This window comes from Pan paniscus, chromosome 8 (genome assembly GCF_029289425.2).
Source record: "Pan paniscus chromosome 8, NHGRI_mPanPan1-v2.0_pri, whole genome shotgun sequence".
Lineage (NCBI taxonomy): Eukaryota > Metazoa > Chordata > Mammalia > Primates > Hominidae > Pan > Pan paniscus.
In genome coordinates, this window is record NC_073257.2 from 145,273,495 (window position 1) to 145,384,929 (window position 111,435).

A 111,435-nucleotide genomic window follows, 5' to 3' on the forward strand; every position below is an offset into this window, starting at 1 on the left:
TTATAAGAAAGACACATCACTGGCCGATGAAAATAAATGCAAAAGTTCTTACACAAAATATTAGTCCACCAAATCCAGCATACTGAGTAAAGACCCTATATCACAATCAGATGGAAGGAGTGCAAAATTAGTTCAACATCAACCATTTATCCGTGTAATCTAACACATCCTCAGAATATGAGAGAAAGTCACATAATCATCTTAGTGGATGCAGAAAACACACTTGATAAAATCCAGCGCCTATTTGTGATTTAATAGAACACTTGGCAAATTAGCAAAAGAAGGAGACTTAATTAGTCTGCTAAAGGGAGTTACAAAAACCTGAAGCAAAATTACACTTAATGGTGAAATGGAAAGCTGGCCTTCTCTCCCACTGGGAACTCAGCAGAGTGGACGATCGCCACACCTGCTATTCCCTGTTGTTCAGGAGGCCCTGGCAGGGACAGTGAGGAGGGGGAAGAAAGAAACATGAGAAGGATTAGTAATGAAGAAGTCAGCCTGACATTATTCTCAGATGATACGGTTGCTTACACAGAAAATCCAAAGCAACGCGAAGATCAGAATTAATAAGCAGGTTTAGCAAAGTTGCCAGATACAAGGTCATTATACAAAAACCAACTTTATAGGCCAGCACTAAACAGAAAATAAGTGCTTTGCAAAGGTAGAATCTACAGTAGCACCACAAAATATCAGATATTCATGCTAAACATAATAAAAGATGCATAAGGCCTTTTCACAGAAAACTACAAAATATCATTGGGAGAACAGGACGGTAATCGGAACATGTGGAAGGAGATGCATGTTCACGGGTGAGGAAGCTGTGCAGGGTGAGCGCAACCCCAGCCATACAGCGGGGCACATGACACGCTGCTTCCAGGTGGGTCTGAAAATGCAGAGGACCGCGGGCAGCCAGGACTTTCTTGAAGAAGAAGGAGGTGGGGGAAGAGGCAAGGGTGGGCTCTGTGTGGAGACTTCTGTGGCTGTTGCAGAACTGACAGACCGATGGGAAAGGATAGAGTCTAGAAACAGACTCACACCCGGGCACACTCGACCCAGCAGAAGCCAGGCTGGCAAAACGGAGGGTGAAGAGCACCTTCCCAACGCCCGCCCCCGTGCCCGGCCATCGCCAGTGCGGGGAAAACAGGAACTTCATACTTGCATAACCTAAGACCCGGCAACTCCACTCTAAAGATAGGCCCAACAGAAACACAGGCACCTGAAGAAAAGATGCCCCCGTAGCTTCGTTCCTAAGGCTGCAAATGTAGAAGCCACCTGAGTGCCCACCAGCGCAGAAAGAGAACCTCAACTGTGGAGCATTGACGTCGTTGGAAAGAGAACCTCAACTGTGGAGTATTGACGTCATTGGAAAGAGAAACTCCACTGTGGGGTATTGACGTCGTTGGAAAGAGAACCTCTACTGTGGGGTACTGACGTCGTCGGAGGGAGAACCTCCACTGTGGGGTACTGACGTCGTTGGAAAGAGAACCTCAACTGTGGGGTATTGACGTCATTGGAAAGAGAACCTCCACTGTGGGGTACTGACGTTGTTGGAAAGAGAACCTCAACTGTGGGGTATTGACGTCATTGGAAAGAGAACCTCCACTGTGGGGTACTGACGTCGTTGGAAAGAGAACCTCAACTGTGGGGTATTGACGTCGTTGGAAAGAGAAACTCCACTGTGGGGTACTGACGTCGTTGGAAAGAGAACCTCTACTGTGGGGTACTGACGTCGTTGGAAAGAGAAACTCCACTGTGGGGTACTGACGTCGTTGGAAAGAGAAACTCCACTGTGGGGTATTGACGTCATTGGAAAGAGAACCTCTACTGTGGAAAGAGAAACTCCACTGTGGGATATTGACGTCATTGGAAAGAGAACCTCCACTGTGGGGTACTGACGTCGTTGGAAAGAGAACCTCAACTGTGGGGTATTGACGTCATTGGAAAGAGAACCTCAACTGTGGGGTATTGACGTCATTGGAAAGAGAACCTCCACTGTGGGGTACTGACGTCGTTGGAAAGAGAACCTCAACTGTGGGGTATTGACGTCATTGGAAAGAGAACCTCCACTGTGGGGTACTGACGTCGTTGGAAAGAGAACCTCAACTGTGGGGTATTGACGTCATTGGAAAGAGAACCTCCACTGTGGGGTACTGACGTCGTTGGAAAGAGAACCTCTACTGTGGGGTACTGACGTCGTTGGAAAGAGAAACTCCACTGTGGGGTACTGACGTCGTTGGAAAGAGAAACTCCACTGTGGGGTACTGACGTCGTTGGAAAGAGAACCTCTACTGTGGGGTACTGACGTCGTTGGAAAGAGAAACTCCACTGTGGGGTACTGACGTCATTGGAAAGAGAAACTCCACTGTGGGGTATTGACGTCGTTGGAAGGAGAACCTCCACTGTGGGGTACTGACGTCGTTGGAAGGAGAACCTCCACTGTGGGGCATTGACGTCGTTGGAAAGAGAACCTCCACTGTGGGGCACTGACGTCGTTGGAAAGAGAAACTCCACTGTGGGGTATTGACGTCGTTGGAAGGAGAACCTCCACTGTGGGGTACTGACGTCGTTGGAAGGAGAACCTCCACTGTGGGGTACTGACGTCGTTGGAAAGAGAACCTCCACTGTGGGGTACTGACGTCGTTGGAAGGAGAACCTCCACTGTGGGGTACTGACGTCGTTGGAAGGAGAACCTCCACTGTGGGGTACTGACGTCGTTGGAAAGAGAACCTCCACTGTGGGGTACTGACGTCGTTGGAAGGAGAACCTCCACTGTGGGGTACTGACGTCGTTGGAAGGAGAACCTCCACTGTGGGGTACTGACGTCGTTGGAAGGAGAACCTCCACTGTGGGGTACTGACGTCGTTGGAAGGAGAACCTCCACTGTGGGGTACTGACGTCGTTGGAAGGAGAACCTCCACGTCGTTGGAAAGAGAACCTCCACTGTGGGGTACTGACGTCGTTGGAAGGAGAACCTCCACTGTGGGGTACTGACGTCGTTGGAAGGAGAACCTCCACTGTGGGGTACTGACGTCGTCGGAGGGAGAACCTCCACTGTGGGGTATTGACGTCGTTGGAAAGAGAACCTCCACTGTGGGGTATTGATGTAATTTAATACAATTCAGTAACAATAATCAATAAATTACTACTACCCATAACAACATGGTTGAATCTCAGAGACACTGAGGAAAAATGCATGCACACACACACAAATACACACACACACGTACACACACAAATACACACACATACACAAATACACACACAGACACAAATACACACACATATACAAATACACACACACGAACACACACAAATACACACACATACACAAATACACACAAATACACACACATACACAAATACACAAATATACATACACAGACACACACAAATACACACACATACACACACAAATACACATACACATACACACATAGACACAGAAATACACACATACACAAATACACATACACACATACACACACACAAATACACATACACATACACGCAGACACACAAATACACATGCACATACACAGATAGACACATAAATACACACACACACACACAAATACAAATACACAAAAACATACAAATACAGACACACAGACACACAAATACACACACATACACAGACAAATACACATACACACACAAATACACATACACAGACACACAAATACACACACACACAAAATACACACACATCCACACAAATACACATACACATACAGACACAGAAATACCCACACATACGCACACATATACACACAAATACACACACGCACAGAGGGACAGGGGTTCCGTCTGCTCCCAGCCGCATTGGTTCCCCCGTGGGGTGAGCCTGGCAGGACAGGGCCAGCCCAGCGCCCAGAGACAAAGTGAGGAGACCGTGTTTCCGCCAGAGCCACAGGGCAGCTCCCCGCGGAAGCCAGTCGTGGTCCACGGTTCCCGCGTGCCGGCTCCCAATCTCTAACACGAGCACCGCCATTTACTTCCACATTTCCTTTTTTTCTTTACTAAATATCTGATTTATTAAAATTTACATGTGTATTTGTTGCAAAGTGTGATGAGGAGCCAACAGAAACTCGGGCATAAAAATAATTCATCGTCAGGTACAATCTGGGCAAAAACCAGATGGCCATGATGCGTCTGAGGAAAAATGTCAGCACGAAGATCTCGGACTGTCAGAGAAGAATGTGTTTGCGAATTCTTTAAACGACTGACAGTAGGTATCAAAACCATTTTGGCATTTAGCTTCCTAGATACATTTACAGGAGGGACTAACAATTTTACTTCAAAATGTGAGTATTTACATCACACCAGAAATGACATTATTTGCCATCATTTACATGTCTGGATTTTTTAAGAAACCTAGATGTTGACGTCAACATGTGTGAGTGATTTGGCAGCTTTTCAAAATTGTTTTAGGGAAAACGAGAGCCAAGGCCCTGAAGACCCCTGCTCCACCCGCCTCAGCACGCAGCCCAGTCCAGCTGAGCGCCGACTGCGGGAGACCGAGTGAGAAGGACAAGGCCGATCCTGACAGCGTCCGGGTGTGACAAGGGCCCGGTAACCCCCTCAGAGCAAGGTCTCAGGAGAAGCATCTGGGAGTCCTACCCTGGGCCCCTCATGGAGGAGGGAGGGTGGGCAGGGCCTGGGCAGGGAGGGAGGAACCAGGTTCCTCGCTCCAGCCAGGAGCCACAGTTCAGGCTGTTGCCTCCAGCAGAGGGGAACGTCTGGTGGGAAAGGGCAGTGGGGTGGGGCAGAGGATGGGTAGAGGCCATGGAAGAGTTGGAAGAGGACGAAAGTGCCACCAAGTCATGGCCCTGGACCACAGACCTGATCGTGCAGCCGGGAAGCCCCTCAGAATTCCGACACCACCACAAGCATCCTCGGGAGGAAGCTGTGCCAGCACATGCTGGGCACACAGGGCTGGCACCGAGAGGCAGGAGGGCTTGATGAGGAGGCCGTTCCTTGTGGCTCACGGAGGGCTCTTGGCCGTTTCCGCGTGGCACCCAGAAGCTGCTCACCAGCTCTAGAAGACGTGGGGCGATGAATCCAGACCCTGGAGGAACTGCGCCCTCATCCAGCATAACTGAGGTGCCAGGACACAGGACCGACATTGCACCCTCCACTTGGGTCAAAGCTTTATCACTGCAGGCGAGTGTGCGGGCGCCCAGGACAACTCGCAGAACGTCTGGAAGTTCCCACCACTCCCCAGAACAACAGAGACCAAAGCCCACAAATCTTTAAAGGAAAGCAGCAGGTGCGTAAAAGAAAGTGCCTGCGGCCCCTGCCCGAGGCCCCTCCCCACGCGCCCACGTGCCCACGTGCCCAGCCCTGAGCAGCAGCAGCGCTGAGTGACCCAGGTGTGGGAAATGCCTGCTGAGAGGTTTTAGGCCGTAACAGCCGAAGCTGACACGGCCAACTCCAGGAGCCTGTGAGTTCTGCATTTTACCAATCGCATGCACGTCTTTCCAGGAGTGCTTGCCCTATGGCTGCCCCCCAAATTATGGGGTTACCTTTGCCCCCTATTCAGTGTCTATATCCTCACCCCAAGCCCATGAGGTGACCTGGGCACTTGGTGACAAAGTCCTGTGCTTGTGGGGTCCCTGGTGCCTTCCCTTTGGGGTCACGTCAGCCCGGCGTTCCCCCGGAGGCACAAGTCTGGGTGGCAGCTGAGAGGCGTCAGGGGCACATCCAGACCTCCTCTCCAGCTCCAGCCCACTCCACCTTGGCTTGCTGCCCAAGCTTCCAAACACCCAAGGATGGGGGAGAGGCTGCACCTGACTGCTGACTCGGTGGACCAGGGTGGGCCCCAGGGTGGGCATTTTCAATAAGGTGGGGCTGCCTGGCTGGACGCAGGGAGTCTGCCCAGCACCTGCCCCACTCCCAGCCTCGGGCTTCAGTGCCCACCTGGCTCCCGGGGAGCTGAGCCCCTGAACTCCCTGCCAGGCCAGAGTGACAGCCCGGGTGACCGACCAGGGGACAGAGTGCTGGGAATTCACGTCCCTGAGCACACTGCACCCACCCACCCTGCGGTCAAAAGCCCTGCTGCTCCTTCAAGCCAGGAGCATGGATTAAGTACCTACTGTGTGCCTGGCCAGCCACACGGAGGGGGAGCTGACAGCCTGGCCCTGAAGCCACCCCTCTCCTGTGGGAGTTCTGGGGGCGGCCGGGGAAGGTGAGATTCTCCTCCACCCTCCCTGCCTCTTGGCCGAGCTTGGGGCTATCCTGGCTCTTCTGACCGCGGCACTACCGTGGGCCGGGGTCACCCTGGCGCTGAGGAAAGCCCCGGGGGGCCTTTGGGGCAGGAAGAGGTCAAGAGCCCCAGGACCCCCCAGGGTCCCCCAGGACCGGGGAGGGTCGGGTGCCCAGTGGGTCTCTCCGACGCCTCCAGGTGGGGATGAGGCTGCGTTATTGCCCCACCCCCAACATCCCCGGGCCTCCGAAAGACCCTCGCTCAGGAGAGACCCCGGCCCAGCGACCGCCCCGCCCCCCACCCCGGGCCCCGCCCCCACCCCGGGCCCCGCCCCCACCGCGGGCCCCGCCCGGCCCTGCCCAACGCCGCTGCGGAGGCCACCCCGGGACTGCGGCAGCCCCGCCCGGCAGCAGCGGGGGTGGGACGGGGGCGGCGGGAGCCGGCGAGGGGGTCGGCCCGTCCGAGCTTTCCTGGGCGCCGGCTCCGCCCCTCGACCCTTGGGGCCCAGGTGGGGCGCAGACCCCGTGGCTCCCCGCGGAGGCCACACGCCTGGCTCCGCCCCCGGTGCCTCCCGCAGGAAGGAGCGACGTCCCCAGGCGCCGGGTTCGGACAGCGCCGCGCAGCCCCCGCGCACCCCGCGCCCCCCGGGCCCGCCCCGTATCCCTGACCGCGTCCCCTGGAGACACTGCGGCAGCGGCGGGCGGGCGGGGGCGGGCGAGGGCCGGGCGCGTCTCCATGGAGCCAGGGCGCGCGTAGCCGAGCCCAGCCCAGCCCAGCCGGAGGCCCCGGGGGCGGTGCGCGGCGCGGCCGCAGGATGCAGGCCATGGACCCGGCCGCGGCGGATCTCTACGAGGAGGACGGCACAGACCTGGACTTCTACGACTTCGAGCCGCTGCCCACCCTCCCCGAGGACGAGGTGAGCCCCCGGCCCCACTGGGGGGCCCCTTCCGCCGCCGAGGGGTCCGCGGAGAGCGCCCGGGGGGAGGACCCGGGAGGGGCTGTGAGCTCCCGCCTCCCCAGGTGCCCTCCTTGGCCGAGGGGTTCCCACCGCCGTTCTCAGCCCCCGCGTTAGGATTTTCACCCGGAGGGGACAGCACCCCCGAATGCGCACGGGACGGCGGCGGGTGGGCAGCCCCTGCAGAAGTTGGTGCGCGGTGGCTCCTGGTGGAAACCCTGGCGGGACAGTGTGGGGGCAGCAAGGAGGACGGAGGGGGGTCTGCTTACTCCCTGCCGGGCCCCAGGAGGCCAGCGGGGCGCAGAGCAGCAGAGTCCAATCAGGCGCCGCTCAGGAGCTGGGGGATGAGGTCCCCGGAGCTGAGGTTCAGGAGCAGGGGGTTGGGGGAGCGCTGGATGACTGTCCCCCGAGACTGAGAGCTGCTTCCTGCTCTCTGGTTCTCCGGGCCTTCACCCAAGACCCCCCCTACCCCGCAAGGTGCAGAGGGGCTCTGCCTGCCCTATGCATACCCTGGCGCTTCTGCTCATGGACCGCCCACCCTACAGCACCGGCTGCCCAGACCCCACCTTGGCTGGGTCTGACCCTGTAGCTCAGCTCTGGCTTGGCTGGGATGGAGTGGACAAGCCAGGCCCGGAAGCATGAGAGGTGGCCCCCAGGGGATACAGCAGCTCCCAAAGAGACCCTCATCCTCCAGGGATCCGAGATCTGCCAAACCTCCAACAGGCAAGAGCCCAGACGCTGGGCGCCTGTGTCTCCGGGTGACAGCGTCGTCACCTGCAGCCATTAGTGGGATGTTGTGGCGCCCTCTCTTTAAAGCCGGCCAAGCAAGCCTGGAGCAGGGAATCCCGGCTGCAGCAGCCGCGGGCCTGACCCCCTCGCAGTCCCCACCTGCTGCCCCAGGGGAGTGGGCTCTGAAGGGACCGGGAGTTTCTGCTGTGGAAGCACCGTCCTTCTGGGAAGGTTCAGCCCCAGGAGGCCCTCGGCCCAGCCACCTAGAAACGGCTGAGGCTGTGCGGGGGTTGGCGCTACCCCCGCCCCCACCATGGCCTGGATTCGGTGCAGTTGAAGGCTGCAGAGAGGAGCAGCCAGGGGAGTCAATAAAGCTTCCAAGATCACCGCGGCTCTGACCGAGAGGGAGGGGCAGCCCGCAGCCTTCAGAAACGCCCCAGGACACATCCCAGGGTATCTGTTAGGAGGCCACCTCCTCATCACTCTGGGAGGCCGCCCTGAGGACGCAGCTCTTCCCACAGCTCCTTGGTGCATCAGAGGCCTGAGCCTTGAGGGCCTCCCCGCGCCGCCGCACACGGAGGCAGCAGCCGGTGCCACGCACACAACACGCCGCGCCGGGCGCCAGCCCACTTGGAGCCACAGGCTGTCTTTCTGCACACTCCCCACCCCCGCTCCCCACCCCCACGCACACACCAGTGTCCTCCGGCCGGCCGGACAGCTCCCGGCCGGCACAGTGCTGGGGTGGGGGGCTCCATCCTGTGACGGCCACCAAGGCCTCCAGGTGAACTGTCATCCCACCGAGTTTGCAGCGTGCAGTGGGAACGTTCAGGTGGGCCCTTCGCAGACACTCCTGGAAAGCATCGGGTGATCCCTGGCCCAACCCTGTGCCCAGTACTGAGCCCAACACACCCCATGTCTCAGAATTCCCCTGGCGTTCAGACTCTGCTTCCCGCACGTGTTTGGCTTGGAAGGTTCTGAAATCTCCATCGGGGCAAGTGGCTGCACCTGACTTGCATCGGAAAACCGTCCTGGGTGAGGTGAGGGCACGGTGAGGCTGCATCATCATCCCAGAATGCCGGAAGGCCAAGGGTGCAGGGCAGCTGCCGGGAAAGCACGGTGGCGCCAGGCCCAGGACATATGCAGGCTTCGTAAGATGTAGGAACTCACTCATTCTACAGCTAATTATAATGGCTGGCTCCATGATGGGGTCAAGAAATAGACCCCTATGGACACCCACCGGAGCCCCTGGAATGTCCCTCCCTTGACATGGTCCCAAAGAAAATCCAAATGGCGCTGAACATGTGAAAAGATGTTTGCTCATTGCAATCAGGAAAATGCAAAATACACCCCCACGAATGCCTTCCCAAGACCGCCAGGCTGGCAAGAACTGAAGAGCGGACAGCGGCGTGTGCTGGCAAGGACGGCGCAGCAGCTCTCCCTCGCGCCAGTGGGAGGACAAATGGAGCAGCCTCTTTGGAAAACAGCCCAGCATTCGCTGGTGAAGTAGAAGGCACCAGTGCCCTGTGTCCCAGCAACTTCACTATGGTGTGGGCCCCAGAGACACGTGGCCGTGCGTGTGTGAGAACACTCTCAGCTGGAACCTACCAGAGCATCAGCAAGTGGGCCAGCAGGTCCTGGAGGAAGTGACCAGGTTGGATCCCAGTACAGGCAAAGAACCACCAGTACACCATAGACAGGGAGATGTTCTGTGGGGGTGAGGCAAGGAGGGCTTCCCGGAGGAGGTGTCCTGCCCAGGATTCCCATGAGATTTCAGGCACTGTGGATGGGGGTATGGGATCTGAGGCAGAACAGTGCAATCCAGGCAGAACAGCGGCTGCAGAAGAGGCACACAGGCCAGGCGGCCGGAGTCGATGGATGGGCAATGCTGGCTGCCCCATGGGAATTCAGATGAGACGAAGAGGGTGCACCGGTTTGGGTGCCAGAGCAGGATGTGTCCCGGGTCCCTGAGAGGCAGGCAGCACTATCATCCCTCCCAGAGTTCAGCAAGTGCCTCCCAGAACCTCCTGTGTGCCGGTGTCAGGCTGGGCTCAGAATCTGAGGCTGGACAGGATGCAGTTGCTCCCTGGAGGGGCACACAGCTGGGGGCTCCCAGTAAAGAAGAGGATGTCCCCGCTGCAGGGTCCATATGACATCTGTGCCAGGATGAGCTCAGAGCAGAAGGCACCTCGGGAGCAGAGGTGGTTTTGTGGTGGGGGCCTGGCAGTGTGGAGAGAGCTGTCAGGAGGCCTGGGGATTGGCAGCCAGTGCTCCCAGCAGTGATTGGAGTTTTGTATTAGTCCTGTTAGAATCCCACGGCTGAAAAAAATCAGTTGGTCATAAGACAGCGTATTTCAAATGCGCCACACGATCTAGGCGTCCCTGTGTAACCCTGGCTCGAAGTCTGCCTGGCAGTGTGGCGGGGGGTATGGGAGCTTTCTGAATGCACAGGGCCCCTAATGGGGACCTGCCATGAGATAAGGGTCCTCGGTGGGAAGCGTGCCCTGCCCTCTGAGACCCAGGGACTGGCTGATGTGCTGCTGCCCTGGAGAGCAGCCCAGTCCCGGGGGTTCATGGCCACCTGCCTTCCCGAATCCCTTCTCCCACCTGGGATGGGGGTGGAGTTTGTGGCCACACAATTGCAAAGTGGGGACCAGTCTTTCCTGTCCTGCAAGGAACAGGTCTTAGGTGGTCCCCGCTCTCAGACCTACCCCATGGCTCACCCAGGCACGCCCTGCTACGGATGGTAAGGGGCAGGGTGGGTGGTCGGTGGGCTGGACTAGGTCATGAAGAACCCTCTGGGCCTGCCCGAGAGGCTGGGTCTGTGCCGGCAGATGGAGTCACTGAAAGCTGGCCAGCCACAACAAGGTCAGACTGTATTGGCAGGGGCAGGAGAGGCTGAAGTGTGGAAAGTCACGAGGTCCTAACCTGCCGTGGGGCCCTCGTGGGTGCTGGGCAGACAGGTGCGCAGGAGGCGGTGCTGGGCAGACAGGCGTCGGCCAGCTGAGGCCGGCGTTGCTATTCACAGCACGTCACCTCCTTCCCAAGTGTCTGCCACAGCCCATTAAACTCCTGTCGAGGCCACCTCGGCAGCCCCGCAGCCCGGCTGGGCGTGTTTTACTTGAGCACGAAGCTTCCTGGCCCAGCTGTGGACTTGAACCTACCTGGTAGCAAGGCTGAGAGCCCCGGGGTCTCCAAGGGCCCCTTCTGGAGGTGACTACAGGACGCCCACAGCTCAGGACTACAGGACGCCCAGATAGCTCCCGACCTTGAGGGTGGTCGTGGGGGTGTCTGCTGGGATGCGGCGGGGGGAGCCCAAGGACGTGGGATCCCCAGGCTGCTGAGTGCTGCCTGTGTCTCTCCCAGTTGTCTCGTCCTGTCCTGGCCTCTTAGGCCTGTCTGACCCCCCCTTGCTCACCCAGCCAATGTGGATTCGGGCAAGGGGGGCTAATTCCTCTCACCTGTGCCAGAGCAGGGTGGAGGCTGCAGGTCCCAGAGGGCAGGTGACCCGGGGCCCAGAGTTCAGGCCTGGGAGCCCTCAGCACATGACAAGACCCCCTGGGTGGCCAGGCTCAGGACCCTGTGTGAGCGGAAGCCCACCCTCTGGAAAGCCCCAGAGAGGCTGAGACCATCCTGTCCCTGAGGGGAGGCTTCAGCCACAGACCCCATGGAATTCACCGCTAAAGTCATCCAGAGAATCTCCGACGGAATTCAGACACGCCCACCTCTCATGGGTGCTGGGGCTCCAGGTGTCCGGCTTCCCTGAGGGGAGGAGGGGGCTGCCCATCACCAGGCGTCTCCCCTCCGGGTCTGAGCAGGAGGGCGTGCTGTGTGCGAGTGGTGGCCCTGCTGGCACGGCTGACCTGGGCTCCCTTCCCAGGTCCACGTGTCTCGATACCATTGTGTGAGCTGGCGGCAGGCGCCTGACCTGTGAGTGACAGCCAGAGGCACCCCAGGGCCCCGCAGGGGAACGGGGACCGGCTCAGACGCGCCTCGTGCTGACTCCCTTCCTCCCAAGCAGCACAACCTACGGGGTCCTCAGACTTACTTACCGCTTAGTGCACGTCTGTGCCCGTGTTTGCAGGCACGTGTGCATGGGCATGTTGTGCTGTGTGCATGTGTGTGCCAGTGCACGGGAGTGTGTACATATGTGTGCGCCTGTGTGTGCAGGTGCATGGGTGTGTGCATGTGTTTGTGTGTACGCAGTGCCCAGGTACCTCTTTAACCAGCCTCGCAGTCGTCGCTGGGAGCTTCGGGCTCTCTGGAGTCCTGAGGAGTCCTGGGCGGTGCTAAGAGGGCGGCAGGCTTGAGCCCAAATCAAACACCTTTGATCGATCACGGGCCACAGGAATGGGGCAGGGAGATTCCCGCCATAGAAAGAGCTGGAAGGGCCTGGGAAATGATGTCATCAAGCCCCTCCCTGGACCGCAAGAAGGAGATGGACGGGATGCGCCAGGACCCCAGGAACAGCCTCAGACCCAGCCCCATGGCCAGGCCCCACCGGGCGCCCATGCCCTGATCCCGTCGTTTGTTGGCCTCCTGCTTTGGTTTGAGCCTTTCATCCCTTTCCTGTGCCTGGGGGGCCTCTTGCAGTGCCAGCCGCTGGGGCAGGGTAGGGGGACCGGAGGCAGGAGGTGCCTCTCAGGACATCAGCCCAGTGGCTCCAGTACAGCCAGAGCCGCCCTGTGCACTGGGGGAGGGGGGGCCAGCGATGAGGGAGAAGGGGCCTCTGCCTCCTCCTCACCTGCCCCACCCACAGTGTCCAGGCTGCAGCCCCCGGCCACCCCCTCCTACCTGCACATGGGGTGCCCCGGCCGGGGAGCAGCACACCCAAGAGGGCCTTCAGCTCCATACTCGGGTGCGTGCAAGTGTGGATTGTGCAGCCTTGTGTGTTCCTGTGAGGGTGTGTGCACCAAGTGTGGGAATGGGTGTGTGCGGGTGTGTGTGCATATGGTCAGTGTTAGGCATGTGTGCGGTGGCATGTAGTATGTGTGTGAGTGTGAGGTGTGTGTGTGTATGAGGATGTCTGTTCTCATTGCATGAGTGTGTGTGTGTGAAGCGGATGGAACTGTGTGTGCACACGCCTTGCACCAGCATCTGTTACTCTGTAAGCGTGCCCTGTGTTGGCGTGTGTCCGTCTGAGTGTTACTCTGTAAGCGTGCCGTGTTGGCGTGTGTCCATGTGGGATGCATATATGGGGATGCGTGTGTCTGTGTGAGGGTGAGCACGTGTGCTAGGTGGGTATGTTTGTGCATGTGCATGGGGGGGGTGTGGGTGTTGGTGGCAACCATCGTGATCACAGCTGAGCCCTCGCGGAGTCCAGGAGCCCACTCGGATTTGGAGGTGAGCCCACATGGGGGCGGCTGAGCCACGTGGAGGGAACCGCCGTGACTATGTCCTCCGTGTGAATTGCCTGGAACAAATGTTGGCAGCGCGTGTGGTTGTAAGTCGTGTGAGTGTCAGGATCACGCCCCGTTAGCTCTGCAGGAGTCCACAGTTGGGGATGTCCACTCCGTCGCCTCGCTCATCTGTTGGCAGCCTCCACAGGCCAGTCCAGCTGTGAGCCTGCGGGGTCAGGGGTGCCCCACGGAGCAGGTGACCCAGCAGCTCTGGCCGAGCCTCCGGGAGGAAGGCCCCGTGCCCAGGCTCCAGGAGCTGACACCTGCTCTGGGCAGCACGCCGACGGTGCCACCAAATGTTCCGTGGCTCTGACGTCCAGGGAACAGCAGGACGACTCTGGAAACAAAATGAGACGTGGTCTAAAGCCCTTTCCCTGACCCACGCGTTGAAACGCTGCCACGAGTCGTCCGTTTCCCCAGGGAATCGTCTCGGTGGGCGTGCCGGGGCCTGGCTGGGGGTCCTGCTAGGCTCACGGCCAGGGCCTGTCTTGGCAGGAGAACGTGTCTCTGGCTGACATCCTCTCCCTGCGGGACCGTGGCCTCAGCGAGCAGGAAGCCTGGGCCGTGTGCCTGGAGTGCAGCCTGTCCATGCGGAGCGTGGCCCACGCCGCCATCTTCCAGAGCCTGTGCATCACGCCCGACACCCTGGCCTTCAACACCAGCGGGAACGTGTGTTTCATGGAGCAGCTCAGCGGTGAGGCGGCGGTGGCGGTGGCGGTGGGCACACGGGGTGGAGGTGCCTTTCAGGGTGGATGTGAGCACTGGCTTTGCCGGAGCGGATGCTGGGAGCATGCCCGTACCCGGGTTTCCTGTGGAAACCTTCTCTTCCTTGGGAGGGACTCAGGCTGGAGAGTGGCCGAGGGTCCGTGGGGGTGCCTGCTGTGCCAGGGCAGTCACGCCTACCCTCAGACACCAGAGGGACACTCGGCCCGCCCTGAGCCCCCTCCGCTCAGGACTTCCCCTAAGGGCAGGCTGTGCGCCTCTTCTGTCTCCCCTGAGCCAGTCCCGCCTGCCCTGCTGTGAGTGGACGCAGGCCCGGGAGGGTGGGACGCCCCTGCCTCAGTGGGTCAGCTGCTCCCACTGCGTGGCCCCTGCCCGGGAGCTGATTTTCCCTGGTGAATGTCTTCAGCTTCCTTCTTGGGAAAGCGGTAGAACCCTTCCCTCTTCCACTTTGGAACCCACTTCCCATCATAACCGTTAAGGAGCTGATTTCCCTTTTTCATGGCCTAAAATGGTCCGGGGACACCAGGTCTGCGGGGAGGGAACCTGGGGCCGCTCCCTCTCCAGGCCCTTCCCGGCTGGCGGGTTCAGGTTTGCAGGTGTGACCAGAAGCCTTCTCTCCTTCTCTCTCTCCTCCCCAAGACGACCCTGAGGGTGCCTTCGTTCCCCCCGAGTTCGACGTGACCGGGAACACCTTTGAGGTAAGTGCAGGTGGGGGTAACGCGCCACACCCCCCTTTTACCTCTATGGTGGCCTCTGCCATTAACTCAGAAATGCACCTGCCTTGGGGCGACCTCTGCAAGTGGCCTCTGGCCGGGAGCGGAGCCGCTGCTGCCCGGTTCACTGGGCTATAGGGACGGCCTCTGGGGCACACCCGGCTTCGTCCCCTGCAGCGTTCTCTGTGGGCAGCTCGGACTGTGGGTTCTGTGGGCAGCTCAGACTGTGGGTTCTCTGTGGGCAGCTCGGACTGTGGGCAGAGGCTTTGGCTACGTTTGTCATCATTACCATTTTATAGCAGGTTTTCTGGAATGCGAATTTACTACACTTAACATGTTAAAAGTGACCAAAATGACCAGTGATGATCGGCAGGGAATCACAGCTCCTCTGAGGGAGTTAGCAGCTGGGCCACTCACAGCCTCTCCAGACACAAGGCCTCCAGGCACAGCTCCTGGGTATGGGTGTGGGCATGGGCCACCCTGGGGGCCTCACCGGCAGAGTCATAGAGGCTGCTGCTCCCAGAGCAGACTCCAGTGCAGCCACTTGGGGACCCTTTGCGTGGGAGGAGTCGGGCAACGGCAGCCCAGCGCCTCGAGGTCAGCACCTGTGTGGCCGGCTGGAGACGGGCGGAATCACCCCGGGGCCTTCAGGCTCGATCAGTCCATCAGGCTGGGCTCTGTCCCCGGGCAGGGAGTGGCCCATTGGTGGTTCCTACTGTCACGAAGCCCATGGGCAGAGAAAGTAAAGCAATCCTTAACAAACAAGTAACTAGGAACTCAAAGATCTTCCCAATAAAAGCCCATCAGCTGTGTCATGACCTTAAAATTTGACCTTGAAAGAAGAGTTTGGGGGCTGGGCGTGGCGGCTCACTCCTGTGATCCCAGCGCTCTGGGAGGCCGAGGCGGGCGGATCACTCGAGCCCAGGAGTTTGAGACCAGCCTGGCCAACATGGCGAACCCCGTCTCTACTAAAAATACAAAAATTAGCCGGATGCAGTGGTGCACGCCTGTGGTCCCAGCTACTCGGGAGTCTGAGGCAGGAGGATCTCTTGAACCCAAGAGGTCGAGGCTGCAGTGAGCGGAGATGGCACCACTGCGCTCCAGCCTGGCTGACAGAGCAAGACCTTGCCTCAAAAACAAGGAAAGAAGAGTTTTGGGATGGCTTCCTGCGCCCTGCTTACTTTCACTCTGAAACAAGTGAGGCTGGAGCCCTTCACCCTGGGAGGTGGGCAGGGTGCCCCAGGAGGCCTCTGCTGCGAGGGTCCTACATTTTAGTGCACCCCAGCGTCCAGAACCCAACTCCCTGCAGCAGTGGCCTGGTGGCCGTGACGCGGCACGTGGCCTGGTGGCCGGGACGTGGCGTGTGGCCTGGTGGCTGGGATGTGGCTGTGGCCTGTGACTGTGAACGCAGCGCATGGCCTGGTGGCTGTGACGTGGCACGTGGCCTGGTGGCTGTGACATGGCGCGTGGCCTGGTGGCTGTGATCCCTGGTGCACATGAGGGAGTTTTAGTTTTGTGCTTGCGTTCCTAGTCACGTCATAATCCAGCTCAGACCTGGACATGACCTCAGCCCAGCCCGTGCCCGGCCCCCCTACTCCGTGGTTCCCCCGTGGGACTCGCATTCCTTCATTTTTATCCCGCGTTGCACGTTCCTCCAAGTCCTATTGTTTCCTCGGCGCCATTTTTAACTTTCTGAAAAGACTTGAGGCCATCTGTGATCTTCCAGGACTTCCTTTTATGTATTTCTTGTTAAACTTCATCTGCAGAGCACTGTGTGGCCATAATGTGGCACCTGCTGTGTGTTATCCCGTCGGGTGAAACGCTACATTTAAATCCCCGCTTGTCGGGGGACTGAGGGGTGCGCAGGTGTTTCCTGGTGTGTACACCAAGAACCGACCTTGGCGAGGTTTCTCTAGGTGCATGCCCAGGAGGAAGTGTGGCTTGTGGGGCAGGTGGACATACGTCTGTTCCTGGAACTCCCCAAGTGCAGGCCCGAGAACACGGTGTGAGGATCGCTGGCTCCTGCAGGACGTGGACGTGGCAGGGGCCTGGGATCTGGGGTCTGGCCTGGGGTCTGGGGTCTGGCCTGGGGTCTGGCTCCTGCAGGACACAGGCGTGGCAGGGGCCTGGGGTCTCACACACAGGACAGCACCGCGCTGCATCTCCTTCCTGCGTCATAGGGGATGTGGGTGAGGAGTGCCTCTCCAGTGAAGGTTTATAACCCTAAAAAGTATTGTCTGCCCCTAAGAGCGTTTGCTTACGTGCGTTCTGTCTCTTCATGTTTATGATGATATAAATTAAAACCAAGACATTTTAAGTTATCTATTAATTCATTTAAAAATCACAATACCCATTGCATGTTAACATACATAACATTTTTATGAAGAATATTTTTCCTTCCAAAATTAGTGAGAAGAGTGGCATTGGGTTGCATATTTGTAAATCTTTCACGTCTGGGTTGTGGAAAACGCCTGGATTTTCATGGCAGCTTCTGCATTCAGTCGGCTGTGATATCACATCACGTGGCCCCAGCCCCAACCCCAAGCCCAACCCCAGCCCTAACCCTAACTCCACTGTACGCTCATGAGGGAATGAGATGACCAAGGCAAATGCCGTCTCGGCATCATTACAGGAAGAGTTTAACCTCTTGAGCCACACTCAGAGAAAAGCTGGCTGACGGTGTCCTCTGCTGAAAAGTAGTTGCTCGATTTTAATATAATCAAATGTTTTAATGCTTCTTCTACTGTTAGGGTCTAACCTTCACAAGAAACCTTTCCTGTTTCAAGGTTGAGCCGATAGTCACTGATATTTTCTACGAAGAGTTTTAAGTTTTGTTTCACATTTGATCCACCTGAAGTTACTTTAACGTTGTAAAGTTTTGCTGTAGGTGTCTTAGATATAGTTTATTAGATTTTCCTCAGGAATGTGATGTTTTTTGATTCTATTCTAAAATTCATTGTCCTCTTTTTGTTTTGTTTTGGTTTTGAGGCAGGGTCTCACTCTGTCACCCAGGCTAGAGTGCATTGGAGCAATCACGGCTCACTGCAGCCTCCACCTCCTGGGCTCAAGTGATCCTCCCACCTCAGCCTCCCAAGTAGGTGGGGCTGCAAGTGTGCACCACCATGTCCAGCTAATTTTTTAAAATTTTTATAGAGATGGGGTCTCACTCTGTTGCCCAGGCTGGTCTTGAACTCCTGCCTTCAAGTGATCCTCTCTCCTTGGCCTCCCAAAGTGCTGGGGATAAAGGCATGAGCCACTGGCCCCGGCCAATTGTATTGTCCTCTTTTTAATTACATTTTTCTGTTTGTTTGTTGCTAGTCTACAGAAATGCAATGCACTTTTTTTTCTTTCGAGACAGGGTGCAGCACAGTGGCATAGCTCACTGCAGCCCCAAATTTCTGAGTTCAAGCAATCCTCCCACGTCAGCTTCCTAAGTAGCTGAGACTGTAGGCACACGCCACCACGCCCAGCTAATGTTTTTATTTTTATTTTTGTAGAGGCAGGGTCTTGTTAGGTTGCCCAGGCTGGTCTTGAACTCCTGGGCTCAAGTGATTTTCTTACCTTGGCCTCCCAAAGTGCTGGGATTACAGGCATGAGCCACTGTGTCTGGCCACAATTCACTTTAGTATCTTTATTTTATATCCAACCATCTTGCTAAAGTTTTTTTAATATTTCTAATAACTTACAGATTCTTTTAGTTTTCCTATTTAACTGATCAATCACTGACAAAGAAACAAGTGTTGGTTCCTCCCATCCGATGGTCCTGCTACAGGTTTTCCTTCCTTCTCTTACTCGATGCAGCAAGGGACAGCAATGAGTCTTGGAACAGAAGCAGTGTGAGGCTGGGCACTGTCCCATCTCAGGGAGAAACTGACCACTCCCCACATCCCCCATTCTAAAAAGAGCGCTTTTCACCTTCCTCATCCAGAATGGCGCCCGCCTCCACCGCGAGTCCCCCTTGATGCAGAGTTTGATCGTGAATGTGTGTGTCAATTTTACAAGATGTTTCTTCTGCATCCTTTGATGTGATCCTTTAATTTTTTCTTAAGATTTTCATATTCACATCTTTATTTTCTTATATTAAATCATCCTTTCTTACATAGAAAAACCTAAATTGGGCAAGTGTCTTGCCTTTTGTATACACTGTTTAATTGGATTTACTAATGCTTGTTTCAGATTGTTGCACATATTGGAGTGGACTGGCGATTTCCCATTTTGTTGATGTTTTCACCGGCCTCAGGATTGTTCTAATCCTGTATAAGCAGCACCCCCTCCTTTCTTTGTCCTGTTTATCTAAGAATGGGATGATCTGTTCCTTGAAAGTCTGGTAAAACTCACTTACAGGGCCACCTGTTTTCTTTAGGAAAGATTTTTAACTACTGCTCAGTTTTTAATAGCTACAGGACTGGCTGGGCACAGTGGCTCACCCCTATAATCCCAGCACAGGGAGATTTGGGGAGGCCGAGTCAGGAGGATCATTTGAAGACCAGAGTTAGAGACCAGCCTAGGCAACAAAGTGAGACCCTGTCTCTACACAACATTTTAAAAATTAGCCGGGCATGGTGGCATGTACCTGTAGCCCCAGCCACTCAGGAGGCTGAGGCGGGAGGACTGCGTGAGCCCAGGAGTTCCAGGCTGCAGTGAGCCATGATTACACCACTGCACTCCAGCCTGAGCAGCAGAGTGAGACCCCACTTCTTAAAAAAATAGTTATAGGACTGATCTCTGGTGTTTCTTACTGAGTCAGCTGTGGGTCTGCTTTTTATGTTTGTGAAATCTCTGGCCTTCAGCTGCAGGTGCTCTCCTCTTCAGCCGCTGCATTAGCTGCAGGTCACCCCGATTCTCTGATTGGCCAGTTAATTTGTGCTTTCTCTTCTCAGTCTCGCTAGGGGTTTAGTTCATTCATTTTTCCAAAGAGCCTCCTCTGTGTCCCGTCTGCTCTCCTGGCCTGTCTGTGTTTTCTTTTCCATTGATTCTTGTTTCTCATTCTCTCTTTTCCTCCTTGTTCTGAGTTTAGGATCCATCCCTTTTCTGACTTGAGCTGGACACTTAGGTCATTGGCTTTCAGCTTTTCTTCCTTTCCAATATCAGTAAGAGTACTTAAGGCTATGAATGTTCCTCAGCATGTAGGTTTTGTTGCATCCTGTGAGTTTGCTGCATAATGTTTGCATGATCATTTCCTTCTAATTTTTTTTATTTCCACTGGGATTTCTTCTTTAGCCCCTGAGTTATTTTAACAATGTGAACAGATTGGTTTTTTCTTACTTTTTATTGAGATATACATGCAGAAAAATGCATATATCACAAACATACAACTTGAAGGATTTTCACACCGAACATCTGGGTAAGCAGCACCCAGATGGATGGCAGCAGCTCCTGCCTGTTCCCCGGGTCACTGTCTGGACAGCGCAGAGCAGAGGTTGTGGTTTTCCTGTTTTTGTGCCTCCTGTGGGCGGGCTAGTCCTCCACCCAGTGTCACGGGTGTGAGATTTATTCCATGTGGCCATGGAAAGCATTTATTCCCAACAGTCATCTCTAAACTTCCAAACACACTAGGGCTTTTATGTGTCATTTTCATTCTCTTCTTAACTTCTCCAGCCTCCACCCCATGAGGCTCCCCTCTCCACCCCGCTGCCCTGAGCACCCATGGGCTCCAGTGGCCTGGCCTGGAAGACTCCGACCCCTCCCCCATCGCTGGTCTGTTTGCTTGGCGTTTGCTTGGCATTCATCCACGACATGCAGGCTTAGCAAGTGTCTGGGCTCACAGACAGCAGGGTGAGTGGGGTCCTGCCTCTTGCTGGTTCTGGTCTACACAAGTGACAGACTTGATGTGAGACCCACAGGCTGGGGATCCAATAATGCTGGGACATGAGAATGGGGCCCCAAGGCTCTTGTTTGCATCAGAGGCCTCCAGAGGCCACTGTGAGAAGGTGGAGTTTAAACTGGGACCTGAGGTTGAGTAGGGTTCACTGAATGAAGATGGGGAACTTGCAACACAGAAGGAAGGGCAGATGGGGAACTTGCAACACAGAAGGAAGGGCGGTGAAGATGGGGAACTTGCAACACGGAAGGAAGGGCGGTGAAGATGGGGAACTCGCAACACGGAAGGAAGGGCGGTGAAGATGGGGAACTCGCAACACGGAAGGAAGGGCGGTGAAGATGGGGAACTCGCAACACGGAAGGAAGGGCGGTGAAGATGGGGAACTCGCAACACGGAAGGAAGGGCGGTGAAGATGGGGAACTTGCAACACGGAAGGAAGGGCGGTGAAGATGGGGAACTTGCAACACGGAAGGAAGGGCAGTGAGTGGGAAGGTTGCTGATACCACCGGGTGTGTAGCAGGCAGTGTCAACCAATAACTAACCAGAAGGTTATTTGCTGAGTTATTTTCTAAATAAATGGATTGATGGTTGGAGCATAGATGATTGATGATGGATGAATGGAGGGATGGATGAGTGGATGGCCAGGTGGATGGATAGGTGGATAGGTGGGTGGATGGGCAGGTGGATGGGTGAATGGACAGGTGATGGTGGATATGTGGATGGATGGGTGGATGGATGATGGGTGGATGAACAAGTAGATGGTGGGTATGTGGATGGATGAATGGGTGGATGGTGGGTATGTGGATGGATGAATGGGTGGATGGGTGGATGGTGGATATGTGGATGGATGGGTGGATGAACAGATGGATGGTTAGGTGGATGCATGGGTGGATGGATAGATGGATGGTTAATATGTGAATGGATAGGTGGATGTGTGGATGGGTGGGTGGATGGGATTATGAACAGGTAGGTGGTGGATATGTGGATGGATGAGTGGGTGGATGGGTGGATGGTGGATATGTGAATGGATGGGTGGGTGGAAAGATGGGTGGAAAGGTAGATATGTGGATGGATGGGTAAATGGATGGGTGGGTGGATGGGTGGATGGATGGATGGTGGATATGTGGATGGATGGGTAGGTGGATAGGTGGATGGACGGATGGTTAATATGTGGATGGATGGTGGGTGTATGGGTGGATGAAAAGGTAGATGGTGGATATGTGGATGGATGAGTGGGTGGATGGGTGGTTGGTGGATACGTGGATGGATGGGTGGATGAACAAATGGATGGATGGGTGGGTGGATAGATGGGTGGACAGGTGGATGGTGGATATGTGGATGGATGGGTGGATGAACAGATGGATGGTTAGGTGGATGCATGGGTGGATGGATAGATGGATGGTTAGGTGGATGCATGGGTGGATGGATAGATGGATGGATAATATGTGAATGGATAGGTGGATGGGTGGGTGGGTGGGATTATGAACAGGTAGGTGGTGGATATGTGGATGGATGAGTGGGTGGATGGGTGGATGGTGGATATGTGAATGGATGGGTGGGTGGAAAGATGGGTGGAAAGGTAGATATGTGGATGGATGGGTAAATGGATGGGTGGGTGGATGGGTGGATGGATGGATGGTGGATATGTGGATGGATGGGTAGGTGGATAGGTGGATGGACGGATGGTTAATATGTGGATGGATGGTGGGTGTATGGGTGGATGAAAAGGTAGATGGTGGATATGTGGATGGATGAGTGGGTGGATGGGTGGTTGGTGGATACGTGGATGGATGGGTGGATGAACAAATGGATGGATGGGTGGGTGGATAGATGGGTGGACAGGTGGATGGTGGATATGTGGATGGATGGGTGGATGAACAGATGGATGGTTAGGTGGATGCATGGGTGGATGGATAGATGGATGGTTAGGTGGATGCATGGGTGGATGGATAGATGGATGGATAATATGTGAATGGATAGGTGGATGGGTGGGTGGGTGGGATTATGAACAGGTAGGTGGTGGATATGTGGATGGATGGGTGGCTGGATGGGTGGATGGTGGATATGTGAATGGATGGGTGGGTGGAAAGATGGGTGGAAAGGTAGATATGTGGATGGATGGGTAAATGGATGGGTGGGTGGATGGGTGGATGGATAGATGGATGGTGGATATGTGGATGGATGGGTCGGTGGACAGGTGGATGGACAGATGGAGGGTTAATATGTGGATGGATAGGTGGATGGGTGGATGGATGGTGGGTGTATGGGTGGATGAAAAGGTAGATGGTGGATATGTGGATGGATGAGTGGGTGGATGGGTGGATGGTGGATACATGGATGGATGGGTGGATGAACAAATGGATGGATGGGTGGGTGGATAGATGGGTGGACAGGTGGATGGGGGATATGTGGATGGATGGGTGGGTGGGTGAACAGGTAGATGGACATGTGGTTGGATAGATAAGTGGATGGATGGGTGGGTGGGTGGTTGTATGTGTGGAGGATGGATGGGTGGATGAATGGGTGAGTGGGTGGATGGGTAGATGAATGGATGAGTGGATGGATGGGTGGGTGGATGGTAGATGAACAGGTGGATGGGTGGATAAGTAGATAGATGGGTAGATGAACAGGCACATGGATGGGTGGGTGGATGGTTGGGTGGAGGATAGATGAGTAGATGCATGGGTGATTAAATGGATGGGTAGATGGATGGATGGATGGATGGGTGGATGAACAGGCAGATGGATTGATGAGTGTATGAATTGATGATGGGTGGAGGATGGGTAGGTGGGTGGATGGGTGGATGAACAGTCGGATAGGGATGGATGTGTGGATGGATGGGTGAATGGACGGATGAGTGTATGGATTAGTAGAGGATGGACGGGTGGAGGATGGGTTGATGGATGGGTAGGTAGATGGGTGAATATGTAGATGGATGGCTGGGTGGATGGGTGAGTGGACGTGTGGATGGGCAGTTAAGTGGATGGATGGATGGGTGGGTGGATGGATGGGTGGGTGGGTGGATGGATGGGTGGGTGAGTGGATGGGTGGATGGGTGAGTGGATGGGTGGGTGGATGGATGGATGGGTGGGTGAATGCATGGATGGATGGGTGGGTGAATGGATGGGTGGGTGGATGGATGGATGGGTGGGTGAATGCATGGATGGATGGGTGGGTGAGTGGATGGGTGGATGGATGGATGGATGGGTGGGTGAGTGGATGGGTGGGTGAGTGGATGGGTGGATGGATGGATGGATGGGTGGGTGAGTGGATGGGTGGATGGGTGAGTGGATGGGTGAGTGGATGGGTGGGTGAATGCATGGATGGATGGGTGGGTGAATGGATGGATGGATGGATGGATAGATAGATGGGTGAGTGGATGGGTGGATGGATGGGTGGGTGGATGGGTGGGTGGATGGATGGATGGGTGGGTGAATGGATGGGTGGATGGATGGATGGATGAACGGATAGATAGATGGGTGGGTGAGTGGATGGGTGGATGGATGGATGGGTGGATGGGTAGATACATGGATTGATAGGTGTATGAACAGGCAGATGTATGGGTGGATTTGTGGATGGATCATGGGTGGGTGGATGTGTGGAGGATGGATTGATAGATGGGTGGATATGTAGTTAGATGGGTGGATGGATAGGCGGATGGATGGATGGTGGATGGGGGATGGGCAGACGGATGGATAAGTGGATGGATGGGTGGACGGATGGGTTCCAGGTGCCTGGATGGAAACAAAGGGGAATGGAGGGAAGGAATGAATACCCTGGCTTTCCGTGTGGTATGGAGATAAGTTCTATTCTCAAGGCTGTGGGAATCACTGTTGAGAGCATGATCCCAGGGGGGTTGTTGCTGGTCTCCTGCCCTCTGTGTGTGCAGTGCCTGGTAGGCATATATGCAGTGGGCCCTGGCCATCTGGATGCTCGGCCAGGTTTTCAAACCTCTGGTCCATACTTTTGCCTCCACATCTTTGCCCAGGTTGCTCCTTTGACCTGGAGTGTCCTCTCTTGTCTTCTCACAGCTTCACTCACATCTCCATGGAATCCTCCCTGACCCATAGCCCACAGAGGCTGGCCCCACTCCAGTTCCTTGAAACTTGCTGTAGTTTTGCTAATGTGCTCTGGGTCCTCAGGTATTAGATCCCCTGGAGACCGGGGCTGTGCTTGGTGCTGCTCAGCACCCCTGCGTCTAGGCTGAGGGAGGTGCCGTCTGGGGTTATTCTGCTCAAGCCATTGGCCACAGCCGAGAATGCTGCTGCCCACTCTGCAGGAACACTGTCCACAGTCAAGCTGAGCACAGCTCGGAAATGTGCAGACGTGCCCGAGCTGGCCTGGTCAGGCCATGGCAGGGCCAGAATTCAGATGCAGCCTCTGCCATCTGAGTCTACGTTCCCTGCTGCCCTGCATGGCAGCTGACCCAGCCCACAGCAGATCACCCAACTGTGCACCAACCTCTGCTCACCCTCTTCTGCTGGGGACCCATGCAGCTGCTGCCTGGCAGAGAATGTATCCATGTCCATGTCCAATTGTGTGTCTGTGTCTCTGTGCACATGTATACAGTATAGTGTGTCATGTGCTCATGTATGTAGTATAGTGTGTGTGTGCATGGTGTGTGCATATGCATGCAATATGATATAGTGTGTTTTGTGTGCACATGTATGTGGTATGGCATATGTCTGTGTGCATCTCTGTAGTGTGTGCATGTATGTAGTGTGGTGTGTCATGCCCGTGTGTACATGCATCATGCTATGTCTGTGGGTTGTGCACACATGTATGCAATATGGTGTGTGGTGTGTTTCAAGCACACGTGTGTATGATGGTGTGCATGTATGTAATGTGGTATGCATCTTGTATGCCATGTGTGCATACATGTAGTATGGTGTGTCATGGTCACATGTGTGTAATGTGTGTGCATGCACATAGTGTGTGTGTCATGAGCACGTGTGTTGCATGTGTACATGCATGTGGTGTGTGTATCGGGCACATGTGCATGTGTGTGCATGCACGTAGTGTCATGAGCATGTGTGTTGCATGTGTACATGCATGTGGTGTGTATATCATGGGCACATGTGTGTAATATGGTGTGTGTCCATGCATGTGGTATGGTGTGTTGTGGCCACATGAGTGTTGCATGGTGTGCATACATGTGTGTGGTATGGTGTGTGTAGCATGCCTGTGTATGAACTATGGTGTGTGCATGTTTGTGGTGTAATGTGTGTGTGCATGCATGTAGTGTGTTATGTGTCATGGGCACGTGTGTAGCATGTGTGTGTAGTGTGCATGTATGTGCAGTGGAGTGTGTGTGCATGTGTGTGCAGTGTGGTGTGTGTGCAAGCATGTAGTGTGTTATGTGTCATGGGCACATGTGTAGCATGGTGTATGTGTGTAGCGTGCATTTGTGTGCAGTGTGGTGTGCATGTATGTGGTGTGTGCATGCATGTCGTATGTGTCATGGGCACACGTGCGTAGCATGGTGTGTGTAGCGTGCATGTGTGTGCAGTGTGGTGTGCATATGTGCAGTGTGTAGCGTGCATGTGTGTGGTGTGTGTGCATGCATGTAGTCTGTGTCACGGGCACACGAGTGTATCCTGTGTGTAGCATGCATGTGTGTGCAGTGTGGTGTGTGCATGTATGTGGTGTGTGTGTGCATGCATGTAGTGTGTTGCATGTCACAGGCACACGTGTGTAGCATGGTGCGTGTCTGCAGCACTGGATTGATCCTCAGTCTTTGGGTGAGGACAAGGCTTTCAGTGGATAGTGCTTTTTATTTTTTAATGTTCACGACAAAACATTTTAAACATACAGAAAAGAGAGTAAGAACAGCATATGCGAAGCTACATTAGCGAAACTACAGCAAGTTTCAAGGAATAGACTTTCCACCCAGCCTCGGATTTACCCGAAAAGATCAGGCCCCTCTTAACAAGTAACCACAGAGCCTCGGCCACGCTCGGAAACGTTCAAGCCACTCCCAGCCTGGGTGGGTATGGACTGAGGGTTCCGGTCCCCCCTCTGCTGCCCGAATCTTGCTCTTCCAGCCATTTCCCCATGGGATCTGAGTGAGATCCGCACACCTGGCTGCCTCTGTGCCTCCTGAGTCTCTCATGACCCCACACCCCCGACTCTCTTTCTTCCTTGTGGTTTTTGTTGAAAACCTGGTGGTTTGTCCCTAACGCCAGGTCCAGGACAGTCAGGGGTGCCGTAGGACTCAGGTTCCTACCAGGGCCCGCCGGGGACCTGTGGTGTCTGCTCCCTGACAGCCGTCAGCAGCCACCATGAATCCTGGGAGACGCCACAGTAGTCCTCACCTTGGTTCGTGAGCAGGGCTCCCGCTGTCAGGAGAGCCGCCCTCATCGACGCTGGGCAGCCGCAGCAGACAGTCCCTGTGGACAGAGAGGTGGGAGGCTCGACTCCTTCTCTTCATCCACCTGTTTTCAAAGCAGTGAGTGCATCCTGCGTCCTCCAACGCGGACCAGTGAGCTTGGTTTTATGATCTTATGAATTTAAGATTTGCACGTCTTTGATAGGATTTGGTCCGTTCTGCTGATTCCACCTGAAGCTCAGAAGGCACCCCGGTCCTTGGGACGCAGCTCTGCTGGGCTCTGACCCACTTCCTGGTGTGGCAGGACGCTCCAGCCCCTTCTGTGGGGTTCCTGCCCCAAATCTGATCAGCCATTTGTCTGCAGAGCCCTGGCCAGTGAGGCCCTGTCTGGGCCCAGGCGGCCCTGGGAGCCCCCAGGTGCATGTTCACAGTGTCCTCCTGAGGCCTGGGCTGCGGTGGACTGGGAGCCCCAGGTGCGTGTTCACAGTGTCCTCCTGAGGCCCGGGCTGTGGTGGACTGGGAGCCCCCAGGTGCGTGTTCACGGTGTCCTCCTGAGGCCCGGGCTGTGGTGGACCCACCACGCTGAGTGCTGCAGCCGCAATTCTTCTTTGAACCAGTCACCTCAAGTCCACTGGAATTGCTTCCCAGGGCCACGAAGAGCCTCCCAGGGCTGACCTGGACCCTGATCCAAGAATGTCCAGCAGAGCAGAGGAGGGGCTTCCTGAAGCGAGACTCGGGAGAGTGTAACCCGCTTCCTACCCCCTAGAGAGGTGGCCTTTTCAGTTTGGAGAAAAACTTTAACCAGTGTTGAACTGAAACCCATTTGGCTTGACCGCGTTTGCTCAGGAATCGCATCTCGTGGGGAAGTTTTCACGTCCACTTCACGTGGGTGGCCAGGCCCTGTCCCCACTCGAGGCGAGAGCCACTGGGATGCCCATCGCAAGCGCAGGTGCCGTGGGAGCTGCAGGCTTTGGACCACAGAGAGGCCCGGAGCAGGAAGCTGCAACGTCCACCTCCTCGACCCGGCTCCCCGTCGCCCTGTGGCCTAAGGTGTGATCATTTCATGCCTGATCGGCCTCCCTCCAGCCTGTTCCCTCCGCTGACAGCCAAGCCCAGCCAGGCAGGGCCACTCGGTGCTCCCAGGACAGCGTCCCAGGTTTTCTGGCCCACAGGCCTGGAGAGTGGGCCCCACCCTCCCTTCCTCTGCCGGACGCCTGCCCGTGGTCCAGCCTCATCCTGCTGCCCTGGGGCCTCCGAGGTCCTTGTTTCCTGAGAGGAGCCTTCCCTGGCAACATGACCCCCAGGGAACTCACTCAAACGCTGCTCTTAGCCGGTGGCTCAAATACTGCAGCTTCTGATTCCAGCACAGTTTCTCACAGAAATCTGTTTCTCCATGTATCGCTGTCTCCTGACCCCCGCGGGCAGCACACAGTTGTGTTTCCCTCCTTCAGGGCGCACCATCCTTCAGGTCAGAAGCTTCCAGAAGGCAGAAATGCTGAGCTCCCTGCATCCGTGCAAGGCAGACCCCGTATGGCTCTGCACCTCGAGGGCCGACTGCGTCCTCTGGGCTCCAAGGGGCCCCTCGCCGGCGGTCATGCAGAGACCTGGAGATGTGAGGCTCCGTGGCTGCAAGGATAGCGTCTCAGGGGCAGGAGGAGCCCTTCCTTACGGTGCCAGCCGGAGGGTGCCCTCCAAGTTCACACCCCAGAGAGTGAGGCTTCAAACAGATTAGGTCTGGATATTTTAAAATTATAAAAATATTAGCAGAAACAAAGGAAAGCTGCTGTCGCCTCGGGGTGAAGAACATCCCCCTGCAAAGCTGCTGAAGATAAACAGGTCAGATTCCACACATGGGCGCTCAGAGCTCTTGGATGTGAGAAGACACACGCACAACGTTAGAAGCTGGCAACACACACAGCAAGCGTGTGTGCGGCGCCCAGGCTGAGGCCAGCCCTGATGCGCAGGGGCGCTCGGCAGTCCTACCTCAGCGGAGAAAGCATAGTCCTTGCATGGGGACTTAGAGGAAAAAATTAAAACTGCGAGTAGATACGAACAGATGCTTGGTCTCATTCATAATTACAAAAATGCAAATTAACTCGACGAGTGAGTTTACTCTAACAGATTGGCAAAGCCGCGGAGACTGGCTGCGGCTGGTGAGTAAACCGGACGGTCATTTATCAGGAGGGTTTGTCGCAGCTGTCAAAATTGTAAGTGGAGGTAACCTGGGACCCAGCATCCCCCTTCTTGGAATTGAGGCTTTGCACACCTGACATGGCTGCACAGACGCCACACGGGGCACCCACAGATGCCACACGGGGCACCCAGGGAAGTGTCGGTCATGACAGCAGAACATGGGAAGCACCCACAGCAGCATCAGAGCGGAGGGGACGGACCCTGTGTGCCCAAACATGCATGTCACAGGTACCCCAGGGAGGCGGACCCTGGCCCAGGCACGAGAGGCTGGCAGGTCCCCCCTGGATGGCACAGGAGACCCGAGGAGTTGGCAGCAGAGCAGCTATTGGGGCTCCTGGCCCAAGGTGCAAAGTCAGAGACAGTGGCTGGGGCCGGTGCCAGGCGAGCCGTGAGGGGACAGGGAGGTGCCAGGTCCCCTACCAGAGGTGCGTGCACAGCAGGGAGTCTGTGGGGATGGCCAGCGGCCAGGGGCCTGGCTGGTGTGCCAGGTGGGCTGCCCCAGGGCACCAGGCAGGGTGCAGGAGGGAGAGGGTAGAGGAGAAGCAGAAACCAGCCTGTGAGGGAGGCAGGGCCAGGCATGGGACAGAGAAGGTCAGCTGGGGTTCCTGACCAGGAAGGAGATTCACGCCATGAAAAAGCCAGGATGCAGGCAGAGTGCAGCTGGGGAGAGAGAAGAGATGCGTGTCCAGCTGTCTGTGCTGGGAGTGCACGTATGTGTCTGCATGTGTGCCTGTGTCCAGACCAGGAAGCCCCAGGACCATCCACACACACACACACACACACACACACACACACCAGACTGTGGAAGTGGAGCCACCTGCCAGGCACAGTTTATGCCCCAGAGAAGAAAGTGTGGGGTGCTGGGTGCGCCTGGTTTCTTCTCTGTGACACTTTCTGTCTTGTTCAAATAAGACATCTCAGGAGAAAAAGGAGTTTGAGGCAGAATTGGATGAGCTTGGTGATAGTGGTTGGAGCCAGGCTCAGGTGGAGTCAGGGGCCCTGGGATCTGGCTGGGTCCCTGCAGCCTGACCCTGAGACAGACCCTGACAGAGAGGGGGAGTCGGCCAGGATGACCAGCTAGCCTGGGGCCGCGGGATGCAGGGCTTTCTGTGAAGACTGGATGCTCCGCTGGTCACCCTGGACCTCACGACGGACTGGGGAGTTGGGTCTCAGGGTTCTGTGACGATATCTTGAGACCACCCAGGGAGAGGCCTGGAGCCAGGGCAGCCCAGGACACGGGTGTGCGTCCACTCAGCCAGCCCAGGACACGGGTGTGCGTCCACTCAGCCAGCCCAGGATGCAGGTGCGTGTCCACTCAGCCAGCCTGGACTAGAGTGGACACTTGGGAGCACAGGTGCGGGGGCAGAGCAGGCCCTGGGTCAGGTCCCGGCTCCACACGTGAGCTGTGTGACCTGTGACGTGGCCCCAGGCAGGTTCCTGAGCCGCTCTGCGTTCTGCTTCCTCTTGTGGGAAAGGTGAAGCCCCACAGGCAGCTGTCCTGGGAAGAAGTGTCCAGGCCTGCAGTGCGGCCGTGTCCAGGGTGGACCTCGTGCAGAGCCCACCTTCTCAGGCAAGGGAGGAAAACCCAGACTTTCAAACAAAAAGAAAAACCCATCTTTCCTTCTACTGAAATCCAGTTTTTGAAGTTTTGAAGTTTTCGACCTAAACACTGAAAGGCCAGAGGAGTCTGTGCCCCTCCAGAAAGCGCAGAGGGGCAGGGCCATGGCCGTGGCCAGCACAGATCTAGGCCCAACTGCGCGGGCGGCGAGGGTGCAGGCAGTGTGGGCGCAGGCGGTGTGGGCGTGGGCGGCATGGGCATAGGCGGCAAGGGCATGGGTGGCATGGGTGCGAGCAGTGTGGGCACGGGCGGTGTGGGCACGGATGGTGTGGGCACAGGCGGCGTGGGCACAGGCGGTGGGCACAGATGGTGTGGGCACAGGCAGCGAGGGCATGGGTGGCATGGGTGCGAGCGGCATGGGCGGCGTGGGTACAAGTGATGAGGGCGTGGGCGGCGTGGGCACGGGCAGCGTGGATGTGGGTGGCGGCAGGGGCGGCAAGAGTGTGGGCGGTATGGGTGTGAGCAGCGTGGGCGCGGGCGGCGAGGGTGGCGGCGAGGGTGCGAGCAGCGTGGGCGCGGGCGGCAAGGGTGTGGGCGGTGTGGGCACGGGTGCTGCTTCCCCTCAGGGGAATCTCACGATCCCTGAAACTCGAGCTCCTGGCCCGGAGAAGTGCTGGCCGCGGTCGGGGTGGCGCACACGCACAGACTCTGGAGCTGACGGCCTGTCGTGCCCACAGGCGCACATCTACTCTCTGGGGGCCACGCTGAAGGCCGCCCTCGAGTACGTGGCAGAGCCCACACTGGAACCCAGGCTGAGCCAAGACCTCGAGGCGCTGCTGAGCCGGATGCAGGCGGAGGACCCCGGGGACCGGCCGGACCTCGAGGTAAGCGAGGCTACCCTGGGCCACCCCAGGCTGTGACCCTGACCCCAGAGGCCTGGACACCGTGTGCTCACCACACCCACACCCAGCAGCCTCACCTGGGTTCCGCGACCACAGTCTCATGGCACGGCATTTTGCTTAAAGGAGGACTTGGTTTTTTATTGTCCATTTTTGTTATGAAAAGGTTTTGCTTGTGACAAGCCTCCTGATTCTCTGCAACCCAGACGTGCTGCCTTTTCATACTAGAAAATGGGCAAGGCAGGCGCAGGCAGGCTCTGGGGACTGTCCCCAGGTCACCTTCAAAGGATCCGGCCGTGTCGGGTGGGCGGCTGCGGGAGATGTCCCCTCCTCCGAGCCTTCCTGTCTGAGGTGTTCACGTCCCCAGAGCATCATCGCGCTGTGTGAAGAGAAGCTGCAGCTCACATCCTCCTGTCGCATGTGCCGGAGCCTCTCTGCTGTGGGGAGGAGGGTTCTCTCCATCGAGTCCTTCGGAGCGCTGCAGGGTGAGTTCTTGAACCCACACGCGTGCATCCTCCTGCATGCACATATACCTGTGTGCCATGTATGCACACGTGCACATGCTAACACACCCATGCACACACACTGCACACACACCCATACTGCACACACACCCATGCACACACATGCCACACACACCCATGCACACACACTGCACACACACCTATGCACATGCACACCCATGCTGCACACACCCATGCACACACACCCATGCACACACTGCACACACACCCATGCACACACACCCATACTGCACATACACCCATGCACACATGCCACACACACCCATGCACACACTGCACACACACCTATGCACACGCACACCCATGCTGCACACACCCATGCACACACACTGCACACACACCCATGCACACACACCCATACTGCACACACACCCATGCACACACGCCACACACACCCATGCACACACACTGCACACACACCTATGCACATGCACACCCATATTGCACACACCCATGCACACACACCCGTGCACACACACTGCACACACATCCATACTGCACACACACCCATGCACACACACTGCACACACACCCATGCACACACACCCATACTGCACACACACACATGCACACACCACACACCCATGCACACACTGCACACACACCTATGCACACGCACACACATGCTGCACACACACCCATGCACACACACTGCACACATGCTACACACACCCATGCACACACGCTGCACACACACCCATGCTGCACACACCCATGCACGCTGCAACACACCCATGCACACACGCACACACCCACTCACACATTCACAGAGATCAAACTCACGTATTCACACACTGACAGTCACACACGAGTGTTCAAATAGATCACATGTGCCTCGTACACACATATTCACTCTTGCTCACAGTCACACACATGCAAATTCAGGCATGCCTGTTCACATTGCACACGCCCACACCAGAATGCACACATTACACGCCCGTGCTCATGCCTACCACGTCCACTGCCTCACACGTGGTCAGACACGCAAACATGCTGGTCCTATGCACACACCCATTTCCACACTCTCATGCGCATCATGTTGCCTGTGCCAGCCTTGCAGGCACCCACGCAGGCAGAGGTGACTCAGGCTCAGCTTCAGAAGTCCGTGGCATTGGTGCTGGTGTGGCATTGGTGCCGGTGTGGCATTGGTGCCGGTGTGGCATTGGTGCCGGGCATCTGGGTGTTAGTCTCATGGGCATTTCAATAAACGGATGGGTTGTTTCACAACTGAATTTCACCTGCCCCCACCAGGGGTGCCAGGTGGGTGCGTTACAGAGCTGCAGCTGCAGCATCTGGGGCGTTCGTGGCTCACGCATATTCTGGTCTCTCTCAGGCCGCCTTTGAACAGAGGCCGTGTCTGCATTGGCATCGCTGCCTGCAGCACGGAGCCCTGTGGGGCCTCAGGATGGTAGCCGGGGCACAGCCACGAGGAGCCTCACGGTGGCCGGCAGGGCCCTCCCTGCTGAGTGAGCACGTTTGCAGCTCAGGGTTTGTGCTGCTGCGGGAGGGGTGCAGTGTGGAGTAGGCAGTGTGTGCAGTGTGGAGTAGGCAGTGTGTGCAGTGTGGAGTAGGCAGTGTGGAATAGGCAGTCTGTGCAGTGTGGAATAGGCAGTGTGTGCAGTGTGGAGTAGGCAGTGTGGAATAGGCAGTCTGTGCAGTGTGGAATAGGCAGTCTGTGCAGTGTGGAGTAGGCAGTGTGTGCAGTGTGGAGTAGGCAGTGTGTGCAGTGTGGAGTTCGCAGTGTGTGCAGTGTGAAGTAGGCAGTGTGTGCAGTGTGGAGTAGGCAGTGTGTGCAGTGTGGAATAGGCAGTGTGTGCAGTGTGGAGTAGGCAGTGTGGAATAGGCAGTGTGCGCAGTGTGGAATAGGCAGTGTGTGCAGTGTGGAGTAGGCAGTGTGGAATAGGCAGTGTGGAGTAGGCAGTGTGGAATAGGCAGTCTGTGCAGTGTGGAATAGGCAGTATGTGCAGTGTGGAGTAGGCAGTGTGGAATAGGCAGCGTGTGCAGTGTGGAGTAGGCAGTGTGTGCAGTGTGGAGTTCGCAGTGTGTGCAGTGTGAAGTAGGCAGAACAGAGCCACACACAGCAGAGAGAGATCAACGCCATGTGTGGGAGGCGGCCGCTGACGGCCGTAGCCACATCATCCAGGTTCTTCCTGTGGGGACTCACGTGTGTAATCCTCGAGGAAAACGACGTGCCTTTGGATGACATAATTAGGTCCAGGCTCCCATAGGAAGCCCCAGTGGGAAGCCCCGCCTGGCCTGGGGGAGAGGCAGCCCCAGCCTCTAATTAGCCAGGATGACCTGATGAGTGGGGCAGGCGAGGAAGGCGGGAGCCCCCCCTGTGAGAGCCTGGGTTGGGGTCTGTGATCGCGGGAGGGGAGGGGAGGGGAGAGGTGGGAGGGGAGGGGTGGGAGCAGAGGGAAGGGGAGGGGTGGGAGGAGAGGGGTGGGAGGAGAGGGGAGGGGCGGGAGGGGCACCCAGCCGTGACCACATTTTGCTTGTGCCCAGATGTCAGCGAGAGCAGCTGGCGGGAGAGACCTGCCCCAGGAAACGCTGGGCCCAGGAGGCCGCCCGGGGACCCCAGCACTGACCCGGAGGTTCTGCCAACCCCCGAAGGCCCAGAGTCTGAGACCAGCCGGGGCCCCAGAGCCTCCCCAACGAAGGCTCTGCTGTCCACCCCGGTGAGAAATGGCGAGAGCCACAGCCGGGAGGGGCTGGCCGGCCTCGTCCTGGATGCCGAGCGCACCCTCGGGGAGCTGGACAGAGACGCCCTCAGGAGAAGCCGCCTGCGGAAGGTGCAGACGTTCCCTAGGCTGCTGTCCGACAGCCCCGAGGCCACCCTCTGCCTGCCGCTGACCCGCGGGAAAAGCCAGCTGCCCATGTCAGAATTATTCTCTCCAGACCCCAGGAAGGCTTTTCTGGACAGGAAAAATGGCCTTTCTAGCTTCCAGGCTCAGCCCAAATGCAGGCTGTGGCCGGAGCAGGAGCCGGAACACCAGCTGGGATGGGTTCCCTGTGCAGGCCGCAGCGCGGACAGGGGCCCTGGGGTGCCCGGCAGTCCAGGACAGCCCGAGACTTCACACCCCAGCCAGGGGCCAGCAGAGGCCAGACCCCCACCCTGCCCTGCAGACCCTCGAGATGCTAGCGGCGAAGCCCAGACTCCCAGGGACGATGAGAGAATTCCAGAAGGAGCCAGGCAGCTGGAAAGTGCAGCCGCGGAGCAGGTGGGTGCCCGGGTCTTGTGTGTGGGTGGAGGGGTCGGCGGTCAGTGAGTCCGGGGCCGGGCCTCTCCACAGATGCAAACGCTTCGTTTAACTCAGAGAATTAACCTTCACCCTCGCTCCATAATTAAAGACATTTTCATTGAGCTGCCCCGTTTCTGAAGGAAGCTGTGGCTGCGGCTGGGGATGCTGTCACCCAGGCATGGCCTCTCAGGTAGACGTTTGCCTCTGGATGACCCAGAAAGCAGCCGCCTCCTCAGCCCTGCCCGGCTCCTCGCACAGCCCCGCACGGCCGTCCGGAGGGGTTAATTTTCTTCCGGGAAGCAAGGCCAGCAGCCCCGGCTCCGTGATGTCATTTCAGGGGCTCCGTCTCCCCAGTCCTGATGCTCACAGCCCTCCTCATCTTCCTATTCTGACGGTTTAAAAGTTAGAAACCAAAGCTGTGGGTTGAGCTTGCTCATCTGTGGGGCTTGGTGGTGTCAGTGCTGGGCCACCTCCGCTGCCTCCGCAGGGACGCTGGGATCTGGTGCGGCTGCCCGGACGTGGCCTCCACACAGGATGGGGCCTCCCCAGCCCAGTGCTGCCCCTGGTCAGCTGCTCCTCACGAGGGATGGAGGATGCTGTTGGAGCCAGTGTTCTGGGGGGCCTGGCCCGTCGGCCCCTCTGTCCAGCCGAAGACGCTTGGGCCAAGGCCTGGCCAAGTGCATTTTGCCCTCCTTGGCTCCTCAGTGAGCCACCCCCAGCTGTGTCCCTGTGAGCTCCTCAGGGCAAGGACACCTGAAGTCAGTGGCCTGCACGCAAGTCCATCTGCAAGGCAGCGCCTGGCCCGGGGACAGGGGTGCCCTCAAGCCACCAGGCCTCGTTGATCTGAAGGACAAGGGCGCAGTGCCCCGTCGCCCTCCACCACTCTCCCACTGCTCTCCCTGGTGGCACGCCTTCCCACGCACAACAGCCTACCTTCCCGAAGGGCACACGGAGGCACAGGGTGGCCGAGCCACCTGTTGGAGGGTGGACTTTGGTCCCAGCTGCCCGTGAGGCCTTGGAGTGGAGAGCGGCCTCCCAGGCTGAATGCACGCCTGGTGTCACGGTGTGTGTGTATGTGAGAAAATGCACCCAACAAAAGCCACCACTTCAACCCTCTGCAAGAGCACAGCTCAGCGGCATTGGGTGTGTTCACGCTGTTGTGCAGCTGTCCTCATCAGCCCACACGAAACCCCAACCCCCGAGCCCGCCCCCTGCACCCCGTCCCACCCTTCCCCTCCATGAGCCCGGCCCCCTGCACCCCGTCCTGCCCTCCACCTCCATGAGCTCCGTCCAGGGGCCTCGTGGGAGTGGGATGGACAGAGCTGTGTGTCTGGTCTCTTCACTGAGCCCACGGTCCTCACGGTTCCTCCCCAGGGAGCCTGCGTGAGAACCCCCCATCCCTGTCCCGAGGCCAAGCGCCATCCACACTGCCCCTGCGTCCGTCCGTGGATGCCTGGGTGCTCCCCACGTTGGCTATTTCGAGCCGTGCTGCTGGGAACATGGGTGTGCACGTATGCGTGAGCCCTGCCCTCGGTTCCTCGGGGAATGTGGCCGCGTGGAACTGCTGTCACCTGGGAGGTGTATGTTGAGCTTTTCAAGGAACGGCAGCACTGTCGTCTGCAGTGGCTGCACCGTGGGACGTTCCCACCCACAGGGCCAAGGGCCCCAGTCTCCCCACGGCCCCCACACGCTGGAGTTGACTTAGGGACCTCCCTAGCCCTTCTGTCAGGTGTGGGGGGCGCCTACTCAGGGGCTGAGTGGGCCTCGCCCTGGCCTGTCCCCCGGACATGCCTCTCCAGGCGGCGGGCCCTGGCAAGGGGTGTCCACACTGACCTCGCCGCTCTCCTGCCCACAGTGGGTGTCCCTGCAGGAACTCCTGTCCCAGCTGGGCCGGCCCTTCCGGGAGTACGAGCTGTGGGCACTGTGCCTGGCCTGCCTCCGCGCACTGCAGACACGCCCTGAGCACCCAGGTGACGCACCCACCATCCCATCCCCCCCGCCGTCCCCACCCCCCACTGCTGTTCCACCCCCCACTGCCGTCCCACACCCCCGCCATCCCCACCCCATCCGCCGTCCCACACCCCCCCGCCGTCCCACACCCCCCGCCGTCCCACACCCCCCGCCGTCCCACCCCCCCCGCCGTCCCACACCCCCGCCGTCCCACACCCCCGCCGTCCCACACCCCCGCCGTCCCACCCCCCACGCCGTCCCACCCCCCACGCCGTCCCACCCCCCACGCCGTCCCACCCCCCCGCCGTCCCACACCCCCCGCCGTCCCACACCCCCCGCCATCCCACACCCCACACCGTCCCACGCCCCCCACTGTCCCATCACGCCTGCCGTCCCATGCGTAACTGGCCCCCACCTGAACCAAGGGACCCAGGGGCAGCCAGAACAGTGTCTCCGGTGAACGGAACGGGCGGCTCCCGTCTGGAGCACCTTGTGGTGCCTGCTGGGTTGCAGCACCGAGGGAGGTGTGGGGACAGATGCCTGCAAGGTGGGCCTTGAAACCGGTGACTGTGCCGTAAAGAGGAATGGGGACTTTGCCATGGCCCTCGCCCACACATTCTCAACACAGTGACATTGTCCCCAGGGAGGCAGCAATTGGCTTTGGAGTGGGGAGGGAATCTTCAGCATTGCACGGGTCTGCCCCGTCAAAACCCAGCCCTGCCAGACATCAGGGCAGACGGACGGTGCATCTGAGATGTAAAAACCTCCTGGGGGTGATGAGGGCAGCATCGGAAAGGGCTGGGGGAGAGGCCATCGGAGACACACCCGGCTCCAGTGTCCGTCCACCGTGAGCCCATGGCTGCCCCGTGGGCCCTGACTGGGGACGGGGCCTGTGACACGGGGGCTTCAAGTTACTGTGTTCTCCGGGCCGCTCGGCTCCCTTTCAGCCACAGATATGCCGCTGCAGCCACTGTGTCGGCTGGGGCAGCGCTACCCTCGGGGAGGGCTGGGAGGAGGCACCTCCGAGGACCCCGGGGGCTGGGGTCAGGCCGTGTGCGTGCACTGGCAGGTGCGTGCCCGTGCAATGGGGAGGCTGGGGGGCTGCCCGGCCTGACCGAGGCTCCGCAGCTCCTTCCCCCCAGCCAGCCCCAAGTGCGGGGCAGCATGCATACCCGCCCTGACCCAAGCTCTGCCACAGCCTACCTGTGTCTGGACTCCGTGCTGGTTGCTGAGGATGGGGCTGTGCTCTTCCAGCCACCCCCTGCCAACGGTGAGTGTGTGGGTTCCCCCTCAGGCCAAGTCCAGCACCGGCTTGCCAGGGGTGAGGAAAGCTCAGTCGGGTTTCTCTCTTAGGTTCCTATGACTCGTTCTTTCTGGCTCCTGAGCTGGCAGAGGAGAGGCTGGTAACTGAAAAGGTACCTGGGCCCTCCCCACCCTGCCCCGGCCCTGCCCCCAGCCCTCGGGGATGCCATGTCCCCCATCTGTCCAGCAGCCCCCCATCAGGACTCGAGGGAGTCAGGGCAGCCCTTCCTGGCCAAGCAGCCACAGGCGGTATCTGCCAGCAGGGCTGTGGCTCTGGCCGGGGCACCAAGACAGGGCTTGGTGTGGACGGCACTGGCCATGTGCACTAGAGCTGCACCTCCTGGCTCACGAGAACTAAGGGCTAAACATCCAGGGATGTGTATAAGGCACCTGTGAAACATGAGCATTCTTAAAATTTAAATTATACAAATTTAAATACAATTCAATAAATTACATTCAAAATCAAGGTAAAACTTCCACTCAGGAATGATAGAAATGTGCACTTCCCGCTCCTCCCGCCGAGGAAGAGCACTAAGTACCCTGCACTAAGCACCCTGCACTAAACAAACACCCTGCAATAAGCACCCTGCACTAACCACCCTGCATTAAACACCCTGCAGTAAGCACCCTGCACTAAACACCCTGCACTAAGCACCCTGCACTAAACAAACACCCTGCACTAAACACCCTGCAGTAAGCACCCTGCACTAAGCACCCTGCAGTAAGCACCCTGCACACTGTGCAAAAAACAAGCACCAGGCCACCTGCAGGGGGAGGAGATGGCAGCCGGCGAGGGGCCTCTGGACCAAGGAACAAGGCAGCTGTCAGTGCCCTGGGTTTTCCTTCTGCCTCACATATTGAGACTTGGAGGTAAAGAAGCCGGTGACTGGGAAAAAGCAATGGGCGCACATTAAAAGCCTTGCTTTTTCATCTTCTGGGGATGTTGTCTAGAGAAACTCGGAATGGTCCACCATTTGCCAAACCATCGAAGGCTTTCCTGCAGTCTAGCCTGTAACGAAAAGAGGCTGTCCCGAACCCCAGCAATAGATCGTTCACCTTTACACCAAGAAGGCTGGGAAAGCACCGTCATCTGCAGGTGGCCCAGGCCGACCTCAGAGGGTTGGTGCTGTGAGACCTGAAGCTCTTACGAGATTGTCTCAAACAAAAACCGCGTCCGTGAGGCTGCAGTGGCTCTGTGTGCACTGTGTGTGTTCCTGTAGGATCCCTTCAGGGTTAGTGCTTTCCACTTCAAGGAACGAAAATCGCTGGGAAAGTGTTGAGGCACAAGCACAGAGTCAGAAAACTAAGAAAAAATGAAGCTTTTTGGAGTAATAAAAAAGAATTTAAGCCCCAACTGGCCGGGCATGGTGACTCACGCCTGTAATTCCAGCAATTTGGGAGGCCGAGGCGGGCAGATCACTTGAGTCCAGGAGTTCGAGACCAGCCTGGGCAACATGGTGAAACCCCATCTCTACTAAAAATACAAAAATTAGCCAGGTGTGGTGGCACATGCCTGTAATCCCAGCCAGGTGTGGTGGCACATGCCTGTAATCCCAGCCAGGTGTGGTGGCACATGTCTGTAATCCCAGCTACTCGGGAGGCTGAGGTGGGAGGATTGTTTGAACCCAGGAGGTTGCAGTGAGCCAAGATCATGCTACTACACTCCAGCCTGGATGACAGAGCGAGACCCTGTCTCAAAAAAAAAAAATAAATACCCCAACAGGGCCGGGTGTGGTGGCTCACACCTGTAATCCCAGCACTTTGGGAGGCCAAGGCAGGCGGATCACCTGACGTTAGGAGTTCGAGACCACCCTCGCCAACATGGTGAAACCTCATCTCTACTAAAAATACAAAAATTAGCCAGGGGTGGTGGTGTGCACCTATAATCCCAGCTACTTGGGAGGCTGAAGCAGGAAAATCGCTTGAACCCAGGAGGCAGAGGTTGCAGTGAGCAAAGATGGTACCACTGCACTCCAGCCTGGTTGACAGAGTGAGACTCAGTCTCAAAAAAAGTAAATAAAACAAATGCCCCAACAAAAGCCTGGGTCTGTAATCAGAGGACCAGGGAGGACCAGGATGCGTTTACACCCCCTGCTCTGCACCAACCAAACCCCACAGGAGCACTGCGGCCCCGCCCAGCAAGGGCCGAGCCTGGAGCCTGGACTCATCTTTGTGAGACTGCAGAGAAGTGTCCAGTGCCTGCCCTGGCCCCAGGTGGCCTCAGAGAAAGTGAGCAGGAGCCAGGACCTTCCTTCCCTGCAGCGTGTCCTGCAAGGACAACTGGAAATCACGGCTGAAAGGAATTGGAGACCACACCAGCAAGTGGAAACGCATCCCATGCTCACAGATGGGCAGGATCAGTGTTGGTAAAACAGCTACACTGCCCAAAGCAATCCGCAGAGTCAATGCTATTGCTATCAAACTACCAATGTCATTTTTCACAGAATTAGAGGAAACTATTCTAAAATTCATATGGAACCAAAAAAGAGCTGAAATAGCCAAAGCAATTTTAAGTGAAAAGAACAAAGCCAGAGGCATCACGTTACCCAACTTCAAACTATACTACAAGGCCACAGTAACCCAAACAGCATGGCACTGGTACAAAAACACATAGACCAATGGAAGAGAATAGAGAGCCCAGAAATAAGGCTGCACGCCTACAATCATCTGATCTTTGACAGAGCTGACAAAATCAAGCAATGCGGAAGGACTCATGATACCAAGAATCAGGAAGATGTCAAACTGAATGAAAAAAGGCAACCAATGATACCAACCTGGAGATGACAGAAATGTTAAAAGTGACTTTAAAATTTTTAAAGCAACCATCATAAAAATGCTTCACTGGGCAATTGCAAACGCACTTGAAACAAATGAAAACGTTTCAGCAAATAAATACAAAGTTTCAACCAAGAAATAGAAAAGAAAAAGAAAAAGCTAATGGAAATTTTAGAGCTGATTTTTTTTTAAAAACTCAATGAATGGGCTTAATAGCAGAATAGAGAAGGCAGAGGAAAGAATTGGTGAAATGGAGACAATAGAAATTACACAGTTTGGACAACAAAGAGAAAATAGACCAAAAGAACTGAACAGAGCCTGAGAAGCTTGTGGGACTATAATAAAAGATCTAATATCCATGTCATCAAAATCCTGGAAAGAGAAGAGAAGGAGGGTGGTGCATAAAAAGTACTCAAAGAAATAATGGCTGAAAACTTCCAAATTTTGGCAAGACACATAAGCCTACAGATTTAAGAAGGTGAGAAAACCCCAAACATGATCAATGCAAAGAAATCCACACCAGGACACGTCATAGTCAAACCTCTGAATACTAACCCTCCCCTCTCCGAAAAAATAAAAATAAAAATAAAAAACAAAAAGAAGAGAGAGAAACAGCAGCTTACATATATACACATATGGGGGGGAAAACAGTTCAAATGATCAGATTTCTCATCAGTAACTGTAGAGGAAGTGCATAGCATTTTTTTAAGTGCTGAAAGAACTTTCAACCCAGAAACCTATTTCCAGCAAAAATATCCTTCAGAAATTAAGGAAACAGGCTGGGTGCGGTGGCTCAGGCCTGTAATCCCAACACTTTGGGAGGCTGAGGCAGGTGGATCACCTGAGGTCAGGAGTTTGAGACCAGCCTGGCCAAGATGGCGAAACCCTGTCTCTACTAAAAATACAAAAATTTGCCAGGCGTGGTGGTGGGTGCCTGTACTCCCAGCTACTTGGGAGGCTGAGGCAGGAGAATCACTGGAATCTGGGAGGTGGAGGCTGCAGTGAGCCCAGATACAGCCATTGCACTCCAGCCAGGGCGACAAGAGCGAGACCCTGTCTCTTAAAGAAATAAAGGAGGAAGAAGGAAGAAAGAAGGAAGGAAGAAGAACAAGAAGAAGGAAAAGGGAGAGGGAAGGAGGAAGAGAAGAAGAAAGGAAGAAGATTGACAGAGTGATGTTTAGAAACATGACCTAACCATGTACTGTCTACCAGAAACTCACTCCAAATAAAACAATATAAGTAGGTTGAAAGTTAAAAGAGTTGAAAAAGATACATTATGAAAATGATAAAAAGAAAGCAGAAGTGACTGCATTAATATCAGGTTAAGTGTACTTCAGAGCAAAGAAAATTACCAGAGATAAAGAGGGACATTCTGTAACAATAAAGGGTCAGTTCACCCAGAAGACATAGCAATCCTAAACGTATATGCACCAAATAACAGAGCTGCAGAATATGTGAAGCAAAACTGATAGAATTAATAGAGACACAGATGAATCCACAATTATAGTTGGAGATGCCAGTTTCCCCTCTCTGAACACTTGATAGAACAATCAGACTGTAAACCAGTAAAAATATGAAGGAACTCAACAACACTGTCAATCAACACGGCTGGATCAACATTTAAAGGACACTCCACCCAACAACAGCAGAATCCACATTCTTCTCAGTTGCCCCACTGACTATACACCAAGCTAGACCAAATCCTGAGCCATAACGCAAACCTCAACAAATTTAAAAGAATTTAAGTCATACAAATGTGTTCTCTGACCACAGTAACAAAAATAAAGGGGAAATTTTCCAAACACTTGGAAACGAAACAACACATTCTAAATACTCTGTGTCAAAGAGAAAATTTCAAGGAAATTTTAAAAACATATAGAACTGAGTGAAAATGAAAATGCAACATATGGCGAACCAGGACTTTTGTGCCAATGGCGATGTGCTGGCTGAGATACTGGACTATAGTTTTGCAAGCTGCTACTGTTGTGGAAACTGGGTACAAAGTACATGAGCTCTATTATTTATTAAAACTATGTCAATCTACAATTATCACAAAATAAAAGGTTAATTTTTTAAAAGTGTAACAAGTGCTCAAAATGGGTAATTTCCTACTTATCTGACTCTAGTTGGCTGTTCTATGCTTGTGGGGCTGTCTGCGTCTGCTGTGCCTGGATGGGGGAGACTCTGTAAAGGGGAGCTACCTCTTCCCAGCTCCACACTCAAGGGCACTGCATTGGTAGCTGGAAGTCAGCCACGTGGGAGTACTTACACCAGGGAAAGCAGCAAACACTACAAATGTCTTGTTCTGTTGACTCTCTGGACTTACTGAAGTAATGGAGAACACGTGGATGATGTGATTAAACTTAAAAGTGTGTCATGTCTGTGGCCGCTCCCTTGAGAACTCCAAAAGGTGGAGTACATGGTCTTACGATATCAACCACGACCATCTGATTCAGCAAAGACGTCGCTCAGAGGGGTGCCCCGAATTCCAGCATGGGTCTGTCCGGCTTCACTTCCATCTCATTTACTGAAATGAATGAAAACATCAACCAACACTCATGTCAGCAGCACTCGTGTATTGCGGTGGACTGTGGATGAACGTGGGTAAAAATCAATGAAAGCCTTCAGTGAGAATTGACTGGCTCTGTGGAACTTACAAAACGTGCATCAAATGGTGCGCTGTGCATCCCTTACATCAGCAACGTGCCGGATGAACTCAGTTTGCACACAGGCGGTGCGTTCGCTCGGAGAGCCAGTTGTTAGCCATGTAGCAGCACGGCACCAGTCGGGGGGCTCCTGGGAGCGGGCACCAGTCGGGGGGCTCCCGGGTCCGTGAGGTGGGGGCTATGCTGGCCAGTTCTCCTCAAACCCTCGAGCTGCTGCCTTCGTGAGGAGAGTGGAAGGTGGGAAAGTCCAGTTGAGGCTTCCAACCCTCTGGTGTTTAAAACGCGGACAGAACCACGGGGGAGAGTTCGACCTGCAGGTTTCTGGACCACGACCTAGAGGTGGATGTGGGGGTCCAGGGTGGGGCCTGATAGATGCTGAGGAGGGTTCCTGAGGAGAGCCCCTCTGTGGGGGCAGTGCCTGGGTGCCCCTCAGGGTGCCTGAGGTGGGCAGGTCTGCTGGGCACAGCAGCCCACAGCCCTGTGGTAGACACTATTCTCTCCCCACCCGCCCAGGCCTCTGTGTACTGTGTGGCCGCCGTTCTGTGGACCGCAGCCAAGTTCAGCGTCCCCCGCAACCACAAGCTGGCCCTGCCACGCAGGCTCAAGACCCTCCTCCTGGACATGGCCAGGCGCAGTGCCCCGGAGCGGCCGTCCGCGGCTGAGGCCATCAAGGTAACCACACCGCAGTCATGGCCCCAGCCCAGGGTCCAAGGACTGTGGGCAGTGGCCGCCCTCGCTGAGCTGGGGGTGGAGGAGCATGGGGCTGCCAGTGTCCAGGTGATAAGGCCACCAGGTCTGTTTCTAGGTCCCTGTTTCTAGACGTCGGCCTGGCCGTCGCATGGGGAAGGGGGTGGGTTTCGCGTCATGGCCACGTCCATGTGGGTGGACAGCACGGGGGTCTCTGCTGCTCCCCACCATGGCCGTTCCTCCTGCAGAGCCTGCTCTCTCCAGCTTGTCCAAGAGGCCAGGGCGGGGGCAAGGGGTGTCCTGTGGCCACGTGCAGACCCCTGCTCTTAGGCCCTGCTGGAGGGGAGCAGAGAGAGGCCTCCACACCCCACCCCCCACCCCCACCTCCTCTGAGGATCCCACCAGCCCCGCCCCTCCCTGCCTGGTCTCCCTGCTGGACTCAAGCTTTGTGGCTGGGTTCTAACGTACTCCTGCTGGGACCTGCACCCGCACCCGGCATGGGGACCAGCGGGTGGACCAGCAGGTGGGGCAGGAGCCAAACTCTCATGTGTCAGTGATCAGGAGGACCTCCTGGGGAGGAGCCGTGTCTGGGGGAGCGGAGACGGCCATGGGGTTGGGGACCTGGGTCCAGCCGTCTCCGCCTCGACTGCTCTGTGGTCTTGGGCGGGTTGCTCAGACCCTGTGGGCCTCTCAGGCCTCCTCTGCCGTGGGAGGATGAGATCTAGACATGGCTGGGCGTCTGCCAAGCAGTGAAAGCAGATTTTATTCAGTAACTACTGAGAGCTGGGGAAGCTGAGCTCAGTTCCCACATGCACAAGGCCTGGGCTTATAAAGGGAGGACAGGAGTGGCCGGGGGCCGGGAGCGCGGGGCTCAGGCGAACGTGACCAAGGGCTGCCAGTGTCCAGGCGACGAGGCCACCAGGTCTGTGGCCAACACTGGGTTTGGGATTCTGCCCTCCCAGGGAGCCTGGGGGACAGTGGCCGACTGTGAGCCCTTTTCAGGAAATGCTCTAAGAAAGGCTTGTCCGGGGCCTGTAGTTGGGTGTCGGTGAGAACAAACAGGAAACCCTCCTGGCAGCCCTGAGCTTTTTCAGATGGGGACCCAGTGACATGGGGATGGTGCAGCCGTGGCTGAGTCCTGTCGGGACGTGTGAACTGTCTCCTCCCTCCAGGTGTGCGGCAGCTACCTCCTCCAGCGAGGCATGGACAGCCGGAAAATCCTTGCCCACCTCAGAGCTTCCATCTGCCAGGTGGGCTAGAACAGCCAGGCCGCCTCCTCCCCCGCCGCTCTTAGCTCCCTCCCACCTGGACGCACTTGCCCTTGCCTGGCCGCTCCCGGCAGCCCCACACCCCGGTCTCTGTTGACCACCGAGCTGTGGGTGGGTGCATCTGGGGGTGCAGGGGGACACTCGAGTCCCATCTCCTAAAGGCCCCGCAGTGGCCCCCAGGGACCCAGATCAGGATCAGGGCAGGGTCCCAAGGATGGCAGCCCAGCACCCACCCCGGGCGCAGAGAGCTTTGGGAGTGTGGGCCCTGAGTCTCGGGTGGTGCTGGCGTCTCCCACTCCCTGGAACCCACGGAAACCTGGTTGGCTTGGGAGGCAAAGGAGCCCCAACGGCTCCCTCTCCAGGCAGAGCCGCTGCAGAGCTTGGGCCGTGCGGCCGCCATGCCCAGCTCCTCCCCAGCAGGAAGCTCCACGGCACCGGCGGGTGGTGGGGGACGCCCTGTGGGTGTTGCCGGTGCTGGCGGAGCTCCGTGGTCACCTGGCCCAGGGCTGTCACCTCCTCCCCAGGTGTACCAGGAGAAAGAGACCATCAGCCTCCAAAACGCCTTCTCAGTGGTTGAACTGAAGCCCAGTGTGGCACCAGCCCCAGAGCCCAGCCCAGGTGGGGCCCTGACCAGCCCCTGCTGCCCCACCAGCTCCTGCACCTGACACCACAGCTGCCCCCACCTCTGCGTGGACAGACACAGCCGGGCACCTCCTGGAAACCCGGGCAGCAAGTCCAGAGCTCGGCCAACGTGGCCCACGCAGCCCAGCCTGCCTGCCCGTGCCAGCCCCCATCTCCCAAAATTCCCAGTCGCTCAGGCCCCAGCTCCAGGTTCTCACTCCCATCTCCCAGCAGCTGGCCCTCCCAAGCCCACATCTGGAGACCCCCCAGAGTCCACACAGGGCCCACCCCACCCCCGTACTGAGCCCTCCTCAGCAGGCCCCTCCAAGGCTTCTGGTGGGGCCTGGTCTTGCTGGCCCGTCCCCGCCTGCTGGCCCTCCCCCAAGCACCAGTCTCACCCACCCTCCCATTCCAGGGCCCAGCACAGAGGAAGCCCCCAGGGCCATGCGGGAGGGGACTCGGCACCACGCACTGGGTGGGATGAGCACTGGGTGGGATGAGCCGGTGGTGCGGCACGTGCTGGGGCCACTCCGCCCGCCCGCACCCTCAGCCCCCTGGCTCCCCAGGCTTCCTGCCGGTGAACAGCGACACCGGGCTTGTGGCTGTGCCAGGGCCCGTGCCCAGCCAGCACCCCTGCGGTGAAGAAGCCACCCAGCTGCCTGCGGCGTTCACCTCCGAGGCCACGCACTTCAAGCCCATTGTCCTCGCACAGGACGCAAGTGTGGCCAGGTGAGCATCGTCCCCACACCCCGGAGCTGCTGGGTCCCGGGCGCAGGCAGCCCCTCCTGAGCTCTGCTCCTCCCGTAGGGACCAGCCTGCCTTGGCCCAGGAGGAGTCCGAGGAGAGGGGCGGCCAGAGGGAGGGAGAAGGTGAGGAGAAGCTCTCCCCGGAGGCCCACGCTGGGTGCCCCAGCCTGAAGACGCCTGACGGGCCGGTGCCTGGCCCGGGGCCACAGGGAGCAGCCCCAGAGCCTCTTGGGGCGTCAGTGCAGCGTGACTCAGCCCAGGGCCGCCCCTGCCCTCCACCCCAGGCCCCAGCAAACCAGCCAGAGGGGGCCTCATCGGCAGCTCCCGGCTCTCCAGTCCCCGCCCCGCCCACGAAGGCATCTGCGCTGCCCGTAGAGCAAGGGCCGGCTGAGCCAATCCTACCTGGAGTTGCTTCCGGGGGCCTCAGGCCCGACGCCCTGGGGCCCACCACGGCCCACCACGGCCCACGCCACCCGCCCAAGCCCCCACGAAGCAAGGCCACCGAGCGCCCGGGCCGGGAGCCAGAGGGCCCCGGGGCCACCCCTGCCGGGGAACGTGATGACCAGAGCCCAGACAGTGTCCCAGAGAGGCCACGGCCCGCAGACCGGAGGCTCTGTCTGCCCTGCGTGGACGCCTCGCCACTCCCAGGGAGGACGGCCTGCCCGTCGCTGCAGGAGGCCACGCGCCTCATCCAGGAGGAATTTGCCTTCGATGGCTACCTGGACAATGGGCTGGAGGCTCTGATCATGGGTACGTGGGGGCCGCAGACACCCCAGAGGAGGCCCGGGCCAGGGAGAGCCCCACAGGGGACTCGGGGCCGCCCCACGCCCTTCCCCCAGCCCCCCAGCCGAGATCAGCCTTGTCCATTTCATCAGCCACAAGGGAACCAGATGAGCAGCCCTGCCACCGTCTCACTTGTCTCCATCGTTTTGCAAAACCAGGGGAGTACATCTTCGCCTTGAAAGATCTCACCTTTGCCACTTTCTGTGGCGCCATTTCCGAGAAGTTCTGTGACCTGTACTGGGATGAGAAGTTGCTGCAGAACCTCTTTAAGGTGGTCAACGGGCAGGCGTCACCCTCCCCAAGGTGGGTGCCCAGTTCGGCCCTGCATCCCCGCCCCTCCCTGATGCCCACTGTGCCCGGGCTCTGCTGCCCTGACCCGGGCCCAGCCTTCCCCTCCCAACCCTCGGCTTCCATCTTGCTGCCATCTCCAGAGGAGCCACCCTTGGTGGAGATGGGTGGGGGTCCCAGCAGCCCCTCCTTGGCTCTGACGCCTACTCACAGCTTTCCCATCGGACCTGGGTTTCTTCTGGAGGACGAAAGGGCTTTCAGGGAATACGAGGCTCTCTGGGAGGCTGCAGGGGGCCTGGGCAGTGATGGCCACAGGGCTCCCTGCTCAGAGGGACCAGTGTGAGGGCCCCAAGGAGGAGAAGAGACTCCCAAACAGGCGGCCCCAGACCCCGCAGGGCCCAGCACTGAGCTGTGTTGGGTGGGGCGGCGGCCACCCCACATTGCCTTGCTCACAGCTCCACGCGGTGCCAGCAGCCCGGGCAGCTCCTCCGCGTGCGTGTGGAGTAAACACAGCTGTGAGCAAGGGCACCCACCCCAGCCCCGGCCTCCTCGGCCCCGCAGCACTGAGAGGCTGCTCCCGAGTCCCCCCAGGGACCCCAAGCAGTGAATGACCCAGGAATCCCGTCGGCTGCTGTGCCCCTTAGTGACCGAGAGGGGTGAGCTCCTGCCGCCTCCAGCGAGAGCTCCGCATAGACGTGTGGGCCTGTGGGCCCCGCCCTGTGGAGACTGCGGCCTCCTCCCAGTGGGCGGAGGTGGGGACTGACCTGCATTCTCGTCGTCAGCACGGCGGAGGAGGCTGGGTCACAGCTCGAGGGCAGCCAAAGCCCCCGCTCCCCGTCCAGCAAGAGGCCGTCGCTGCACCGCCTGGGTAAGTGCTGGGCGGGCCCCGCGGCAGGAGCTCTGCTGGGCGGCTCCTCTGTGCTCTCTGCAATGCGGGGGGCGCCCCAGGGTCCCGGCAGCCTCAGACTGCACTGCTCCAGTAGGGCTGCCTTTGCCCCGGGGGTGCCCAGCCAAAGGCCGTCCTCTCCTGGGGGTGCCCAGCCAAAGGCCGCCCTCTCCTGGGGGTGCCCAGCCAAAGGCCGCCCTCTCCTGGGGGTGCCCAGCCAAAGGCCGCCCTCTCCTGGGGGTGCCCAGCCAAAGGCCGTCCTCTCCTGGGGGTGCCCAGCCAAAGGCCATCCTCTCCTGGGGGTGCCCAGCCAAAGGCCGTCCTCTCCTGGGGGCGAGCAGGAGCCCAGGACCTTGGAGGTGGGGGGTCCTCTGTCACCGGCCACTGGGACAGTGGGAGCTGCCGGGAGCCAGGTGGGATCTGCTCTCCAAGCAGAGGGGGGCCTGTGAGCCAGGGCTTTGGTGACAAGGCAGAAGTGGGCTTGCTGCCAAAAGACCCTGGGGCTGGGCTCCTGGCTTGTTAGCCGCAGGATCCCAGGGCACATGAGTGCCAGGCTGGGGACGTCCCAGCGTCCGGCCAGCAGGCTTGGTGTTAGGGACAAGGTGGGGGCGGTGGTCACCCTCAGGCTGTCCGTGGTCGTGGCCAGGCTTGGTGACGGCCCCAGTTCCTATCAAGTCGGAGACCAGGCAGGCAGGCTGGGGCATGAGGCCCGTGCACTCCTGGATGGCAGGAAAGCCCTGCACAGGGGAAGCTTCCGCAGGGACAGAGCTGGGGACCACTTTTTAAATTCCAGAAGAAAAGAGGAGAGCGTGAGGGGGCAGAGGGACACAGTCCTGATAGCTGAGCCAGCGAGGACAGGGCCCGGCCCCACCCCAGGGCGAGTACGAGTTTGGAAGCAGTGAGAGTGGGGCTCCATCTGGGGAGAGGCCTCTCTCTGTCACCCGGCCCCGTGCGGCAGTTCAGGGTCCCAGCATCTCCCCTGCACTGGGAGGCGGCAGCCGTGCCCGGGGGGCGCCCGTGGTGGGCGGGTGCAAGAGAGAAGGGCGTCGGGCGTGCAAGCACCACCGGCCTCCCATTAACAGCCTGCCCGGGCTCCGCCCACAGGAGCCACTGTCCACGTAACCTGCGTCTCTTTCTTTCAAGGAAAAGAGAAGCCAGCCATGGCCAGGACCAGCAGCAGGGTCCCCTGCTCACCCACCTCGGTGTCGGATGTGGACTCGGACGCACTGTCACGGGGAAACTTCGAGGTGGGGTTTCGGCCTCAGAGGTCCGTAAAAGCCGAGAGAGCGCAGCAGCCTGAGGCTGGCGAGGACAGACGGCCAGCTGGCGGGGCCTCAGACATGGAGGCAGTGACCCGACTGGCCAGGTCCAAGGGGGTCGGCCCAGCCTTGTCCCCCGGCCCAGCCGGATTCCAGAGCTGCAGCCCCGGCTGGTGCAGCGCCTTCTACGAGGCCGACTGCTTCGGGGCCGACGTCCACAACTACGTGAAGGACCTGGGGTGGCAGCAGGTGGACGGGGCCCTGCCCGACGCCCAGAGCCCGGTGAGTCCCAGGCCTTGGCACTGCAGGGTGGGGCAGGGCGTCTCCTTCCAGCAGAGCTTCCTGGTCACTGCAGGTGACAGATGGCACCGTGTGCTCAGAGCCCCCAACAGGGTGACACTGGTCCTGGTGCCCCCACCCCGTGGCTGTCGAGATGGTCAGGGCCCCCTCCCTGGGCTGAGCTCCACGTCTGGGGACAGGGAAGGGCTTTTCTCTCATGGTCGCCCGGGCGATGGGTTCACAGGAGGCCCCTCCATGCTCGTGACCAGGTTGCGTTGGGTCGTGTTTTCCGTGGGGCAGGCACAGCCTCCGGGCCCGTGGGCAGCCTCGCTGTGGTGAAAGAAAACACCAAAAACGCCTGCCCAGCAAGTCCAGACTAGGCCTGGTCGCTGCAGCCTGGTCCGGGCTTTCTGGCCAGCGGTGCCATCCTGGGTCAGGAGCAGCTGCAACTCCTCCCTGGCCAGCAGGGAGAGGAGGTCTTAGACCGGGGAGTCCTGGGTGCAGGAGAGGCCTGCAGAGCTCTGGACGCAAGGTGGGACCGGTGACCCACAGCCCCGACCTGGGCTGTATTCTCGAGAGCCCCGGGACTCCAGGGTGGATGACAGGAGGGGCCCAGTGGCCATCAGCTCCGGGAACCTCTCCCACCACTGTCTGCCTCAAGCCGAGCCGCCGTGGGAAGCCTCCCCCAGCCTCCGGGCATCGGAGCCCTTCCTGGGGCTCCTCCTTGCTCCTCTCCTGCCGCATCCTGGCCTGCACTTTATGACTCAGTCCAGAACATGACCCGGTGTCCCTTCAGGGCAGGTGAGGGGACAGGGGTTAAGCTCTGTGAAGCCTTCACTTCATTTCAGCTTCTGGGCCACGTGAAAGACCCGCACGGTGCTACAGCCTCTGCACCTGCATCCCGGACACCCCACACGGGGCCTGAGGGGGCTTCGAGGACGCAAAGGCCGCCCCCGGGGCTGGGGAGAGAAAAGGGCGGCCGGCACAGCAGACACCAAACGACCCGGCCCCCAAACGCAGGGAGTCCAGCAGGGAGCACTCGGCCCCCAAACTCACGGCGTCCAGCGGGGAGCACTCGGCCCCCAAACTCGCAGAGTCCAGCGGGGAGCACTCGGCCCCCAAACTCGCAGAGTCCAGTGGGGAGCACTCGGCCCCCAAACGCACAGAGTCCAGCAGGGAGCACTCGGACCCCAAACTCAACGGAGTCCAGCGGGGAGCACTCGGCCCCCAAACTCATGGTGTCCAGTGGGGAGCACTCGGCCCCCAAATGCACAGCGTCCGGCCCATGGCCACAGCCTCATGTTTCTCTTGGAGGAGCTACTGTGTCTGTTTCAAAACAGGAGGCTCAGAATCACAGCAAGGGCAAAAACCACCTGGAGACAGATTTTCACATCCGCAGCCCAAAACGCACACAGTGCAGCGAGGGCCGTTCTCTGGGGCGGTTGGAGCAGCCGGTGGGCATTTCCTCCCTTCAGTGCTGACCCCCACCTACCGGTGCCGGCCGTGTGTGCTGGGCTCAGCACTGCGGGTGCCCTGGGGCTGTGGAGCTGGCATCCGCGTCTCCTGCTGTTAAAACAAGCGTGGCTCCCAGAGTTAGCGTGGACAGCACTGGTGTGGGTTCCTCCCCCATCTGTCTGCACCGGTGAAGCCTGGCCTCGTGTTTCCCTCCTCACTGCCCCACATGTGGTGTGGATTTTAGTTCCCGTGGATTTATTAAAATCAGTCAAGACCGTCCTCCTCATGGAGTCCGCCTGTGGTTCCCGCGTGAGGAGCGCCCCCGACGGACATCGAGTCTGACTGTGAACGGAGGCCGTGGAGGTGCCGGCCGGAGACGAGTCTGCGTGAGCTGCACTCCAGCCAGGCGGGCATCGGACTCGCAGGCACCCGCCTCCAGGTTCCCGGATGCGTCAGGGTACACAGACCTTTCCCAGGAGATTTTCTCGACATCAGCACCTCTGCAAATGGATGGGGGTGAGAGGGCTGGATGGAGCCTGGTGCCGGTTACCTCCGGGGGCCGGACGAGGGCCCCATGGTGCAGGCCATGGGGGAACGTGGCCACCACCATCCTCAGAAGCCAGGACCAGGTGCCCCGGCAGCAGAACACAGCTCCATGGGGACACCTGCGTTTACCAACCTCAACCTGCCCAGCCCGGTAGGTCCTTCCTTGATGATGGAATGTTCTAGACGCTGTCCACGGGGTAGCCAACAGCCACGTGTGGCTACTGAGCTCTGGAAACATGGCCCACGTGACTGAGGACCTGATGTTTTAATTTCACTGCACTTTAGGCAGCCACAGCAGCCTGCAGCTCAGTGTGGGAGGCAGGGTCGCACTTGGCTGCGTGGCAGCGGGATCGAGAGGGCTTGGGGAACCTGGCTTAGTGGCCGAGGTTCTGCAGAGGCCTGGTCTTTACGCAGCTGGGACACTGCCCACACTGCCGTAGCCGGGAGCCTGGCCCTCCGTGGCACTGCCACGGCCGCTGCTGAACCCGTGCGTGGGAGAAGACAGCACAGGGACCCCGTCTCCATGGAACCACCAGATAGAGCAGATTCAAGTAGTTAAATAGAAATGTTGCCTGCATTTTTTTATTTTGCAAAAAACATTCAAAAATAAACCCTGTCAATAGCAGAGTCACTGGCGGCTGACAAGGCGAGGGGGTGGCTGTGTGGATCTGAGCCAACCGCACTTCACGAAAGGAAGCCTGGTGGACCGGCTCGCGGATGAGCCCCTTGGGGCAGTCGCTTCGGGCCCTGGGCACGTGAACCCTCACAGGAGGCTGCGGGCCGAGGGCTGCCGCGCCTCTCACCTCTGCCCCCAGCCAGGTGCCCCTGCCCCGTGGCACCTCACAGTCCCCCTGAAGACCTGCTGCTCAAGGCCCAGCTCCCATGGACCCCCAAGACTTCCCAGACCCCTCACCCCAGAATCACCACCCTCCTCACCCCCAGAATCACCACCCTCCTCAGTACTGGGCCAAGCCCCACGGGTGCAGGAGGAGGCTGTATCTGCCCCTGTACCCCTGGAGGGAAGGGCCGTCTCTGGGGTCACTGCCCTGGCAGCCCATCCTCAGGGCACCCCTCCTCCAGCCTCTACACCCGTGTGCCTGTCCCGTAGGACAGAAGGAGTGCTCAGACGAGGGCTGCCCGGCCAGGCGTGGGAGGCATCCTGGGACAACGCGGCGCCCTCTCCCTGAATGTAGAGTCCCGTCCAGGGAGGCGCTCAGCCCCAGCTGCTGTCTGTGCATGAAGCAGCGCCCGGCGGCCCTCGCCCCCAGCTCCTGCAGTCAGGACCTGCCCGTCTGGCCTCAGTACTGCTTCCCTCATGGCGACTGCTCTGGGGATGAGGTCCCCGGCTCCATCTCGCAGGCAGGAACTCAGACTCTGGGCAGGTTCCGGAGAATCACACCCGGGCGTGCACTCACATTTACACTCAACGCTCATGCTCTACGGAGCACCCAAGGGCTGGGGCAAACGCTGCGGCCGCCGCCCAGCAAACCGCGATGGTCCAGCCAGTGGGTTCCCGGGAGGAGGGTTTTTGGGGGGCTCGTCTGCACGGGCCAGCTGGAATCCGCATCATTGGGCTTCTTTAAGTTTAAAAGAAAGGCAAGGCTGGTGCAGTGGCTCACGCCTGTAATCCCAGCACTTTGGGAGGCTGAGATGGGAGAACTGCTTAAACCCAGGGAGTTGGAGGTTGCAGTGAGTTGTGATCGCGCCACCGCACTCCCACCTGGGCAGCAGAGCGAATCGAGCCACCGCACTCCAGCCCGAGTGACAGAGCAAGACCTCATCTCAAAAAATAAAAAATAAAATTAAATTAAAAAGTCAATAAAAATAAAAAACGGCCAGGCGTGGTGGCTCACACCTGTAATCCCGGCACTCTGGGAGGCCGAGGCAGGCAGATCACCTGAGGTCGGGAGTTCAAGACCAGCCTGACCGACATGGAGAAACCCCATCTCTACCAAAAATACAAAATTAGCCGGGCATGGTGGTGCATGCCTGTAATCCCAGCTACTCGGGAGGCTGAGGCAGGAGAATCACTTGAACCTGGGAGGCAGAGGTTGTGGTGAGCTGAGATGGTGCCATTGCACTCCAGCCTGGGCAACAAGAGAAAAACCCCGTCTCAAAAATAATAACTAAAATAAAAAATAAAAAGGCAGACACCTGAAGACACATGGGATGCACGTTGGGGAGGTCCCGCTGCCACCCCCTGCCCCCAGCCCCGCCCACAATGTGCACTTGGGGGCCCAGAGGTGGCACAGCCCTGCCTGCTTGGGCAGGAGGGCCTGGTGCTGACTTGGTGGGGCCTGGTTCCCCTGAGCATCCCCCACAAGGGCCTGACTGTGGGTGAGGGGCGCAGGGAGCAGTCAGCCCCAAGCTGGGCACTGCCCTGTGAGCCTGGGGGCAGCCCAGGGCCCCCCAGACCACACTGCCCAGGCCAGGGCTGGCCTCGCTGGCTGAGTGGGCCTCTGTCTCCATGGGACCCTGCCCTGCAGCTGATCTCCAAGGCCAGGGAGGCCCCAGTGGGGTGGGGCCTGGCCCTGGATGTGGCTGACGTGTGTTGGGGCTGCCTGGGGCTTAGGCGCTGTGTTTCGTCCCCAGGAGCTGGAACAGCAGCTCATGATGGAGAAAAGAAACTACCGCAAGACCCTGAAATTCTACCAGAAACTCTTACAGAAGGAAAAGAGGAACAAAGGTAAGGCCCCTGTGGGCACAGGTCCGAGACCCCGGCTGCAGGCAGCCCGGCCCCCACCCACTCTGCTCCACCCACAGGTTCCGACGTCAAGACCATGCTGTCCAAGCTGAAAGGGCAGCTGGAAGAAATGAAATCCAGGGTGCAATTCCTCAGCTTGGTCAAGAAGTATCTGCAGGCAAGTGGGCTCCGGGCCCCGCTCTGCCCCGTGAGGCAGTAGCTTCAGACGGGCCTCCCACTGTTGGATGCTGTAAATCTGTCCGTGTGAAGTCATAAAAGGGGCCCTGATTTGAGGGTCCAATGCCAGGAAGCCCTGGGGCGAGGGGCAGAGCGACCAAGCGCCCGTGTCCCGCTCCGGCAGGTCATGTACGCGGAACGCTGGGGCCTGGAGCCCTGCGCCCTCCCGGTGATCGTGAACATTGCGGCCGCCCCCTGCGACACGCTGGACTTCAGCCCCCTGGACGAGTCCTCCTCGCTCATCTTCTACAACGTCAACAAGCACCCGGGCGGCCGGCAGAAGGCCCGCATCCTGCAGGCCGGCACGCCGCTGGGGCTCATGGCCTACCTGTACTCCAGGTGCGTTGGGAGAAAAGCTCACCCAGAAAAGGAGACGTAGCCCGGGGTGCTGAGAAGAGGTGGGGAACGTGCCCTCGCCGCTCAGCTAGGCGGGGTTTGCACTTTTTAGTTTAGAGAAATGTTTAATCAGGGTTTAGGCCAACGTGCACTAGGTGCCACCGGCAGCTTTGCAGAGCCCTGGCCAGAGTGGCCTCCGCCGCCTGTGGGCCTGGGCACCAGGTCTCAGGGTGCGCCTGGTGGTGCCCGGAGGTGCTGCGGAACCCGCCCTGCATAATTAACACACGCAATGGCTTCCAAAAATAACACGCACAGGCAGCTCAGCGATGTGGCCTGGACTTCATCCAACTCACCGAGTCAGAACACCCGGGGTAATTAGCTCCAGGGACGGGTGAGGCTGGGGTGTTTCTTTCTGCAGCCCCCTCTACTCGGTGTGCACACTGGCTCAGGAGACCCCTGATCCGTAAACGCTGGTGTGCGTACGTACGCCTGCAGCAGGGAGGAGCTGCCGGGCCCACTCACCTCCACCAGGGCCACCGGGCCAGACCCCCGGCCGCCCCACCAGCCCCCTTGGCCTTTCACCCACTCTGGCCTGCATGGGCCCCTGGGCTGCACCCTGTTCTCAGGCACTGGGAGCTGCAGCAGGCTCTGGACCCACTGGTCTGACCAGCTCCCAGAGAGGCCACCCTGCCAGTGACTGGGGCCAACCCCATGTTGGCTTATGGGACCCTTATGACACCACCTTGGAGCCCCAAGGGTCCTCTCTGAGCAGAGGCCATGGGGCCCAGCAAAGGACGCCAAGGAGGACAGCAGGGAGCCAGGGCTCTCAGCAGCCAGTGGCGACAGGCAGGCCCCCAGAGAGGGATGGTGGCCACCCCCAACCCCGTTACCCCAAGGACCCTCTAGAGAGGGACGTGGCCCCCCGACCCCGTTACCCCAAGGACCCTCTAGAGAGGGACGTGGCCCCCCGACCCCGTTACCCCAAGGACCCTCTAGAGAGGGACGTGGCCCCCCCAACCCCGTTACCCCAAGGACCCTCTAGAGAGGGACGTGGCCCCCCAACCCCGTTACCCCAAGGACCCTCTAGAGAGGGACGTGGCCCCCGACCCCGTTACCCCAAGGACCCTCTAGAGAGGGACGTGGCCCCCCCAACCCCGTTACCCCAAGGACCCTCTAGAGAGGGACGTGGCCCCCCGACCCCGTTACCCCAAGGACCCTCTAGAGAGGGACGTGGCCCCTTCCCCCGACCCCGTTACCCCAACGACCCTCTAGAGAGGGACGGTGGCCCCACCTCCGACCCCGTTCTCCCAAGGTGAGCTGCCCCTGGTCACATGGGGCCACCTACTAGCCAGGGGTCCAGGCTGACCCTTGGACCTAGTTCTCAGCCTCGTCATCTGCAAGACAGACACAGCCCACGCCCACCGCAGGGTCTCCGTGCTGTTGTGGGAGACATCCGTGTGCGTGACTGGGCACGTGTGCAGTGTGGTGCGTTCTTGGTGTGTGTGCATGTGTGGTGTGTCCCGGTAATGTGTGATGTGCTTTGTTGTGCATGTGTAGTACACAAATGTGATGTGTATTTAGGCTTGTATGGAGTGTGTGATGTGTGTGGTGTGTGTATGTGCTGATGGGATACTGTCTGGCATGTGAGCACACGTGTGTGGGGCTTGGGGTATAATGTGACGTGTGTGCACGTGTGTGGTGTGTGGTTGTGGGATATCGTGTGGTGTAGGTACGTGTGCGGTTGTGAGGTATAGTGTGATGTGTGTGCATGTGTGGGGTGGTGTGTGGCTTCCGTGCCCATGTATGGTGTGTGATGTGGAGTATTGTGTGGTGTGTGTGGTGTGTGGTTGGGTATTGCGTGGCAGGTGTGCATGTGTGTATGGCATGGGGTGTAGTGTGGCGTGTACACGTGTGTGGTTGGGTTTTGTGTGGTGCGTATGCACGTGTGTGGTGTGTGGTATGGGGTAGTGTGTGTGTGGTGTGTGGTGTGGGGTACAGTGTGTGTGTGCACGTGTGTGCTGTGCGGTGTGGGGTACAGTGTGTGCACATGTGGCGTGAGGTATAGTGTGGCATGTGTGCACGTGTGATCTGTGGTGTGTGGCGGGTATAGTGTGTGTGTGCACGTATGTGTGGTGTGGGGTATAGTGTGGCTTGTGTGCACGTGTGTGGTGTGTGGTTGTGGGATATCGTGTGGTGTAGTAGGTACGTGTGCGGTTGTGAGGTATAGTGTGATGTGTGTGCATGTGTGGGGTGGTGTGTGGCTTGCGTGCCCATGTATGGTGTGTGATGTGGAGTATTGTGTGGTGTGTGTGGTGTGTGGTTGGGTATTGCGTGGCAGGTGTGCATGTGTGTATGGCATGGGGTGTAGTGTGGCGTGTACACGTGTGGTTGGGTTTTGTGTGGTGTGTATGCACATGTGTGGTGTGTGGTATGGGGTAGTATGTGTGTGGTGTGTGGTGTGGAGTATAGTGTGTATGTGGTGTGTGGCGTGGGGTATAGTGCGGTGTGTGTGAACGTGTGTGCTGTGCGGTGTAGGGTATAGTGTGTGCACATGTGGCGTGAGGTATAGTGTGGCATGTGTGCACGTGTGATCTGTGGTGTGTGGCGGGTATAGTGTGTGTGTGCACGTATGTGTGGTATGGGGTATAGTGTGGCTTGTGTGCGCGTGTGTGGTGTGCGCGTCTGGTTGTGGAGTTCTGTGTGGCTTTGTCCCCGTGTGTGGCGTGCGTGTCTGTGGTTGTAGAGTTTGCGGCTTGCATGGCGTGTGTGCGCGCGCTGTGCTTCCATGGAAGGAGCGTCTCCTGGCCGTGATGTGGTCATGAGGGGCTTCCCCGCTCTGTGGACCTGGTGGGCGTCACCTTTGCAGGGCAGCCTGGGGCTGGGGCTGTGACCACCTGTGTCCTCGGACCCCAGGTGAGCGGGTGACCAGGCCCCTTGTTCCAGGGCCACGCCATCTCCTGCCTGAGACTCCTCCAGGGTGGGAGGAGGCCTTGCCAGGCCTCCGCTTCCTGACCGTGGCCGTCGGGCTCCCAGGACAGTCCCAGACCTGCAGGCGGGGCCCTGGTCAGTGTCTCCTGAGGGTGGCCCGGTTTCACCCAGTGAAGACCCAGAACCTTTGAGCGTGCAGCATTGCGCCCGGTCCCGAGGCACCAGCTCCCTCAGCTTCCCGAGCTAACGGGTCCTGCGAGTGGAGACGCCACAAAGCCCTGCAGAGGGCTGCGTTCAGAAAGGCCCTGGTGTTCAGCACGGTGGCTCACGCCTGTCATCCCAGCACTTTGGGTGGCCGAGGCAGGCAGATCACCTGAGGTCAGGAGTTCGAGACCAGCCTGGGAAACATGGTGAAACCCCGTCTCTACTAAAACACAAAAATTAGCCGGGCATGGTGGGCGCCTGTAGTCCCAGCTATTCGGGAGGCTGAGGCAGGAAAATTGCTTGAACCTGGGAGGCGGAGATCACACCATTGCACTCCAGCCTGGGCGACAAGAGCGAAACTCTGCCAAAAAAAAAAAAAAAAAGGCCCTGGTGCTGGAAGGCTGGAAGTAGTTGGGAATTTCAAATGAAATTTGAAATTTGAGGGTTATGCATGTCCCCCCTTTTAATTTCTCCGGGGATTCTCCTGACAGTGATACACAAAGAAAACGCACACACACATACAGTCACACCCCCCCCACCGAACACTAGCTGAGCCCTGGGGTGAGGCCACCCCGCCACCTCACCGCCGCCCGCCCCGCCCCACAGCGACGCCTTCCTGGAGGGCTACGTGCAGCAATTCCTCTACACCTTCCGCTACTTCTGCACACCCCACGACTTCCTGCACTTCCTCCTCGACCGCATCAACAGCACGCTGACCAGGTACCAAGCTCCACAGCTCCACGCCCGCCAGAGCTTCCCCCTGGGGCAGGGTGGGCGCCCATGGGCCTGGTTTAGCCACCATGAAGAACGAGGTGGTCCCTGGCGACCCAAGGGGGTGAGGGGCCAGGGAAGCCTGGCTGGAGGTCTGGCTGCAGGTGGGGGACACACAGGGATGCGGAGAAAGCAGCTGGGGCAGGAGGGCGGTGGCCTGGGCACCTGGGAGCTCTGGGAGGGGACCTGGGGGAGTCGGGGTCTCTTCCTGCTGACCCAGGAGGAAAGCAGAGGGCAGGTGGGCAGGCAGTGAGAGCCAGAAGGTCAGCTGGGGGAAGGGGGAGCACTAAGCAGAGGGTCCTGCCGGCCGCCAGCCTCCCTTGGTACCCATGGCCAGCACCTGGTGTCAGGAGAGGGGTGGTGGGCTGAGGGGGGAGGGGCTCTGCCTCTCTCTGGGCTGACCTGCTGCCCCCCCAGGACACTCCATGCACCCCCTTGCCCCCACACGCCCAGGCTGGGCACCTCCCTGGCACCTCAGCTCCTGCCTCAGGGGAGGGACCCACGAAGACCCCCAGCCCCCTAAGTCCCCTGCACACATGGAGCCTGGTCCCACCCTGCCTCTCTGGGAGAGCCGCACGCAGCCCCTGGGGCTCTGCCCCCGACTCCCACATCCTGGCAGCTCAGCAGCTCCCCTGCGTCTCCAGGGCCCACCAGGACCCCACCTCGACCTTCACCAAGATCTACAGGCGGAGCCTCTGCGTCCTGCAGGCCTGGGTGGAGGACTGCTACGCCGTGGACTTCTCTCGGAACAGCGGGCTGCTGGGGAAGCTAGAGGACTTCATCTCCTCCAAGGTGACAGTGGTGCCGAGCTGGGCGGCCGCACCCGGGGCTCCCACAGCGGGAGGTGCCACCCTCCTCCAGAAGGTGGCAGTGACCCCCCACCACCGTGCTTCTGCCTAGATCCTACCCCTGGACGGCTCTGCCAAGCACCTGCTGGGCCTCCTGGAGGTGGGCATGGACCGGCGGGCCGAGGGCAGCCCTCGCGGCACAGACCTGGAGAACCCCAGGGAGGCCGAGGAGGATGCCAGACCCTTCAACGCCCTCTGTAAGAGGCTCTCAGAGGACGGCATCTCCAGGAAGGTGGGGTCCTTTCTCAGGGGAGGTCCTCCCTGGACAGGCGGATGTGGGTCCCTGAGCCCAGCCTCAAAGACACAACTGGTGCATGCACACACATACACACAAGTGCAAATGGGCACAGCCGTATACATGCATACACAGACGTGTGCACATACACTTGTGTGCACAAACATACCTGTGCACATCACACACATCCACACGTGCACATGCGTGCACACTCAATCCACACGTGCACACGCACGTGCACCTTCACACAGCCATACATGCATACACAGATGTGTGCACATACACTTGTGTGCACATACATACCTGTGCATATCACACATCCACACGTGCACACGTGCACTCAATCCACACGTGCACACTCAATCCACACGTGCACACACACGTGCATCTTCACACAGCCATACATGCACTCGTGCACCCTCACACATATCCACACCTACACGTGTGCACCTCACGCAATCCACACATGCACACACGTGCACCCGCACACACATCCACACACACACGCATGCACCCTCACATCCACACGTGCACACTCACATACCCCCTCCATGTTCCCGGTCCCAGGCAGCCCTGCTGGGCTGGCACCTCCTGCACCATCCCGGGTGCTCAGGGGAGGAGGGTCCTGCTGTAACTCATTGACCCATGGGCCAGAGACTAAGGCAGAAGAAGCCAGTGTGGGGAGAGAAATGCCCTTTCCATTAAACCTCAGCGTCCTGCCCATGGGGGACCTGCTGAAACGACCAGGACAGGCATCCTTGTGCCAGCACAGCTGCGGGTGGGCAGGCTGCTCTCTGGCTCTGGCTGGGCCAGTCTGAGGAGTACTGGGCTTGCACCTGGCCTGGTCCTCACCCCCCCACCCTGCCTCCCTGGACCCCTGACCCGGAGGGGACATGGAGCTTGGGCCCCTCAGTGCCCGGCCTGCCCTGCAGAGCTTCCCCTGGAGGCTGCCCCGAGGCAACGGGCTGGTGCTGCCGCCACACAAGGAGCGCCCGTACACCATTGCCGCGGCCCTGCCCAAGCCCTGCTTCCTCGAGGACTTCTACGGCCCCTGCGCCAAGACCAGTGAGAAGGGGCCCTACTTCCTGACGGAGTACAGCACTCACCAGCTCTTCAGCCAGCTCACGCTGCTACAGCAGGTGAGGAGGGCGAGGATCTGCACCCAGGTCACCTGCGAGTCGGGGCCCCAGAAACACTCCGCGCCCATAGGGCCCTCAGCGGCTGCTTCCAGAGGAACACATGGGCAGAGAAGGGGCCAGCTGCCAGGTGCACAGGTTGGGGGTGGCTGCCAGGTGCACAGGTCCAGGCAGCTGCTGCCTCAATGGGAGGCCCCAGCAAAGCTGAGTCCTCCTCTCCAGACCACCGCCCGCTGGGCCTGGCCCTGCCTCTGCCCAGCACTCTGGCCTCACAGGCACTAGAGGACGCCCTGAGGGCCGCATGGGGCTCTGAGTCTCTCCCCCCAGCCCCTCCACCGGAGCTGGGCCAACCCAGCTCCTTGTGCCCCCACCCAGCTGCCAGGGCCCTGCCCAACTTCCTCTGCCGCCACCACAGCTGGCCCTCAGGTGGCCTCTTCCCAGGTCCCTGCCATCCCAGGAGCCCACATCACGTAGCAGGTGACAGCAGTGATGCCAATCTAGTGATCCACCTGCTGTCACGAGGGCTGCCCCAGACGCCATGAGCCCCTGGGGGCCAAGCACATGGGGAGCCCTGCAGCCGATCCCTGTAGACTGTTGGGTGGGTATTGAACCTGGGATTGCAGAGCTGGCCCCCCAGAAAACACCCACCCTCCCTGGGACCCTGCCTTGGACACAAGGCCCTAAGGGATGGAAGCCTGAACCTCTTGTTTCCATGTTCTGGGCAGGAGTTGTTTCAAAAGTGCCACCCGGTCCACTTCCTGAACTCACGGGCTCTGGGCGTCATGGACAAGAGCACTGCCATCCCCAAGTGAGCGTCCGGGACCCTCAGCTGGGAGCGGTGGTAGAGGGTCTCGGGGGCTTCCCGTAAGAGTCTTGTGGACGCTCCTGACCAGCGGGAGATGCCTGTGTCTCCAGAGACACGAGAGAGTGGTGTTTGCCAGTCGGAGCGGCCTCGTGGCCTGACCCCAGCCCACCCTGCACCAGCAGCCCCGGGGCCGGGCGGGGCCACCTGCACAAGTCCTGGGGGTGACGGGGACCATATTTCTCTTCCAGAGCCAGCTCTTCTGAGTCTCTTTCGGCCAAAACCTGCAGCTTATTTCTGCCCAATTACGTTCAGGACAAGTATCTGTTACAGCTTCTAAGAAACGCAGATGACGTCAGCACCTGGGTGGCTGCAGAGATTGTGACCAGCCACACCTCCAAGGTGGGCACCCTACAGTTCCGAGGCCAACACGGGGCGTGGGGCCCACCTACCCGGGAGTGGCAGCGCCTCCTGTAAGGCCGTGGCCTGAACCCTCTCCCAATGCAGTGAACCCAACTCTGTGTCCCTTGGAGCCACACCCGACCCAAGGCTGAGGGGAGCAGAGCACAGGCTTCACTACATCAGGAGGAGGGGGGTCAGCCGCCCTCCCAGCTCTCCCCCAGCACTGCCTGCCACATCCACGGCCACATCCACATCCACGGCCACTTCCACAGCCGCGTCCACATCTGCAGCCAGAGATGGCTCCCCTCAGTGGTGGGTGATCCTTGGCTGTGGGCCGCCTGGAGACCCGGGACAAGCTGCACCCATCACTGCTACCACCCCCACCTGTGCTCACCACACACAGAGTCCCTCACTCACCACCCCCAGCACTGGGCTCCGCCACACACCCCACTCCACCCCAGGCCCCATACCCTCTGTGCCTGAGCCTGGCCCCTGGGCTGGGGCTTGTGATGCCCAACGTCCCACCCTGGGCTCCTCCTGGCCAAATGCTCATTGTGGGTTCTTAGTCTGTGGAATGAATCGGCTCCATGGTCTGACCAAGGTCAAGGTCAAGCTCCAGCGCCGGGGCCCAGTCTCAGCCTCTTCTAGGTCCTGTGGGGCTTGGGCTGGACTAGGGGCTCCTCCCCTGACCTGCCCCACCTGCTGTCAGGCAGGGCACTGTGCGGCCCCTAGAGAGTCACCTGCCTCGACCAGCTCATCCTTCCGGGGCCTACCTGCCCAGGAGGCATCAGGGTCCACAGCTTCTCAGGAAGCCAGAGTCCCCCAGCCCCAGGGGTCTGCACCTTCACCCAGCGGATGCCTTCACCCAGCAGACGGACAGCCTATTACAGAAGCCTGTGATCTCCTCACCCCTGAGCTCAGCTGGGGCTTGGCTGTCGTGGGCTGGGGTCACCAGGTCCCGCTCCAAGTAAGACTCAGGATTACAGGGCCCCTTCCCCCACAGCAGGCAGGTGGACGCCCACCCCCTCCTGGGCCGGAGCTCTCTGAAAGCAAACTTGAGCCCAAGGAACAGGACTCCCAGCCACGAACCCCATCACTGCCGTCCCTGCTGCTGTCCCAGAGTGGGCTGAAGGCTCTGGGGGAACCAGGAGCTGCTCGCAGTCCACCAAGGTGCAGTACCTCCCTGCTAGGCGGCAAAGCCACCTCCACGGTGGACAGAGCTTCCCTTCCTATTATTCCTTCACGCCCCTCCAAGCCCGCAGGCAACCCCGGGCCGTAAACGAAGGCATAGGCGCCGCGTTCTCTCCTCCCTTGGGGAGAACTTTCCAACTTTGGGGATCTGTCGCCAGGGCATGCCAGCACGGGGCGTGGGAACAGGGAGCCTGGTAGCCTCTTTCCTCGGATCCATGGTTTTCACCATATCGTGAGGGACATGAAAATGCAATTTCCCTAAACCAGAGACTTCACGCACGGCCCGTGTGGCCAGGCTTCATGAGGATGAGCACGAGGACAGGTGGCTGTCACCTGGCCAACCCGCATCGTCCCGGGCGCACCCTCACCCCGAGCTGCCCCAGCGGGTGGAGGACTGCCCCTCCCAGCCTGAGACCCACCTCGAGCCTGCGGCGGCCCTGCCTGAGGGTCTCTGGGATGGCCGCTCGTCCTGGTCACGCGCCCGTGTACAGGTCTGCAGGGTGGGCAAGAGTCGTGCAGGCTCACACCCAGGGCTGCGGATCGCTCAGAACAGGCCCCTCACCCCCTCACGGGAGCGGACGGACCTCGCCGGAGACCACAGGCCCCTCACCCCCTCACGGGAGCGGACGGACCTCGCCGGAGACCACAGGCCCCTCACCCCCTCACGGGAGCGGACGGACCTCGCCGGAGACCACAGGCCCCTCACTTCCTCACGGGAGCGGACGGACCTCGCCGGAGACCACAGGCCCCTCACCCCCTCACGGGAGCGGACGGACCTCGCCGGAGACCACAGGCCCCTCACCCCCTCACGGGAGCGGACGGACCTCGCCGGAGACCACAGGCCCCTCACCCCCTCACGGGAGCGGACGGACCTCGCCGGAGACCACAGGCCCCTCACCCCCTCACGGGAGCGGACGGACCTCGCCGGAGACCACAGGCCCCTCACCCCCTCACGGGAGCGGACGGACCTCGCCGGAGACCACAGGCCCCTCACCCCCTCACGGGAGCGGACGGACCTCGCCGGAGACCACAGGCCCCTCACCCCCTCACGGGAGCGGACGGACCTCGCCGGAGACCACAGGCCCCTCACTTCCTCACGGGAGCGGACGGACCTCGCCGGAGACCCACTTCTAAAAGCACCACGCTCGTCCATCCAACAAGTGTTAGATCCATGATGTCCTGACGTATTGTGTCTCAATGGCTGTGAGGTCGGAACAATCCAGGATACTGAGTTTCACATTTGTAAATTCAGGACCCCAGAAAATCGTTAAAATACAAAATTCGAGCACAGAGGGCAGCAGTGATCAATAAAAATGCTCGGGGGTCAGTGGCTCCGTTCCGACGATGCCTGGAGTGAGGCGAGGTGGAGACACAAGGGCAGGAAGAAACGGCATAAAATTTCTCACCTTAAGAAAATGGGGGATCGGTGCTTCCGTTCAGACAATGTCTCGGTGGCACCGTTTAGACGACGTCTGGAGGGAGACAAGGTGGAAACAGAAGCAGGAAGAAACAGCTTAAAATTTCTCACCTTAAGAAAACGCAGGCCAGTCGCAGTGGCTGATGCCTGTAACCCCAGCCCTTTGGGAGGCCGAGGAGGGCAGATCACTTGAGACCAGGAGTTGGGATCAGCCTGGACAACATATCGAAACTCTGTCTCTACTGAAAATATAAAAAATTGTCCAGGCTGGTGGCACACACCTGGAGTCCCAGCTCCTCAGGAGGCTGAGGCGAGAGGATCACTGGAGCCCAGGAGGTGGCGGTTGCAGTGAGCTGAGGTTGCACCACGGCAGCCTAGACGATGGTGCGAGACCCTATGTCAAAAAAAATAAAAAATAAAAATGGGGAGTTTGAAAGCAGAATAGGGCTTTGGTTTCTTTAGATTTGTTTAAAAATATGGAACACCATAGCCAAGAGGTGGAGGCACCTAAATGTCCACGGAGAGAAGAACAGATAAAGAAAATGCAGCCTCTTTGTACCTTGAGAAGTTATTCAGCCTTAACAGGAGGGAAATTCTGACGCCTGCGGCAGCACGATGAACCTCGAGGGACTCAGGCTCAGGGAAACGAGCCAGTCGCGAAGCACGGACACTGCATGGCTCCACGTACACGATGAACTTCAAGGGACTCAGGCTCAGGGAAACGAGCCAGTCGCGAAGCACAGACACTGCATGGCTCCACGTACACGATGAACTTCGAGGGACTCAGGCTCAGGGAAACGAGCCAGTCGCGAAGCAGGGACACTGGACGGCTCCACGTACACGATGAACCTCGAGGGACTCAGGCTCAGGGAAACGAGCCAGTCACGAAGCACGGACAATGGATGGCTCCACGTACACGATGAACCTCGAGGGACTCAGGCTCAGGGAAACGAGCCAGTCGCGAAGCACGGACACTGGACGGCTCCACGTACACGAGGCGCCTGGAGGCACCGGATTCACAGAGACAAAGTAGCAGGGTGGGCGCCGGGGGCTGGGAGTGGGGCACGGGGAGCTCGTGTTGAACGGGGACCGAGTTTCCGTTTGGGAAGATGGAGAGTCGCAGACATGCTGCACAATGTGGATGTAGTTAACACGGCTGAACCGTGCACTCAGAAAAGGCTACAAAGATAAATCCTCTATTACATACTTTTTACAATTAAAAATCAAAAGGTTAAAACAACAGTGAAAATGTGTGGCAAAATAGTTTTATCTCAAAATTACATACTTTGCATCTACTTAAACCGATGAAGAAACAGAGGCTGAGGCAGGAGCATCACTTGAACCCGGGAGGTGGAGGCTGCACTGAGCCGAGATCGCGCCACTGCACTCCAGCCTGGGCCACAGAGCAAGACTCCATCCCAAAAAAAAAAAAAGAGTCGATCTGGGGGACGGCGTCCAGCTGGACTCTGCAGCCTTGGTTTCCACCAAAGGATGGCCTAGGCCAAGGTGATTCCTCAGGGACAGGCAGCTACAACAGGAGGGGTCAGCTGAGTTCTCCAGAATCTTCCTGAAGCCCTGGAAGTGGATCCAGGAACGCAGCCCTTCGGGACAGCTCAGAATACGAATCCTGCTGGGTGAGGCATTCACCACCCATGGGGTGTTCCAACCAAGGCCAGCAAGGTCGTCACCGCCAGCCACAGAGCCCCGGAGGAGGGGGCGGCACTCAGGCACCCACCCCGGACTGCACCCAAACACTCCTGCCACGGGCTCGGCGCAGCAGGTTGGGGGGTGGGCAAGGAGCTGCCTGTGGCTCCCCATCTGCCTGTGGACACGACAGCGGCCTCTCCCTGGGTGGGGACGCCTTTCCCAGTCCTGAAGCTTCCTGGGGAGGTGCATCCAGGCACAATCTTGCTTTTGAGAAGTGAGGGTGGACTTCTTTTCAAATCTCTCCGCATATCGGGGAGAAGTGAGGGCGGACTTCTTTTCAAGTCTTTCCATATATCAGGCTTTGCTTTTGTTTTATTTCAAGTCATGCCCACCCCGTCCCGCCAGCCCAGCCCCTCCACGGCCACCGCTCACCTGCGTCCACACAGCCACTTCCTTTCCACACACGTGATGCAGCACACGCTCTTGTGTCTTGGAGCTGGGTGATTTTAACAGGTTCTCAAATATTCCCTTTGTTCATCTTAAACCAGAAGACGCTGAATGTGTCATTTTCTTATTGCAGCTGCAGGTGAACTTGCTGTCCAAATTCTTGCTGATTGCAAAATCTTGCTATGAGCAGAGAAACTTCGCAACAGCCATGCAGATCCTGAGCGGGCTGGAGCACCTGGCCGTGAGGCAGTCCCCTGTGCGTCCCCCTCGGGCCCCGAGGCGGGGGTGGGTACCCGCACGGCCGCAGGAGGCTCACCTGTGCTTTCATTTCAGGCCTGGAGAATTCTGCCTGCAAAGATAGCAGAGGTCATGGAGGAGCTGAAAGCCGTGGAGGTACCAGCACTTTACTGGCCGGGCGGCTTTGGTCCCCCGATGCCCTCTCCTAAACGAACTGCTGTGCAGAGCCTGCCGCACCCAGACGCAGGCACCACAGAGTGTGTGCAGGTGGCCCAGCCAGGGTGGCCTCACCGAGGCCCTGGAGTCATCTCCCGGCAGGGCCTCTGCTGCCACCTGGGCAGAGGTGTCCCACCTGCTCAGTCCCGGGGCCTTGCTGGTCTGAGTTCCTCACACAGAGCACAGGTGCCCAGAGGACAGCACTGAGGTCTGTGGCCGGGGCCTGAGCTTGACCGACCTGGACCTCCGCCAGGACAGCAGGGGTGGCCTCATGAGATGATGAACAAGGAACTGCTGCTGGAAGTGACCGGCCATCCCCAAACATGACTCAGACGAGTCCCAGAGCAGCCACAGCCTGTCCCCGTCTTGGGTCTCAGGGCTCGGCCTCAAGCCCCAGCCACAGCTGTCCACGGGTGGGACAGCTCCTGCATGTCTTTGCTGGACACGCAGACACGGGGCCCTGCACTGGTCAGCCAGGGTCTCATTTAGGGAAGCTGGGTTACCTGGCACTTCCTGGAGTCCAGCAGAGAGCAAGGAAAGGGACTCACCATTTCAGTAGCAGGAGGCACAAAACCTCCCAGCGGCTGTCAGGGCCGTGAAAGTTTAAGACCCCGCAGGTGTGAGCCAAGTCCAACCATCCAGGCACAGTCGGGACTGGAAGCTAATTCAGAGAGCCGGGTAGACCCCGTGCGTGGAGAACGCAGGACCCACTGGGACTGGTTGGGCTGCGCTGGCCCCGGCTGAGGCTCCTGCACTGACCACGCCCTGTCTCTCCCCGGCCCACGCCCCGGCTGGACCACCAGGTCTTCCTGAAGAGCGACAGCCTGTGTCTGATGGAAGGTCGGCGCTTCCGGGCGCAGCCCACCCTGCCCTCGGCCCACCTCCTGGCCATGCACATCCAGCAGCTGGAGACAGGCGGCTTCACCATGACCAACGGGGCCCACAGGTGGAGCAAGCTCAGGTGAGGAGGGGCTCAGGCGGCCGCGCGCCCAAGTGAGGAGGGACTCAGGCGGGCGCGCGCCCAGGAGAGGAGGGGCTCAGGCGGCCGCGCGCCCAGGAGAGGAGGGGCTCAGGCGGCCGCGTCCCCAGGTGAGGAGGGGCTCAGGCGGCCGCGCGCCCAGGTGAGGAGGGGCTCAGGCGGCCGCGCGCCCAGGAGAGAAGGGGCTCAGGCGGGCGCGCGCCCAGGTCAGGTGGGGCTCAGGTGGCCACGCGCCCAGGTGAGGAGTGGCTCAGGTGGCCGCGCGCCCAGGTCAGGAGGGGCTCAGGTGGCCGCGCATCCAGCAGAGGAGAGGCTCAGATGGGCGCATGCCCAGGTGGGGCACGCTCAGGTGGCACCTCTCCTCCTGTCCTTGCTTTTCAGAGGCCTGGGTACCTTGCCCCTCACTTGGCACTCACAGCCTCAGACCTCCCTCTACCCAGGATAACCTCCAGCCACCTCCTTCTCTGCAAATCTGGAGCATTTCCTGCACTCCTGCTGTCCATGGTCCCAAAACACTCCCCGTGGTCTCTAGGGACCCCTGTGTTGGGACCCAGGCACACTTTCCACCCCACCCTGAGGGTCTCTGCAGCACAGAGGCTGCCCGGCAGCAACCTGTCCTGACCGCTGGGTGCCACAGTGTCCCTGCTCCCCTTGAAACCCCTCTCCCTAGAGACATCCAGGTGGGACCCAGGATCAGTCCTCAGCCTATTCCTGTGGTCCTGCTGTCCACCTGCCCAGCACCTGGGACCAACTACCTTGCACACCACCTGGGAGGTGCAGACTGGGGCTGGCTGTAAAACCTACCACCACGACCCACAGGGCTCACACCCCAGGCCACACAGGCTCTTCCACCTGGTAAGGCACAGGGGCCAGCCTCTCCTCGGAGCCCCAGGCCTGTGTCCGATGACCCTCAGGTGCCCACAGCCCCAAGCTCGGCCTCACTCTCTCCCTCAAGACACAATCTCCCACCCTCCCGTCTCGTCTCATCGCCTGCCGTTGTCCACACACGGTCAGGTGGAGGCTGCCCAGGCCACGGCGGCTCCACCCTCCCCCACGGTAGATGGCCTCACTTGGGGAGCAATGCTCAGTGGACCAGGTGCCCATGGATCCTCAGCCTGATAGGTGAAGGTCCCCTTCTTAGGTAGGCACCAATTTAAAAACAATAATTATAATATGCCATAAATGTATGCTTATCGTAAGAGATCAGAAAACCCATGTCAGCAAAAGAGAAGTTAAAAACTTAAGGTAGGCCAGACGCGGCGGCTCACGCCTGTCACCCTAGGTAGGCCGGGCCGGGTGCAGCCACTCACGCCTGTAACCCTAGGTAGGCTGGACACGGCAGCTGACGCCTGTACTGAGGCGCGGTGGCTCACGCCTGTAACCCTAGGTAGGCTGGGCACGGCGGCTCACGCCAGTAACTCTAACACTTCGGGAGGCCGAGGCGGACAGATCACTTGAGGTCAGGAGTTCAAGACCAGCCTGGCCAACATGGTGAAACCCCATCTCTACTAAAAATACAAAAAATTAGCCAGGTGTGGTAGCTGCTGCCTGTAATCCCAGCTACTCAAGAGGCTGAGGCAGGAGAATTGCTTGAACCCAGGAGGCGGAGGCTGCAGTGAGTTGAGATCATGCCACTGCACTCCAGCCTGGGTGAAGAGAGTGAAACAGCGTCTTAAAAAAAAAAAGGCCGGGTGTGGTGGCTCATGCCTGTAATCCCAGAACTTTGAGAGGCCTAGGCAGGCGGATCACAAGGTCAGGAGATTGAGACCATCCTGGCTAACACGGTGAAACCCCGTCTCTACTAAAAATACAAAAAATTAGCCGGGCACGGTGGTGGGTGCCTGTAGTCCCAGCTACTTGGGAGGCTGAGGCAGGAGAATGGCGTGAACCCAAGAGGCAGAGCTTGCAGTGAGCCGAGATCGCGCCACTGCGCTCCAGCCTGGGTGACAGAGAGAGACTCCGTCTCAAAAAAAAAAAAAAAAACTTAAGGTGATGCTCAATCAGGAAGGAAAACAAGCCAAGAGTGGCGCTTGCTCTCCACAGCGTCCACGTGCGTATGTGAGCGCCTCCAGATCTGCCCTTCCCAGCATCCCCATGTGTGTGAGAGCCCATCCAGGCATGCTCTTCCCGGCGTGTGTGTGTGTGTGTGTGAGCCCCCATCCAGGCATGCTCTTCCCGGCGTGTGTGTGTGTGTGTGTGAGCCCCCATCCAGGCATGCTCTTCCCGGCGTGTGTGTGTGTGTGTGAGAGCCCATCCAGGCTTGGCCTCTCTTTGCCGTAATGGACGCCCCTTTCTTTGTCCCTCACACTGGGCATGTGGTGTTTCCATCCAAAATCAGGACAGGGCGTCTGTCTGTGGCATCAGTGTCCCCAGGTCTGGCTAAGGGCTCCTGCTCCTGACTGGCCAGCTTTCTCCGTTATATTCTATGGTGTGCTGGTCACTGTCAACAACCAGCTGTCCCAGGCATCCGGCCCTGGGCCCCGGCCGTGGCGATTCCCAGGTGTGAATGTGAACGCTCTGCACGGCAGCAGAGAGTCCCTTGCCTGCCTCGTCCTCTCAGCTGCAGCCCCTGCAGCAGACTGGGCTTGACTCTTCTTGGGACGCTCAGCAGGGACGAGCCTGAGCCTGCAGGGTTTCCATAAGCGTGTGTGGACTGAAATGTGGATGGATGGACAGTCAGACAGACAGAAAGGTCTGAGTAGTGACCTTTCCACCTCGCCAATAAATACAGACAACCCACCCTTCAGAATTTACACGGTGAAAAGCTTTAGTCCAAATGATTCCTAAGAATGCGGGGGGACTCCCTCCCCACGGAAGCCGCACCCCTGCCCTGTGCAAACTAACGTCTCTTCTTTCCTCAACGGAAGGAACATCGCGAAGGTGGTGAGCCAGGTGCACGCGTTCCAGGAGAACCCTTACACCTTCAGCCCCGACCCCAAGCTCCAGTCGTACCTCAAGCAGAGGATTGCCCGCTTCAGCGGTGCCGACATTTCCACACTCGCCGCAGATAGCAGGGCCAACTTCCACCAGGTCTCCAGCGAGAAGCACTCACGGAAGATTCAGGACAAGCTACGGAGGATGAAGGCTACATTCCAGTAGCCGAGCTCGGGCCTGGTGTGGAATTCCAGATCCGAATCCAACTGTGGGGGGCGGGCCGGGAGGTAGGAGCCGCGTCTCAGGCCCGGCCGTTATCGAGGCCCCTCCGCCCCCGAACCCTGGGGAGCTGGACCAGGAGGTGGAGGCTCAGGGGACCCCACGGGGACAGGCAGAGCTGGTCTCCTCCCAGCAGACGGAGCCAGGACGGGCACAAGAGTCTTGGAGGTTTGCGTGTTTCTGCTAGAATTAAAAAGTTAAATTTAAAAATGAAAATGAAAGACAGCTTCCCAGGAGTTTTGTGCCTGTCTGCGCCTCTCACGCACAGATAAGTGGCTCTTACCCAGCTCTCAGCGACTCCCCCACAAAACAGCAACAGCCTCCACCGCCGACTCAACAAACTTCAAAGTAGCTCCTCCCTGAGCAGCTTTCTGAGCCAGCCTCGGTTGGCTGAGCAACGAAGGGCCAAAGCTGACCTCTGAGTGGCCAACTGCAGCTCCCAGGGACTCCGAGACCTCCCGTCCGAGACCCTGCCTGGGCTCACCCCCGACAACCCAGACCCAGAACCCCTCTCCCCTTCCCTGCCCAGTGCTCCTCCTCCCCAGCCCAGACCCCCAGGTGCCCAAGGCCTGCTGCTGGAGCAGGCACCTTGGGCTGGGCCTGCTCCCCCAGGGCCCAGGGCCCCCCAGCTTAGAACAGCCCTTGGTGAGGTGGTCGTGCCCGGGCAAAGGCCCTGCTTCCTGGAAAGGACACTCAGAGCAGCTCCAAGACAGAGGCTCTGTGGCGGGGGTCCCTGAGAGTGTCCCCCCCATCTCATGCCCCGGGGGCCGCGGCTACCCACCGCCTCCAGCAGCCATGCATGTGCGCCCGCAGCCCTGCCTCCACAGCTCGCCACACACTCACGCTTCGCCAGAGACAGGAAGTGCGCTGCCTCCACGGCCCCTTGCCCTTGCTCAGGTTCTTGGACCCCAGGCAGCTGGTGTGGAGCCCCTTGGCCAAGGCCATGGGAGACCCGCGCAGTCAGCTCCACACTGGCCTCTGCAGCTGGGTGACCAGAGCCCCGGGCACGGCCCCAGCTCCGTGGGGCTCTCACGGTGCCAATCACAAGACCCAGGGTTGTGCTTTTGAGTTTTAGAATTAGTCATTCTTTAGAGCAGCCAGCTAGTGGCATTTCTAGGAAAACTGTGACCTGTGACAAATCGCTGCATTTTTAATGTCAAGATGTGTTTTCCCACATAAATTGACCGGAGACATCCGGGCCCTGCTTCAATGTAACATGAGAGGAAGTCGGCGTCCTGGCCACGAAATGCAGTTCACTTTTTTTTAGGCTTTTATATGGATTATGTTCTGCTGACCCATGCCCGCATTTTCAGATTTTGTATTTAACAGACAGTGCCCAGTGCAAATCAACATTCCAGCGGTCAGGACTGACCCCGGGGGAGCACTGGGCTCAGGCTTCAGCACGACTGTCCGCATGGCTCCCTCCCGTCCTGGCACCCATTTCTGAATAAAGTCCTTTCTACCAGCCGCTGCTGTGTGGTCACTCTGCGGGTCCCACGGTGACCTCTGCAGGTCGACATGTTTTCCTTCATGGCCGCACGAAGGCCCCTTACAGGTGCTCACAAGGACTCCAGGTGCGAGATGTGCTCAACCCAGGACTGAAAACCAATCTGCCGGTCCACAGCGACGCCCTCTGATGCCGCAGAGAAAGGCCCGGGTCTGTCAGACGTGTGTCACAACTCAGGCCCCGCCAGGAGAAAAGCTGCCGCCAGAACTCCCAGGCCGTGGGAACAAGCAAACGTACCGGCTGGGGCAGGAAACACTTGCTTCTGGTTGTGACTGCAAACAGCCTAAAAGAACGGACTCCCGTAACCACGCTCCTGTGTGTGCACGTCCAGGCTCGCCCCTCCATTGACAAAAAGGACTTCCCTCATGCTGGACGTGCAGTGTCTTCATCCAAGATCAGGACGGGCGTCTGTCCATCAGTTCTTACAGGCTTTTTGTACTGACCCGTGGCTGTTCTTGGGTCAATCTGCACTAAACTCTGCCCAACCCAGCCAGTTCCCACCTGGCAGCCCTGTGGGCAAGACAGAGCTGGGTCCCCCGTCATCACGGTGCAAGCTCGCCGTAACTCTGACCACAGTGGAGCAGGAGGCCAGGAGGGGGAGCTCCTGCAGGTGGGGCTTGTGGCCCGGGAAAGGACGCTCTCACGGTTGTCACAGGGTAAGACTGGTGGACACCACTCAGGGAGGGGCTCACGGCCAGGGCTTCCGATGGTTTTGGGGTTGTAAACTGTGGATGCTTTTGGGAAAAGAGCTGATGGGTCTTTCGGGAAGTTCCCGTGATGAACGGTGCGGTTATCCGCCTGGAGGGAGGCCCAGGGGAAGCCGAGAAGACAAGATGGCGGAGTCCAATTGTGCTGGACAGGAGCTGCCCGAGACAGGGGGCCCTGGTCCTGGTCATGGGTGCGTCCTCGCCCCCACGCCACGCAGGCCGGACCCCTCACTGCAGTGGCTCCAATAAATTCAGCTCCGCTGAGCACAGGACTTTTCTCTTGGAGAGCTGACAGCCAGCAACCTCATGAGCCTCGCTTCTCGCCGCCATCCACTCCCCAGCTCTGTCCCCCACGCCGCCATCCACTCCCCGGCTCTGTCCCCCACGCCGCCATCCACTCCCCGGCTCTGTCCCCCACGCCGCCATCCACTCCCCGGCTCTGTCCCAGACGGGTTCAAGGCGGGCTGTGCTGTGCACTGCAGTGCCACTGTGGGCTAGACAGTCTGCACTGGCGTCCTGTGCACCATCATCTCTGATCTCCACCCATCAGATGCCCCCAGCACCCCCAACCCTCAATTATTAAAAATCTTTTTTTTTTTTTTTTTTTTTTGAGACAGAGTCTCACTCCGTCACCTAGGCTGGAATGCAGTGGTGCGATCTTGGCTCACTGCAACCTCCACCTCCTGGGTTCAAGCGATTCTCCTGCCTCAGCCTCCTGAGTAGCTGGGACTACAGACACATGCCACGACACCCAGCTAATTTTTTGTATTTTTAGTAGAGATGGGTTTCACTGTGTTAGCCAGGATGGTCTCAATCTCCTGACCTCGTGATCCGCCCGCCTCAGCCCCCCAAAGTGCTGGGTGTCAACAGGCTTGAGCCACCGCACCCAGCCTTTTTTTTTTTTTTTAGATCCACCTCCCAGGTTCAAGCAATTCTCCTGCCTCAGCCTCCCTAGAAGCTGGGATTACAGGTGCACACCCAACGCCTCGCTAATTTTTGTATTTTTAGTAGAGATGGGGTTTCACCATGTTGGCCAGGCTGGTCTCAGACTCCTGACCTCAGGTGATCCGCCTGCCTCAGCCTCCCAAAGTGCTGGGATTACAGCCACCACGCCTGCACGCCCCCCCTTTTCTTTTTAAGACAGAGTCTTGCCCTGTCACCCAGGCAGGAGTGCAGTCAGGTGATCACGGTACACTGCAGGCTTAACCTCCTGAGCAAAAGGAAATCCTCCCGCCTCAGCCTCCCAAGTAGCTGGAACTACAGGCACCTGCTACTACACTCGGCTATTTTTTATTTTTTGGCAGAGATGGGGGTCTCACTATATTGCCCAGGTCAGTCTCAAACTCCTGGCCTCAGGAGATCTGCCCACCTCAGCCTCCCAAAGTGCTAGGAATACAGGTGTGAGCCCCGTGTATGAGTGCCTGGCCAGGAACCACAGATTTCTTGAGAAGTGTCTGAAAAGCTGATTCTAGGACCAGGGTCGGCAAAGGACCAGATGAGGCAGGAGCATCCTGTATTGCCAGGGAGCTGGGAGGGGGTTTCAAAAGGACAAGGAAGAGAGGAGGAGGTGAGAAGACTTTCAATGGCCAAAGCAGGAACGATATGCGCAAAAATACAAATAAAAGCCCGGCACAGGGGCTCACTCCTGTAATCTCAGCACATTGGGAGGCCCAGGCAGGAGGATCACTTGAGCCCAGGAGTTCAAGACGAGCCTAGGCAACATAGCAAGACCCTGTCCCTACAAAAAGTAAAAAAAAAAAAAAAAAAAAAACTAGGTGCGTGTGGTGGTGCACACATGTAGTCCCAGCTACCAAGGAAGCTGAGGCTGGAGGATCACTTGGGCCCAAGAGTTCAAGGCTACAGTGAGCTGTGATCAGGCCACTGCACTCCAGCCTGAGTGACAGAAAGAGACCCCATTTGTAAGAAATAATAAAAACAAACAGAACTTTTAAAACAAATAAATAATAACAGCATCGGGTTATGACCTAAAGGATAAAATAAATATACACGAGCCCACACTGTAGAAATAAATGACTGAGTAGATAAATCAACAGGCAGAGAAACAAACCTTACAGAAGAATCCCAGAAAATACAGACACCCCTCCAGGAGGTGGGGCCTAATTACTCTCCCCATGAGTTGGGGATGGGCTGAGGGGCCGGATTCCAGTCACCAGAGCAGGGATGGAAAGGCGATACCTGAAGACTGCAAGAGTGGCAGACAGTCCGCACCCCAGCACGGAGCAGACCTCACCGGTGCTGAGCCACAAGACAGGAGGGGCGAGACTCCACCCCTGCGCCTTCCTTCCTAAAACCCACCACCCCAGTCGGATCACAGGAAGACACCAGGCAAACCCAAGTCGAGGAACATTCGACAAAACACCTGGCCCGTCCTCAACCGTGTCGAGGACGCGAGAAGCTGCCACGGCCCAGAGGAGACCCAGGAGACAGAAGGACTCGGCGCCGTGCGGCAAGGAGGAAGAGCATTTAATAGGAAGAGAATTTCCTCCTCCCAGGGATGCTGGCTGCAGACGCGCTGCAGATGGAAGAAGTTCAGATTTTAAAAGTTACTTCTGCGAGCGCGTGAATTCCGACACCCATTCCCGCGGCTGGCGTGGCTTCTCCTCGGACCCATCCCCTGGCCTGGCGACTCCCCCTGGGACCCGGGTCGGTCCTCGGGACCCCTCGCGTGCAGGTGCTGAGCCCGGGCGGGGGCGGCGGGGGCGGGGGCAGCACTGGGGGCCGGACAAGGGGGCGCCAGCGCCTTCCGGAGCGGAAGGGGCTCCGCACACACCTCGACGGGGGCGGGGGTAGGCTCGGCACAGGCTAAAAACGAACGGAGCCGCCGGGGCTTAGGCATCGCGGCACCTACGTTGAACGGGTCTAAGAACAGAACCCCTGAGGATCCTCCGTTTCCAACCGAAGCCAGCCTTTGCTCTGCGTCTTCCCGGCCGCAGCGCCAGGACGGACCCCTTAGGACCCGGCGGGCGGGCGGGGCGGGGCGCGCGGGGCGGGGCGGGGATGGTGGGAGGGTCGCGTAGACCCGGCTGGGACGGAGGGACGGCGGCGCGGGATGCTCAGAACGCGTGTGGGCGGCCCGGGCGGCGCCTGGCCCTCTCCCCATCCTCGCGCGCCGCGCTCCAGCCCCGGGATGCTGCTCCGGCCCCGCAGGCCGCCCCCGCTCGCGCCCCCCGCGCCGCCCTCGCCCGCCAGCCCCGACCCCGAGCCGCGGACACCCGGAGACGCCCCGGGGACCCCGCCCCGGAGGCCCGCCTCGCCCAGCGCGCTGGGGGAACTCGGGTTGCCGGTGTCCCCGGGCTCGGCGCAGCGCACGCCCTGGAGCGCCCGGGAGACGGAGCTGCTGCTGGGGACGCTGCTGCAACCGGCCGTGTGGCGCGCGCTGCTCCTGGACCGCCGCCAGGCCCTGCCCACCTACCGCCGCGTGTCGGCCGCGCTGGCCCAGCAGCAGGTGCGCCGCACCCCCGCGCAGTGCCGCCGCCGCTACAAGTTCCTTAAAGACAAGTTTCGCGAGGCGCACGGCCAGCCGCCCGGGCCCTTCGACGAGCAGATCCGGAAGCTCATGGGGCTGCTGGGCGACAACGGGCGCAAACGGCCTCGCCGCCGCTCCCCGGGATCCGGGCGCCCCCAGCGCGTCCGCCGCCCGGTCCCCAACGCGCACGCGCCGGCTCCCAGCGAACCAGGTAGGCGGGGAACTGGGGGGCCAGGTGGGGCCGAGGACTGCGGAGGAACCGGGGGCTGCCGAGGGCTGCGGGGGAGGGGCGGGCGCGCCCCGCGAAAATCCGCCCGACGGCCTGCTCCGCGTTCCCAGACGCCACCCCGCTGCCCACCGCCCGCGACCGCGACGCGGACCCCACCTGGACGCTCCGCTTCAGCCCGTCCCCACCGAAGTCTACGGACGCCTCCCGCGCCCCCAGCTCCCCGCCAGCTCCCGCCCCGACCGCCCTCGCTACCTGCATCCCCGAGGACCGCGCGCCCGTCCGCGGCCCCGGGTCCCCGCCGCCACCCCCGGCCCGCGAAGACCCCGACTCGCCGCCCGGCCGCCCCGAGGACTGCGCGCCCCCTCCGGCCGCGCCCCCGTCGCTGAACACCGCCCTGCTGCAGACCCTGGGGCACTTGGGCGACATCGCGAACATCCTGGGCCCGCTGCGCGACCAGCTGCTGACCTTGAACCAGCACGTGGAGCAGCTGCGCGGCGCCTTCGACCAGACAGTGTCCTTGGCCGTGGGCTTCATTCTGGGCAGCGCGGCCGCCGAGCGAGGGGTCCTCAGGGACCCGTGCCAGTGAGTCCCGGCTGCGGCCAGTCTCCCCTTTCCAGGCCGAGGCCCCTCCGCCCTGACCTCTCCTGCTGCCTTCCCACCCCCGTTCTTGGGTACCTTCAATAAAGGATTGTTTTCCTGGAGTCCGAGCTGTGTAGGAGTGCCGGTCTGGAGAGGGGGAGGGAGTGGCGCCCTGCAGTGCTGGGGCTGCAAAGGTCAGGGCAGGGTTGCAACGCTCTCATCACAGAGAGGGGCTCCCACTCGCTCCTAAGGTGTAGACAGAGCTCCGTGGGGCGCACCCAAATGTAGGCCGAGGAGGCTAGGCTCGATGGTGGTGGGCGTGGTGCCTGCTGCCGGCTCCTGGTCACACACTCGGTTCTCAAGGCCACACCAGACTCTCCCTGCCCCTCCCGGGGAGCCCCACTGAGTAAAACGAAGGGGACGGGTGGGCTCCGCTGGGGGTCCGGAGAGAAACTGAGGCTGACCCCACCTCTTCACTCAATGCAGGGGTAGGGGTTAGAGTGGTCGCCTCCACACTGCCCAGCAGAGAACCCCCTTTGACCCAGGAGTAGCATGGGGGGTTCCGAAGGTCCTCCCATGGCCTCGGGCAGCCTTGGACCACCCGGCTGAACTCTCCCAGGTCCTGGGAAACAAAAGGGGAAGAGAAGCCACAGAGCTCCAGGGAGGATGCTGGTTTTGTCTCCAGGGAGGTGGCTCTGGTCTGGGTGGGCCTAGGGAGGCGCTGAGCGTCTGGGGTGTGATCCTTGGGCAGAGGCTGAGGGCAGGGTCCTTGCAATTTCGAGAAAACCGAAGCAAACCTGCCCAGGAAGCATTTTCCAAGAAGCAATAGAGGGCCCCACCCTGGACCCCTGAGTCAGAAGGGGGATTGGCTGGAGCCGGAGATACAAATGTAGCCTGGAGGAGTTCCGCTAGCATAACAATGCCTGCAAATTAGTGGGCCCATCCAGAAAGACAAGTGGTTTGCCCAGGGCCATGCAGCTAAATGGGGCTGGGGGGGTCCCCGCTGGCCCAGCACCCAGCAGTCCTGAGGGGTTCCCTGTGGGTGGTACGGTTGCAGCCCCTCCTGCACATGCTTTTCTGGGGATCCGGAAGAATAGTTCCCGCTAGTGCTAAAGGCTGCTCCTGGGGAAATGAACGGCTTGCCCAGGTCTGAGGGGGAGGCCTGTGAGACCACGCCTGCAAGAACTGACTCCAAGCCTCACCTCATTCAAGAAACTCTGAGGCGCCGGACGCTGTGGCTCACGCCTGTAATCCTAACACTTTGGGAGGCTGAGGTGGGTGGATTGCCTGAGCTCAGGAGTTCGAGACCAGCCTGGGCAACATGGTGAAACCCCATCTCTACTAAAAATACAAAAATTAGCCGGGTGTGGTGGCAGGTGCCTGTAGTCCCAGTTACTCGGGAGGCTGAGGCAGGAGAAGTGCTGAACCCAGGAGGCGGAGGTTGCAGTGAGCCAAGATTGCGCCACTGCACACCAGCCTGGGCAACAGAGACTCTGTCTCAAAAAACAAAAAAACACTCTGAGGGCAGACACGGTGGCTCACGCCTGTAATCCCAGGTCTTTGGGAGGCCAGAGGCGGGCAGATCACAAACGAGGTCAGGAGTTTGAGACCAGCCTAACCAACATGGTAAAACCCCATCTCTACTAAAAATGCAAAAATTAGGCATGGTGGCATGAGCCTGTAATCCCAGCTACTCGGGAGGCTGAGGCAGGAGGAGGCAGGAGAATCGCTTGAACCTGGGAAGTGGAGGTTGTGCACTGCACTCCAGTCTGGGTGACAGAGCGAGACCCCATCTCACATCAGCTCCACCCTGCCGTGTTTCCTGAGAATCTTCAAGCTGCTAAAAGCCTGTTGGATGAGCCAAGCTTGCAAACATTCCCCCTCACATACACAGCCCCCAAAGGTCAGAGTCACAGGCTGAGGCCACAGTGGGGTCTGAAACAGAGCTTAGGTGCACCCTACATGACCCTGTCGCTCCAGAAGGTTATGCCTGACAGCAAGCCCAGGTCCAGACAGCCACATCCCAGCAAACACACCAACACCCTAAGGGTGGGGGCTGTGCCGCTCTATCACTCGGGTTACTGGACACTCGGCCCTGGAGGAAGGACCCATCTCTGGGCTGGAGCAATTTAGGGGCACCAAGCAGAATTAATCTGCCTTCCTACTCAGGTAGTGGGGCAGGGGCCACGTGCTATGATCCTCCTGAGCCCGGTATCAGAATAATGAATCTGAATACATGGGCCCTGGACCTCTAATGCTTTCTAATCTGGTGCAGAGAGTGTATTTTGGCTGTTTAAATCAATCTAGGGGCCAGATGCGGTGGCTCATGCCTGTAATACCAGCACTTTGGGAGGCTGAGGCAGGAGAATTACTTGAGCTCAGGAGTTTGAGACCAGCCTGGGCAACATGATAAAATCCCATCTCTACAAAATACACAAAAATTAACTGGACATGGTGGCACGCACCTGCAGTCCCAGCTTCACTGGAGGCTCAGGCAGGAGGATCACTTGGGCCCCGGAGATCGAGGCTGCAGTGAGCTGTGATCACATGAGGCGCTCCGGCCTGGGCAACAGTGAAAGCCTGTCTCCAAAATAAGTAAGGCGCTCTGTAGGCATGGCAGGATTAGCCTCCTGTGTGCTGTTTAATGGAGCCAGTGTCTGAGCACAGTTGGTTTAGCGTTACCTTTTTTTTTTTTAGATGGAGTCTGGCTCTTGTTGCCCAGGCTGGAGTGCAATGGTGCGATCTTGGCTCACCACAACCTCCTCCGCCTCCTGGGTTCAAGCGATTCTCCTGTCTCAGCCTCCCGAGTAGCTGGGATTACAGGCATGTATCACCACACCTGGCTAATTTTGTATTTTAGTAGAGACAGGGTTTCACCATGCTGGTCAGGCTGGTCTCGAACTTCCAATCTCAGGTGACCCGACCACCTTGGCCTCCCGAAGTGCTGGGATTACAGGCGTGAGCTACCGCACCTGGCCGGCTTAGCGTTTCTTTATCGGCCATGCACCAGACCAGCCCCACTTCCTAGTGGATGTGTCTGGGAGCGGGGAGCATGGCGGAGTCGGGGAGGGGGGAGTGGGGGTGTCGGGGAGGGGGCTCATGGATGTGTAGGGGAGGGGGCGTGGGGGTGTAGGGGAGGGGACGTGGGTGTATCGGGGAGGGGGCGTGGGGGTGTCGGGGAGGGGGGCGTGGGGGTGTCGGGGAGGGGGCTCGTGGGGGTGTAGGGGAGGGGGCGTGGGGGTGTCGGGGAGGGGGCGTGGGGGTGTCGGGGAGGGGGCGTGGGGGTGTCGGGGAGGGGGCGTGGGGGTGTTGAGGAGGGGGGCGTGGGGGTGTTGGGGAGTGTGGCGCAAGGATGTGTAGTGGAGGGGGGGTGTCAGGGAAGGGGGCATGGGGGTGTCGCGGAAGGGGGCGTGGGGGTGCCGGGGAGGGGGGCGTGGGGGTGCCGGGGAGGGGGTGTGGGGGTGTTGGGGAGTGTGGCGCGTGGATGTGTAGTGGAGGGGGGATGGGGGTGTCTGGGAGGGGGGCGTGGGGGTGTCGGGGAGGGGGGCGTGGGGGTGTCAGGGAGGGGTCACGTGGAAGAGTCAGGGAGGAAGGAGTGTGGGGGTGTCGGGGAGGGTCGCGTGGGGAAGTCCGGGAGGGTCGCGTGGGGATGTCAGGGAAAGGGGGCGTGGGGGTGTCGGTGAGGGGGGCATGGAGGTGTCGGGGAGGGGGGCGTGGAGGTGTTGGGGAGCGGGAATCGTGGGGCATCGGGGAAGGGGGCACGTGGGGTGTCAGGGAGGCCGAGGCCGCAGGGGTGGGTGTTGGGGAGGGGGTGGGGCCTCCCCCTCAGGTGGTCCCACCCAGAGTGCTCGGAGGAGGCTCGGGCGAGTCGCGACGGGGCCGGCAGCACGCGCTGGGCCCAGTGCCTGTCCTCAGGCCCTGGACTCGGGGGGAGCGCGTTTCGGGGACTAGTTGGACTCCGGGCTGTGCGTGGGGGCGGTGCTGTCGGCCTGGGAGTGACGCGGGACTTCCTGCCCAGCGCAACCCGGCCTGGCCCCCGAGGGTGGGGGACAGGGCGACGCCCGCGGGGACCACGCTCTGGGGCGTGCGGGGCGCAATTCACGGGGCTGGGCTGCCCCAGGGGCTGGGAGGAAGGAGGCGGGGGGGCGCCCAAGTCTCCTACCCATGGCAGCGCATCAGGGCGCGTCCCAGAGCCGGGGGTGGACGGAGGCTTGGAGGCGGAGGCTTTGGGGACCCCCAGGCCTGGGCTAGAGCAGCCTCGGCGGGCTCTAGAGGGAGGGTGGAGGGAGGGGCCCGGGCTGCAGGAGGCGGGGAGGCCTGAGCCACGGTGGTGGGGCCGCTGGGCAGGAGAGAGGGGCTGCCTGACCCTGCCGTGTGAAGGTGAGGTTGTCTTCGGACTTGGGGGGATCGGAGGGGGCGGTTCAGGTGGAGGTGGTGGGGGGGGCTGGGAAACTGGCAGGAGGGGCTCTATGTAGAGCTGGGGGTGGGGGTGCTGAACCACGTGCAGAAGGGGGCTGAGACACCGGGGCCCGGGGCCCCGGAAATTAGAAATGGAGAAATGGAAGGCTGGGTGCTGGCGTTTCGGAAATCCATGCTCGTGGCGTTCCTCTTTATGTAAGGGAAGCTTCTGGGCCTCTTCCCTGCCTGTCGAACGTTCTGTATGTTTTTGCGGGATGTGTGAGGGTGTGCTGTCTTGCTCCACTTTGAGGCACCGCCCCCACTGCGGGAGTGCTGGGGACCTGCCCCATGGGGCATCCTCGGGGCCAGCCCTGTGGCCACAGGCATCTGGGCCCTCGCTGCCCCTGGCCGGGACACACTGCCGGTCCTGTGCAGTGGCTCAAAGCCCCTCTACCGGGGGTGACCCGGTCTCTCCGGAGATGAAGTGCGGAGGGGGTCTAGGCCGGCTTCCTGGCCCCCCACCCCTCCTGGCTTTACCCCCGAGGCCACGTCCAAAGCCCCCAGCGCCCCACCCCCGCCAGCCTCCCCCTTGAGGGCCCAGTGACCTAACTGGGCCGGCAGGGTCCGAGGAAGACCAGGGTCAGCGGCGGCACGGTCCGTTCCGCGACCCCTCTCCTGTGACCCCAGGTCGGCCGCCGATCGGTTCCCGGCTGAGGTCCCGCCCCAGCGCCCGCCTCCCGGGCTCCTCCCTCTTTGCTCAGCCCGGGAGGCTCGGCTGGCTGGGGTGGGCGTAACCGTGGGGCGAGGCCCGCCGGTCTTTCTGATTTCCGCGGGCGGGGTGGGCGCTGAGGCAGCCGCGGTCAGGACCTGGCCGGGAGTCGGGGCTGCTCCGTGGACCCCGCGTCTGCGCCGAAAGCCCGCATGGCTTCGGGGGCCGGACCTGCGCCTCCGCCTAACTCCGGCCGCCGGAGACGCCGTGCGGACCCCAAGCCAGTGCGCGGAAGGCACCGTCCTACCCTCGGCGTGGGCGCAGCGCGAGTCCGTGTGTCCCGGCGCGCGGGGAGCTGGTCCGAAGCCGGAGCGAACGCTCTCGGCGTGGCTGCCTCCCACCCGGTCACGTCGGTCCCCGCGCCCCACGCTGACGCGCAGGCGACCCGGGGACGCCCAGGACGCGGAGACGCAGACAGCTCGGGACTCAGGTTCGTGGGAGCAGCGGCCGCGCGTGGCTATGACCGTCCCGGGGGCCCGTGCTCAGGGCGTCCCCGTGAGGTTTGGGCGCCACAGTCACCGGCGGCTCTGCCCCCGCCCTGGCCACAGTGGGGACAGCCTGGCTTGGCGGGGACGCACCAGTCCCGCCGCCGACGCGGAGTTCCCACCCCGCCGTGCGAGGCAGTGGCTCCGGCCCTTCCTGCTCGGGATGGAGTCAGGGAGCCGCCCGCGCCCGAATGCAGAGGCTCCTGCGATGGCCCCGGAGTGAGTCCCCCAGAGGAGCCGGATTAGGGCTGGAGGCGGCCGAGTCCCCCGAGAGGCCCCTCCCGACATTCCCGCCCCCGCGCGCCGCTCCCCGTGTCCTCCGCGTCTCTTTCCCGGGAAAGCCTCCCTCGGTTCCTGCGCGGCCGCACAGCCTGGACGCAGCGCACGCGGGCACCGGCCTGACTCTCCCACCCTGAAGCCTGCTCCCAACCTAAGTCCGCCCTGACTCTCCCAGCCTGAAGCCTGCTCGCCCTCGGGTGTCCGGGCTGGGCACAGGCGCCAGCGTCCCCCTGGAGAGGAGAGGTCGCCCGGCACCTCCCAGGACAGGCCCAAGTGGGAGTGGGACCCTCCTACCTTCCTGCAGCCTCGGCCCGCGGGGTGCGGGGTTGGGAGAGATGAAAGGAGGTGACCTATCCCGAACCATCACCTCTCCATTAACCAGGGCCCGCAGCCCCGCCCCTCCCCCAGACATCGAGGAGCCGGGGAGGTGTGAACGGCCTCCTTTGTGCCTCTGAATCGAAGGCAATTAGGCGCTGCTTATCTGGGCATTAGCCGTGTATGCAAACCGGGCTCCCGCCCCCACCTCCTGGGCTTATAAACGCCGCCGCCTGGCGAGGCCCGAGGTGGATCCTGCGCCTGGCCAGCCCCGCCTGGCCTTCCCTCCGGCCCACCTGGCCGCCATGCGCCTCTCCTCCTCCCCACCTCGTGGCCGGCAGCAGCTCTCCAGCTTTGGCTCCGTGGACTGGCTCTCCCAGAGCAGCTGCTCAGGGCCAACCCACACCCCCAGGCCTGCCGACTTCTCCCTGGGGAGCCTCCCTGGCCCGGGCCAGACATCCGGCGCCCGGGAGCCCCCCCAGGCCGTCAGCATCAAGGAGGCCGCCGGGTCCTCAAATCTGCCTGCGCCGGAGAGGACCGTGGCCGGTAGGTCCGGGTGGGGGGGTCCCTTCCTTCCCAGGTGGAGATGGGAGTGGGGGAGAGGCCAGGAGCCCGGCGGCTGCACTCCCCGCGGTGCCCTGCGGACTAGGTCAGGGCCGGGGGCGTTTCCATGAGGGCCGGCGGAGGCCTTGCCGGCGCCCTCACTGGAGCGCAGCTTCCCTCGGAATCAAAGCCTTGACGGGGATTTCCTCTCCTTGAGCCCCCGGTGGGCTCCTCTGCCTCCTTTTGTCACCCCGTTCCTCAGCTGTGTCTTCGTCCCCCACCCCGGCCTGGTGCCGAGGGACCGTCCAAGGGGTCCCAGTCCGCACCTCCCGGCCCTGATTCCGGGCGCTCACTGAAAGTCTCGATGATTTGCCAAGCCCCTCCGCCCCCGCCCCCCAGCAAAGCCGGTGCCTGCTCAGCGTCTAGGCTCAAGCCCATTCCAGGTCACCTGGAGCACAGCTGTCTTTAAAGAGCCTGCAGGTTCGCTGCAGGGGTGGCGGTGACCCCGATGCCTGCAGAAACTCTGAAGTTCCCTCTGTGGCCGCCCAGATGCTCTGTTGTCTGCTGAGAACAAAGGTTCTCTGCGTTTGTGTTTTAGTCTTTGTGACATCATCACCACTTTTAGGTTTAAGGTAGTACTTGGTCAAAAGTGGGGTTGACATCATCTGCAAGTTTTCATTTTTAAAAATTTGACTGATCCTTATGGAGTGACTTTGTACTTATGGGAAATGAAAATTTAAATGTATTCTCCCCAGCTAGCTATCCTGCCCCACCCCAAAAAAGCCAGCCATCCCTGTCCCGCAACCCCCTTTCTGATGCCAGTCCTACAGCCCTCCCTGCCAGAAGGCATTTGCTTTTTGGGTCTACCATGTGCTTTCAGGCTAACATTAAGACAGATTTTGTAAAATATGCTGCCTTCCGCAGAAACTCCAGCGAGCATTTTGGTCAGACTTGCATTTAATGTCGAGCTTGATTGGCCACGTTGCCTCTTTCCTGGGACCCAGACCCAGCTCCACAGACCACCTCGTGGGGCTGTTTAGTGCCAGCCCCCATTCCTTAACTTAGAAATTGGGAAACAGACTTGACCACAGTGGGCCTGGGGATTAACTGAGCTGGTCTCCGCTGGCTGAGGAGACGGAGCCGGGGACAGGGATGGGTGCCCCTGGGTGGGTCGCCAGGCCTTTGCATATAATGGATTCTTACCTACCTGGAAGGCTGCGGGAAGGGCATCCTGGGAACCGGCTTCTGGAAGGGAAGTGTGGGATGGGGCGGAATTGAGTGGACTGAGCAGAGGGCGGGCCCAAGCTGCTGTTAACATTCCCTCCCCTCTTGAGCCCCCTCTCTGAGCCCCCTTTCCGCACGTGACCTGGGAGGCGGAGGGGGTGCTGCTGGTCACTGTCAGGTGAGAAGATCTGCCCTGCCCAGCCCCCAGCATGGCTGTCTTCACCTGTTACCCGTGGGCGCGAGCTTGCCCCATGGGGTGGCGTGTTGAGCCAAATGCCCTTACCCTCTATGTCAGGGTTGAGTAAGGAGCCAAATACCTTGCGGGCCCCCCGTGTCCGCACAGCCTTCACCATGGAGCAGGTCCGCACCTTGGAGGGCGTCTTCCAGCACCACCAGTACCTGAGCCCTCTGGAGCGGAAGAGGCTGGCCAGGGAGATGCAGCTCTCAGAGGTCCAGGTGACGTGGGCCGGGCAGGCTGGGGTGGGCAGGGGTGGGCAAGGGTGGGCTGGTGGCCTAGTCTCACCCCTGCTCTGATCTTGCTTTTCCTACAGATAAAAACCTGGTTTCAGAATCGCCGGATGAAACACAAACGGCAAATGCAGGACCCCCAGCTGCACAGCCCCTTCTCGGGGTCTCTCCCCGCGCCCCCAGCTTTCTACTCACCGTCTTCTGGCCTTGCCAATGGCCTGCAGCTGCTGTGCCCTTGGGCACCCCTGTCCGGGCCCCAGGCTCTGATGCTGCCGCCTGGCTCCTTCTGGGGTCTCTGCCAAGTGGCACAAGAGGCCCTGGCATCTGTGGGAGCTTCCTGCTGCGGGCAGCCTCTGGCGTCCCACCCCCCTACCCCAGGCCGGCCTACGCTGGGACCAGCCCTGTCCACGGGGCCCCGGGGCCTGTGTGCTATGCCACAGACAGGGGATGCATTTTGAGGAGGCACCTCTGACTCCCACACTTGCGGTCTTGCTGATCGCACCTGCCTCCTACCTGGAGGACTCAGTTGTTCTGTTTACAACAGGGTGAGAGGTGGCACCTCTCACCCTGACCCACACAAAGGTTCTGGAGATTTCTGGAGAATATATAAGAATATATATATACGTGTGTGTATATATATATAAGAATATATATATACGTGTGTATATATATATATAAGAATATATATACGTGTGTATATATATATATAAGAATATATATATACGTGTGTATATATATATATATAAGAATATATATATACGTGTGTGTATATATATATATATTTTTTTTTTTTTTTTTTTGAGACGGAGTCTCACTCTGTCACCCAGGCTGGAGTGCAGTGGCGCAATCTCGGCTCGCTGCAACCTCCGCCTCCTGGGTTCAAGCGATTCTCCAGCCTCAGCCTCCCGAGTAGCTGGGATTACAGACACCCGCCACCACGCCCGGCTAATTTTTTCTATTTTTAGTAGAAATGGGGTTTCACCATGTTAGCCAGGCTGGTCTCAAACTCCTGACCTTGTGATCCGCCTGCCTCGGCCTCCCAAAGTGCTGGGATTACAGGCGTGAGCCACTGCACCCGGCCCTGAGAATATATTTATTAAAGCCACCTCTTCACTGAAAGTTACCGAAAGAGTCGGTTTAGGAAGGAAACGAAGGGTCAGTGAACAGAGTCAAATGCAGAAGTGGGCTTGTCATGGGTAGGGCTTTCGGCGTACGATAAAAGGATCATTTGTTTTTTAAAAGGGGTTGGAAAAACTGGTTTTCCAGTTGGAAACAGTAAAGGTTGTAAGCTTTGTGTGTACAAAAGAAAACAGGGAATGCAGGTGTGTTTATAGCGTTGTGGTTCAAGTCCCTCTTAACAAGAACTCCAAAGCTGGAAAGCAGGAGGGAACAAAGGTGAACATGAAGGCGAGGATGCTGGGGCCCTGCAGTGCGCTCTAGGCCGTGCGTGAGCCGGGACTGTACCCACAGCTTGCTGAGGGCTGGTCTTCTTGGGCCAGGGAAAGCAGGGCAGCCGGGACCTGCGGCCGTGCCTGGACTGAAGCTGTCCTGCAGGTCCCCACCCTCCAACACGTGCTCACCTGTCGCCCTCCTCGCAGCAGCCTCGGGACAAAACAATGACTCAAGGACAGCACTTCTCGCAGAAGGTCTGGAAGCGCCCAGAATGGGAGGCACGGAAGCCCCTCCCGGGGAGGACTCCCGTGTTGATGGACCGTTCTTGGTGCAGACTCCTGACTGCGTGCATGAAACCTGAGACAAGTGCAATTTCTTCCATGTCGCCCCAGAGTGCCCAGGAGGCAGGCAGCGCGGGGTGCCCAGGCAGACGGGTTCAGCCTGCAGAACTGGAGGCGACCTGTGAAACCCACCCGGGCACCCCAACAGGAACAGAAGCGTGGTCCTGCGGCTGCGTCCCCAGCGAGTTTCACTTTCCCCTTGCGCGTTTCTCCCTTGTTGGAAGTGTTTACAACTGGCATGTGCTTTTAAACGTCAGGTAAGAGGGGAACAGCTGCTGTACATCATCCTGGTGAGTGACAATGTGACGGAAGCCTGGGCGAGGCCCTCGGAGGGCAGCAGCTGGACAGGGGCTACTGGGTTTGGCCTGGACAGCACTGATTTGTGGATGTGGATGGGGGCACGTTGTCCGTGATAAAAGTACAAGTGCCCCTCACCGCCCTTGGAGATTGCTTTCTGGTCCCCTGTGTGGCCCCAGGCCACAAACCACACCGTCTTGGTCCTGAACTCTCCCGGTGACTAAGGGCCCTGGCCTGGTGGTGTCTCGAGGTCCTGCCCCCACACTGGGCCCTACAAGGTGGGCAGCCCCTTGGGGTGAGCTGGGCCTGTTCGGAGGCACACTGGGGCCTTAGGGCCCTGGCTCCATCCCGCAGATGAGGAGCTCTGGAAAAGGGCAAAGTCCCGGAGGCTGAGGAGTGGCGCGGGCTCTAAGTGTCCAGCAGGGACCTAGACCCTGAGTTCCGGGGGATCCACAAGGCCCTCAGGCCCAGGGAAGGCTCTGCCACCCGTGACTTCCAAACTTCTCTCCCTGTCCCCCATCCGGGGCTGCAGAGTGAGTTGGCCCAGGCCCCATGGGCTGCTGGTATCTGGGTGGACCTTGAAGACCAAGATGCCCCCCAAGCCCTACTCCACCCACCTGCTGTGTCACAGCTGGCCGGGATGCAGTGACCACTCCGCTGGCCTCAGCCCGTTTCCGCTCTGCCCTGGGACCTTCCTCACATCCCCGAAGCCTGTTTCCACTCTCCCCTGGGGACCTTCCTCACATCCCCACAGCCCGTTTCCACTCTCCCCTGGGGCCTTCCTCACATCTCCGCAGCCCGTTTCCACTCTCCCCTGGGGACCTTCCTCACATCCCCACAGCCTGTTTCCCGCTCTCCCCTGGGGACCTTCCTCACATCCCCGCAGCCTGTTTCCACTCTCCCCTGGGGACCTTCCTCACATCCCCGCAGCCTGTTTCCACTCTCCCCTGGGGACCTTCCTCACATCCCCACAGCCTGTTTCCACTCTCCCCTGGGGACCTTCCTCACATCCCCGCAGCCTGTTTCCACTCTCCCCTGGGGACCTTCCTCACATCCCCGCAGCCTGTTTCCACTCTCCCCTGGGGACCTTCCTCACATCCCCGCAGCCTGTTTCCACTCTCCCCTGGGGACCTTCCTCACATCCCCACAGCCCGTTTCCACTCTCCCCTGGGGCCTTCCTCACATCCCCGCAGCCTGTTTCCCGCTCTCCCCTGGGGACCTTCCTCACATCCCCACAGCCTGTTTCCACTCTCCCCTGGGGACCTTCCTCACATCCCCGCAGCCTGTTTCCACTCTCCCCTGGGGACCTTCCTCACATCCCCACAGCCCGTTTCCACTGTGCCCTGGGGACCTTCCTCACATCCCCACAGCCCATTTCCACTCTCCCCTGGGACCTTCCTCACATCCCCACAGCCCGTTTCCACTGTGCCCTGGGGACCTTCCTCACATCCCCACAGCCCATTTCCACTCTCCCCTGGGGCCTTCCTCACATCCCCACAGCCCGTTTCCCGCTCTCCCCTGGGGACCTTCCTCACATCCCCACAGCCTGTTTCCACTCTCCCCTGGGGACCTTCCTCACATCCCCGAAGCCTGTTTCCACTCTCCCCTGGGGACCTTCCTCACATCCCCACAGCCCGTTTCCACTCTCCCCTGGGGACCTTCCTCACATCCCCACAGCCTGTTTCCCGCTCTCCCCTGGGGACCTTCCTCACATCCCCGCAGCCTGTTTCCACTCTCCCCTGGGGACCTTCCTCACATCCCCGAAGCCTGTTTCCACTCTCCCCTGGGGACCTTCCTCACATCCCCACAGCCTGTTTCCACTCTCCCCTGGGGACCTTCCTCACATCCCCGCAGCCCGTTTCCACTCTCCCCTGGGGCCTTCCTCACATCTCCGCAGCCCGTTTCCACTCTCCCCTGGGGACCTTCCTCACATCCCCACAGCCTGTTTCCCGCTCTCCCCTGGGGACCTTCCTCACATCCCCGCAGCCTGTTTCCACTCTCCCCTGGGGACCTTCCTCACATCCCCGAAGCCTGTTTCCACTCTCCCCTGGGGACCTTCCTCACATCCCCACAGCCTGTTTCCACTCTCCCCTGGGGACCTTCCTCACATCCCCGCAGCCTGTTTCCACTCTCCCCTGGGGACCTTCCTCACATCCCCGCAGCCTGTTTCCACTCTCCCCTGGGGACCTTCCTCACATCCCCGCAGCCTGTTTCCACTCTCCCCTGGGGACCTTCCTCACATTCCCGCAGCCCGTTTCCACTCTCCCCTGGGGACCTTCCTCACATCCCCGCAGCCTGTTTCCACTCTCCCCTGGGGACCTTCCTCACATCCCCGCAGCCTGTTTCCACTCTCCCCTGGGGACCTTCCTCACATCCCCGCAGCCTGTTTCCACTCTCCCCTGGGGACCTTCCTCACATCCCCGCAGCCCGTTTCCACTCTCCCCTGGGGCCTTCCTCACATCTCCGCAGCCTGTTTCCCGCTCTCCCCTGGGGACCTTCCTCACATCCCCACAGCCTGTTTCCACTCTCCCCTGGGGACCTTCCTCACATCCCCGCAGCCCGTTTCCACTGTGCCCTGGGGACCTTCCTCACATCCCCACAGCCCATTTCCACTCTCCCCTGGGGCCTTCCTCACATCCCCACAGCCTGTTTCCCGCTCTCCTCTGGGGTCCTCTGGCTGACCGCTGGACGTCAGTCCCAGAGTTTGGCAAGTCCTCTGCACCTGGATGCCCCCAGCTGCCCCCACAAGCACTGTGCCCCAGGTGCTCTTGGCCCCATCCCACTCAACATACCCATGTGGACATCTTACAAGCACTGGGGGTCCTGACCTGACTGGGGGCGCAGGGCGGCAGGGCAGAGACACCCACACATCCCGGGCAGAGGAAGGCGGTCAGAAGCTGCATCTGTGTGAGGTCTCAGCACAGCTGGGCACAAGGGGTGCAGCCTGGATGTGCCGGAGGGCAGGGGTCAGGGCATAGGACAGGGCCCCTCAGGGTCCAGTTCTCTGTGAGACAGAAAGTCTTGGAGTCCAGCCAAGATGTATCCGGAAACAACTGTCTTTAGATGCCAGAACTCCTGAGCTCCACAATGATTCCTGCCGAAGCTGAGTCACATGTGGGTGTGTCACCTGTGCTGCACGTGGCGTGTGAGTGGGTGTGTCACGTGTGGTGTGAGTGCGTACATGTCATGGATGTGAGAATTCCGTGTTGTGCTCTGGATGTGGGGTGTATATGTGTTTGTGCATGTGTAGTGTATGCACGCGTGGTGTTACTGTATCTTGTATGCTGTGCATGTGTAATGTGTGCTGTGTCGTGTGTAGTGAACGTGTGTGCTGTGTGTGGGTGTGTAGTGAGCGTGTGTGCTGTGCGTGTGTCGTGTGTAGTGAACGTGTGTACTGTGCGTATGTTGTGTGTCTCTCCCAAGCCCCGGACACACTTTGTCAACTCTGCCTTGTCCTCTCTGTAACCCGAGTGGCTGTCAGGACAGGGAGGCTGTGGGGCCGGGTGTGGACACCGGGGACTCAGGCTGCCGATGGGCCCGGGGCCTGCGATGCCGCCAGGTTTCCTGCTCACCCTCCTTTCCCTCTGAGCTGCCCAGCTGCATGGGGCCGAGGGCTATGCCGGCTCCTTCCCCACGGGATCAGGTGGGAGGTGCAGTCGCTATGAAATAGTCCTGCCAAGAATCTCTGGGAACCTGCACATCTAACTTCCAGTGGACAGGAACCCTCGGGGGCTCCCAGGGCGCCCAGCTGGGCTCCTGCAGAAGCCTCTGAGAGAGGGTGGGGTGCCCTCGGGGGTTCCCAGGGCCCTCAGCTGGGCTCCTGCAGAAGCCTCTGTGAGAGAGGGCGGGGTGCCCTTGATGCAGAGTCTGGGGAGACATGAGCCCTGACAAAGAAGTGTGGGGAAGCACAGCCCTGCACAGCTGGTGGGGATGATTCCGAGGGGCTCGGGACGGTGCTGGGGAGTGGTCCGTGTCCTCAGGTGTGGAGAACACCCTGTCTCCAGAGGCAGCGCCCAGGGCCTCAGATCTGAAACTGACATTCAAAGGGTTCAAGACATAGCATGACATAAATATGGCAGAATATCCACTCCCCTCTCCGTGGGGAGTCCACGGGGCTCGTGCACTTCTCTTTTCAATTCTGCACCTGAGACTATCCAGGAAACTGCAGGGAAGAGGCTGCTTGGACCCGGCCCCTCGCTGGCCCCAGCGTCTCTTCCGAGGCCCAGCACTTGCTCCCATTCTGAGCCCAGACTTGTCGGCTTCCAGGCCGTGAGGAAGTGGCAGAGTGCTCAGGGCCTCCTAGGCCACGCCAGGACCTCTGGAGCAACGTGGGCTCACTGAACAAAAGCAGGCCTTGGCCTCCTTTAGGGGTGTTTGGTGGGGCCCTGCACAGCCCCCAGTCAAAGAAAAATCACCTGGGCTGGGCGCGGTGGCTCACACCTTTAATCCCAGCACTTTGGGAGGCCGAGTCAGGTAGATCACGAGGTCAGGAGTTCGAGACCAGCCTGGCCAAGATGGTGAAAACCGTCTCTACTAAAAATACAAAAATTAGCCGGGCACAGTGGCGGGCACCTGTAGTCCCAGCTACTCTGGAGGCTGAAGCAGGAGAATGACGTGAACCTGGGAGGCGGAGGGTGCAGTGGGCCAAGATCGTGCCAGTGCATTCCAGCCTGTGCAACAGAGCAAGACACCAACTCAAAAAAAAAAAAAAAAAAAAAAAGGTAAGTACCAGAAACGCTGGCCCTCCTCCCATTGCCTCTGCAGCCTGGCTGGGAGGCTCTGCCACCCCCACCTCAGGTTCCGTTCATGCCCCGGAGTGGCGGTCAGCTTCTCAGGGGACTCCTGGGGCTCCTGAGTACTCCCCAAGTCAGGGTCTCAGAGGGCTTCCTCTTGTTCCCAGGCCAGGAGGACCCTCATTCCCAGCCTGGCTGTCCACAGAAGCCACAGTGAGCCACTCCCCCATGGTGCCCCTCAGCCCCCACCTACCATTCACAGGACAACGGCCTCAGGACTGGGGGGCTGTGGCCAGGAGGCCTCCGTTTCTGGGACGCCTTCCAGCCCCGTCCTGGCCCCTGTGCTCCTGCCAATGCCCTCAGCAGGGTCTCAGTGGCTGGACCTGATACGTGGGCATGTCTTGGCAAGCCTGGACAGCCACCTTGGTGGGGTCTTGGCAGGAGCCCTGCCCATCTTCCTGGGGGAATTCACCCCTCTCCCTGCCCAGCAAGCCGCCCACCCTGCAGTACAGGTGAGGGCACACGGCCCAGCTCACCCAGCCCAGATCCCAGGGAGGGCATGGCCCTCAGAACCACAGCTCTTCTGGGGAAATGGGCACCATACTGGAGAGTGGGGCCTCTCCTTTCACAGCACAGCAGGTGCTGTTAATTACACCGCAGCCCTGCAGGGACAGAGCTGGGCAGGGTACGAGCGCAGAGCGAGGTGGAGGGACGGAGCTGGGCGGGGTACGAGCGCAGAGTGAGGCAGAGCCTTTGGCTCCCTGGATCCAGCCGTGCCTGCATCCCCATTCTGCCGACACTGTCTGGAGTAACAGCTGCTGCTGCATGTCCGCACAGCACAGCGAGGTAATACCTGCTTTATCTGTGCAGCTTTAAAGCCCTATGTTCAGGTGTCCTGTGGAGAGTGACTCGAAGGCCTGCAAGAGACTCCCCAGCAGGGCCGACCTCCACCGTTCCCTAGGGGGCAGGGGGAGCAGCCGAGCTCGTTGGGGTGGGGGGTGTGGCTGCCCTTCCACATGTGGCCTGCGGCCCCCCTGGCCGGAAGCACCCCACCCCTCTGCCTGCTGCCTGATCTTTCCCCTCGGACACCCCGGCTGCGGGCTGTGAGGGAGGTGGGAGGTGACTATCAGATGAGATTAGTGCTAGGCTTGGAGAGGAGGCGCAGCCTGGGGAGGCAGCCCCTGATAACCGGCCTGGGGGCCTCTCAGCCAGCTCATTGCTCCATTTGCTGGGCTCATTGGTGATAAAGACTGCGGCTTTCAAAGACCTGGGCGTGGCCCTGCCGGCTGACGAGGACTCTGGCTGAAGGGTGGGGCCTCCCCACTCCCGTTCAGGCCTCCTTTTAAGACAGCAGCCGACTGTCATCTTTAAACTGGGCTGATGAGGGACCCCCTGTCCATTTTTCTTCAGTGGGAAGTCAAGACCGCAGTCCCACCCTGGCCATTGTGGAGGCCTGGAAGCCGCGGGGCCCCCGCCCAGGACAGACCAGTGCCCCCCACCCTCACAAGCCGTCCCTCTGGGCTCTCCCAACACTGCCGGCCGGTCCCAGGCTCTGGTCATCAGAAGGGTGTGGCCCCAGACCGGTGCCCCAGACCGGGGCCCCCAACCAAGGCCCCAGGAGCCGTTTCATCCCCCTTTGTTTATGCATTTTTAACTAAGTTCCCCAAGTCCACATGTGACTAATGTGACGTCCAACCACCGTGAACGAGAGGAGACCAGCACGACAGAGCTGCTTTGTCAGAATTTGTATTTATTGTCAAAACTTTACCACATCTCACACATTTAAATGAAATTAGCTGTACTGAAATTTCTGACCAGAAAATCAACTCATACCCATGATTACAAAAGTAATAAAGGTGTTAAGAAGCAACAGCCAGCCGGGCGCTGTGGCTCACACCTGTAATCTCAGCACTTTGGGAGGCCGAGTGAGGTGGATCATGAGGTCAGGAGTTCAAGACCAGCCTGACTAACAAGGTGAAACCCTATCTCTACTAAAAATACAAAAATTAGCCGGGTGTGGTGGCAGGCGCCTGTCGTCTCAGCTACTTGGGAGGCTGAGACAGGAGAATCACTTGAATCCGGGAGACGGAGGTTGTAGTGAGCCGAGATCGCGCCACTGCACTCCAGCCTGGGTGACAGAACGAGACTCCATCTCAAAAAAAAAAAAAAAAGCAGCAGCAAAAGCGCACAGACCCGGCGTGCACGCGTCTCCGCCACGCCTCACTCCCGTCTGTGCGCCTGGATCCACCGCCACCCGCTTGTATAAAAAGTGGGCCCCACACGGTGCAGCTTCGTAGTCTGCAAAGAAAATGTCCAAAGAATGAGTTGTGGATCCTCCCAGCCAGAGCCCAGATCCCAGGCACCCCGCCCCACTTCCCCCGACCACCAGGCGGCCCCAGAGCCCAGGCTGTCCCTCCCGCCACCTCCTGTAATGCGTCCACCCCCAACTCCGGTCAGACTGGTCACAGAGCACCGCCCAGCTCCAGCCCTCCTCTCTGCATCCTGGGTCCCAGCTCGGGGGCTGCAGAGATCAACCCAGGGCGGAGGCCTGGACCACGTCCTCCCCAGACACTTCCAGAACCCACACAAAAGCACACATCCACGTTTTCCTTGTTCTAGAATATTTGGCCCCTTTCTGCCCCAAGGATGCGGGGGTCAAAGCCCCAGGGCTCCCAGCCGAGGAGAAAGGAAGCAGGTGGAGTCCCAAGTCAGGAGGCAGGTGCTGCTGGAGCAGGTGCAGGTGCACTGGTGCAGGTGCCGCTGGGGAGGACCCGACCGCCCCGTTTTCCCATGCCCTATACCTCTTTAGGCCAGATCCTCAAAGAAGTATATGCATAGGAAAAAGGAACGGCGGGCGGCTCTGAGGAGGGCCGGCTCTTCAGCACCGGGAGGTGGCTGTCCTGGGGGAGGGTCCCGTGCCGGGCAGCAGGGAGAAGTCGGGACTGAGGCCTGGTGGGCGCGGAGATCCTGTGGGAGTGAGGAGGGCAGAGCCAAGCCAGGGCCGAGTTCCCAGAGGCAGGCCTTGGGCCTCGTCTTACCTGTGGTCCAGCCTCCTGGGCCGCTGGCGCTGGGTAGCCTGTGAGCCTCGTGAGCCTGGGAGGAGCGGTGGAGAGAACTCTCTGAGCTGGGAGTTGTGCTGCCGCCGAGCGAGCTCCACATTTATGCGCAGGGGAGACCTTGGCTGCCGCCGTCACATGCAACCAGAGGGCCGCTCTGTGCCAAGGACCCCGTCGCACCCCCGCACCTGCCAGATTGGGGCACAAAGACCTGCTGTGAGAAGAGTGCTGAGCCAGGGCCCGGCGGGTGGGCGGGCGGCGAGGGCTGTGGGCCGGGGGCTGCTGGCCCGGGAGCTGGGACGGGGCCAGCCTGTCCCCCCGCCTCCTCCAACCCTTATCTCCCCACGCGCTTCTGCTTGCGTCAGGGGCCCGGAAAGCACACGTGAGCAAGAATCGCTTGTCCAGGGAAGGGGCCGACTCTCCTTCCTGGGCCTGCCCAGCTCAGCAATAAGCAGCACCTTGGGCTGCACCCGCAGCCTCCTGGCTCACAGGGGCTCTCAGAACCCCCAGCCAGCGTGTCCAACACTGTCCTGGCCACTGGGAACCAGACCCCACCCCCAGGGTAGGTGGCCCTGCTTGGCCTGGGGTGGCCTCCTCAGCTGGGGCTCCCTGAGGATTCACGGCATCAGGCGGACACTGGTCCAGTGAGGTCCAGAGCCTTCCCCTGGCCACAGAGCCCGCGAGCACGTGGAGAGGGGCCACGCTCTGCAGCCTTGGGGGCAAGAGTGCAGGGTCGGAGGGAGAGGGCCCCTCAGGGACAGCTGGCCAGACCCACAGCTGCCCACACACAGCGAGACCACACAGGCAGGCAGACACCCTCTCCTAGGGCCAGGGAGCCCCCGGCCGAAGGGCCCAGGCAGGCAGCAGAACTCCTGCAGGTCTGGGGCTGTCCCTGTGTCCCAGGCTCAGGACACAAGGAAGAGGCCCAGAGGAGGCCAGGGCATGGGGCTTCCACAGGTGGCCAGGGACAGGGCTTCTGAACCCCAGCCAGTGGCCTCTCCCCAGGAAGTAGGCAAGTGGAGGCTGGCGAAGGAACAAGGCTGAGGCCTCAGAGGCCTCTGCAGTGACCATGTCCTCGGGGAGACTCAACGTCGCTAGGTAGGCCCGTGCGGGCGCCTGGCTCCAGCAGCTGTGATCTGTAGGGCCAGAGTCTCAGGACTGACCCGACGCAGCACCCACATGCGGCAGGGACACACAGAGACCCCCACAGACACACGTAGACACATACAGACTCACACAGACACACACAGACGCAGAGACACACAGACACACATAGACACACACAGAGACACAGACATGTAGACAGAGACACACTCAGACATGTAGACACACGGAGACACAGATGTACACAGAGGCACACACAGAGACACACACAGACACGCACACAATGGACCCACACACCCCCCAGGTGCGGCGGGCCTTGGCTGTTGTACGCGAGAGTCTCCTGTCCCCTGAGTGGGGAGGGGCATGGGGGGCATGAGGGGCCAGGTGGGGCTGCAAGACCGTCCAGCGCCCTCCTGATGGCCCCCGAGGCGGCCAGGAGCCCCGTCTGGGGAAGGACGAGTGGGCCCTGCTGGGCAGGAGTAGCCATAGGGACCATGGGGATGATGGATGATGGATGATGACCCAGCCACCTGCCAGGCCGCTCTGCAGACCCCCCACGGGAGCAGCCTCTGCCCCCACCTTGTGCAAACCGTTGATCTGCACACCAGGCCAAGCAGGTGATTGTCACGACCAGCGATGGCCACAGAGGGGTGGGGGTGAGCACATCAGTCGGTCACAAGCCCTCCTGGTGGGGACATGGGGCTGGGGACAGGCCCTGCTCAGGGCTGGGCCCCCACAACGAGGCCCAGAGTGGGCACAGGGGGCTGCTGGGCTCCGTCCACCTGCTGGCAGGCTGAGGGTTGCCTTCTGGGGAGGAGGGAACGTGGAGCTCAGACACACGCATGCTCACACTCAGGCTCACCCACACTCCTGCAGGCACGCTCACATCCACACACACGTGCATGCACAATTCACACAGGCTCACCCACACTCACTCCTGCAGGCACGCTCACATCCGCACACACACGCATGCACAATTCACACACTTACGCTTACCCTCACTCACACACGCCCATGGTCCCCCACCTCCATGAGGTCTGCGGATCCGAGGAAGGGTCCTTGGGGGGCTAGCAGGGGAGGGGCCCCACTCCTCCAGACACCTAGAACCTACACAGAGAGCCCCAGCATCACACTTCGGGGGCCTGGGCTCAAAAGGCCCCTGCAGAGTCCCCCATCCTGAGCCTCCGCCCACCATCAGCCCTCCCCGTTTCTCCCCGTTTCTCCCCGTTTACAGCTGCCCGGCGAGGCTTCTGGGAAACACATAATGCAAACCCTGACCTTGGGCTCCTGACCTCGGTTCTGCAAGAGGGAAGGAGGAGAGAGGCAGAGGGCCAGAGAGACAGAGACAGAGAGACCAACAGACAGAGAGAGAGACACAGACAGAGTCAGAGAGAGAGAGAGGCAGACACAGAGAGAGACACAGAGAGAGAGAGATCAGCAGACACAGAGAGAGACACAGACATAGAGGGACAGAGACAGAGACAGTGGGGAAACAGAGACCAAGAGACAGAGACAGTGGGGAGACAGAGAGAGAGAGAGACAGACACAGAGAGACAAAGAGAGAGAGACACGGACAGAGATAGAGAGACACAGTGGGGAGACAGAGACCGAGAGACAAAGACACAGAGACAAAGAGACAAAGAGACAGAGACAGTGGGGAGACAGAGACAGTAGGGAGATAGAGACAGAGACACAGAGACAGTGGGGAGACAGAGAGGCAGAGATAGAGAGACACATACAGAGAGAAAGAGCAGGGAGACAAAGAGACACACACAGAGAGACACATACAGAGAGACAGAGACAGCAGGGAGACAGAGAGACACATACAGAGAGACAGAGACAGCGGGGAAGCAGGGAGACAGAGACAGAGAGACACACACAGAGAGACAGAGACAGCAGGGAGGCTCTGGGCTATTCTAGGGCATCACCCAGTCCCTCACTTTGTTTCCCTAACTTTTTTCTGGATTATAAACCCACACCTGCTGATCAGGAAGACTTTCATCATCCACACGGGTTTAAAGGGGCATCCAGGGACCGGAGGGTCGGGCTGCGCACAGGTGTGAGGACAGCCACCCTCTGCTGCCTCTGCAGGTGGAGGAGCCCAGGGCCCGTCTTCCTGCTGGCCCCATCGGCTGGAGCCTGGGAGCTGGGGTGACAACTGGGTGGGGGACCAGACCCCCCTGTTTCCCCCTAGGCTGCAAGGAGCCACAGAAGGCTGTGGGCCAGGCAGTGGGCAGAGGGTGGCCGTCCTCACACCTGTGCGCAGCCCGACCCTCCGGTCCCTGGATGCCCCTTTAAACCCGTGTGGATGATGAAAGTCTTCCTGATCAGCAGGTGTGGGTTTATAATCCAGAAAAAAGTTAGGGAAACAAAGTGAGGGACTGGGCGATGCCCTAGAATAGCCCAGAGCCTCCCTGCTGTCTCTGTCTCTCTGTGTGTGTCTCTCTGTCTCCCTGCTTCCCCGCTGTCTCTGTCTCTCTGTCTTGTGCTGTCTTGGGCTCGGGCTGCCGGGTGGAACTGGTCAGAGGGGCAGGCAGCCGACGGACCAGGTGTCAGTGTCGCCTGGCCATCCTGGCTATGAGCCCTGGAGGTCCTGAGACCCCTCAGGGGATTCTGTGAGGTGAAGGGAGAGACTCAGAGCAAACCCCAGCCCCTGAGGGCCGAGGGACCACCCGCAGGCGGACCCCGGGCTTCCCGACAGGCACACCCCACACACCTGCCCCCGTCCCGAGCTCCCTGTGGCTCCCCAGTGCTTTGAATGAAACCCAGCCTGTGAGCAGGAGGACAGGGCCCCACCTCACCCACGGGAGGCCGCACAGCCTGGCTCCCACCCATCCTGGGGACCTCCTGCCGGAGATTTGCAGAGTAGGGAAGGAAGGGCCTGAAAGCAGAGGACCCCCACCCTGGGCATCCTTCCCACCATCCCGGGGCCTCCTGCTGCACCACCCACCCCAAGAAGGCCTCAGCAGTCCAGCCAGCACCAGCCGGGGACTGTGTCCTGGTCCTTCCCCCATCAGCAGGGGTCAGGATGACCACCTGGGCAGGGGCCCTGCTGTGGGTCCAGACACTCCCTGGGTGCCTCAGACCCCAATAGCAGCCCCTCCACACCAAACACACCGGCCACCCTCCCTCCCTCCACCAGAAACAGAAAGGATCTCTGTGGGTCTGGCAGACGTGCTTGGCACGGAGCTGGCGGTGATAACGGGTGGCCTTCAGGCGGCTCCACTCCCTCCATTCCATTCCTTGTGGGGCCTGGTGGAGGCGGGTGGCGGGGGTGTCCCTGCAGCTGTCTCTGGCCAAAGGCAGCCCACTGTTAACCCTTGGTGGACTCTCCCTGCTGAAGTTCCCAAAGAGGGTGGCCTGCTCCTCCTGCATCACACGTGGAGACCTCAGTCTACACTGGCCACACCCTGAGGCTGGGCCCAACCCTGCCCAGTAGCCCGTCCTGCCCCGCACCTCATCTTGCCCTATCCCACCCTGCACCCCAGCCCGCCCTGCACCCCGCCCCACCCTGCACCCCATCCCTCCCTGCACCCCAGCTCTCCCTGCACCGCAGCACTCCTGGCACCCCGCCCCACCCTGCACCCCAGCTCTCCCTGCACCCCAGCTCTCCCTGCACTCTGCCCCACCCTGCACCCCAGCTCTCCCTGCACCCCGTCCTGCCCTGCACCCCATCCCTCTCTGCACCCCGTCCTGCCCTGCACCCCAGCTCTCCCTGCACCCCGTCCTGCCCTGCACCCCAGCTCTCCCTGCACCCCGTCCTGCCCTGCACCCCATCCCTCTCTGCACCCCGTCCTGCCCTGCACCCCATCCCTCTCTGCACCCCATCCTGCCCTGCACCCCATCCCTCTCTGCACCCCGTCCTGCCCTGCACCCCATCCCTCTCTGCACCTGTCCTGCCCTGCACCCCATCCCTCTCTGCACCCTGTCCTGCCCTGCACCCCATCCCTCTCTGCACCCTGTCCTGCCCTGCACCCCGTCCCTCTCTGCACCCTGTCCTGCCGTGCACCCCGTCCCTCTCTGCACCCTGTCCTGCCCTGCACCCCGTCCCTCTCTGCACCCCGTCCTGCCCTGCACCCCAGCTCTCCCTGCACCCTGTCCTGCCCTGCACCCCATCCCTCTCTGCACCCTGTCCCTCTCTGCACCCCGTTCTGCCCTGCACCCTGTCCTGCCCTGCACCCCATCCCTCTCTGCACCGTCCTGCCCTGCACCCCATCCCTCTCTGCACCCCGTCCTGCCCTGCACCCTGTCCGTCTCTGCTCCTGACCCTGCCCTGCAGCCCCATCCCTCTCTGCACCCCGTCCTGCCCTGCACCCCGTCCCTCTCTGCACCCCGTCCTGCCCTGCACCCCATCCCTCTCTGCACCCCGTCCTGCCCTGCACCCCGTCCCTCTCTGCACCCCGTCCCTCTCTGCACCCCGTCCCTCTCTGCACCCTGTCCTGCCCTGCACCCCGTCCCTCTCTGCACCCTGTCCTGCCCTGCACCCCGTCCCTCTCTGCACCCTGTCCTGCCCTGCACCCCATCCCTCCCTGCACCCTGTCCGTCTCTGCTCCTGACCCTGCCCTGCACCCCCCACCCCATAGGTCCAGTGTCCCGGGAGTCAGCACTTCCCTCAGGTTATGTGCTGGCCCCACCGACCCCTGAGTTGCAGGCCGGGCAATGTCAATGGCTACCCCAGAGAAGCAGCCGAGGCCTAGAGCAAAGCTGACCGCTCCTGGACTCAGTTTCCCCACCTGTCAAAGGAGGTGCTGGAAATAGAGTTCCCTCGGAGATGGACAGAGTCTTACAAATGAAACCTGTGTCCACCGTGTGACCTGGCAATTCCACTCCTAAGCATTTGCAAAGAGGAATGAAATCATCCGTCCCCAGAAAGACTTCAATAAGAATGTTCTGGGACGAGTGCGGTGGGTGGCTCACGCCTGTAATCCCAGCACTTTGGGAGTCTGAGGCGGGCAGATCACCTGAGGTCGGGAGTTCGAGACCAGCCTGACAGCCTGACCAACATGGAGAAACCCCGTCTCTACTAAAAATACAAAATTAGCCAGGCGTGGTAGTGGGCACCTGTAATCCCAGCTACTCGGGAGGCTGGGGCAGGAGAATCGCTTGAAACCGGGAGACAGAGGTTGCGGTGAGCCGGGATTGCACCATTGCACTCCAGTCTGGGCAACAAGAGTGAAACTCTGTATAAAAAAAAAAGAAGAAGAAGAGAAGGAGAAGGAGAAGGAGAAGGAGAAGGAGAAGGAGAAGGGGAAGGAGAAGGGGAAGGTCTTCAAACAGGAACCACTCCAAGTCCCCAAGTCTCCTTCATCCACACAGAAATGGATAAAAAATCATGATGACTGTACAAGAAAGAAGCAGACACACAGGGTCTCGGGCCTCCCCAGAGCAGGCCAAACCACATGGGGTGACAGGGCCCCCCGGTAGAATGTTCCGTGGCCTGAGGAGGAGGTAGTTACGCACTGGACGCATTTGCCAGAGCCCTGGGCTTGTGCACTTGAGACTGTTTATTCCGCAAAAAATAAATAAAATAGAAATAAAACTTGGGGCTGTGTGGCGGAGCCGTGGGGGTGCCCGCTCTGCGGTGGTCGGCTGACCCCGGGATGCCCTGGTCAGAATAACACGGGGCCCAGGGTCAGATGTGCGTCTTGGAAGAACACGGACCATTTCTTAGGATAAATATGTCCCATGAAATATGTAGGATGCATTCACACTGTAAGTTTTCATTGTTTCACTGAAATTTGAATTAATTGTGTGTCCTGAATTTTTACTTGCTACGTCTGGTGGCCCCACGCCGCGTTTATGGAGAGGGCATGAGCTGGGAGCAGTGACCAGCACCCAGGTCGGTTCGTCTGTCTTCAGGGGGCTCCCGGGATCCAGGTCAGACTGAGGACCCGAGGCGTGCTGGGGCTGCCCCAGATCATGTGTGGAGGGCAGTGCAGCTGAGTGACCGGGCCCTGAGGCTTCTGAGGCCCTGGGACCCCATGGGATGTCCCCTTGGGAGCCAGGCCCTGGAATCTGTGCCCCAGGCCGGCTGTAGGGGGGATGGAGGGCTGGGCCTGTGCCCAGAGGCTGATCACCGCCTGGCCCCTGGCAGGGTCTGGGATGGTCTCAAGGGGCTGATGGGCCAGGGGCTCAGCTGAGCCACCATAAGCAGCCCCCAGCCCCGGAGGGAGAGGGAAGCAAAGAGTTAATCCCCGGCCCTGGGAGAGCCCTGCCCTAAGCTCAGGGCCGGCGTTTCAAGGCTGCGTGTCTGTGACTCCCTCAGAGGAGATAATCACGGCTTCTTGATATTTTCTTTCTCTTCTCCTGTGCACACCCACATATCAGGAGCACTCGCTGGGCCATGAGAACTTTCCTCTGCCCTCCAAGGCCACGGCGGGCGGAAGGGGCCAAAGCCACTTTGTCAAGGAGCCTTTGTCCCCTGGGAGCGCTTGGCCAGAAGCTGGGGCCACCAGGCTGGACCCCCTGTGTCTCATGTGCACACGTGCCACCCAACACACACACCACACATGTACACACTACACATATATATACACACCCCACACCGGTATACACCACATATATATATATACCCCATACACCACACACACACCCCCCACACACCACACGTGCACACCACAAATATATACACACCCCACACACCACACACCTACACACCACATATATATACATACCCCATACACCACACACATACACACCACATATAATACACACCCCACACACCACACACGTACACACCACATATATATACACACCCTGCACACCACACACCTACACACCACACACATACACACCACATATAACACACACACCACACATGTGCACACATATATATACATACCCCACACACCACACACATACACACCACATATAATACACACCCCACACAGCACACACGTACACACCACATATATATACACACCCCGCACACCACACACCTACACACCACACACATACACACCACATATAACACACACACCACACATGTGCACACATATATATACATACCCCACACACCACACACATACACACCACATATAATACACACCCCACACAGCACACACGTACACACCACATATATATACACACCCCGCACACCACACACCTACACACCACACACATACACACCACATATAACACACACACCACACATGTGCACACATATATACATACCCCACACACCACACACATACACACCACATATAATACACACCCCACACACCACACACGTACACACCACATATATATACACACCCCGCACACACATGTAGACACACACCACACACATATACCCATCACATGATGTGTTTAGTACTACACACACACACCCCACACACAAAGCACACTACATGCACACACACTCACTTGCAGAGCCTACCCCTTTCTCTACCACCTGGGTCTGGACCCCACACTCGGCCCAGGTCCCAGTCCCAGGTCTCAGGCCCTTGTGTGGTCACTGCTGTCCACTGCCGGGGGCTGGGGGTCTTTCTCATTGAGGACAGGGCTGAGCTCCCCCAGGCTGAGGAGGGCTCTGCCACCTCCAACCCCTGCTTAGCGGCTGCAGCCCCTGCTCAGTCTCCTTGGGTCCTTGGTGCCCTGAGCCAATGCCGGGGCTGACCCTCAGCAGCCCCAGTTAGGCTGGCCTCAGTTGGGTCTCTGCGTGTTCCTCTGGGAGCCACAAAAAGGCAGGTGAACTCGGCTCCACACTCCGCACCCAGGTCCAGCTGCCGGCACCGCTTGGTGGCCACCCAGGGCGAGGGTGGGATTACCCAGGATGCACAGCCCCTCTGCCCCGTGGTCCCGCCGCCCACCCTCCTTGACACCCCGCCACCCCTGCTTGGGCAGCCACGGGGAGCTGTTGGAGGGTGGAGTTCAGCACAGAAGGAGACAAAGACCTCCAGGGACAGATGGGGTGGTGGCCACCCTGCCAGGGCACTCTGGCCTCTGGACACCATCATCAACCCTCCCCGGTCACATGGCTCTGTTTTTCCTGGCGAGGGCGTCGCGTGGATGGTGGGTGAGGCCCGCGTGCTGGGGGTCAGCGGTGCACACGATTCAGCCACGTCCACAGCTTTTATTTCAGGGTCTCGCTCCGTGGCCCAGGCTGGAGTACAGGGGTGCAATCTCAACTCACTGCAGCCTCCACCTCCCAGGCTCAAGCGATCCTCCCACCTCAGCCTCCCAAGTAGAGGGGACTACGGGCTCCACGCCGGGCCAAGTTTTGTATTTTTTGTAGAGACGGGATTTTGCTGTGTTGCCCAGGCTGGTCGTGAACTCCTGAGCTCAGGTGATCCGCCCACCTCGGCCTCTCAAAGTGCTGGGTTTACAGGCGTGAGCCACCGCGCCTGGCCTTCAGTGGTTCTCTGAGGAAGTTATGTGTATTTGTTCAACATACGTGTCCTTCTCAGAATCTGTGAGAAGCGCAGATACAACTGTCAACAGATTCCAGAAACACGGGGAGCAGCAGAGCTTTGCCGCCGCCTCTCACCAGCAAGCTTTGAACAGCCATCGTTTTCATTTATTCCTGCTTGTAAAACGACACATTGTTATGATGGAGAATTGTGAGTACTGCAGAAAAGAAATAAGTTTTGCCACCAAAGGCAATCACTGTGGATCACGCCGGTTCCTGCACACCTGTGGGGTGCTCTGAGCGTGGACTCCCCACGCGAGCTCCTCGTCCAGACATGCTCAGGGTGGCCTCTCCCCTGCTTACTCCTTTGTGCTTTCATTGCTAATAATTTCAGTCAGTCGTGTCTGCTCTGCTAATTTACTATTTGAAGTTATTTACAGCTTGATCTAAAGAAGCTGGCCAGGCGCAGTGGCTCACACCTGTAATCCCAGCACTGTGGGAAGCAGAGGCAGGAGGATTGCTTGAGCCCAGGAGTTCAAGACCAGCCTGGGCAACACAGTGAGACCCCCATTGCTACAAAAAATGAAAAGAATTATGCAAGGCGCAGTGGCTGACGCCTGTAATCCCAACAGTTTGGGAGGTAGAGGCGGGCGGATCACCTGAGGTCAGGAGTTTGAGAGCAGCCTGGCCAATATGGTGAAACCCCGTCTCTACTAAAATACAAAAATTAGCCGGGCGTGGTGGCGGGCGCCTGTAATCTCAGCTACTTGGGAGGCTGAGGCAGGAGAATCGTTTCAACCCAGGAGGTGGAGGTTGCAGTGAGCTGAGATTGTGCCACTACACTCTAGTCTGGGCAACAGAGTGAGACCCTGTCTCAAAAAAAAAAAAGAAAAGAATTAGCTGGGCGTGGTGGCACGTGCCGGAGGCTGAGGTGGGAGAACGGCTCCAGCTGCAGTGAGCTGTTCTCCGGCCTGGGCAACAGAGCCAGATCTGTCTCAAAAATAAAAAACAAAAAACAGAAGCTTTAAGAGATTTTTAAATTCATTTTTACTTTTTTTCTCTTTCGTCTACCCAAGATTGTACTCCGTGAGGGGTTTTTGAAGTAAATTTCATGACAGCACATTATTCAGCAGTGAGTTTCGGACCATATGTTCCCATTTTTACAACTTTTGTGCACCCTAGGGCGTTTTCCCCTAGGAAATTGTTGTTATATTTCACACATGCAAAAATAAACGCCAGGTGATGTGAGGGGCACCCACACCCACCTTCCCACTGAGAAATGCGGGCCGCCCCCAAGGGGAGCCCTCATCCTGCAGGTTTCCTCCCGAGTCCTGGAATTCTAAAATGCGCTCCTTGCGCCTGGGACTCTTCCTGCCAGCTCCACCGGGGAAAGCTCCCCTCCACCTTCCCTGCTCCCTCCGGGCCTCTCACGGCTCCCCCCGCCCCTCCTCTGCCCTAGGGCCTGTGCTCCTACATCCCGGCCAGCCGCAGCCCCGACACTTCCTCCTAATTTCCTGACACTCCCCACTCCCTGGCGGGACGTTTTACTCCTTGCTCTCCTTCCCACTGGAGGGCGCGCGCTTTCTAGCTGGCCGCGTGGGCAGGCAGAGGACCAGGTGCAGGCGGGCGCCGGAGGACAGGAGGTGGAAGTCAAGCGGCGTCTTGGCCGTCCAAGGTCCCAGCACAGGCACTCAGAACCCCTGAGCCCAGGGAGCTCCCAAGGGTCTCACTCTCCTCTGGGGTCTTTGCTGGCCGAGGGCAAGGCCAGGTGAGGACGGAGAGAAGCAGCTCCTCCCCACCACACACCCAGAGCTGGGAGGGGCCAGGATTCAGCACCGTCTAGGGGTGGGCACGGCAGACGCGGCGGGGACCTGGCACTGAGGTTCTGGCTCCCACTCCAGCGTGGCCTGGTGGCTTCTCCCCAGTTGGGGTACCCTGCACAGGGGTTGTGGCGCCTCCCAAGGGCCAGCCCCGCCCTGACAACCTCTCCTCCAGCCAGGATGGGGTCCATACTCCATCGAGAGGGTTCCTGGCTTCAACACCCTCCACCAGTCTTATGCCACCAGGGCCCTGGTCATCCTGGGGACCCTGCAGAGGGTCTCCTGGGCCTGTCTTCCGGCGGGTAAGCCGGCCCTGCCTGTGGGTGTCTGGGGTGTGGCCTCCAGGCACCAAGCACCCGCTGGCTCCTGATACCTGCCTTTCTGGCTGTGGTGTGTCTCTGGCCTGGCACCTGCTTCTGAGTCCCTGGAGAGAGCAGGTTCCTCGCAGGTGGCAGGCAGCCCTGTTTGTGTGTGCATGAGTGTGTGGGGGCACCTGGAGCTGAGCGGTGGCCTGTGCTGTCACCACCCAGGGTGGCAGGGCAGGGTCTGGCACTGCCACAGCTCCTGACGGAAGCTGCCTAGGCCTGGGTTGGCTCGGGCTTCTCGGCCAGGCCCTTCCCCAGCACTTCCTGCCCAGCCCCAGCTGCAGGACCTGCTGAAATCTGTGCTGTGGGAGCCCTGTCTCTGAGGGGTCACTGCAGTGACTCCGGAAAACCTGAGTCTCCTGATTCCAGGAGCACCGCTTGCAGCCTGCCACGTGCATGACCCAGCATGACCTGGACTCCTGAGCCAGGACCGAGTCCCCCTGACAGCGGGGAAGCGGCGGACCCTGGGGGCTGGCACCCGCCATGGCCCTCCCCAGCCCACTGTGGCACTGAGGGGCTGCTCCCCTGGGAATGGCCCCTTCCTAGAGGCAGCCCTGGCCTGGCTTCGAGAGGGTCTCTGGGAACAGGCGGCCCCGGGTAGCTGACCACACCTGACCAGGCCAGTCTTTGGGAAGCCGCCCTCTCAGCCTATGCACTGCAGGGACACTGGGTGGAGAGGGCTGTGCCTCAGTCCCCCTGCAGGGCGGTGCAGCAGCTGGCCGTGCAGGGGGAGGGGGCCTTGCCTTCTGGCTCAGGGAGGAAGCGGCTGCTTTCAGCTGCCTTCGCCTCGCCTCCTGAGGCGGCTTTGGAACCCTCCTGAGGTTTGTGGCCCTGAAGTTCCTTCCTGAGAACCTGCAGGGGACTAAGCCCTTGGCCCAGGGGCACCGGGGAGGGCAGAACCTCAAGACAGGGGCCCGGGACACAGGACAGAGTGTGTGGGGCAGGTGTGCAGGCTGTGCCCAAGGGGCCTCGGGCTCAAAGGGGCTCTCGGAAACGATGTCGACATCACGGTTCCTGAGCGGGTGCCCAGATCTGGATGAGCTGTTTTCTGGAGAAAGCAGGAAAGTGACGTCATTTTGTGGCTTCAGATTGACCGCAGCCCGGCAGAGAGGGAGTGGTGGCAGGAAGTGAAGCTGCTGGCTTCCCAGTCACGGCCTCCATGGTCCACGTGTGGCAGCATGAATCACAGCTGCATTATGACACCCAGAGGGAAAGCAGCTCAAGCTGCAGTTTAAGGCGACTCCACGGAGTGCCCTGGCTTAGTTGTTGCACAGCCTGGGGTCAGATGGACGCCCTGGAGGAGTCAGCAGAGACCCCCTGGCCTTTGGAGTTTGTCTCTGAGCGAGAGACACTGTTGGGATGACCAGCGAGTGGCGTTGGGTCCACATGGGGGCCCTGGTCCGGCTGAGTCTACTGAGCGCAGGCCTGCCCCTTGCCACCCAGCTCTGCCCATATGTGGCCGTCATTCCTGGGTTTCACCTGGGAAACGTCCTTTGAGGCAGCTCAGCTTTTCCACAGTGGGTCACGTTGTTTGCTGCTGGAGACTGGCTGGGTCTGTGCTTCCAGTATAGGAAGGTTTAGGAGGCAGTCAGCAGGCCTCTCCTATGGCCACTGTGCCCGAGGCAGGTGCCCGGAGTGAGAGGGATTCTTCCGGATGTGGCCGTGCACTGCCCAGCAGGCCTGGAGTGAACGTCTGTATGGAACCCGGGCTCCCGTCCAGCATCCCTTAAGGGTCCTGATGGCTGGAGCTGGGGGAGGCAGGTATGGCAAGGGGCTTCCTGCACGCAGGAAAACTGGAGACCCCTGGTGAAAGAGCCAGGTGTGCACCTGCAGAGCCAGGCATGGGTCCACAGAGCCTGTCAAGCCTGGTTTACACCACAGAGCCGGGTATGCGCTGAGAACCAGGTGTGCACGGAGAGCCAGGTGTACACTGCAGAGCCGCGTGTGCACTGAGAGCAGGTGTGCGCTGAGAACCAGGTGTGCAGAGAGAGCCAGGTGTGCACGGAGAATCAGGTCTGCAGAGAGAGCCAGGTGTGCACTGAGAACCAGGTGTGCACGGAGAATCAGGTCTGCAGAGAGAGCCAGGTGTGCACTGAGAACCAGGTGTGCAGAGTCAGGTGTGCGCTGCAGAGCCGGGTGTGCACTGAGTCAGGTGTGCAGAGTCAGGTGTACACTGCAGAGCCGCGTGTGCACTGAGAGCAGGTGTGCATGGAGAGCCAGGTGTCTGTTGAGAACCAGGTGTGTGCAGAGAGCCAGGTGTGCACTGCATATCTAAGTGCTCATGTGGAGTCTTGGGCTGGGCAGGTGCTGCCCAGGACCCT

The 111,435-nt window shown here is 59.5% G+C and overlaps 3 protein-coding genes across 6 annotated transcripts; all 3 read left to right on the plus strand.

The window, feature by feature from the left end:
* The first annotated feature begins 6,560 nt into the window (after positions 1-6,560).
* Positions 6,561-74,133, plus strand: KNDC1 (kinase non-catalytic C-lobe domain containing 1). 3 transcript variants are annotated; one of them, XM_003816259.5, is made up of 30 exons: positions 6,592-7,121; positions 13,781-13,979; positions 14,648-14,706; positions 31,359-31,505; positions 31,888-32,005; positions 34,550-35,265; positions 37,142-37,256; positions 38,435-38,506; positions 38,590-38,651; positions 44,493-44,651; positions 45,839-45,916; positions 46,459-46,552; positions 47,122-47,284; positions 47,363-48,051; positions 48,243-48,387; positions 49,155-49,240; positions 50,402-50,799; positions 55,390-55,483; positions 55,561-55,658; positions 55,842-56,056; positions 59,792-59,905; positions 60,601-60,748; positions 60,857-61,036; positions 61,972-62,178; positions 62,901-62,983; positions 63,229-63,379; positions 68,215-68,337; positions 68,415-68,474; positions 69,338-69,495; positions 72,381-74,133. In XM_003816259.5, exons 1-30 carry the CDS (start codon positions 7,020-7,022, stop codon positions 72,610-72,612), a joined length of 5,265 nt encoding a protein of 1,754 aa, XP_003816307.3. In that variant the 5' UTR covers positions 6,592-7,019; the 3' UTR covers positions 72,613-74,133. The 3 variants fall into 3 exon arrangements, with proteins under 3 accessions (XP_034807368.2, XP_034807370.2, XP_003816307.3); XM_034951477.3 differs by lacking the exons at positions 31,359-31,505; positions 31,888-32,005; positions 34,550-35,265; ... (22 more) ...; positions 69,338-69,495; positions 72,381-74,133 and adding an exon at positions 15,021-17,024 and having other exon boundaries at positions 6,561-7,121; XM_034951479.3 differs by lacking the exons at positions 31,359-31,505; positions 31,888-32,005; positions 34,550-35,265; ... (22 more) ...; positions 69,338-69,495; positions 72,381-74,133 and adding an exon at positions 27,076-28,925 and having other exon boundaries at positions 6,562-7,121.
* A 102-nt stretch (positions 74,134-74,235) lies between these two features.
* UTF1 (undifferentiated embryonic cell transcription factor 1) lies at positions 74,236-79,297 on the plus strand. Its single transcript, XM_034951475.2, has 2 exons — positions 74,236-78,578; positions 78,707-79,297. The coding sequence occupies exons 1-2, from the start codon at positions 77,951-77,953 to the stop codon at positions 79,180-79,182; spliced, it is 1,104 nt and encodes a 367-aa protein (XP_034807366.1). The 5' UTR covers positions 74,236-77,950; the 3' UTR covers positions 79,183-79,297.
* A 5,598-nt stretch (positions 79,298-84,895) lies between these two features.
* VENTX (VENT homeobox) lies at positions 84,896-88,277 on the plus strand. Of its 2 annotated transcripts, none has more exons than XM_008969312.6 (3): positions 84,896-85,967; positions 87,532-87,644; positions 87,740-88,277. In XM_008969312.6, exons 1-3 carry the CDS (start codon positions 85,727-85,729, stop codon positions 88,112-88,114), a joined length of 729 nt encoding a protein of 242 aa, XP_008967560.1. In that variant the 5' UTR covers positions 84,896-85,726; the 3' UTR covers positions 88,115-88,277. The 2 variants fall into 2 exon arrangements, with proteins under 2 accessions (XP_008967560.1, XP_003816306.1); XM_003816258.7 differs by having other exon boundaries at positions 84,903-85,967; positions 87,484-87,644.
* Positions 88,278-111,435: the final 23,158 nt, after the last annotated feature.

Excerpts from the sequence above, each read along its gene's own strand:
- KNDC1 (XM_003816259.5), top strand. The coding sequence starts at position 7,020 with ATGCAGGCCATGGACCCGGCCGCGGCGGATCTCTACGAGGAGGACGGC. Across the intron at positions 32,006-34,549 it reads GTCCTTCGGAGCGCTGCAGG|ATGTCAGCGAGAGCAGCTGG; the intron begins GTGAGTTCTTGA and ends GCTTGTGCCCAG. Across the intron at positions 56,057-59,791 it reads ATGGCCTACCTGTACTCCAG|CGACGCCTTCCTGGAGGGCT; the intron begins GTGCGTTGGGAG and ends CCCGCCCCACAG.
- UTF1 (XM_034951475.2), top strand. The coding sequence starts at position 77,951 with ATGCTCAGAACGCGTGTGGGCGGCCCGGGCGGCGCCTGGCCCTCTCCC. Across the intron at positions 78,579-78,706 it reads GCCGGCTCCCAGCGAACCAG|ACGCCACCCCGCTGCCCACC; the intron begins GTAGGCGGGGAA and ends CCGCGTTCCCAG.
- VENTX (XM_003816258.7), top strand. The coding sequence starts at position 85,727 with ATGCGCCTCTCCTCCTCCCCACCTCGTGGCCGGCAGCAGCTCTCCAGC. Across the intron at positions 85,968-87,483 it reads GCCGGAGAGGACCGTGGCCG|GGTTGAGTAAGGAGCCAAAT; the intron begins GTAGGTCCGGGT and ends CCTCTATGTCAG. Across the intron at positions 87,645-87,739 it reads TGCAGCTCTCAGAGGTCCAG|ATAAAAACCTGGTTTCAGAA; the intron begins GTGACGTGGGCC and ends CTTTTCCTACAG.